The 123,445-nt window shown below is 45.9% G+C and overlaps 4 protein-coding genes across 19 annotated transcripts in view; 1 reads left to right on the forward strand and 3 right to left on the reverse strand.

Annotated features, from left to right (window-relative positions):
* Positions 1 to 7,600: 7,600 nt before the first annotated feature.
* Positions 7,601 to 54,183, reverse strand: NKTR (natural killer cell triggering receptor). 10 transcript variants are annotated; one of them, XM_024754575.1, is made up of 19 exons: positions 53,926 to 54,044; positions 53,671 to 53,751; positions 39,077 to 39,151; positions 38,395 to 38,502; positions 37,858 to 37,902; positions 36,016 to 36,103; positions 27,047 to 27,076; positions 26,379 to 26,524; positions 24,954 to 25,176; positions 24,378 to 24,533; positions 18,144 to 18,231; positions 17,505 to 17,650; positions 14,083 to 16,127; positions 13,236 to 14,001; positions 10,773 to 10,868; positions 9,973 to 10,029; positions 9,657 to 9,689; positions 9,379 to 9,483; positions 7,601 to 7,881 (listed from the first exon to the last, which is right to left on the reverse strand). In XM_024754575.1, the coding sequence occupies exons 2-19, from the start codon at positions 53,726 to 53,728 to the stop codon at positions 7,794 to 7,796; spliced, it is 4,353 nt and encodes a 1,450-aa protein (XP_024610343.1). In that variant the 5' UTR covers positions 53,729 to 53,751; positions 53,926 to 54,044; the 3' UTR covers positions 7,601 to 7,793. The 10 variants fall into 10 exon arrangements, with proteins under 10 accessions (XP_024610343.1, XP_024610338.1, XP_024610340.1 ...); XM_024754570.1 differs by lacking the exon at positions 53,926 to 54,044 and adding an exon at positions 54,131 to 54,183 and having other exon boundaries at positions 13,236 to 16,127; XM_024754572.1 differs by having other exon boundaries at positions 9,379 to 9,480; positions 13,236 to 16,127.
* Positions 54,184 to 57,693: 3,510 nt separating this feature from the next.
* On the reverse strand, positions 57,694 to 63,394 carry SS18L2 (SS18 like 2). Its single transcript, XM_024754565.1, has 4 exons — positions 63,273 to 63,394; positions 60,440 to 60,982; positions 60,126 to 60,202; positions 57,694 to 58,233 (listed from the first exon to the last, which is right to left on the reverse strand). The coding sequence occupies exons 2-4, from the start codon at positions 60,506 to 60,508 to the stop codon at positions 58,146 to 58,148; spliced, it is 234 nt and encodes a 77-aa protein (XP_024610333.1). The 5' UTR covers positions 60,509 to 60,982; positions 63,273 to 63,394; the 3' UTR covers positions 57,694 to 58,145.
* Positions 63,395 to 63,564: 170 nt separating this feature from the next.
* On the forward strand, positions 63,565 to 83,207 carry SEC22C (SEC22 homolog C, vesicle trafficking protein). Of its 6 annotated transcripts, none has more exons than XM_024754561.1 (7): positions 63,565 to 63,643; positions 68,226 to 68,434; positions 70,278 to 70,441; positions 72,354 to 72,533; positions 74,737 to 74,855; positions 76,090 to 76,155; positions 78,353 to 83,207. In XM_024754561.1, exons 2-7 carry the CDS (start codon positions 68,253 to 68,255, stop codon positions 78,551 to 78,553), a joined length of 912 nt encoding a protein of 303 aa, XP_024610329.1. In that variant the 5' UTR covers positions 63,565 to 63,643; positions 68,226 to 68,252; the 3' UTR covers positions 78,554 to 83,207. The 6 variants fall into 6 exon arrangements, with proteins under 6 accessions (XP_024610329.1, XP_024610332.1, XP_024610327.1 ...); XM_024754559.1 differs by lacking the exon at positions 63,565 to 63,643 and adding an exon at positions 63,852 to 63,994; XM_024754562.1 differs by lacking the exon at positions 63,565 to 63,643 and adding an exon at positions 63,881 to 63,994 and having other exon boundaries at positions 68,201 to 68,434.
* Positions 83,208 to 92,888: 9,681 nt separating this feature from the next.
* Positions 92,889 to 123,445, reverse strand: part of VIPR1 (vasoactive intestinal peptide receptor 1) — a 32,946-nt gene continuing 2,389 nt past the window's right edge. The window contains exons 2-13 of one of the 2 annotated variants that reach the window (XM_024754557.1): positions 114,437 to 114,545; positions 110,345 to 110,452; positions 104,287 to 104,393; positions 102,823 to 102,926; positions 102,264 to 102,396; positions 99,560 to 99,713; positions 98,976 to 99,036; positions 98,704 to 98,770; positions 98,239 to 98,330; positions 95,237 to 95,366; positions 94,964 to 95,005; positions 92,889 to 94,303 (exon numbers count right to left, since the gene is read on the reverse strand). In XM_024754557.1, coding sequence (XP_024610325.1) covers positions 94,112 to 94,303; positions 94,964 to 95,005; positions 95,237 to 95,366; positions 98,239 to 98,330; positions 98,704 to 98,770; positions 98,976 to 99,036; positions 99,560 to 99,713; positions 102,264 to 102,396; positions 102,823 to 102,926; positions 104,287 to 104,393; positions 110,345 to 110,452; positions 114,437 to 114,545 — 1,299 coding nt within the window. In that variant the 3' untranslated portion in view covers positions 92,889 to 94,111. Of the gene's footprint in view, positions 94,304 to 94,963; positions 95,006 to 95,236; positions 95,367 to 98,238; positions 98,331 to 98,703; positions 98,771 to 98,975; positions 99,037 to 99,559; positions 99,714 to 102,263; positions 102,397 to 102,822; positions 102,927 to 104,286; positions 104,394 to 110,344; positions 110,453 to 114,436; positions 114,546 to 123,445 lie in introns of those variants that run through there. The other variant, XM_024754558.1, reaches the window with a different exon arrangement.

Genomic DNA, 123,445 nt, shown 5'->3' on the forward strand with positions numbered 1-123,445 from the left:
CCGGCCCCCACAATCAGCTGCAGGAAAGGCTCATCCCTGCTCCCCTGAGCGACCTCACACTGAGGGACCGAGGCCCCGTATCCTAGCCGCGTCACCATCCCCACCCTCCGGCCTGGGCTGCTCAGACTTTAGGGTGAGCCTAGGATCGACCACTAGCCTGGCCGCCCCCCGCCCCACCCCAGGACAGCTCAGGGTTTGTTTTGGTCTGTGCCTCCAGGACTTGGTTCTGGTCGACCCCTATGACCCCTACCTGGTGGCTGCCTCTGGCTGCCCAGGGCCGCCCAGGGCAGGAGATGCAAGAACCCGTACCGCGGCTGCATTGATGAAATCCTTTAATGTGACAGGCCCAGAGGCCTAGGTCCCACTGTGTCCCCCAGCCATGTGGCCTTATGGCTGCTGAGAGGCCGCCCTGCTCCGTCTTTGCTGGGGAGATGCAGCCAGGCCTGCGGAATGCTGCTCTGGCATGGACACCAGTGGGGGCTGGGGGCTGGCTGTGCTGGCAGGAGGCTGCAAAGGAACACTGGCAGGCTGAGCAGGCAGCAGGGTGGGGACCACAGGGTGCTGGGCCGGTCAGGCTCTAGGTGGTGTCTGGGCCGCCATTGTGGCGAGGCGGCCTCTCTGTACGGCCCATGTCATCATTCAGATGCCCTTCTGTGCCCCCAACTCCAAGCTGATGGCTGCCCCATCTTTGGTCACTCTCACATTGCCCCCATCCTGCAGTACCACAGAGTATCCCCCTACCCCTCCGCTCACATGTGCACTTGTGCTTACACACCCGCCCATGCCTGGCTGTAGCAGTGTCCCCTGAGTACGCCCCCTTACTCATGAGTAGGCAGGAACTCTGGGGCCTGTTCAGAGTGACTTGGTTCTGGGTGCCAGGGAAGGAAATGGAACAGAGGCCAAGATCCCCGGCAGGCGCCATCCTGTAGTTTGATGTCTGTCCTGTGAAACTGCAAGGGCCTCCCCTGAGGCCAGGATGGGTAGGCCCTTATGACAGGGCCATCCCAGCGTCAGGGAGAAAACATCTCACGGGCCAAGATGGGGGTGACCAGAGGGCGCCAAGAGAAAGAGGAGGAAAACACATAGCCACATGGAGGGTGAGGAGAGAGCCTGGTGGGAAAAGAGATGGGAAGAGAGGAAGGGGCACAGATGGGGACATGCCCCCAGAGAAGGCCACTGCAGACATCCCGCACTTCTGTGGCCGTGCTGGGTGCAGAGACAGCTGGCTCAGCTGCCGAAGACCTCAAGCTGAGGCCGGGCCAGAGCAGCCTGCATGCCTGACCAGCCCATCGCCTCAGGGCTGCCTTCTACTTCTTCCTCCATCCCAACCCACTTCCTCTTCTGACTCAGTGGATCCTTGCACAGGCCTGGGAGGTGGTAAGAGAGGAACTGTGTACCCACTGGTGGGATAAGGACAGTGAAGGTACAGCAGGACAGATCACACAGCAAGACACCAGCGTCAGAAGCCAAGAAAAGGGAGGCTGGAGCAGTCTCCCCCGCAGGGTGGGAGGAGCCTGGCAGAGAGGGCTGCACAGGACACTCCTGGGCCCACTTCCCAGCCAAGGTTTGGCAGGGGGTGTGGCCAGTGTGACCAAGGACTGAAAGTTGAGTAACACTAGGGCAAAAGGAGAGGAAGGGTACTCCAGGCAGAGAGAATAGCACCTGCACAGGCCGGAAGGGAGGATATAGTTAAACATCTGCAGGGAACTAGAGGATTTGATGTAGCAGAATCCAGATTCTCGTCTGGTGGGTGTGGCCAGATGGCGATAGGCAGAATTGTTCTCTTGGCCTTTGAAAGAGTCATGCCACAGGATCTTCCCCCTCAGGGTTGGTCAAGGCAGGCTTTCTGGAGGGCGTAGGGTGGGACCAGTTATCGGGGAGGGGGATCCCAGGCCAGAATCGCATGCCACAGCGGCAAGCCAGGAGTCTGTGGAGACAAGGGCAGGGCTGGATGATCCTCAGACACTTGGGACTGGGTACAGGCAAGGTCAGCAGAGCCACACCCCTGCCTCCAGAGGCCAGCTCATGGGTTTCCTCACAACTTCCCTAAGCTTCTAGACCGAACTCCTCTCCCATGTCGGAGAGGAGGAAGAGATTCAAACCATGCCGGGGTGGGCGCAGCACATGTGTGTGTGTGCGCAGAGCAGGGCTCAGCCTCCCTAGGCGGGGCATGGAGCTGGGTAACTGTGATGGGGGAGGGGGCGCAGAGTGGGCAGGGCCAGAAAACAGAAAGGGACACCGCAGCATGGGGGTGGTGGGGTGGCAGGGAAGTTCCACATTCCTACTAGGTGCTGACCCAGGGCTCTGCAGGGTCGGGGAGCACGGATCTCTGGGCGTGGGGTTGGAGGGGGTGCGGACTGCTCCTGTCCTGAGCTCTGCACTAATAGGCTACAGCTGTAGGGGGGTGGGGGCCTAATTCAAACCAGCAGGTTGCCCAGTTCCCTCCCAGAGCGTAAACGTCATGGCCTAGGCATTCAGGGCCTCCTCTCCCACCCTGCTGGTTCAAGGGGCCCTGGGCCTCTCACTAGTGATTGAGCCTGGCCCTCCCTGTAAAACTTGTGGGACAAGCACTCCGCTCTTGGAGGCAAGCCCAGGGGCTAGTGCCCCTGAACAATGTGTGTTTAGTTCCAAGCATTTAATACTCACCACTCCTAAGACAGAGGAGTCCTCGGTACTGAGGAGTTGTATTATAAAGGTCAAGCAATTTACCTAGCTATCCACCTGGAAGTGTCAGAGTGGAACTTGAACCCAGGCAGTCTGACTCAGGCCCCCAACCCTTAAGGGCTGTGCCACAGAATAGGTGCTCATCGAGATCTTTTACGTCTTCAAAATAAAATCAGATTGGGCCACTGGGATCCTTCTCGGTCTTTCTCTGGGCATCTGGCCTGGTGGTAGAGGTTTTAGTTGCAGGAGACCCTGGGTGACCTGAGACTGGGAAGTTCCAGCCCAGAGCCCTATCCCATGGGCTCTCTGGGAGGCTGATTCATCTCCAGACCGGCCCAGGAAAGGACGAGCACCCCGGTTCCCATGTGTGGTTGCACCCTCTTTCGGGGTTTATGAGCCGAGAGACTGGCAGTCTAAGGACCATTAGCCTCATGTTACAGAGGAGTCAGGCCTCCAGATGCAGAACGCAGGTGTCTGTCCCGAGAGCTTGGGTCACATTTTCTACCCCGATGTCCTCAGGACTCTAGGCTGGCGGAAGAGACGCAACCCTCCCCAGGCTAGTCTGGGTCCTGCCGACCGTGAAACTCGGCTCATGAAACCCAGTCTCTGGAGCTGGAGTTCGATAGCTGTAGGTGGTGAACAGTGGGTCTGGGGTCTCCAAGAGGCAGAAGTGCTTGGCCCAAGCTCCGTGTAGCCCCACTGGAGGCCTTCTGATTCACGGGGAGCAGAGCAGGCAGGGGCGATGGAGCACTGCCTCTACCTTCTACTGAAATCTCTAAAGAAGACCGTCCATGAGAGCCTCTTGGTCCTTTGTGTGTGTTGCCCAGGTGGGATTTCCTCACCTCACGCTCATCAGGCGCTGGCTGGAGCTGCCGAGGGTCTGTCTGCAAGAGGTGCAGTCTTCTTCCAGGGTGCCAGCTCTTCTCCCTGACCTTTACAGCATCAAAGAACTTCTCCCTGCTGAGCAGGAGTCCTCTTGGCACTCTGCCCAGTTCATTCTATCACCAGTGCCTCATGGGATTCACCTCTCGCTCTGGGCAGTGACAGAGTGCAATTCCCTCTCCCAGAGACCAGCCGTCTGAGCCCAGGCTCTTCCCACGTGAGCCGTGGCTTCCAGCCCCTCACCTGGCCACACAGTTTGTGTCACTCACCCTGCACCGGCGGAGCCTCCTTTCGCTTCCCAACAGTGATGCCTAGCCAGTCAGTGTTCACGGTCACTCGTGAGAGGGGCATTTCCCTTGAGTTCTCTTGCCAGCTAATTCAGAATAGAAAAAACCAAAGTCTTTGACACATTTCCTCCCAATACTGCCCAGCTGATCAAGATGATCACTATCAGAATTTGATTAAAGATCCTTGTGTTCTCTAAAAAATAAGACCCTAAAGGAACCTCACTTGGGGATTTCCCTACAGCAAACAGACTCTACACTTTTAAATTTTAAGGCAACACATCCAGATTTGCCTGTTTTCAGGAACTGCCTGACTTGGGGGTTTACTGTTAACTTTGAAAACTGAACCTCTGCCAATCTTACTGTGTGAGGTTATGTTGTATTCACTAAGAAAGTACAAATCCCTTTGAGTTCTGAGGAGAATAAAGTTAATTGTACTTGTCCTGCAAATTCTCATGTGGATGCTAAAAATATCACCATGAATGTTTTCTCCAGGAGAGAGTGCTATGTGCCTGCCCGGTGAACCACTGTTACGGGGGGAAGGTGGAGGCTGCAGGTGGCGTAGCAGGTAAACATGCTGTCCCTAGGCAGCATCTCACAGATGGTTGGGGGCGGGGGGGGGACGTATTCCCTCCTCAGCAAAGGCATCTGTTATATGCAGGTCACCTCAGCTGGATGACAACAGAGCCTGGAAGAAACGTGGAGTTGGCAGGGGAAGCAAGACCAGGCACCATCACTGGTTCTCTGCGTAGGTGAACATTTCTGCCTGAAGTTCTCTCTAGCTCCACCTCGTGCCCTACCACTAATACTCGGCCAGAAGACGAAAACAAGCCACAGACGGATGAGATGAGGTCTCTTCACTGGCTGGGTCGGCAAGGAGACTCAATGTCTCCTTTTCCATTTCAGAAAGACTATTTGAAGTCTGGATGAATAAAGGAGGATGAAACATGCACAGACTCAAACTTAGACTAAGTATATATTTTAATGTCTACAAGGCCCCCCTTTCCAGTTTTAGGGAAATTTAAATGAAGTGTATACAAATCAGACATTACCAATATGTACAAAAGTATTTTCTACAGTTTCTGAACAACACCAGCTCTATCATGTTTCGTTTGCAGTAAACAGGACATTACAAAACCAGTCCAATAATGCCTCGTCTATTAAGAAGCACAATACACATAATTCAATTTCATTAAAAAGTAACTGAAAACACAGAACCACCCCCTTCATGAAGAAAAGCTATTTCTGTAGTCCATTCAGTAAACACACAAGTTGAATGCTGCAGCTGAGGGCTGTTCTTTTCCATGGAGAAAACAAACGAGGCTTCTAGGGCCCACCTTTTCAGGGTAAAATTCTACCCACAGCACAACAGGCGAAGTTATCGCCTGTGGGAGGCAGAATTCTAAAATGCCCCTTCCCCTATTTCATGCCCCAATCCCAAGAACCTGTGAATGCGATACCACTTCTGTGATTATGTTCTGTGGCACAGCTGACCTTAACATAGGGAGACTATCTCAGTGGGCTTCATCTAATCACACGAACCTTAAAACAGAGGAGGAAGGCAGAGAGACCTGAAGCATGAGAAGAAGGCCTCGATGGGCCATTGCTGGTTTGAAGATGGAGGGAAGCACACAAGAAGGAATGCGAGCAGCCTTAAGGAGCCGAGCAAGAGGACCCCGGCTGCCAGCCAGCAAGGAAGTGAATACTGCTAACAATCTGAATGAACTTGGAAGCAGATTCTTCCCCAGAGCCTCCATAAAGGAATGCTGCCCTGCTGACCCTTGATTTCAGCCTTGTGAGACCCTGAGCAGAGAATCCAGCCATACTGTGCTGGACTCATGAGCTACAGAACTGTAAGCTAAGAAATGAGTGCTGCTTTAAGCTGCAAAGTTTGGGGTCATTTGTTACACAGCAGTAGAAAACTAATACACTGCCCAAAGGTAACTCTTCTTAACGTAATTAGATTTGGCAGTTTTTGTTTGGGTTCTAAATGCAGTTTCTTTCCACTGCATATTATTAAAGCAATATTCTCCTCCGCAGGCAACTTCTGAAAACCCTTCATATGATCGCACATTGTTCTGTATTCACTATCAAGTATGTTTGTTTGACTTAGGTCCTATTTTCTAATGTATTCTCATCTATCAACTTGGCAAACAACTGGGCACAACCCTGTTTATGAACCTTTTGTGGGTGATGGTTTTAATATATCCAAGGTCACCCCTCCATCCATCAGGGGTGGTCAGATCCCTCCAACTGAGGGCTCTTTCCCACTTCCCAAGTACACCAGGCAAGCCCTGGGGTAGGATGGCACAGAGTTCTGCATCAAACATCCAATATGAATTTCTTCTGCATAACTGGATTAAACTGGCACTAAGGTGATTAAGTACACTTGGGGAAAAAACTCAAACTAAAGGTTAAAAAAAATCTCACCAGGGCTTCCCTGGTGGCACAGTGGTTGAGAGTCCGCCTGCCGATGCAGGGGACGCGGGTTCGTGCCCCGGTCTGGGAAGATCCCACATGCCGCAGAGCGGCTGGGCCCGTGAGCCATGGCCGCTGAGCCTGCCTGCGTGTCCGGAGCCTGTGCTCCACAATTGGAGAGGCCACAACAGTGAGAGGCCCGCGTACCGCAAAAAAAAAAAAAATCTCACCAGTTTTTACAGGTCAAATCATTTTTGTAGGAACCACCCAAGACTGTGAAAGTGTGTAAACTATGCAGTACTGCACACCCCGATTCCCTGTCTGTTGTCGTAGGTTTACCATCTCACACCAGGCTTCACTGAGTCAGTGCAGGCCACTGAAACAGGGAAACATGCTGGCGGGTGCTGAGAACAGTTCAACTGCTCTTGCATCTGCCTCTTACTTGAAAGACTTAAAAGTAAAGCCCTGCAAAATGTGCCCAGGATGGTGGCAGGGAGATCTTGGTGTTACTTTTGAAGTCCACTCTCCAATCAACTCCTCCAGGGACACACGCATCAGTTCTGTGCAGCAGACCCCAGGGGCCACACAACCCCATGCCAATCCTGCCTGCTCCATGGCCTCCAGCCCACACCTGTGCTTGAGAGAGGCCCTCCAAATATTTAAAGTGAATAGAGCTTAGAAGGACCCATGTTTGGTGCCAATGAATTTTTAAAAATTCATTTCTCTCTCTGACGGAATTCTAATGTATAGTATGTAAGAATAATGCACCAAAAGGTACCAAGCACCAAAGCATGAACTGGAATAGAATTGTCTTTTTACAAACCGAACTTCTGATAGTATTTATTAGAAAGCACATAAAACATTAGGGCTTTAGAGACAGTGCAGGTATTTATAGTTAAGGCTGATTTACTCTTCTTAACCTCACCCGCCAGCCTGAAATAATACGTATACTGGGCTGTATGGTGACTACTTTTCTGATCCTCTGAGACAACAAAGAAGTAAGGAATGAATTAAGAACCCCAGAGCCACTGCCTTATACTCCTGGCTACTATTAGTATCAGTTCTGGGCAGTTTGTTTTTAAGAGCACACATGTATAAGATTCTGTGTAATTGGTATATAAGTTTTTGGTCACCTTTCACAGTTCTCCTTCACAGTTCTATGCTTGGCAGCATATATGCTAAAACTTTAAAAACGGGCAAAAAGAGTCTGTATTCTAAGAAATACATGAGATGGAGAGAAATAATCTATCTAAAATAATATTGCAAATTATATTTAAATTTCATGATTTCTTGATTCAAGAAAATGAAATTCATTTCCATAGTTGGCTACTGTAAAATGTGGCATACAAATATTTTTAGGAGACATATCTGTATTTTAAATTCTACGCACGTGTAAATGAACAAATAACAATTTTAAGTGTCTATTTTTCAACTTCATCTCTAATATTGAAACAGAACAACAGACTGCCATTAAGTTTCTTAAACTTTTAAGTTACCAGATATTTACAAATAAGATACAATTTATATCAAAAAAAGGGGACACTTTCAACTATATCTGCTGCTTTCACTGGGACTCCGGTGATGAGAGTAACTTCGATCACTTTCACTGTCAGAGCCATAAGATCTACAACTCCTGTATAACAAAACAAAAACAGAAATACCTTTTAATTGTCAACCCTCTGAATTCCTCTTGTAGCTTCTTCTTTGATATGAGTGGCCTGAAAGCAAGTGGCTTGAAGAGGCACAGCATAGTGGGTTGGCGAGCGGGGTACTGACTGTGGCAATACTGCAGACTTTTCAAAGATGTCAATGACAGATGGTGGTAATATCAGGTTAAGATAAAATAAAGAAACTTCTTGGGGAATTACTTGAAATCCACTCATATATGTGAGAATAATTTTCCATGTTACCCAAAATGAACATCAATATTTAATTAGACTGAGGAAGTAAGGGAAAAAAGGCCCACAAAGAGAGTTTCATTAAAAGACAAGGAAATCAAAATCAAATCAAAATGGGAGGCCAATAAGCAGTGAGGGTGAGGTGGGGCAGGGACAGGACCACTGGGAGAGTGAGTCAAGAAGACTTGGTTATGGTCACCATTCAGTTATTTCGAAAAATATTCACAGAGAGCCAGTCACTTTACTAGATGCAAAGGGCACACACAGAGTAGACTATGTAGAGTTTCCTGGGGCTCAAGGATAGTACAGAATAGGGGGCAAGATAAATAAAGCACATGCGGCGAGAGGGCAACATATCTCAGAGTGAGCAGTTAGGAAGGGCTTCCCTGGGGCAGTGAGTGGGTTGCAGTGGAGACCTGCAGAGTAGTTGAGAATTGGCTATTTCAAGAGGCAGGAGGGGAGATGGTGAAGTGGGCATGTGACTCTCTAGGCAGAAAAAGAAAAAGCTTCCAGAATGTCAGTGCAGGGAAGACAGAAAAGCCCAAGCTGGAGTTGGTAGGTGGAGAGGCCTCCATGCAATGCTGAGGAGCATGGATCTGCCCCTGAAGGCAGTGGGGCATCCTTGAAGAGTTTCAAACAAGGGAGTGTCCAGATCACACTGATATCCTACAAGCACGACTGACTGTAGTTCTAAGGTATGGGGGAAGGGTAAGACCAGAAGCCACCAGGAAAGGGACATTACAAAAAGCAACCCACAGTATGAGCCATATGTTACATAAAACATACCTATAAATACATACAATATATAAACATTTTTAACCGTATAAACTGCAATCCTAAGTATTATGTTACAGTTTTAAAAATATTACCTTTTTAAAATTTAAAACACTGACAAATTGGCTGTTAGTTCTAACAAGCAACCCTATTTAAAGAATGGGCCATGGTTTGAGTTGCCTTCTCTCATTCCTTCCAAAAGAAATGTTTGTCCAAGGATATGTGAATATTTAAAAATCCATTTTAGATTCAAACATTAACAACCACCAGTAAATACTACCCAGCAACTCTTCATACAAAGGCCACTTTCAGTAACTGCCTTTGGGTTGATGAAGTTCAGGCAGAGAAAGAAGTATTTCTGTCCTCAGAAGATGGTGCTTTCTCTTCTACAGCAGTCTCTCACCCCACACCCTAAGTGCCCACAGTAACTTACAGTGCTTGAAAGAACAGAGACCCACCTGGACCGCCTATTGTAGCTTCTGCCTCGGTGATAACTGTCACTCCTCTGGCTCCTACTTCGACTCCGACTCCTGCTATAGTAGCTATCGTAAGTGTAGGACCTGCTTTAAACAGCAATAACAAACACTAAATCTTCCCATTCAAATACTCATATATTCCCATTTCTTTTTAGCTTCTTAAGTGTCCTCTTAGAACATGGGCACGATATGACAGTATGAAGACACATCTGCAGAACAAGTACTGGAAACATTTAACAACTGCCCCAAATCACACTTACCGTATTAAACAGAAAAATGTTATAGTTTCTTTTCTGCATTGAAAAATATCACAAAATTAACACTGAGTTAGTTCAATTGAATCTCATGGATCTTATCAGACAATTATAGTCAATAAATCCCTGCCGTTACAATTCGACATCAATTATCACTTTTGACACTAGAGCACAATGGGCCAACAGATTAAAAACTGTTCAAAAAGACAAACATATGTTTTTCAATAACATACAACACCTTTTAAAAGGGAATTAAGGGCTTTATAAAACAAGGCCCTTTTAATTCTGCCCCCACAGGTGGTTTCCCAACCCCTGTCCATACCTGGACCGACTGTGGGGATCGTATGAGCTGCTTCTGGATCTGCTCCTGCTGGACGTCCTAATAGGAATCACATGAGGGGCTATCAACTTGTGGATCAGGACAGGCTACATCAAAAATCTAGACATTTATTTGCCCATTAAGGAGAAAACACAATGAAATCCAGAAGCTATATTTATTTCATTTTCATATCAAAAGTATATTGGAATTTTTTTAAAAAGCATGTTGGATTTCACAAGAAACGTTAGAAGTTTTACACAATTCTTCTATGAGGTGCACATCAAGAAAGTCGCTGGGGAGGAACTGGGTGGGGAAGGGGAAGACACAGGTGTGACACTTGTAAGTAAAATGAAGCTGCAGCAGTGGTAAATATCTGAGAGGCAAAAAGGGGCTGGAAGAAGCTGGGAAAACCAGAAACTTGGGGTCACCCACCACACACACACTTCTTCCTTTGTCCTCTTTTAATAGTCCTCCTCTCCCAATATCTAACCCGAGTCAAGAGATGACTGCAGATGGAAACTTAGGTTAAAGAGGATGTACTGGGGGTTCAGGTGGTAGTCAGGGCCTCTTTTAAATATTTCTACTGCTTCTCTTTCCTCACTCTGATAAGATCCCATCTTGAGATCAGCCAGTAAGAATCCAATAGCTCTTTGAAAGAAAGAACTAGGTGAGTAAGTAGGCCTGTCTGATAGTCAGCAATGACAAGACCCTTTTCAACAGCTACCCCACTCTGCCTGTGCAGGGCAGGCCTTCAAAAGAAGACAGATGGAGACCCCACAGTAGGACAGGATTCACAAGCTCACCTATGGCTTTTGTAACTGCGATAGGAACTGCTCCGGCTTCTTGTGCGGCCTCTGCTGTACCACCCTCTGCTCCGACTTCTGGAGTAGCTTCTTGATCTACAAGTAAGAGTGGAGAATATAGAAATCATGTTAACTCATTATGCTGTTAAAACTAATTACTAGTAGGGCAGGAGGGGAAAAACCCAACAAGAGGAAAGGTCTCTGGAAAGGTCTCCCACGAACTCCTCCCAGTGGGTATCACAGAGACGGCTAATGAGGGTTTAAACTGAACAGAATAAAATAAAGAGAAAACAGAAAAGGCTGATACAGGTATGTTCATAGGAGCCCTACTTGTAATACCAGAAGAGGAAACAATCCAAATCTCCATTAACAGTAGAATGGGTTAAAAAAAAATTAACACAGATATATACTGAAATATTCTAAAGTAGGAAAATGAACTACAGCTGCCATGTATCAACAGAGGTAACTCTTGGGAACATAATGTTGAGTGAAAAAGGCAAACGTAGAATATCTATACCTATAAAAAAGGATTTTGTTTGAAAACAAGCAAAAGCAACATTATATATAGATAGAAACATTTATAGTAAAACTACAAAGAAAAACAACAAAATTATAACAGAAGTTTAGAACAATGTTTAACTCCAGGAGAGAAGAGAGAAAATAGGGTAGCATCGGGTAGGACTACATTAGGTATGTCAAAGCTCTATTTTTAAAGCTAGATACCATTTAAAATTATTTTTTATACCTTAATCATTAAAAAAATTTATACCTATTTAATATTTAATAAAACAAACAAGAAACTTAATGCAATTTTGCCCCCACCCTGCTTCCCCTAGTTTATGCTTGTCATTCAGGAACTGAACAATACCCCTGTGTATGTGATACTCAGGTAGTATCTTCATAGGTTTTATTCAGCATGTACTTATGTTTTGGAAGACAGATGCAGTTTATTGGCAAAGACACATTCTGTTCTCATAAGATCCTAGTCATTTACTCAACAAACAATTATAGAGCGACTCTGTTAGGTGAATGAAAGATGAGTAGCAAACAGCCCCTGACTTCACTGAGTTCGCAGGCCAGAAGGGAAGTCAGGCCCACTTAAGTAACCGAAACAGGGAGGCAAAGTTTAGCTATCTCAGTCTACTACCTGTGAGCTGCCCAACTTAAGAGCAAATTTCTTAGCGTTTCCATGCCTCACTGTCTTCATGTATGAAATGAAATACCACCCACTCCAAAGGCAGGGGCAGGAAGGCAGATGAGAATGGCCAGCGTCACCAACAGCTCAGAGCTGTCTGAGTGTAAACGGTAAGTACACACCGAGCGGACAGGAGGCTGGAGTAGCTCAACAGGCACCTTCATCTAGAATATGAACCCGGAGACAAAAGGCCAGGATTCACCAGCTCTCTGGGCCTTGCTGGGAGTCAGAGCAGGAGGAGGTAGAGACGCCAACAACTCAAGCATGGAATGGTCTGAGAGGGAATGAGGAGAGCTAGCAGAGGGCTTCTAGAAGGACTGAAGGGACTGAAAACATGCCCTGGCGCTGGCCATGCGGAAGTACCTGAAAATCTCAGTCAGCTGAGTGAGATGGGGGAGGGAAGGCACAGAATACAAACTGCAGGCAACTGAAGAGTAAATGGGAGATGGTTATTGTAGATGGTAAATGTTGGCCCCTATTTTTAAAGAAATCTGGGTAAGGGAAGAAAATGACTGATAGAAAACTAGGACGAAAAAAAGTTAAAGATTCTTACTGCATTTTAAGTTCAAGTGATGAAAATCAAGCACAACGTAATAAAGGATATGAGTCAGAGGCAGTGAGGCAAAACCATGAAACATTTACAAGGAAAAGAAAAGAATACAAATTACTTGTTAACTTCATACCACCATCACCAATTTTTTTAGTTTAAAAAATGCTCATTCTCTGCATTAGCCAGTCTATGCTGATGACAATAGTTAGACGCAACCAGTCAATCTTAAGATGATCATTTTTACCATTTCCTGCCCCTTGAATAAAGATCAACTAGATGCAAGTCCTTGGCAGGTGACTTTGCCTCTCTGGCCCTCACCCTCCCCTTGTATAAAATGGAGGGTTAGATTACTGATCTCGAAATCCTACATATTCTGTAAATGCAAGATTACCTTCTAAGGCATCACTAACAGTAGAGAGAGCAGCCTCACTCCTTTAAAAATGGAGAACTTGCCACCTATCACGGCAACTCACTGCAATTGCCATGGAGCTTTAATTGACAGCAACAGATTTTTTACCCTGAGCCCAAATTTCTTCCCCTGAAATCTCCGCTCCCTGTGTCCTCAGCCTGCTCTGTGAGTCACACAGCACAAGCTTTCTCCTTATTCCCTCCCAGATATTGGGAAACAGTGATCTTGTCCCTAACTCTGATGTTCTTCCAAGCAAAACAATAACAGACTCTCCTTGGGAGAAAAAAAGGAAAAGAGAATAATGCTCACCGATAAGATGATGTGGAACTTCTCGATCGACTCCTTGAGTGACTGTAGGAGACAGACCTTGTTCTGTGCCTTGATTTGGTCTCAGATTTACTTCGAGATCTACTTGGACTCCTGGACTGGCTATCACCATCCCGACTAGGTGTCTGCTCATCACTCGAACTCTCCTGATTTCTTGGCCTCCGGTTTAAGCGTGCTGTCTTTCTTACTTCATCAAAGAGAGACCCAGGCCGAACTTTATTTTTGCTTTTAATTTCTATCCTCAAGCCTTGTGGTTTCATTTCAGGCACAGCAGTCAGTGCCTTAACCTCCACAGCACTTGATGTAGTAGCAGACGGTGCTGCCAGGTTCCCCACACCTTGCAGGGGCTTCCATTTATTATCCATGAGGCTGGTCTGGCTTTTCTCAGCCACCTCTCTCTTCACAGTGCTTTCTAGAGCAGTGGCCAAGCTGGCAGAGCTGCCGTCCTGTTTTCCCACCTCACCCACCGTTTTGCTTTCTGACACGCTGCTGTCCTGTTTTCCCAACTCTGCCTCAGGATGCTCTGCTGGCATATCCTGCTTTAGAAAAATGCTTATATCCGGGGTGTCAAGCCTTGAATTTCCTAGAGGGGAAGCCCCCTCAGCCTTTGCTGGGGAACTCCTATCAGGAGTGCAAATCTCCATGTTGTCATCTGTTTGAAGCAGATCCTCCACTCCGCTTGGGATGCTCTCTTCAATATGCTGAATGTTCGGGGGAGAACTGACCACATTTTCCTCAGCGTTTAAAGCTGCGGGAGACACACTGAGTTTACTATCATCTTTAGTAGGCCGACCAGTATCTGATGAAACCGTTATTGGATTATGTTTACCTGAAAGACTGCCATCTTCACAGGGCTTCTCAGTTTGGGGAATATTTTCTTTTGCGGCTTCACTGTTTTCAGAAAGTTGTTTTTTCTCTTTTGCTTCCTGAGTAACTTGCTTTTCGTTAACCTCCTCCTCCTCCTCTTCACCAAATTCTAGTGGAGGCTGCCAGTGAAACGCTTGTTTTCGTTTTGGAGCCTTGTGTTTTTTATCTTTTTTCCCTTTCAATTTCTCTTTTGCTTTTTTGGTATGTTCCCTTTTAAGATGCTCCTTGGAGCTGTGTTTATGCTTGTGGGGTTTTCCTCTACTGTTTTCTGAATTGGAATAGAACCCCTCAGAATCAGAGGTTGATGACCGCTGCTTGCTTGATTTCCAGGCACTATTACCATCAGGCAGTAAAGTATTTGCTGAAGACTTAGTTGCTGGTTTGGCTTTGATGTGAATTTCACCCAACTCTGACTCAGAATCTGAAGTGGCTTCACCTTCCTCCTTATCAGAAGATGGCCGGGAATTATTTTTACTGTTTTTAGTTACATCTTGTTCAGAATTTGACTCAGAGTCCCATTTACTCCCAGCATAATTCTTCCTTTTGGGCTTACTGCCACTTCTAAAGTAATCAGAAGGACTTTCTTTCAAAGTTCTTTTTTTTGAATGAGGGCATTCCCGTTCAGGCTTAGATTTCTCTCCATCTCTGTTTTTCTCTTGTTTATTATTCATGTCCATTTGGACTTGCTTCTCTTTTTCCTGGGCTGACTGTGTAACCCGAACACTTGACTGTTCACTGTCTGAAGAATAATCTAAAGATGACCTGCTTTCACTGTACTTTCTATGACATGAAGACTTGTCTCTGCCTTTGACATATTTACTACGAAGTGTCTTTTCAGAGCTGCTGCTGTGCCTTTTATTTGAGGTGTTGTTTTTTTTCCCATTGGATCTAAATTTTCTCTTGGCTCGTCTTCCATCATCACTGCTAACAGAAGAGTATGAAAATGATCTACTACACCGTGAGTGGTCACTGTATTTATTTCGTGAATGAGATCTAGATGAGGGAGACCTAGACCTTGAATGTGAACTAGCTAAACTTCGAGATCTTGTGTATGACCTGGAATAAGATCTACTCCTGGAAGATCTGCTCCTTGACCTTGGTGAACTTTCTGAACTTCTATCACTGTATTTTGAATAAGCGCTCCGATCACTTTCTGAATTTTTTTCTCTTTTATGGTAGGATGATGAACTACCAGTCTCTTTAACATTTGCTAAACCATAAGTGCTTTGGATGGGCAGCAAATGGGTTGTTTTAGCTTTCATTTCCTGGATTCGTTCATAAGAGGGCTTCCAGGGCTTCTGTCCAGGCTTCCACCTTGAAGGAGGAGGGCTGTCACTCAGTGGTATTACAGGAATATTTTCCGCCACCACTGGCTGTACTAAAACATTTTCACTTTGTGTCACTGTTGCTCTTAAAGGTTCTGTTTTAACAGGTTTATTTTCACTTAACTGAGAGGCTGTTCCTCTTGGTGATTTTGATGCTGTTCTTTGGTGCCCTGACTTAGAACTAGATCTGGACTTTGATCTACTTCGAGAATGTGATGAGGATTTTGACGGAGTCCTTGATCTTGAGCTTCCTCTAGAATAAGACTGTGAGTGAGATTTTGATCTGTATGAGTCTCTGCTGGAATGGGTTGAAGAGCTCTGGTCATCCTTATCAGATTTAGACCAGTCCCTCTTGGACGAGTGATGAGATGACAACGAGGAAGAACGAGATCTCCTTTCTCTATCACATGAGGATTTCACTCTTCGGGTGGAAGATTTTAAGGATTCTATGTCAGATGGTACAATAATCCTTCTCTTCTTAGTCTGTTTGTGCCTTCTGCAATGTTTCTGCTTTTTAGCTTTCTTTTTATGCTTAACTTTTTTCTCTTTTCTGCGTTTTTTATGGTGACCATCAGAGTGTCTTGTTGTACTCAGATCTGAATAATATCCATTATAGGACCACGATCGGGATCTCTGGGACAAGCTTCTTTCATCCCATCGGCTTGAACAGGGGTCACTTAACCTATAGAAAAGGACATAATATGCATGCAATTATTTACAAGCATGTTTTCTATGCTTTAAAATTAAAACACATTTGTTGTCAATACAAATGCATCAGCAAAAGCTTAGTTAACAACCAAGTACTGACTCTGTCAACACTTTAAGCACACATAGGAAGGATAAACCAACAGCTGATAGGCCTGGTCCCGACCTTGTAATTTCTAAGAGATCATTACTATCAGATCACTACTATCAGACTTACAAAAGGATTTTTTTCAGAGCCAAGCCAAGAATTTTCAAATTCGATAGGAAAATAATTTTGAAAAGCAAAGCAACTACAGCAATCACAAAAGCACTGCTGCCCTACTGAGTTCCTGGCTATCATCCACTCAATAACACTCTGCCTCCAGGAATAATTTCTGAGGGAGAATCAAATCAAGCTCCCAAACAATTCTGTTAATTCTCTGCAGATACAGGATAACTGCCTGAACTTTAGGCGAAGCCTCTTTTTCTTTTTTGGCTGCACGGCTTGTGGGATCTTAGTTCCCTGACCAGGGATCGAACCCGAGCACCAGCAGGGAAAACTCCCGAGTCCTAACCACTGGACCACCAGGGAATTCCTTAAAAACATGACTACTGTTTTTATCTCAGCCTCATACAGGTAATCAACAACTTTCCCCTATGGTTTTAGTTAAACTACTTAGTACAGAAATTAGGGGAAAAGTACATTAAATAGATGCAGACTTTACAATATCTCAGTGGCAATATCAGGGCTCAAAACTCAGAGTTCTCAGTGCCACTGTGTCTACACCACTTCCACACAGCAGACGCACACCTTTTCCTCCTCTTCTAACTTCGAACCATTCTGCTGGATGCCCAGAGAGAAAAACAGAATTCTACCATGAACAAGTACACAGGGTCCCATTGGTATATTTTGCACTAGCTATTCTGGGGCCAGCCCCATTTCTAAACTAGATACTGCACTGTGGAGTGTCACTGAAGACAGGACATGGATACACTTCTGAAGAAACAAAAGTCCCTGGGGTCAGAAGTTAACACACACACTGGGTACAGATTTCCCTATCTACCCATTTATTCATTAGTGACTATGAAAGAATCTGCTATATAATTTTTTTTAAGTCCTGATTATTTCTAAAATTGAACAAGAAATCTTTAAGAAATTCAGGAGGGTTATAGTCTTGTGAGGGAAAACAGAATTTTGATTTAAAAGCACCCAAAGTCAAGCAGCCCTCCTCCCATTTCACCAAGCATTCCCAAATATATTCTCTTTGGTCATAGTCTAATTTTAAAGGTAAATATTTACTGAAAAGTCCAGAAATATGTCTCTATCCCCTTAAGACTTAAAATATAGAGGACACAGGATTGTACTTATACTTACTTATCTCCTTTACTCCATTTTTCTCCACTAGGCGGTCTATATGCTCTTAATCTCTGCATTTCTTCTTTCCAGTGAGGAGGAGTTTCACTGCTATCATCATCATCTGATTCGGAACAGGATCTTGATCTTGGAGGTGTGTGATAGCGCTTTAAAAACAAAGTTAGGAATAACTACCTTCAAAATATCTCTTAATTGTAATCTGCTATAGGACAGAGGTAGGTATAAGACCCAATCTGACGCTATTCAAAGGCAATAACGACTGAAGTACCAAGAAGATGGTATGAAGTTGTGTCAAACTAAAAAAAAATGGGAAAGCTGGAGATTCACCTGTAATCACACACAACAATTTCCTCTTTGAAGTCCTAATGGTTATATTCATTAGCCTAGATTATTCAATATACTAACATTTCTCAGCATACTGATTATTTCACATTCATTTCATATTCAAACCCATTCAAACACAGCAGTAAACACTAATCTAACAGCAGTGCCTTCCCATAACTATACAGAATACAACTAGCTCCTTGGACAGATTTTGGGACTATACCTAAGATTAAAGCTAGGATTTTGCCTAGAGGTAAAAACATTTTACCGCTTAAGATAAGTAATTTGAAAAAAGTCCAGTTTTAACACACATACAATTGTGCCCCTTCCTTTAATCTTCCGTCCAGACTTTGATACAGATGGTTTCTGATCATTTACAGTGGGTGTAATATCAGGAATCTTCCTGGAAAAGAAGATTGAAAATTTATAAAAAGCAAATGCTAGGCAGTTTTCTCAGTGTTTAAATGCAGATTTATGTTCCTATCATACAAAAACACTTCATTTAGATTCAACACTTTTGTAGAATGAGGCACTCCACATAACCTAATTTTCTAAGCAAATCCTTTAAATACAAAAACTAAAAAAAAAAAGTAACCGGGGGTTCCCTGGTGGTGCAGTGGTTGAGAGTCCGCCTGCCAATGCGGGCGACGCGGGTTTGTGCCCCGGTCCGGGAGGATCCCACATGCCGCGGAGCGGCTGGGCCCATGAGCCATGGCCGCTGGGCCTGCGCATCCGGAGCCTGTACTCCGCAACAGGAGAGGCCCGTGTACCGCAAAAAAAAAAAGTAACCCAGCTGAGTAGAAATACACGATACTAGTATCAATCTTGTAAAGTACAGAACTACTTTCAAAACAATCCTTTTTTAGATGTCTCTTGTCAAAACAGTAATGTTCTTAGGGAATCCTGAGGTATTGTTGACTCTGATGCTCAAGTGTTTTTAACAGTTTTAAATTTTATCTTATATATATATACTTTAAAATATTTATTTATTTATCTCGGCTGTGCTGGGTCTCAGTTGTGGCACGCGGATCTTTACTTGCGGCATGGGGGATCTTTTAGTTGCGGCATGCGGGCTCTTTACTTGCCGCATGCGGGCTCCCAGTTGCGGCATGCATGTGGGATCTAGCTCCCTGACCAGGAATTGAACCCGGGCCCCCTGCACTGGGAGCACAGAGTCCTACCCACTGGACCACATTTATTTTATATTTTTAATAGTTTGTTTGTCTACCCCACTTTACTATAAGCTGCCCCTCCATCAATGCTCTGAATCTGCTACTTTATCTTATGGGTGATACTAAGAGTACAGTTTTTATGGCAGCTACAGTCCTCCATGCCTGAGAAGTCTTTTCATACTTGAGTTTGTTTTGTACCTGTTATGATTAACATAATGGCTAGCTTTTATTGAGGACTTACTATGTGTCAGACGTTATATTAATAAGCATTTTAAACATATTTATTGGGTAAAAACACATAACATAAAATTGGCCATTTTAACCATTTTTAAATGTACAATTCAGTGGCATTAATTATACTCAAAACGTTGTGCAACCATCACTACTATCTTTCCAAAACTTCTTCATCACTTCATCCTGAAACTCTACCGATTAAGCAATACCTCTCCATTTCCCTCATTCCCTTAGCCTCTGGTAACCTCTAATTCATGGCTGAATAACATTCCATTGTATATATATATATATATACACCACATTTTGTTTATCCATTCATCTGTTGGTGGACGCGTGAGTTGTCTCCAGGTTTTTGCTACTGTGAATACTGCTGCAATGAACCCTGGAGTACAAGTATCTGTTTGAATCTATTTTCAATACTTTTGGATATGTGCCTAGGAGTAGACATGCTGAGTTACATGGTAAATCCATGTTTAACTTTTTGAGGAACTACCAAACTGTTTTCCACAGCAGCTGCATCATTTTAGACTCCTCTTAGCAATGTATGAGGATTCCAATTTTCTCCACATCCTCACCGACACTAGTTTTCTGGGGTTTTGTTTTAAATTACAGTCGTCCTAGTAGGTGAGACACGGTATCTCACTGTGGGTCTGATTTGCATTTTCCTAACGACTAATGATATTAAATATCCTTTCACATGTTTGTTCCCCATTTGTACATCTTCTTTGGAGAAGTGTCTATTCAAGTGCTTTGCCCATTTTTAAAATGAGTTGTCTTTTTGTTGCTGTTGCTCATGCTTTTGGTGTCAAATGTAAGAATCCACTGCTGAACCTAAGGTCATGAAGGTTTACCCCTATGTTTTCTTCTAAGAGTTTTATGGTTTTAGTTCTTATATTTAGGTCATTGACCCATTTTGAGTTAATGTTTGCATATGATGTGAGGTAGGGTCCAACCTCATTCTTTTGCATGTGGAAATCCAGGTGTCTCAGCACCATTTATTGAAGAGACTATTCTTTCTCCATGGAATGGACTTTGCACCCTTATCTAAAATATAATGGCCATGCAAAGTTTGAATCTCAGCATCAAAAATTAGAATTTTTATCATCTTGGGCCAGTTATTTAGCTCTTTGAGCTTCAGCTTTCACACTTGTAAAACAGAGATAACACTTCAACTTATTTATATGAATTAAAGGGAAAATGTATGAAAAACTGTTAGTTCAGTGCTTTGCATATAGTAAGGGCCTTCCCCCCAGAGCAGGGTTCTCAAACTCAAATGCTGACAGGCAGGTAATGTAAATCAGTGAAGTGGACACAATAGAATAGTTCACTTTCCACTTGATTATTCTTCCACTTGAAGAATAACAGTTCAAGCCCAGTGATATACTTCAACTTCTCTTGGTCAGGAGACAGCAGAGATTGGTATGAATAGGGACAGTACTCTGAGTAGCCACCAGTTTTGCCTTGCAGTGAAACAGAACCAATGTTTTGGAGGATTCTTCAATTTTTCAAGAGAAGAAAAAATCTGAATTTTTGTATGAGTCAACAATGTTTGAGCCAGTATATGAGCCAATGGTGACACTGTCATGAGAGGTGTCATGAACCTAAGGAATATAATAAATCCAATTCTGGACACCTGGGAGCCAATTTTTAAAAATAAAACAATAATATGAAGGACAAATAACATAGGTCTATACTCCAATGTTTTCATGATCCACCAGTTTTCTCTTCTGCTACAGAGGCTCTCAGACCATGAGTAGGTCCCATATTTCAGGGTCTGAACCTCAATCATGGGGGACCAGATATTGGATGTTCTCAGTGTCCACTATGCCCATCCTCTCGGAGACTCACACTGCTCACCTAATCCACACGCCACTGAGGTACTAACCAGAGGTCAATATAATAAATGACACTGGGAAAAAAAAAATCTGATGGCCATAGATGTATGGGTTTATTTCTGGACTCTCAATTCTATTCCATTGGTCTCTGTGTCTATCCTTATGCCGGTACCACACTATTTTTTTTTTGAATTTTATTTTATTTTTTTACATAGCAGGTTCTTATTAGATACCACACTATTTTGATGACTGCAGCTTTGCAGTAAATTCTGAAATCAGGACATATGAGTCCTCCAACTTTGTCTTTCTCCCTCAAGACTGTTTCGGTTATTTGGGACACCTTGCAATTCTATACAAACTTGGACATTGACTTTTCCATTTCTGCAAAGTCTACTGGAATTTGACTGAACCCATAGCTCATTCTGAGTAGTACTGACATCTTAATATTAAGCCTTCCAATCCATGAACATAGAATGTCTTTCCACTTATTTAGGTTTTAATTTCTTTCAGCAGTATTTTAGATATATACCTATAGTTTTCATTGTACAAGTCTTTCACCTCCTTGATTTAATTTATTCCTAAGTATTTTATTCTTTTAGATGTTATTTTATGGAATTACTTTCTCAATTTCCTTTTCAGATTGTTCATTGCTGGTTGTTAATAAGTGTTTTAGAGGCATTAGTTCATTTAATTCTCATAACAACACTATGAGGTAGGTACTATTATCATCTCCATTTTAAAGACAAAGAATTTTAAGATTAAGAGGTTAAAAATGTTGCCCAAGGTCACGGAAAGAAATTAAACTTGACTCTCATAACCATCTTATAGGGTTTTCCCAACCAGGAATCTGGCTCCAGATAAACATACAATATTACTATAAGAAAACCTTGACTAAAAAGTATATTATAGTCTTTTCAGTCATTTCATATTCATGACATCATTTGATTCTCACAATGAGAGATGTAACAGGGACTCTTGGCAGGCAATTGTTAACCTCGTTTTCCTCATGAAGAACAAAGCACTGAACCAAATGACTTGCCTATTAAGTGTTCGGCACAAATTAATGTTCACCGGGGAACCTTTTAGCTGCTGATCCAATGCTGCCACCCTCTACCTCCTCCCCACAACATTCTGATTTAATTTGCTGTATGGCCCAGAAACTGGTATTTTTAAAAGCTTGCCAAATGACTCTGAAGTGCAGCTGAAGATGAGGACAAATGAATTAGAGCAAGTGTGGAACCCAGCTTTCGCTAAGTGAAAATGAGCTTAACTGCTGGTAAATTCAGTAAGGTGGCAAGCTCACTAAGGTTGACAGCCCCTGTTTCTTATCCTTGCTTACCTTGCATTCTTAGCACACAATTCTAGCTCCCAAGCAACTGATCGAATCTCAAACATTCTAATGAAATAGATCAACTTGCTATCTTTGTATGACACAACTACCTGCCAATTATGATTTAAAATAATTCTGCAGAATATAACTTCCAAAGATGTTATGTAACCAAAGAAGAGTGATGACCAAATAAACTTACTAGCAATATTCAACCATAAATACAAGACAGTGGTATAAACTACTTTAAAAATACCAGGTAACAGGAGTCGGCAAACTTTTTCTTAAGAAAAGAGTCCAAGAGTAAATATTTTAGGATTTTTAGGCCAAGAAGAAAATTAAGATAACTATGTAACAAAAAGAAAACAAGTCTTCACAAATGTTTTATCAATGAAATTAGAAAGTATCATTTTTGTGACACAGATCTACTAAGGAGAGTGGAATTCTTTTTCAGGGGGAATAACACTTCACTTCATTTAACTAGGGTTCAGTATCCCCTATCAAAGCAGATAATGTTAATACTGTTCTTCTGGTAATGCGGATCTGTAATGAGATTTTTACATACTCCATCTCTGAAAATATCTTTCCACACAGATGGATTTTATGTGTAGCACCTAAAATACTGGAGAGTTGTAACTGCATCACTGTGATGTGTAGTGCACTGAATAGCATATAAAGCGACGAGAGCACCACATACAAACTCTCTGCAACTCTTTGATTCTGCTGCTGTAACACAAAAACAGCCCAAGAAAAATAGTGAACAAACGGATGTGGCTGTGTTCCAGTAAAACTTTATTTACGGACACTGAAATTTGAATTTCATGTAATTTTCACATGTCACAAAATGTTATTCTTTTGATTTTTTTCCACAAACATTTAAAAACATAAAAACCACATTTAGCTCATGGGCTGTACAAAACCAGGCAATAGGCTGAATTTAGCCCATGGATGACTATCGTTTGCCAACCCCTGCTAGATGACACTAAAACTGACCTTTCAAGTTTCCTACTTTCTGAAAACCAAATGGATTTGATCAATGAATGGTGTCTTATATTTTCAGAAAGAAGGATCCCACTAAAATTTGCTCACAATCTATATTATATTATATATAATATAATAATATAATTAACAGCAAAACTACTGATACCTTACAAAGCTCACTAAAAAGGTTTACACAACTGTCATAAAGAGAATATTCAATTTTTAAAAATGAAAACATCAGTATGTTAAGCTATTAGTTCAAAGATACATCCCATTTCATAATAGCTTTTTAAAATGAGAAAATACAGAATTTTAAAATATCTAATGAACTAAACAATAACCACAATCAAGAGACTTGATTGTGAACAGGGACATGTGCGTAACTTCTCAGGCTTCAATATTAACTCTTCATAGGAAACGTGTCAATTACACCAACCACTTTATGGTACTTCTATTCATATATTTCCCTTAACAATTCTAAACTTGAGTCTAACACACAAAATACATTAATTACTATTTTTTGAGACCAAGTCTAAAGCTACATGTTAGTTTTTCCAGTACAGAGGATTTATCACTGAGCAAGTTAACAACAGTAACATATGGGACTAAATTTTATCCCCAGTCATCACGCAATAATTTTGCACTATAAACTGGAGTATGTTTTATCACTCGGTTGGATCCAAAGAGTTCAACTAACCCTGTTTTGACAACCAAAATCTCACCTCTAATGAAAGGCCAAGTAAATGAGACTGGTAATGAAATCTTTCCAGATCTCCACTAAGAACTTTTCCCCGATCAACTTGCCAAACCCCCTCTCTCTACTAGCAGAATATGAATTTTGAAAGGTAGGGTACATGTCATTTACGAATCCAATCTCTCCCCCAGTATATTTCAAAGTGCTCTGACTATGGGTCATGCTCAATAAATGAGTGTGGACCTGCAATGAGCTAACAGAATCACCAGTGTGAGAAACGAAAACATGTAGGTTAATCATCCTTACGGTTCAGGCTCCACTGTGACAAGAGGCATATCTCTTCTTAGTAAAAATCGGTTCTCGGGCACTGGAGGAATCTCTTCTGGGCGCACCACAGGCTTTTCCCTTTTAGCATTTGAATCGATACACCTTTTTTCATTGGTATCACTCCTCTCAGAGTGACTTAGAGAGAACAAACCGAATCACCAATTAAGATGTGTAATGTCTGCATTTTATAATAATATTAAATAATATAATAATTAGCAGCAAAAGTACTGATACCTTACAAAGCTCACTAAAAAGGTTTACACAACTGTCATAAAGAGAACATATAAAACATCAATGCAGTGAAAAAGCCACAGCACTAAAATTCTGATAAGAATTGCCAAATGATCCTTTTTTCTTTTCTTACCTGCAAACGCGTAAATGTTTTATATGAAACATCTGTGCTACCCTTGATTTGCTAGATTTCAATTTGAAGTCCACAAAATGCTATCCTTTTCAACAACAGGTAACAAAGCTAAGTTTACAGAATCACACATACTTTCCCCATTCCAGGGTGTTTGTTTCTTAGGTAAGACTACCTTGGTGTTTCACACTTACCCTTTTGGGCTTATTATATGTTTATTCCTTGGCTCTTCTGAACTGCTTGCTTCCTTTCGTCTCTTTTTAGAATGTTTAACTTTTGGCCTCCTCTTATGTTTCCTTCTTCTGCTTCTCTCATGTTCAATTTCACTTTCTGAGGATGATTCTGAAGAGGAAGAGGAATTGGAAGAGGAATCCGAGACTTCTGAATGAGTTGGTTTCTTCCTTTTTTTCTCAAAAACTTTTAAGAAATATTAACAAAAATATTAGTACTGGATTTCAGTGCCTATGTTTCAGAGTAAAAAATGTGATTACCAAGTATTGTAAAACATGTTTTGTATAAAGAAAACTAAAAACAAAATTTATTTATTCTTTTTTAATTTTAATATTTTTTAACATCTTTATTAGAGTATAATTGCTTTACAATGAATGGTATGTCAGTTTCTGCTTTATAACAAAGTGAATCAGTTATACATATACATATGTCCCCATATCTCTTCCCTCTTGCATCTCCCTCCCTCCCACCCTCCCTATCCCACCCCTTGAGCTGATCTCCCTGTGCTATGCGGCTGCTTCCCACTAGCTATCTATTTTACGTAAAAACAAAATTTAAATAAACTTTTTTTTCCAAGTTGATAATACAATTTGCTGGTGAGATTGTAAGGTAACAAAGCCCTCATGAAGTATATATTCTAGTTGGGTCAGAGAAGAAAATAAGCAACTACATAATATGACAAATGATAAATGCTAAAAGAAGGGGGAAGTAAAGGCAGGGTAAAGGGAACAGGGAAAGTCATGGTAATTTAAGATAACATTTGAGCAGAGGCCTGAAGGAAGTGAGGGAGGGGGTCATGCAGGTATCTGAACGAAGAGTATTCCAGAGAGAAGGAACAGCCAGCACAAAGTCCCTGAGTGCTTGACATGTCTGAATAAAGGTCAACGTGCTGGCAAGACAATGAATGAGGGGAAAGAGAGATCAGAGAAACAGTAGAAAGCCCGAATCCCTTACAGACCATTGTAAAGACTTTAGCTTTGGCTGATGGAGAGGGAGCCCTTAGAGAAGATGGCTCTGGTTGCTACTGAGGACTGTAGAGGGTCAAGAGTGTAAGCAAGGAGACCAGTCAGGAAGCTATCATTGCTGAGGAAAGATTACAGAGAAGCAAGGGCAGAGGCAAAGTGAACAGTAATGAGGCTATTGCTATCTTGTAAAAGATACCTGGGTTTGGACCACGCTGACAGCAGGGGAAGTAAAAAGAAAAGGTCAGATTTGAAAAGATTCCCTGATGGGTTGGATACAGGGTATGATATAGAGGCATCAGGGCTATTGCTATACTACTCGTAGGAGTTTCTTCCACTACTGAAATCTAGGAGGTATCTTTAAGTTACAGTCTTCAACATGTGTTACCTGCATCCTAGCTCCCTCTACCCCCAAAACACTCTTACCGTCTTTTGTTGACTTCGTGGCAAGCACCCCACAGTCAATAACTCGCACATCTGCATAAGGTCTACTTGCAGCATCAGTTTTCAGATTTTCAATTTGTTCGATTACTTCAAAACCGGAAATAACTAGTCCAAAGACAACATGCACCCTGTTGCAATACAAATTCAAGAAAAAATTGTTTTGACGATAATTAAGCCATGAGCAGTAATCAAGACAACTGTTATCAATGACATATCCACAGACCTGAAAATAAGAGCGAAGTGTTTGATGTATGAAGCAACTAGAAGGGAATTAGAACTTCTGCTTCATAAAAGGAAAAAAAAAAAATCTCAAACTGGGCCTTAGTTTTCTGCCTTAAAAACAATGGTTCTTAACTATTTTATAGTAAAGAGTCTGATAACAATCAGATTGCACTTGATACTCAGACACCATCCTTACAGGGTCACTCAAGAGCGCATGCCTGAGAAGTTCACCCATGAGCCCACGCAAAGACCCCTTCAGTGACATGAGAGGTCTCAAGACTACTGCACCCTGTGATCCTTAGGAAGAGCTTGGCTATGAGATTAACCCAGAGACCAAGAGCGCCCCCTTGAGGGTTCACCCATGGTCTAATCTGTCTTGAACTGGCCACCCAAACACCTCTCCAAGATAAAAAGAACATAACTCTTACCCATCCAGGTGTGGAGCAGGTTTTGTGGTACTGTGTAACAAACATCAACATAAAGAAGATGGCAAAAACCAGGTGTTCAGGTGAACAGAGCAGAAGGGTTTAAATCACAGCATGTAGAGGACAAAGAGGTAAAGATAAAAAGATAGGGGAAAAAGTTAAACATGATACACACCTGAACTTAATAAGCTTAAAAACAGCAACAGTAGTCATTTTACTGATTTAAAAAAACCCTCAAGATTATAATGAATTACAAACTCATATCTCTCTCCAACATGAAGACTATATATGTATACATATATGTGATATAGGTTTGAAATACACAGCATAAATATACATTAAAATTAAAGTTATTCTCAAATCCAAAACAATGACAACAACAACAAACTCAAAATTTATCAAGATAATTTAACAAGAATAAAAAACACCTAGCCATTTGCTTATGGAAAGAAGTGTGATCAACACTTAACACTTGCCCCACATACTTAAATGAATTTTTCTATTGATTATTTTTCATACTGAGTCAGTCTGCATCTTTTAGGCAGGCAGATGGAGGTAGGCCTCAGGAGTCCTGTTTTCAGAACTTCCTGCCCCTCTTCCTTCACCTAAGGTGACCCTCTGCCACTCACAGCAACTCTGAAAATGCAGTAGGGAGCAAACCTTCAATCTGCTAACACTCTGACAGCAAACTAAGTAATCATGACATTGTAGACACTTCAAATTTCCATGGCCCAGAAAACACCCAACCGGCTGCTTCTATAGTCACAAACTGGCAGTCACTCTTGGGAAGTCTTATGGGATATATTTGGTTAAGATGTTTTGAACCCAAGCTAGTTTTCCCATAACACTTTCACAGATCTTCAGACTATGTGAATTACAGTGGGTAAGGATTCAAAAGCAGATAACTAGACTCAGAAGTATCTATCACAAACATCTTAGTTTATAAGAAAGAGAAATAATATTTGAGGGAAAGGTCACTGGATTATCAGGCCATGTTAAGGCAGTCAACTGTACTAGAAGCTCCCTTACCAATTTTTATACTCATTTTAAGGCAATTCTATGAAACGTTAAGTCAGTAAAACACAATTTTAACCTTCACAACAATGCTAAAAATCATTCTACCAGGAAATGTAACACTTATACTTACATTAAGAATATTCAGTTCTGTAAAAGCACTACAGAATTTAGTTTTAAAAAATTAAAATATCAACTCAAGAAGTGCCAGAATTTTAAAGGGAATCTTGAGTTTTAAAACCACTAGTCTCAAATTCTCCTTAGAAGATTGAGAAGTGGTAGTTTAAGCCTATGTAACAATAAAAATGAATAAAAACAGGCAGAAGAAAGAAAGAAGAAAATCTTGCAAACTGGTGAGTCACTGATGCTTAAATCATGAAACTAGCATCCCGAAATTATCTTGGACAAGAACTTTAAGATAGAATTGTGCTTCCCATAATTAAAAAACTTTACCAAGCACAGTAAACATAGTAAGAAGTTAGTACATACGCTAGACAGTGATTCCACCGCATGAAAGATGGAAAGAGGTAGAAATTTTAAAGGTAAAAATGTTCTACAATATAAGGGATCAGTCTCAAACATGCAGTAGTGAAAACAATGATTTATTGATTAGATATATTCCTCTTCCTTGGACCTTTCTCTCACAATTCTCAGATATTCTGGTAATGGGGAAAAGCCTACAGAGAGTCTTAAAACACAAACAAGCCAATTCAATTTGCATCCTGGCTAACAGGAGTGCTATGAAAACCACCTTAGAGCAAACCTTTGGAGCAAACAGTGAGATTAAAACATCTGAGCTAACTGCAGTGATGCAGCAACATAATACTTGAAACTCAATTTGAGGATAGAACCTTTATGGACAGGCTCAAGTTTTGTTTTTAATTCAAATGAAAACTGAAGACAAACTTGGTCCTTTAGTGCAGTAGTGAAGAAAACAAATGAAGACAAGAGCAATTCTTTCAAGGACAAATATCAACTGGCCGACTGTGCCTAAACTGGTGGGAATAATTAAGTCCATTACTTGCATCTGCAATTCAGGATGCAGAAGTACAAATGTATGCTTTAGTTGGGTTAGACTACATAATAAGAATACTGAAAGTATCTTAACAAAAGCCCCCTGGGGTTCTCAGCCCACACTCTAAGAGTAGAAATTCCAATGTAAAGCAAGCTTGCTGGCACTGGGCTGATGGGCAGGGGGAAATGATATGCTCGGTCCAAGCCATTCAATTCTACTAAAATGGGCAAAGAGATCTCATCCCACCAACTCTTAATTGCATTGATGTTTCAAAACTATACAGCTGTAAAGACCCAGGCAGTGTGGTAACATATGCTCAGTAAGTTAAGACCTTAAGGCCAGAGACTATCATAAATATGTGAGTTTATACATGCTTATGAAAACATACCTAAAGGAGAAACAACCACAAGAACATTTCAAATTAGAAAAGCTTTCAATATTTTCACATTTCCATTTTCTCCTGTCCCTCAAACACTGATTTTCTAGTTTCCCTCACCTATGAATCTGCTTCAAAAATATATGCACATTTAAACCTTGTAAATCTTAGAAACTGAAAAGTATCACTGTTACTCCAAAAAACAATCTACATATATATATTTACCATTATCAAAGCAGCTTTCGGCCTTATACAGAAATTAACAGTTCTGTACTGAAATGAGATCTAAACCATTATATACAATATAACCCACCCCCCAAGATGTGTGGGAACTAGGTGGTAACAAGCCACTGAAATTAAAATTATACTTCCCAGGATTAACCATGAACAATAAAACACACTTGTTTTACATGTACTGCTGCCACAGATCAAGCAGAAAGTTTTTTTTCTTAAAATGGTTCAATGCACATAACAACAGGATTAAAGAGATAAAGGCAAAGAAAGAAAAAGAGAGAGCCTTAGAGTAATGAGACATTACCTTTGGAGCGCACGGTGTAACACTCTTTCTGTAAATTTTACACAAAAATGGCAAGAAATAAATTGTAATACACTTTTAAGACAAGACTGAATCTATGTTTTAATATCAATATAACTTTGAAATTAAATACTTTCAAGTTTTATGCAAAGCAAGAAAGCTTTTTAAAAAGGAGGGCTCTAAATTTTCTTTCACATAGGATATGTATGTAGAGATGAATTATGTTTAAGAAAAGCATTGTAGTTTAAGTGGGAATCTGCTCAGGTCCCTAATATTGTAACACCAGAGTGTGAATAATAGCTAGAAACAAAACATTATATATCGCTTTACAAATCACAGAAACTGGCTAAGTCATCAACTAACATCCTTCTCAAAAAGAGAATAATGTATCCTGAATACATTCATAAGTAAAAAATCTGAATGCCCAGGAGCAGTTACTAGCAGTAGAAATCAAAAATTTCAATGGAAAGAACTGAGTTAAGAGACTTAAAATAAAATTTCAGGGAACTTTTTTTTACTAATTCACTTCAAACAATTAAAGTACCTTTCATGTTTCTACATTTGAAAGCTTTTTTGGTCACACATCAAAACAGATTACCATCAGCAGTTAATGACCAAATGTTTAGACTGTAGCTTCTGTTCACTGCCGTTACATACACTCTTATAGTTGTTAAGGAACTGAAAATAATAAGGCAGCATACCTAGAATTTTAAGGATCTTCTCAAAGGATAAAAAGGCAAGAGAGATATAAGTATAAGAAAAAGTATGCTGTCAAATCTTGGCCACAGTACTTTCTTTTCCTGTCTAATCTGATTTTCTCCATTATGAAAATTTTTTGTTCAATGAATATACACTGTCTGACCAATTTTAATTCGATTAAACTTTAAACATATCTGTTACTATTCAGACCAAAACCTGTATTACATACAGTGGACAAAATTCTTTATAGGGGTTTTGGATATATTAAATCTTAAAATATTTAAAAATAGCTTTAATTTCTTATAAAGGCATTGATACATGAATTACTGTCACAAAAATGTTTTAAATAATGTGGTGTTTCCAATGAATGTTGTAAAAAAAAACTGATTCTAGTTGTAAAGTAGTATGAGAGAAGGAAACAAAGACAACCTATTTCTGTCTTAAGCAGGCTTTAACATGCAATTTTCCCCTTCAACTCCTGAAACTATCACACCCGTAAGAGGCACCAATTTGTACAGAGTGACAAAGCTCATGTAAGGGCAACGGAAACTAACCAAGCCACATTACAGTGCTCTATTGTTCCATAAGTCACCAAAATAAAACAGCTTTAAAAAATTCAGCACTAACATGAACATAACACACACCAAACACCATGAGATACAAAATTCCTTCCAGGTTGCTAACACAAATGTCACACAAACACTAAGTAATATTAAGACTGGATGTTAGGGATGACACTTAATATCCAGAGACGATGGATTATGGTTAAGTGTCGTGAGATCTGTTCATGAAAAAATCTTGAAATTAACATATGAAGGTATTACCCCCAAAAAAGTAGGGAAAAAAGCCAGAACTTCTCAGGTTATTAACACTTACTAGCATTTCTTCTCACACAAATTCATGAATATGTGAAGGGAAAAAGATTTCTACCCCAAATCTACTTTTGCTACCCCAAAAATATCAATATAGCTTTATAAAGCCCTTAAAACCAAACCACCCCTCAACTTCCCTTGCTCTGCTACTCTGAAACGATCAGCACTTCTCTCCCATTCAGGTAAGTAGCCATTCTTAAATGACATAGAATATATCCTAGAACTTATGTTTTCCTGCCACAGTCCTATTTATGACTGTTAAAATTCAACACACACTTTTTGTTTAAAGTTCAAAGTTTGACTTTTCGACATTATCTTATTTTCTTGTATTTTTATAATTATCATGACCACTGACTGTGGCCAACGACAGAGCCTGTTCTCCAAGGCTCTATGGGTCTTTTCATTTCCTGGTTGTGATATGAGGCCTGCACAGACTAAGCCAAGGGAGACGACAGCAACCGCCACTCAAACATGTTCTAACAGCAGCTGATGAAGAGACTGCAGCCAATTTAGGCAAGATGAGCCAGAGTTTCTTTGCAGCACCTTTCAGACTGATGAAAATTAAGCAATTACAACTATTTCCTTTAGGAGAGACAATATTTGCATATAAATCATTCCACATATTCAGAAACTTAGGATCAACCTACAAAACACTTTCTTCCTTTTATGTCTGCATTTTCACACCAAAATGTTTACTTTATATTTGAAAGTGGGGTAGATACTTTACAAACAGAAAAGGAAAAACAAAACTAACTCAAGGTATATAGTTAAGTAAGACTAGATACAAGGCTTCCTGATAGCTAGGTTAGTGCTCTAACCCAGGAGAATAGTTATTTAATACAAAGCTATAAATCACCTAACTAATCTTTTTAATGATTACTTTAGGCAGTATCTTCTTTATTCTTTTGATGAATGAAAATAAAGACAATGAAAATCAGAGTCAGAATTAACAGACTGTCATGACTGACAGCCAAAGGAAAAGAAAAATGCTTTCCTATGTGTCATATTATTCTCCAGCAATGCTTGTGGTGTCTAAAACTTACTAAAATTAAAATAAATTCAGGGGAATTCCCCAGTGGTCCAGTGGTTAGGACTCCGCTCTCACTGCCGAGGACGCGGGTTCAATCCCTGGTCAGGGAGCTAACCAAGATCCTACAAGCCGCGCAGCGAGGTAAATAAAATAAAATAAAATAAAAATAAAATAAAGTAGAGTAGAATGAAGTAAAATAAAATAAAATAAAATAAATAAATTCAGAGCAGACCGGTCAATAAACCTACGTAGCTTACAGTGTGCAGCATTCTCTTTCTAGCTATCAATTTCTTCAGGATTATGAGTAAAACTCCTATAACCTGGGCCGCATATGTCTTTTCTTCCTTACTCACCATTATCTATAGAACAAAGGATCTCTAAATTCTTTTCTAGTCTAAAACTTTGTAATCCTATAGCTTCTGCTGTGGCTTCTTCCTAGTCTTTGGCCTAAAAAATAAATAACAAGGACCCAGTTAACCTGGTTACTACTCTGGTCCCAGTTCTTTGAATTCCTTCAAAAATAGCTCAGCATGAACAAACCATTACTTCCTCAGTGATTCATGGGGATAGTGCCATATTTCACTTCTTTCACATTTCTTGAGAAGTACTATTCCAAAAACAATTAGTTTTCTTCTATTTAGGCCCCTAAAAGCAAAATCACTATGACTAATATAGTAGTAGATAAAAGTAGTTACTGCAAAAATTACATATAGCTTTATAGAAGATAATCTGGTTTTTATCACACACATAATTTTTCCACCCAAAGAAAGCAATATATACAAAAATATGTTTAATAAGATGATGTACATGCCTTAGGAAGGGGAGGTTTTAAATGTTTTAAGTAATGAAGACAATAGTTATTGCACAAAGCACAACAGTTATTCTTGAGCACAATAGTTATTGCTCAAGAATTCCTGAGGAACATTTTGCTCAAGTACCCACACTAACTGCATCAAATTTACTCCTTAGAATTACAAGGTAACAGATGTATAGCATAAACTACAAATACAATTTTGCAAGGATATGTTAAAAGTCCTTATTAATAAGCCTCTAAAACTGGAACTACAAAGGCAGTTCTTGGCATTTTATGATCCATTCTCACACTACCCTTCCTTTTTCAGACTGCAGAACTGCTGCTCAAGGTGCCACAGGAAGAGCTGTGGGAGGAGGATGAAACACAGAAGCCACCCCTGGGAAGCCTTCAGACAGCTCAGTGACCATCAACCCTCAGAACCTCAACTTTTAGAGCGATTATCTGTGGTCATCTATACAATTTGAAGGTAGTACATTATACTTTTTTACTACTTCCAATTCCAAAAGAATTTGGGCTTGTAAGACATAGACTTTCAAAGATATTTCTTTCATGGGCTACCATCTCCATTTTACCTATCCCTTCTATAAAAGCAAAGAAACATTTTGTTTAGCAAAGTGAACATTAGTTTTATTTTATCCTGCAACCCCTGAGGAATTGGTACTTTTAGCTCACATAAAAAATAGCACACGCATAAAAACTTCTTAAAAAAAAAAAGAGAGAGAGAAGGATTTTTTGTGAGTGCAAAAATGTTTACTTCCAAGATTGCTTTTAACTGAAAACTCATTTCCAGAAGTAAATGTCAAACTAAAAGTAGAAAATTTTCTTTCAATCACAAGTTCACAGTGATTTTAGTGCCATCTACAATCAGTTAATTATGAAAACAAGGTTAAAAAATTTAATACTAATTTACAGATGTTAAAGTTTTAATTTGGTATTCCTTGTCAAAAAACAGTCTAATGTAAAATTAAGCTACGTAGAAAACAGACACGGCTTTAATTTTATTTGATACTAAACATTTCTAGAAAAGGCTTAAGCAAGTAGTAAATAACATAAAAACAAGATACTCTAAATTTTTTGAAGAGAGAATCTCATATACTGGATTTTAACTAATGTATGTAGGTGCACGGGTTTTAACTCTAACATTTTCTAAATAAGCTAATTAGTATATAACAATGGGAAGAAGCTGCTGCAACCTGATAAATAAAAATTTAAATGTACTGATATAAAAAAGGAAATCTAAAAGAAACTTTAGAGCCCTCAGATGGTAGCTTTTTGACCAACGAATCATTAGTTTATCATGTTCACAGTTCAGATAAGCTTAAAAATGGAAATGGGAAACCTCAATCAAAGAGTAAACAGCTTCTACATCAAGTTTTTCAAAATATTTCCCCCTACTTTTTTTTTGGCCCTCAAGGAGGTTAAGAATTGAAAAATACTCTAGTAAAGTAGGGTAATAACTAATACTCTATGGGATCAGAACAAGATACAGGAATAACTGTTTTAGGCCTTCCTTTTTTCCTGCACAACTCCAAGCATTATCATCTTCTATCAGCTTTCCATTTTTAGGACATTCTTAGGAACAGAATGCCCCTTATCTGAACTTTATCAGATCATGTTGGAATCTATTTTTCACACAAACTTAAAGTGTGAGATTTATTTTATATGAATAATTTACTCCTTTAAAGACAGGGAAGCGCCATTCATACTCATCCATTCAGAAAGATGACAAAATTTTTTTCTGGCAAACCATGGAAAAATATTTCTCCAATATACATAGCATAACTGCAGAGATTTACTTCCAATCAAAAGCATTAAACTCCATGCTAGCCAATTATCTTTCATATCTTATATCATGGGATTATAATAAAAATAGGTTTTGGAGTAGCTTTAGATAAGAATATAACTAAAAGTATGCCAAAAGTCTTTCAGATGAGAAATAAGTAAGGTTTTGGTTGTGTATACACGTACACGTAAAGGTGTTTGTTTTTTAAACATCAAATTCAGCATTCTGAAGTTTTCTAAGTGATAATATCATAAACTTTGGTGGAAATGATAGCAACATTGGGTTAATTCAATTACGCATAGAGATCTCACAAAGTTTAAGATTGTTAACAATGCTGGCTGAACACCAAATCGTTTATCTCTATACAATGTCAGAAAACAATGGCACCTCTCTCAAACTGGTTCAAAGAACAACAGTTAGAGAAAAAGCAACCATACTATGGTTTACTCAAACCAACTGCTTTCCATGCCAAGGGCACATCCAGTCCTAGTCATGGACAAGTTTGAAATGTTCATCAAGGGTTTATGCTCCAATCCAGATTTGGTAATCTAAGCCCCCAAATTTGTTAAAAGTCAAAGCCAATTTCTTTTCTTAAGATGACAACATATTTTGAAAATAATTTACATCTTTAAGTTACGCCTTTTAAGTACCATTCTTCAAATCCAGGATATATGCTTACCGCTGAGGTGGCTGTTAGAGCTTACCAATTACTATAACATAATAAAACCCAAGTTGACAGAATCTAGCATTAAACTTGGTTTAACGATACCATCTTTCTCATGAACAGCGCTTCTCTGTTTAGAAAAAGCTCATCTCTGAATTATGCCTACTCACATGAAAAACTGGGAACCATTGGTATGTTTCCCTCGATTTGCCATTGACAAAAGGAACGCTCTGTCATGTTTGAGAATAAAGTTTTCATCTGTTTGAAGAAAACACAAATTTGTCAGTCTACAATTATAAGTCACTTTTAAAGTGCAATGTTCAAAGTAATAAATAGAAAGCAAAGGATGAAATTCCTCTTCTGGTCAGTACAGATACTTGACTGAATACTTTGAAAAAAATTCTTTTAACTAATCAAATAAAAGCATAAAACAAAAACAAAAACTGCTACTTATTTACTACTTAGCCTTGAGAAAAAAGAACATATATTTAACACTTTTATACAAACAGCCTTAGAACAGTCACTTTTAGTAGTAACATACTTTGGCTAAATGATGTTTAAACTATTAACTTTCAGGGAAAACCAGCAAGAAAATTTTAGAAAAATCTTTACAGTAAAGCTCATTTCCTCCAAATTTCCAATTAACCTGCATAATGCACTATACATGGGAGTTTAAAAATCCTCTTATGTGCTTAATTTCTATATGGTAAATTTATTACTCAATTCAATTGATGCTAGACTATGAAACCAAAAACCAAAATATTACAGTAAGTTAAGTTGTAGGGACATGCCTAAATTAAATTATGTAGATTCTTTCTAATCAATAGGATCAAAAACTAAGGAAGCAAGTCCTGTGAGTACAAAAATTTAAATGGCAAAATACAATTTTTTGATATACAAATATCTGCCACAGGGAACAACCACGTTACAGTGGCCTACAGCATTAGTTTCAAATTGTTACATGCTAATAGAACCAGCTAAAGAGCTGTTTCCTACTAGCTCAAAGGGAAGACTCTGTCAAAAAGATCACTTAGAGATGGATTTAATTCCAGCAGAAATATCCTGAAAACTAATTTAAATTTCCTGTTAACACTCATACAAACAAATCTTTCTTTAAAACAAACAGAAACATAGAAAACTTTAAAAAAAAGATTACCTTGGGAACAGGCTTCTGAAAAAGTAGTAATCCATTTTCCCCCGAAAGAAATATAAAAGACTATTATAACACTGAAGCTATCATGGCATTAAAACCTGGTAATATTGGATCCCATTATAAATTTCCACAACTGACTTTTCTAAGGCTTTTTGGGGCAAGTGCAATAGTTAGATTTATGCAAATACTACTGTAGGAAAAAAACACAATCATATAGCTCTAGTATACAAAAGAAAACATACAAACCTTTGAGAAAGGAAGAAATACCAAATTTTATTCAAAGAAATTGCTTGGTTTAGAGAAAATAAACATTAACTAGATTCTTTTCCCTGATGTGGAAATAATAACCCATTGGGAAAAGAAAAGAAGATACAGATGCATGTATGAAACAGTATACAGAATTTTCCAAGTCTTCAAGCAATATAAGAAATCCAGCCACAACCTGACCCAGACTGTCCATAAATTTATTAGGAAGGGTGCAAGGGAACAGAGTTGGAGTTTGTGTTACTGAGCTTCGTTCTCTTACCTTTTCATTTTGCAAAAGACCACATTCTCTATAAACAAAAGAATATGTTGACAGTTTTAGGCAGGAAGATAGGAGTTTTCATGTATATAGTTGCCTAACCTCCATGCTGAAAGTCATGTTTAACCATAAAGTTAGCCTTAATTAATCTTGTCAATTAAGTTATATATTACAATGTAATTTATCCCCAAGTTCATGCAAATAAAGTATTTTCATGCAGCATTAGTTTCATGCAAAAAGTGAACTATAAGTAAACCTCTTCTCATTAAAAGTACATGATCAAACTTGCTTTAATATCAGAACTGAAACAAAAGACCATAAAATATTAAGCCTTACCTTTAAAATATCCACCATAAATTGATTCTCCACCTTTTCCATTACCTGAAAATAATGAGCTACATTAAACAATAATGAAAACTAAAAATATACTAATACACATAAATTACTTTTTATGGTTTCAATTTGCTGAAGGAGTAATTACTGCAGATGATAAAAATTCTAAGACTCCTCAATTAACCTCAGTTTTAAACTATAAATCCAATCCCATTATAATAAAAACTATTTTAAAAATTCTCTCCATGACCCACTTATTTCAAACAGCAATCACACCAACAAAATTCTAAAAGAATAAAAACAATTGAACAGTACTTTGGCACCAAGTAACTGTATTAAAACTGCGTAAAAACAAACAAAAAGAAGTCTTAGTATTTTGCTTTTTATACATTCTTGGCTTATAACAGTCATTCATCCAACAACTATTCACTGACCACCTAATATTTACATCATACTGTGACACTATATTTACAATTAAAAGTAATAATGATATGCTTTAGAAACTGATAGAGTTATTAAGAACATAAGTTTTAGCTCTACCTTCACTGAAGTCCCCACCCTGAATCATAAAGTTTTTAACCACACGATGGAATGTAGAACCTTTATAACATAACTTCTTCCCAGTTGTTTTCCCAAGGCCTTTCTCCCCTGGAAAAAAAAAAGAAATGAAGTTTAGCTACAAACATATCCTTCCATGGAAAGCACCATCCAATTAATCCTTTGTCAAATCCCTCCCTTGTGTTGGGCACTGTAAGAGATAAGTAACATCATAAATGTTTTTCCTCCCTATTTTTTCTACTTTTTAAAAATATAAGTCCAATTACATGTAACAAAGAACAATCTCATTATGTTCTGCTTCTCTATCTTCTAATCCTAAATTTCTTGTGAAATCTGGAATGCTAAATTTGTTCAAAGTACTAAAATCTGTAAAATTCTACCAAAATGAGTCAGTTTTGAATATACTATTATTTTATAAACTACAATGGATAAAAATTTCATTACATATGGTGGTACTTCCTTTTTCATTTCTGAGACCATTTCTTTCTCCTCTCTTCCCTTTAAGAAATGCTTCCCTAACATCATATCAGTGAAAATAATATTTTTTATTTGCTAAACTCATTTCACAGATCCATTACTTTTTAAGGAAAATATCTACTCTGTTAAGCAAGGTAAAACTGTAAGCCAGGACTTCTCATTGGAAATAATTTAATAATTCATTTACCTGAGCATAGGCAAAGGAAGTTTTTGCAAGTTTTTGGACATATATCTGAAAAGAGCTGAAACATAATGCGACCAACTGAAATAAAACACATGAAAAAAGGGTAAGCAAGTTGATTATATCATATTTTATATGGGAGAAATAAACAGAATTAACAAATCAAGGGGTCCATTTCTGTAATTCATTTTAATTTTGTAAGAGATTCAACAGGGAAGAATTTAACTAGGCAAAATACCAACCAACAAGAACCCCACTGTTAGCATTACGATTCACATGCAACCGAACTGATTTCAGCCCTAAAACTGTAGGATTTTAAGTGTCTTTTAAAGGGACCTTATATTATTAGATTCCTTACAGTACATCTCCTACCTGAACTATTAATCTTCTTTAAAAAGACTCTCGAAGGACTTCCCTGGTGGTCCAGCGGTAAAGAATCCGCCTTTCAATGCAGGGGACGCGGGTTCGATCCCTGGGAACTAAGATCCCACATGCCGTGGGGCAACTAAGCCCGCATGCTACAACTACTGAGCTCGCGCACCTCAACCAGAGAGCCCGCGTGCCGCAAACTACAGAGCCCATGAACTCTGGAGCCCGCACGCCACAACTAGAGAGAAAAAACCCGCACACCATAACTAGAGAGAAGCTCGAGAGCTGCAATGAAGACACTGTGCGCCACAATGAAAGATCCCACGTGCCTCAACGAAGATCCTGAGTGCCACAACTAAGACCCGATGCAGCCAAGGAAAAAATAATACTCTTGATAATAGTTGTCTGATTTATGCTTGAACCCCTCCAGTGATAAGAACATCATATCATAAGATAGTCACTCTGGGCAGTACTGTTAGAAGAAAGTTCTGTCCTCTACATAAGCTTTTTACCTTTATGAAAAAACTGTTTACAGACAACTTCCTGAACTGCCACTCACAACTAAAACTCACATTCTAGTCCTGAGAGAGTATAAAGAGAACAGGTATGGTTCCTAAAAACTAACCAACAAACAAACAACCCTACAATAAACAGGAAATGAGAAGGAGCAAGTCTGAAAATTCAATTTAACTATGCCAATAGAGAAGTGTTTCACAAACCTTTTGGTCTCAAGACTCCTTTATACTATTTTTTTCTTTGTTTTAAAACTTTTAATTTTTTTAGTTTATTTAATTTTATTTTTCTTATTTTTATTTTTTTGGCTGCATTGGGTCTTCGTTGCTGCACATGGGCTTTCGCTAGTTGCAGAGGGAGGGGACTACGCTTTGTTGCAGCGCATGGGCTTCTAACTGTGGTGGCTTCGCTTGTTGTGGAGCACAGGCTTTAAGGCTTTAAGGGTTTCAGTTGTTGTAGCACGCAGGCTCAGTAGTTGTGGCACATGGGCTTAGTTGCTCCACGGCATGTGGGAATTTCCTGGACCAGGGATTGAACCTGTGTTCCCTGCATTGGCAGGCAGATTCTTAACCACTGCACCACCAGGGAAGTCCCTCCTTTAAACTCTTAAAAATGATTAAGCTTTTAAAATGTGGTTATATTTATTGCTATTTACTGTATTATAAATTAAAACTCAGAAACTTTCAAAAAACAAGAATACACAAGCACACATTCCATCAGCTGTCAGAGTGGTGACATCATCACATATTGTGTAATCTCTGGAAAACTCGACTTGTGAATGAGAGTGCAAGAGGCAAATTACATTATTCTAAAAATGGTTTTGACTTTGCATACCTCCTGAAAGTGTCTCAATAAAATAAGAAATGGAATTTTGATTTATAATCACTTTCTTGAGCTCCCTTTCCCTTTATTCTACAAAATCTTTTCCATTATGAACATCTGTATATACTCAAGGAGACTTGTGGAATAAATCAAAATTAACTGTGGACCAAGCATAAGTCATTTTCAGTACAGACACAGAATGATTTACTGTGTATCACTATGATTTTAATTTATTCCTGGCCATGACAGTCAGTTCCTTTGAGGACAAAACAAAGCTACTGCATAAGAGACAATCTTAAAGGATAAAAAGTGGGAGATGGAATCATATAAGGAGACTTTCCCAAGTTAACAGTGCCAAATGGAGTGCTGGAACCAAATTTTAAAGCAATTTCAAAACCTTCTAGCTGATCTTGATATCTAAAGGAATGAAGGGCTTCCCTGGTGGCGCAGCGGTTGAGAGTCCGCCTGCCAATGCAGGGGACACGGGTTCGTGCCCCGGTCCGGGAAGATGCCACATGCCGCGGAGCGGCTGGGCCCGAGAGCCATGGCCACTGAGCCTGAGCGTCCGGAGCCCGTGCTCCGCAACGGGAGAGGCCACAACAGTGAGAGGCCCGCGTACGGCAAAAATAAATAAATAAAAATAAAATAAAAACATTATCCACTAAAAAAAATAAAAATAAAGGAATGAAGAAAAAGGTAAGAAAAGAAAGCAAAAAGGAGGACAGTAATGTATCTAAAATCATTTCAGAATTTTAAAAACTGCATGTAATATCAGTAATATTAAATACTACTCTTTGTATTTACATGGAAATATTTTACCAGTGTGATAAAAGTATTTCCATCACTCTTCATAAATCCCTAAGAAATGTCTGGCTAGGTGGGTGTCAAGTTCAAAATCATCTAGCTTTGCAAACTAGAACATACTTAGATCTTTGGAATCCCGTTAAGATAGTTAATTTTCAGAATAAAAGATGTAATCAAAACAACTAAAACTTCGCCTTTTCTGTTAGGACTATAGTAATAGTAACTTCAATATCAAGGTTTTTTTTTTAATTAATTAATTTATTATTTGGTTGCACTGGGTCTTAGTTGCAGCAGGCGGGCTCCTTAGTTGCAGCACGTGGGCTGCTTAGTTGTGGCATGTGAACTCTTAGTTGCATGTGGGATCTAGTTCCCTGACCAGGGATTGATCCCGGGCCCCCCGCATTGGGAGCACAGAGTCCTATCCACTGCGCCACCAGGGAAGTCCCTCAAGGGTTTTTAAAAAAAATCTTTAATGCCTCCAAGTGAAAACTGATGAAAGTTTCAAATATTTTTAGTTTCTCCTTTACAGATGATTAGTAGTTGTGAACACTCTAGTGGTACAATACATATGAAAACAGTTAAATGTGATTATATTTCCAGGTCTAATATTCAGAGAGGGATATCTAACTACAATGATTTTTGAAAAAATGCTCACCTCTAATATCTTACCCTCTAACCTGATGAAGAAAAGAAATTTCTATTGACCTCTCATTCTCATGGGGCAGGGGTTAGAGCAGAGGTTTTGTCTTTTCCATCGCATTGTGTTTTTAAGAGCAAAAGAAAAAAACTGAACAAAACTAAATTGTTTTGGGCTCAATACCATGATGCAAGGTTAAAAACACTGCTAAAGGCTCTAAAGTGAATGATGTACATATCAGAACTGTAAAATATCACACTGGACAGCTAGTTCATCCACCAACGTCAGAATTTCCTTTGCAACAACACTGACAGATGAATACCAACAAAGGCAGAAAAATAACAGAAAAGCACTGGGACTCAAACAGGGGTAGGAGGTGAGAATTAGAAAAGGAACAGCCATCTTATGTTAAAGGCAGAAAAGGAAAAAATCTTTGTATATTTCACTTGGCGTTTTGAGGCAAAGAAAGAAAAGGAAAAAGACGGTGCTAAGAAGTGAACTTTCTTCTCTCAAAGTCCCCATAAAAATCCATATGAATTTTCTTTCATGACCTTTCAACCAGGCCTGGTGTTATTACTGGGATTCTCTGGGCCCTACTTCTAATAAAATAAGGAGAAAAAGGGGTGGGGGAGAACACTCTTGCTTACAGAAATGGAAACAAGCCTTTTCCCTAAAATTGAACATGAGCTCAGTGCTCGAGCTCATGCTCATGCATGTGCACTAATTAAAGCAACTTAAAAAAAAGTGTGTCAGATACTGTGCTAGGTTCTTTACAAATACAGGCAGCTCTGCAATAACGACAGAACTGAAATAAACATTGCATTATCCAAAAAATCACATATAAAGACAACTGTTTCCATGGGACAATAGGGGTTGGGGACAAGGGAATTTCAGGTCATAGTAAAAATGATTTTTTTCCTTAAGAGTATCAATAATAAAGGCATGTTTTTAGTTATAAGAATATGTTATAAAACTTAAACATCATTGAGGAAATCCTACAATTGATCACACCTCACTCTGGCCTTTCTCAGCACTGTCATTAGCATAATCCTTCTTGTGGTCTTTCAAATTGCTATTAGGACAACAAGAATAACTCAGAAGAGCAGTGCTGTTTACGGTTCTTCTCTTCCACGTCACTAGTTCCCCACCTTGTTATCTAATTGTGTCACAACACAACGGTATTGCTCCTTAATTACTCTATCCATTAGAATAAATTCATTTTACAAAAACACGATCTGTAAGACAGGTGGTTGTATTATTTAATTACTTTCCAAGAACCTTATTATGCGGGCACTGTTGCACTGAAGTCCTATTAATTTATGAAAAGGGGAGAAATCATTTAAATAGTGCAGACCACTGCGCCCAGTCACTGTATTCATGGGTTTATGACCCAGGGTGTGCTTGAGATGGGAGATTCATTTCTCCTGTTCCCTCAGTACAAATCAGATCTCATATGCTCGTTCTATCTGAAAGTATAAGCTATCTTGAGTGTGAGTCTAAAGTTTAAAGGGTAATTTTGAATACAAGCAAATTTCACTGTACTGCTATCTTTAGAACCACAATAACAAAACTCTATAGTATTTCCATTTACAAAGAGGTCAAGTGGCTTGCCCAAGGTCATAAGCAGTACTCAAACATTTGTCTTCCTCTTTACTTAAAACTTATTTCTCGGTTTCAGTTCCACATACTTTACAATGTTTACTAAGAATACATTTAAAAAAAAATAAATTTATTTTTGGCTGCGTTGGGTCTTTGTTGCTGCGTGCGGGCTTTCTCTAGTTGCAGCCAGCGGGGGCTACTCTTTGTTGCAGTGCGCAGGCTTCTCATTGCAGTGGCTTCTCTTGTTGCAGAGCACAAAAGCATGGGCTCTAGGTGCGTGGACTTCAGTAGTTGTGGCTCGCAGGCTCAGTAGTTGTGTCTCACAGGCTTCAGTAGTTGAGGCACGCAGGCTGCAGTTGTGGCACACGGGCTTAGTTGCTCTGCGGCATGTGGGATCTTCCCGGACCAGGGCTTGAACCCATGTCCCCTGCATTGGCAGGTGGATTCTTAACCACTGCGCCACCAGGGAAGCCCTACTAAGAATACATTTTTTATTCAGTTTCTTCAATTCATGTGAACCTTGAGCAATAAAGTTAAAACACCCATTTCAATGATATCCCCATTTTATCTATTTTGATAACTTGCCAGGGTTTTATAATATTACTCTGAGGCCCACATAAAGCAAAATTCTATAGTCAAGCATTCCTTTAAAGAAACACTTTGGTTATCACTTTGGAAAACCACCTTTAAACCTGTGACAAATACGAAATAAGTAATGTTCTATTTAAAAAGGGAAGGCGGGAGACTTCCCTGGTGGCACAGTGGTTAAGAATCCACCTGCCAATGCAGGGAACACGGGTTCAATCCCTGGTCCGGGAAGATCCCACCTGCCGCGGAGCAACTAAGCCCGTGCGCCACAACTACTGAGCCTGTGCTCTAGAGCCCGTGAGTCACAACTACTGAAGCCCGTGCGCCTCAAGCCGGTGCTCCGCAACAAAAGAAGCCACCACAATGAGAAGCCCGTGCACTGCAATGAAGAGTAGCCCCCGTTCGATGCAACTAGAGAAAGCCCGCCTGCAGCAACAGACCCAATGCAGCCAAAAGTCAATAAATAAATAAATTTTAAAAAATAAAAGGGGAAGGGGCTGTATTCCTCTAAAATGTCAATGTCATAGAGACCAAAAAAAAAAAAAAAGGCTATGAAAAAGAAGGATAAAGAGACATGACAGCTGAATGTAATATCTGATGCCAGACTGGATTTTGTATTGGAGGGGAAAAATGTTATAATTGATTTTTAGGCTAACTGACAAAAATGGAATACAGAGACAGCAGATTAAAGTATTGTATCAATGTAAATTTATGAAGTTGGTAACTGCATTGTAGTTATGTAGGAGGATATCCCTATTCTTTTCTTTCTTAAAATTTTTTTTAATGTTTCTTAAGACTCTTTTAATGAATATCCCTATTCTTAACAAATATACACAAGTATTTAGGAGTAAAGAGCCATTGATGTGGGTGAACTGCAAATGGTTCAGAAAAAATTGTGTGTGTAGGAGAGAGAAAGAGAGAGATTAATAAAGCAAATGATATAAAATGTAAATAGGTGAATCTGGGTAAAGAATAGATGGGTATTCTTTTTCCTATTTTTAAACTTCTTATAAATGTGAAATTATATCTAAACAAAAAGTTTAAAACATCTGCAGATAAAGCCCAATGCTTGAGTTCTATGAAAGCATGTGTCTATAAGAGCAGTTCTCAAAACTTTTTGGTCTCAGAATCTCTCTATACTCTGAACAATTCCTGAGCACCTTAAAGACTTTTTAATATGGATTATTTTAAATAATTTACATTTTCAAATATGAACAAAAAATTTAATGAGTGTCATTGTTTTACATTTTTGCAAATCTCATTAAATGTCTAGTGTAATAGAAGATAGTTAGATTTTCCTATCTGCTTCTGCATTCAATCTGTTGTGTCATCATATGCCATGCAGCCTTTGGAAAACCCTACTGGATACAAATGGAATGGGAGTGAAAAAAATGGGGGTTTGACTCCTCCTGGCCTCATGACACCACCTCGCAGTTTGAAAACAAAAGGTCTACACCATTATACTACTATAATGTAGTATATTACAGCTATAATTTATTTTAAAATATCTTACATAGACATCCTCATGTAAAGTAATCAGATGAGTTTTAAAATTATACCTTAGGCCTCTAAGAAAGAAACACCCTTCAGGGATGATAAATCAAAGGCCGCACTCCAGAGGTGGCTTCTAATACTGCTTTTGCTATCTTTATTTCTAATCAAACAGAGGCCTTGTAATTAGCAAGATGAATGTTAGAAATGGGTTCTTATTGGTAAATTAGTGATGTTTGGAACATACAGACTGAATAAAAACATTTGGAGATAATCCATACCCTTCCATTAACAGGACATATAAATCTGGAGTCACCCTTTGGAGTGGAACCTAAGGCTGGGTCCACCAAAAAGGTCCTGGGTCTAGTCAAGATTTTGGAGGATTCTGGTGCAGAACACTAAAAGATTCGCATGACAATTTTCAAGACCAGAAATCTTTCACATAAAGAGTGCTTGGAGCACTGAAAAGGACAGAACTGGGACTTCATCAAACTTACAGAACTGGTTATATGACTTACTTGTGTGCATACTTGCTTGCCGACGTCTACAGGTGGCAAATGAGACTTGCTTTCACTGTTCCCTGGTAGCAAGGTTGTGACAAAGGCAATCTATAGCCATCACCTAACTTATCGGTGACTCCCCGATATACTCTAAAAAGAACTTAATAGCCATTCTTAACTGAACTGGCTTAAATCAGTTTGCAATAGATATCTAAAACCTGGTCCCCTGGGCTCCAGTACTCCATTTCTTGATACAAGATCTGAATAAGGCAAGTAAAAGGCAAGTTTCTCAGGCACCAAAGAAGGAAAAACAAGATTTCTATTTCATGTCTGCCCTGGAAGGTACTCAGTTTAACCAACCACTAACAACCACTGAGAGAAGTAACATTTAACCAAAGAAGGGTGGGCCTACCTGTCAGAAAAATAAAGTTGTCAATGAAAATTTCATATCTATACTTCCAAACTGGGTACCATATTTCACACAAACAGCTACTACTTTCAGAAAATATGAATTTATTTGTAAAGACGATGAAAAAGGATTGGCTAATTTCTACCAGTTAGGACCTTTAAAAAATTTATAAGGAATTCTAGGTTCAGTCAAGATGGAGTAAATATACCCCACCCTATCTTTCTTATTGAATGCACCTAAACAACCTTGGACAGAAAGCATGGAACAATCACCTAAGGACTGAAAAATAATGGTAGTAGGCATTGGGGAAGGACATCAGAACACAAAAGCCCACCAAACTGGTAATGAATTTTGTTTTTGTTTTTCCTCCCATATCTCTTGGCCTGGAATCAAAAGCAATCTGAAACCTGGAACTACTGGGTACAGAGAGAAAGAGCTCTAAGAAAAGCCCTCTATTTCTATAAAGGGGGCCCCAACAGATCAGAGTGAATAGGGGATATCTCAGTTTTTGGTGTATTTTTTCCACACTCTCTTGTCCCAGCTCCTAAGGAATTCTGCAGTGGCAGCAGCAGTGACAGCAGCGGTGACTGGGCAAGCATATAAAACTCCAAGGGAGGGGAACCCTTCTCTCTGACTAGAGGAACTGTGGTCCCAAGAGCTTAGGAAGAATTCCTGTTGCATTTTACTCTCTATCCTGTTGCCACTTACCCTCAGAGACAGACACAGTCATGGGAAGCACATGGCAGAACAGGGAAACTAAAACTCTTGCTTTCTAGCCAGATGACCAAAAAAGGGAGTCCCTAAAGGCCAGAATGTGTTGGGGAGATCTCAAAAAAGAGGGAGCTCAAAAAACAATCCCATTAAGGTGTACATGAATTCGTGGGCTTATCCATGAACTATGCATGGATCTGACACTAACCAGCAGAAGGTGGGTGGGAACTTCCAGGCTGAACCTAACTGGGTTGACTGTTTGCTATAACATCATCATCATCAACAACACAAGTCCATATTCTCCCCAGGATTTAAACTACATCCAGGGTCATATAACATAGCATACAAAATATCCAGGATACAATCCAGCATTTATCGACACTTAAAGAACCAAGAAAATCTCATATCTCATAAGGGAAAAGAAGACAATCAAAGACAGCCACTCCGTGATGATACAGATGTTTAAATTATTAGACAAAGACTTTAAAGCAGCCATTACAACCATACTCCACTAAGTAAGGACAAACACTCTTAAAATGACTGGAAAAATAGAAAGCCACAAGCAAAACCAAAAGGAAATTTTAAAATGAAAAAGTATAATAACCAAAATTAAATATTCACTGGGTGGGCTCAACAGGAGGACAGAGATGACAGAGGAAAAAGTGAACTCGAAGACCAGTTAACAGAAATTATCCAATCTGAAAAACAGAAAAAAGACGGAAAAAATAAATAAGCAGAGTCTCAGGGACCTGTGGGGTAGTATCAAACCTCTGGTATTTGTGTCATCAAAGTCCCAGAAAGAGAGGAAATAGTGTTGGACAGAAAACATATTTGAAGAAATAACAGCTGAAAATTCCCTAAATTTGGCAAAAGACAGACACAGATTCAAGAAGATCAGCAAACCCCAAAGAAAATAAACACAAAGAAATTCACACTACAATAAAACTGCTGAAATCTAAAGACAAGACAAATGTTGAAAGTAGCCAGACAAGAACAATACATTTACATTTGGGGGAGCAACAGTTCAAATCACTATAGATTTCTTATCAGAAACCATATATACCAGAGGGGAGTGGAACATTTTTCAAGTGTTCAAAGAAAATAACTATTAACCCAAAATTCTATATATAGTAAAAATATTTTTTAAGAATAAAAGCAAAATAAAATTTGCAGTTGAAGGAAAACAGAGAATTTGCTGCCATAAGTTCTGCTCTAAAGAAATACTTAAAGCAAATTCTTCATGTGGAAGGGAAATGTTACCAGAGGAACTTCAGACTTCAAAAAGGAACAAACAGTAACAAAAAGGGTAATGATAAGAGTATCTTTTTTCTCCTCTTAAGTTCTTTAAAATATGTGTGACATTTGAAAGCAAGTTTTCAGTGTCTGTAGATGTAATACATAGGACAAGTACAACATAAGGTGAGAGGTAAAGGATGCTATATGTGCGATGGTTTTAACAGTTCTCTTGAAATGGTAAAATATTATTTCTAAGTACACTGTAAAGAGCCAAGCATATATACTGTAATCTCTAGAGTAACCATTAAAAAAACTATACAGAGATATCTCTAAAAATTCAATAGAAAATTTAAAAAATACAAATTCAAATAATCTAAAAGGCAAAAGGAGAACAGAATAAAAACAGAGGAAGTAAAAATAATTATTAAAGTGACAAATCCAAACATAACAATTATATTAAGTGTAAATAGTCTAAATATACTGATTAAAAGACAGAGAATGTGAAAATGGATTAAAAACCAAGACCCATCGATTTGCTATCTCCAAGAAACCCACTTTAAATATAACGATATAAGTAGGTTAAAAGTAGAAAATGGGGGCTTCCCTGGTGGCGCAGTGGTTGGGAGTCCGCCTGCCGATGCAGGGGACACGGGTTCGTTCCCCGGTCCGGGAGGATCCCACATGCCGCGGAGCGGCTGGGCCCGTGAGCCATGGCCGCTGAGCCTGCGCGTCCGGAGCCTGTGCTCCACAACGGGAGAGGCCACAAGAGTGAGAGGCCCGCGTAACGCAAAAAACAAAAAGTAGAAAATGATGGCTTCCCTGGTAGTGCAGCGGTTAAGAATCTGCCTACCAATGCAGCGGACACGGGTTCCAGCTCTGGTCCAGGAAGACCCCACATGCCACGGAGCAACTAAGCCTGTGCGCCACAACTACTAAGCCCGCGTGCCACAACCACTGAAGCCTATGCGCCTAGAGTCCATGCTCCACAAGAGAAGCCACCACAATGAGAAGCCCGCGCACCGCAACGAAGAGTAGCCCCAACTCGCTGCAACCAGAGAAAGCCCATGCCCAGCAACAAAGACCCAACTCAGCCATAAATAAGTAAATAAATAAAAAGTAGAAAATGACATACCATGTAAACACGAATAAAAAGCTGCAGTAGTTGTATTCACATTGGACAAAGTAGACTGTGGAGCAAGGAAAATTACCAGGAATAAAAAGGGTCATTACATAATGATAAGTGAGTTAATTCATTAAGAAGACATAACAATCCTGGGACTTCCCTGGTGGCCCAGTGGGTAAGACTCTGTGCTCCGAATGCAGGGGACCCGGGTTCGATCCCTGATCAGGGAACTAGACCCGCAGGCATGCTGCAACTAAGAGTTTGCCTGCTGCAACGAGGATCTCATGTGCCACAGTAAGACCCGGCAGAGCCAAAATAAATAAATAAATATTAAATTAAAAAAAAAAAAGACATAATCCCAAATGTGTAAGCATCCACCTAACAAAAGAGCCTCAAAGTAAATGGAGCAAAACCTAACAGAACTGAAAGGAGAAATAAACTCACGATTATAACTAGAGATTTCAACACTCCTCTCTTGGTAATCAATAAAAGAAGAAGACAGGAAATCAGCCAGGATATAGACGAACTGAACAACACTATTAGCCAACGTTATCTAAATGACATTTACAGAACACTCTACACAAAACCAGCACAATATATATTCTTTTCAAGTGTACCTGGGAAATTCACCAAAATAGAACATATCAAACCTTAATAAATTTTAAAAAGCTGAGATCATATGAAGTATGTTCCCTGACCATAATGCAATTAAACTAGAAATCATTATTAGAAAGACAACTGCAAAATATCCAAGTATTTAGAAAGTAAAACACTTCTAAATAATTCATGAGTCAAAGACTAAGCTGCAAGGGAAATTAGAAAATATTTTGAACTGAAAGAGAATGAGCAATATATCAAAATTTGTGCGGTACACAAAATTTGTGGGATCCTTCACAGAGGTAAATTTATAGTATTAAATACTAATACTTGACAAGAAAGGTCACAAGTCAACAATCCAAGTTTCTGCTTTAAGAAACTAGAAAAAGAGCAAAATAAAGCCAAAGCAAGCATCAGAAAAAAAGAGCAGAAATCAATGAAATTGAAAACAGAAACCAAAACAAAAAAATCAATGAAACGAAAATCTGGTTCTTTGAAATGACAGTAAAATTGATAAACATCTAGCCAAACTGGCCAAAGAAAAACAGACAACAGGCACAAATTATCAATATGAGGAATAAAGGCAATACCACTATAGATCCCACAGACACAAAATTAAGGAACGATGTTGTTTGACAACTTAGATTAAATGGACCAATTGCTTAAAAGCTACCAACTACCAAAACTCACTCAAGGAGAAATAACAACATGAAGAGTTCTATAACTATACTCAAATAATTTAAAGACATTTCCTCTTTTAATATATATTTGCATTCATTTGGTGGCTTTACAATTCAAAAGTCTAATTCACATGTTTGCTAAAAAATATACAAATTTCCACTGATAGTAACGCAAAAGAATACACACTGTGTGGTATTCAACTCAATTTTTATCAGTACTTCTTGATATCTCATTAATGTGGATAGTATGTCCACTCTTAAAGGATCTCTGCTCATCAAAGTAAATCAAACATATTACTTTATATTAATATTTATATCAAGTGAATTATTAACTATAGAAGAGTATTACTTGAATAAGTACTCAATGACATACATACTAATGTTTAAATCCTGCAAAGCAGGACACCTCATTTCAAACAACTGAAGTGATCCTTAAAAGTTGTGTAAAAATCAAGTATCTATTACTTACATAATATACTGAAAAGTACTGAAAAGTACTAGAGAAGTATTATATATGAGACTGAACCAAATGAAATTGCCAATTATCAACTGGTTCAACCTAGAACAATGTAAGCATTCCTTGTTTTCTATATGATTCAGTGTTCTCAAGAGTTCTAGTCACTTCTACCAGAAAGGTTATTATAGCGTTGGGGACCGAAGTTCATTTTACATTTACCAAACGTATCCTGGAGATGTTTCATGATGAAAGTCATTTGCAAAACTAGGATATAAACATATATACGAGGAAAGGAGTACTGTACTTTACGTGGCTAGAGAACCTTTGTTTGACCTCCACTTTCCAGGAGTCTGCTATTATAAACTCTTAAAAAAAAAAATAAGCTCTGTTATTCAAAACGTGGAATCAGGGCTTCCCCGGTGGCACAGTGGTTGAGAGTCCGCCCGCCGATGCGGGGGACGCGGGTTCGTGCCCCGGTCCAGGGGGATCCCACATGCCGCGGAGCGGCTGGGCCCGTGAGCCATGGCCGCTGAGCCTGTGCGTCCGGAGCCTGTCCTCCGCAACGGGAGAGGCCACGACAGTGAGAGGCCCGAGTACCGCAAAAAAAACAAAAAAAAAAAGTGGATTCACTATATAGTAAGGATTAAGATCCACAAGGCTCAAGTATGAATAAGAGAGAATGCCAACAAAATTACTAAGATCACATCATTCCTCTGCTCAAAACCCTTCAATATCTTGTCTCACTGAGTCAAAGTTCTCACTATGGCCTTTACCCATTTCCTGCTACTCACCTGCCTCCTTTACTCCAGCCCCCGTGGGCTTTTCTTGCTGTTCCTCAAACTTGCAGGTACACTCTTCTCCTCAGGGCCTTTGTACTAACTACTCTCTCTACCAGGAATACTCTTCTCAAAGATATCCACACAACTCACCTCCTCATCTCCTTCGGGTCTGCTTAAATGTCATCTTCTCAAAATCGCCTTTTCTGACTGACCTATTAAAACAGTATCCCTAGGGACTTCTCTGGTGGCGCTCCCAATGCAGGGGGCCAGGGTTCAATCCCTGGTCTGGGAACTAGATCCCCCATGCATGCCACAACTAAGGAGCCCACCTGCTGCAACTAAGATCTGATACAACCAAATAAATAAGAAAATAAAATAAATAAAATAAAACAGTATCCCTACTACAAGACAAAAAAAACTTTTTTTTTGGTTTATTGTCTGCCTTTCTCCAATAGAATATAAACTACAAGGAAGAGAGGCCTTTGTTTAATGCATTGCTATATCCTCAGAGTCTAGAACAGCAGCACCTAGAATCTGCTGAACAAGATTGGCACAAAGACTGTTTATATGCTTCCAATCAAAACTTCCCTCACAGATACTAAAAAAGAGGTAAGAAAACAGTTTGGAACCCCGCACGCTCTGTAACTTAGAACGAAACAACTACCCTCTAGAAGAAAATATTTTATTTTCAACAAAATATACTAACGAATGACTGGATTCCCTAAAAACAAAACATTAATGCTAAGCGTACACATGCTGCAAGTCTGTTGGTACTGAATGCTTTGGTTTATCACCCAAGACTTGTGCTAAGTCATTTTCCTACGAACCAAGAAATTCTGGCTAAAGACACTTAAGGAAAAATAAAAGCGGAGTTAACCTATTAATGCTGTACAAGGATTAGGAAATACAGGATATACGAGTCCAAAACTCACAGTACAGAGTGAGAGACCAGAAATCGAAATTGGGAGGGTTTGCCCCCTAGAGACACTGAGAGAGACAAAGTCCACAAAGGACTGCACCCCTTTTCTTGGCGCTAGGCATGGCATGAACACTCATTCCGGGGGTGCAGGGGGGCATGGAGTTTGGGACTGTGAGGCCTGTTTAGGATTGGAGTGGTGTATCCGGGCCACTCTCCTCTGCACAGACTTTCGCTCAGGAGAAAAGAGAGTGCCGACTGCGCCTACCAGCTCCCAAAAAGGCTTGGGGGAGGGGTGATGAAGGTAGACCCCTCCCCTTCCCCAAGGCAAGCCCAGGGCCCGCAGGGCTACCCAGTGTCCCGGCTCACCCGGCTCCCGGTTGATCTCGATGTCGAAGTGACACTGCGGCCGGTCCTGCGCCCCCATCGCGACCGAGGCGGCGGCAAGAGCTGGGAGAGACGGGAAGGAAAGCGGTCAGGGCGCGGGGCTAGGGCGGAGCCCGCGCCTCAGTCACCTCCCGCTGGCCTGGTTGCGACAGCGCCCCAGGCCGAGACCAGCTCCCTCTCACCCCAGGCCTCCCGGCCCCCATGGAGCGCGCACACACATGCAGACTAGCTCTTCACCTGGCTGGCCTCCAGCCTGAGCTGCTCCCCGTGAGCAGAGAAGAAACCGCTGCCACCACGGCCGAAGCCCAACGCCACTAACAGACCACCACCCCCGCCCCCTGGCCCGGCCTCCCAGTGCCACGCTAAACCCCGCGAGAGTCGAGACAAATACCGCGAGAGTACGGTCTCGAAGGCGGTGGGTAACCGAAGGGGGTGCGCTTACGTGGGCGTGCCTTGGAGCTCGAAGAGCCTCCAGCCCCGGCGCTCCTATTCCTGAGCTGGCCCTGTTTTGCCCCGCCCCTTTCCCCCTGTGTACGTTGGAATCAGTCGCCCAATCTGGGAGACCCGGACGCGCCTGTGCTCTCTACGTCCTGTGGTCCTTTCTCAAGGGCTGTGTCTACGTATTTGCAGATACCGCGAGGCTTTCCTGTTTCCGAATCTGCGAAACAGTTGGGGGGTTGAGGTTGTTGAGGTTTAGTAGAGCGACAGAGCTTTGGTTTTCTTCTTCTCAAGGAGTAGTTATGGCACTATCCCGTTAGACCATAGGCTGAACTGTGCGTTCGTCCGCGCTTTGGGGCCAGCGTCACTGGTATAGTTGTGTTCAAGGCCACTCTCCCTCTTTTGTGACGTGTCAGTTCAAGACCTTTGCCCTTATTTTAATCGCGTTCTTCGTCTTATAGAATGCAAGGGTTCTGGATACTAACATGTTAGATGATATATGTATGTTCTGAATACAACTCTCTTGTTAGGTTTATGTAAGTGCGAATATTTTCTCCCAATCTGCGTCTTGTCTTTTGTTTTGAAAGTGGCTTGTGCAAAGCAGTTTTTCGTTTTTGATTAAATCACTTGATCAATTTTTTCTTTTATGGCTTGTGCTTCTTTGTATAGGAAATCTCTGCCTACCCCAAGCTCGAGAAGGTTTTCTCCTATGTTTTCTTTTAGAAGTTTTGTAGCCCAACCTTACACCGTAGGTGTAAGTCTGTGATCTATTAGAATTTGTGGATGTGGGGTCAGGTAGAAGTTGAGGTTCATTTCTTTTCCCCGTAGGTCTATACAGTGGTTCCACCACTATTTGTTGAAAAGACTTTTATCCATTGAATTACCTTGGCTTTGTGACCACATATGTGCGATTCTATTTCTGGACTCTATTTGTTACACTGATGTATCTTTAGGCTGGGGCCACACTGTTGGGTTGTAGTTGTTGTTTTCCATTATTTTCTTAAAATTGTAAAATATACATAAAATTATCTTTTAACTGTTTTTTAGCTTACAGTTCAGAGGCTGTTAACTACATTCACATTGTTGTGCAACCATCACCACCATCTATCCATAAGACAATTTTCATCTTGTAAAACTAAAACTTTGGGGACTTCCCTGGTGGCGTGGTGGTTAAGAGTCCGCCTGCCAATGCAGGGGACACAGGCTCGATCCCTGGTCCGGGAAGATCCCACATGCCGCGGAGCAACTAAGCCCGTGCACCACACCTACAGAGCCTACGCTCTAGAGCCTGCAAGCCACAACTACTGAGCCTGCATGCCGCAACTCCTGAAGCCCGTGTGCCACAATTACTGGAGCTTGAGCACCTAGAGTCCGTGCTCCACAAGAGCAGCCACCGCAATGAGAAGCTGGCACACCGCAAGGAAGAGTAGCCCCCACTCGTGGCAACTAGAGAAAGCCCGCGTGCAGCAACGAAGACCCAAAGCAGCCAAAAATAAATAAATAAATAAAAAAATTTTTAAAACTAAACTAAAACTTGGTACCAATTAAATAATAACTCCTCATTCTCCCCTCTACCCAGGATCTGGTAGCCACTCTCTACTTTGTTTTTGTTTTACTTTATTGTGGTAAGAACACAACATGAGATCCACCCTCCTTTTAAAAAATTTTTTGGCCATGTCATGCAGCATGTGGGATCTTAGTTCCCCAACCAGGGATCGAACCCACACCCTGTGCAGTGGACGTGCAGAGTCTTAACCACTAGACGGCCAGGTAAGTCCCGAGATCCACCCTCTTTAACAGATTTTTAAGTATTCAAGCTGTCTAATAAAGGGGGGCAGCTGCCATCCCACTCCAACTGATGGTTGCCACATGGATCTGTAACCCAGCATTGCTAGAAAGCCAGGCTTTTATAGGAAATCCTCTTGTTTTTTAAATATTAGCAACTAATTCAAAACTAAATACATTGCACAGCACCCACCATATCTGCTGATCAGATTAGGTCCACGAGCAGCCTACTTGGCATGGAGTATGAGCACAAACCACATGAACAGTAGAGGAGGGAGGAGACCAATGATGGGTTAGAACCCTACAGATGGCAGAACGGGTGGGGGAGCAGGCTCCCTTCCAGACTTGAGAAGGCCTAGAAAGGGCCAGAGCCTTCAGCTAACACACAAAGCTAACACACTTGGTTGTTTACCATGTGCCCAGCTCTCAACTGCATTATCTCCATCTCACAACGTCAGGAGGCGGATACTACTTTCATTATCCCCATTTTAGAGCTGAGGAAACAGAGCTTTCTGAGGTTGTGTTAGATCTGGGACTCAAAATGAGGTCTCTCTTCACTGTTTACATGTTATAGCCTCCCTGGGTTGCAACCCTTGACTCCAACAAAAGGTTTTAATTTGGGGTTCACAAGAATCTCTTTGCCTCATTTAACAGATAAGTCTCAAAGAGGGAAAGTTCTTTATAGAACAAAGCTAATAGAGGCAAAAAGAACAATAAAATAGAAAATCACCATTATGTAATCCCTGAGGAAGTAACAGATCAAAGCTGGGTAGATTATAATTTAAGTGAAAGGCTATCAGGACTTGATAATAAATCAGATTAGGTTATTTCCTGATGTGATGTGAAAGCAAGCAATTCCTATGATGTATTCTTGCCAAAAATATTAGAACCTGAGTCTGAATGAGCCTCTACCAGTTTATAGGAAAAGTGGGCGATTAGTGGGACAGATATAATGACACCACAGGGATACAACAGAAATGTGAAAAATTTTAGAGCAAATGACCTAGTTTTTCCAACAAATGGCAAAGAAAAGAAAAGGGAACTGTTAAGTATTTTTAGAGACTTAAGGGACATCAACAAAATGCAGGGTGTAAATCTTGTTTGGATCCTGATTCAGACACATCAACAAAAACACATTTTGTGGGAACAAAAGAAAATTGAACATCGTGGAATTCAGGGCATGCTACTCCAAAATATGGCACCTTGGCATATTGAATATTTCAAGCTGAAGGAATCAGAAATGGCAGATGCTGGAAGGACTCTCAGACCTTCTCCCATGAAACAGGTCATGAGACCCTCATATTAGAAGTGTCCTCCCTACATCCAGAGGGACACAGATTTTGAACAAAAAGGCCTTACCAAGTTCCCTCCAGTTTACTACACCTCGCTCATAACCTTATGTCCTATCACATTTTTCCATGACTTTCTACTTTTCATCAAACTTACTATAAAAATGCTCAGGTTTAACTGCTTCTTTGGGTCTTCATTTCCTTATGAAGGCTCCCATGTCATATAAAACTTATATTAAATAAATTTGTATGCTTTTATTAATCTGTCTTTTGTTATAGAGGCCTAGCCAAGAACCTTAAAAGGATAGAAAGAAAAAGATATTCTTCCTCCCCTATCACATCTTCTATTAGTAGATGATGTTAGATAATAATTAAGAATAACTATTAATTGTGTTAGCAATGATAATGGTGTTGTTACATATATTTTTAAGTCTTTACACTTTTTCTCAAAAACCAAATGGAAGACTTATTACATGAAAATTTCTATACCTCATCAGTTTTTTGTGGAAAGGCAAGCTTTATTTCAAAGCAACCTGAAAAGAGCAGTCAGGGGGTCCACAACCACAAACTGGTAGGAGGGCACACACAGTTACATGTCCATTGGCAGGGTCTCAGTCGGGAGTCTCGCCCAATACCTGCTCAGTTTCCTCTTCAGGTTGAAACTGAAAAGGTAGACTCGAAGATGCCCCTGATGTCCAAACACACTTATTTCAGGAAGGAGGACACCTGGAGTCAACTTAATTGAGCGAATCCGCTTAATTATTAAAATAAATATTCTCTCTGAGAATACGGTTAATTTAGTAGCTTTCTTTGCATTTTCACATTTTTAAAAGAGCTACAGAGGTTCTATTCGCCTTCAAAGCAGGTGAGTTGGTAAGGATCCTGCCTCCATTTCCTAGGAAATAGATTACATTTGATTACTCCTCACAACAGCCAACTGGAAGATTATTCCATTGCTTTTGAAGCACTGGTTGGGTTGGCGTCTGCGATGGTGGCCAAATAAATGAGATTTCTGTGTAACACATGCTGGTACCTATGGGTAAAAAACAGGTAAAAATTAGATGTTTGCTTTTACTGAACATGAACAAAAAACTGGAAAAGAATTTATCCACCCTAGTGAATGGCTCATCCACTGACTGGATCACTCAGTGTTGTCAACCTTCTTATTTAACATATTGAAGGAAGATATATCCAGAATCTTACCTGTTCTCACTTCTCACTTCCATAGCTACCTCTCCAGGCCAAGCCACTATCACTTCTTGCTTGGACTACTGGAGCATCTCCTAACCTGTCTCCCTGCTCTACCTTTGCACCCCTACTCTAATTATCCGCATAGAAGCCTGAGTGATCACTGTACAGTTTAGGTCAAGACCATGTCATACCTCTGTTCAAAACCCTCCAAAGGCTCCCATCTCATTATGAGTAAAGCTGAGCCCTCATGGCCTATAAGGCCCTATATGATCAGGGCCTCTAGTTACCCTCTCTGATCTCATCTCCTACCACTTTCCCTTTACTCGCTGAGTTCTGGCCAGAGTGGCCTCCTTGCTATGACTTGGAGATAGCCAGCACTCTCTAGCCTGGGGGCTTTTCCACCTGATACTCTCTCTGATTCACGTATCTGCATAGCTGCTCCCCCACCTAAGGCATCTACTCAAATGTCACATCAAAAATACCTGGTATAAAGTAGCGCTCTTCCCCCCACTTACCCTGCTTTATTCTTATTCGGAGTGCTTATTAGTATGTGCCTAATTATGTGACTCTACAGTCTAGAAGGTAAGTTCCATGAAAGCAGAGCTGATATCTGTTTTGGTACTGATTCCCCAGTGGCTGAAACAGTGCCTGGCACTCAGTACTACTTATAAAATATCTTGAACAGGGAATTCCCTGGCAGTCTGGTGGTTAGGACTTGATGCTTCCGATGCAGGGGACACGGTTTTGATCCCTGGTCGGGGAACTGAGATCCCGCATGCCACACAGCGCCCCCCCCAAAAAAAATGTTTTTTTGAACAAACTTAAAGAAGGGACAAGACACTTCCATGATCAATGCACACTTACTATAATAGCGATTCTCAATCAGGGGGTAGAGCTCTCCACCTAGGAAGACAAATCAGGCTAGGGGGTAGGAAGCGTGGACGGTGCAGTGTGAAACGGTCCATTAGGAGATTTTGATAACTTTCTTACCCCATACTTCGAGAATCACTGCACCAAATGGAGTGTTTTGCAACTATTTTCCATATAGAAAAATGAGAGTGTTTACTATAAACTGTACAAAAGCAAAGTACCAAATGCCAGTGTCCAATGTAAAGACTTACCCAAAGATGGATATCTCTACTATTCCATTGAGCTGTTCAGTGAGGGACTGTAGGTTACTTTTTTAGGGGGTGGGAAAAGCATGGCTTCGGTAACAATGAAATAAATTTTTTTGTTTCTGTAATAAATGGGGCATAATTCCCGGAACGACATTTAGAAAAGAGGCTGTTTTCTCTCATTTTGGCATATAGCTAGAGGGCACGTTAAATTACTGTGCCAAATTTACCTCTGTCTTAACCTGGAAATCTTTTATTGGTCTTTGCGTGTGTTACAAGAAAAGTATGAGCCAGGGTTCCACGACCAGAAAGCAGCCACTGCTCTCATCATCTCCGGACACTAGTTTTCCGAGTGCTTTCCTCCCCATCCCTGTTGTCATCGGCTGACATGGCTTCACGTGAAGCAGTCTTTGTAATGAGCACAATTCAAGTTTTGAAGAGGGAGCCACGTCTGACTCCAAGCTTCACAGTGCACTGTCCGTATGGTCTTGGGCAGGTAACCTCTCTGAGCCTCATGTGCGATCAATCACTCAAGACTCCTAGTTCAGGTCAGCTGCTGTATTCCTATACTGGCTTCCCCGCCAAACTCATTAGTCAGGGGAATAGGGAGGGGACTTACTGGACGCATTCATTCGCCCGTCCTTTGTTCTGATATTCCACAATACAGCGGATCAACTGATCATTCTCCTCCAGGAGCTGAAAGATCAAAGGGTCAGTGCAGCACGACATCAGGCCGGCGGGGACAACTGCCTCCTTCCCCGCCCCCGCCCCGATGCCGGGATTTCCAGCCCCAGCGCCTCTGCTGACTTCATTCCCATCTGACGGCAAGTCACCCTACGCACACCAGTCTCAGCTGCTCACTCCAGGAAGCTTCCAGCACCCGTAGCACTTCGGGATCTCTGCTAAGATCGCTCTGCCCGCATTAGCGCTCACCCGCTGGATCGTCTCCTGATTGACTTCCGCCTTGCCTCTCAGCCAGTCCGGCACGAAGGCCACCGACATCCCGGGAAGCCAGGTTGGAAGGCTGCCCCACGCTTGCAGACCCCCGCGCGTCTACACCAGAACTGACCAGCAGCCCTAGAGGCCCTACAGCCGCAGCAAGGACCCAAGATAAGTGGGCATACGCTCTCGACGTTGATTGGGTCCTCCCACCTAGCGGGCGGGGAACAGGCGGAACGTCATTTGTGATTGGGCGCGCAAGAGCGATTCTCAGCGTCCTCCTCCGACTCTGCCCCTGGGGCTCCGGTGCTGTTTGTGGATCTTTTGAGTTTGCGCAAGCTAGCCTCAGGGGCGGGGCCCGGCGTCAGCTCCTTGCCTTTTAGGCTTATGGGCCCTGCTTGTCTGCGGCAGCACCTTATCAAGGCTGGAACATGGATATCTGGCTCCAAATCCACACCTCTTTCAACACCACTCTGGTGCCTCCAGGCTTGCGTCTGGAGCCTGAACCCTGGGCATTGCCTTCTGCCAAGCCAAACCCTGCAGGGCCAAGGAAAACACCAGTGTCAGCTTTACCCTTTGCTGAGGGAGAAACTCGCCTATAGGCCTCTTTTTCCTTTGGGCCCTTCTTTTTTTTTTTTTTTTTTTTTTTAAATCAGATTTACAACCCTAAAAAGCACTATTATTTTCCCCAATTTACAGATGAAAAAACAGAGGTTAAGTTACTTGCCCAAGATCTCATAGCTACTAAGGGCAAAGTCAGTATCTGAACAGAAGCAGTCTGGCTTTAGAATTTTTGATTTCAACCACTGCCCTGCACAGCCTATGCACCATACTGCAGAGGTGGTTTGCTGCAAGATAAAGGGAGGAAGCTGGGCCAACCTCTTGGGCCGCCCTGTTACTGCTGGCAACCACTAAAACTCTGAATTGGTTGTCTTCTCTTTTGTCTAGTCCATCCATGGTAAACATGGGAGCAAGGTTGGTTTTCTCTGTAGCAGAGAGTGAGAAGCAGCCACTTAATTTAGGAGGCAGATCTTGGAAGACTTTACTCCTCAAAAAGGGTATCAGGGCATTTCTGACTTCTAGAGCTTAATTTCCCTGAGTGGTGGCCCTGACCCAGAGCAGGCTCATCTGCTTTGCTGGGTTCTCCCTCCACAATTCCCTTATTCATCCCTCGGAGGAGGTTTCATCCCATTTAACAGAGGGCTAAGTGTGAGTGATAAATTAGCTGTGGATGTGTACAGTTTGAGGTGATGTCTAATGGAGATGTTGAAGTTTGTGGCTGGCTGTTTGGCTGGAACTCAGGGCCAAGGACTGGGCTGGTGATGTACACTTTGAGAAGGATCATTTGTGGAAACTGACATCATCCTTGAAGCTACTTTGTCACCCTTTCACATCCAATTCATTACCAAGTCCTGTTGATCTTGCTCCTATTTTTCTCTGCAGCCTGCCCAGTTCTCTTCCTTTTTACCACCGTTCCTGCCTAAGCTCCAGCTTCATCCTCTCTTGCCAAGTCAACTGCACTGGCATCCCAGCTGGTCCTACCACAGTTTCCATGAGCCTTCTCCACTTTGATCTTAACATCAGCAGCCAAAGTGATTTTTACAAAATGCAAATCCAATCAGTTTTCCCCTGTCCCAAACTCTACCATGGCCTCTAAGAGCCTATATGGTCTTACCTCTTCTTCTCTCTCTAGTGGCTCTCACTCTACTCCTTTACTCTCTAAACTCTGAGTTTCAGCCAAAGCAGTCTTGAGGAAAAAAGCAGAGCTGGAGGAATCAGACTCCCTGACTTCAGACTATACTACAAAGCTACAGTAATCAAGACAATATGGTATTGGCACAAAAACAGAAATATAGATCAATGGAACAGGATAGAAAGCCCAGAGATAAACCCACACACCTATGGTCAACTAATCTATGACAAAGGAGGCAAGGATATACAATGGAGAAAAGACAGCCTCTTCAATAAGTGGTGCTGGGAAAACTGGACAGCTACATGTAAAAGAATGAAATTAGAACACTCCCTAACACCATACACAAAAGTAAACTCAAAATGGATTAGAGACCTAAATGTAAGACCGGACACAATAAAACTCTTAGAGGAAAACATAGGAAGAACACTCTTTGACATAAATCACAGAAAGATCTAAGTGGGGGAGGGGAGGGGTGGTGGTGTGATGAATTGGGCGATTGGGATTGACATGTATACACTGATATGTATAAAACTGATGACTAATAAGAACCTGCTGTATAAAAAAAAACTAAAATAAAATTTAAATGATAAAAAAATAAAAATAAACTCTGAGTTACTTCTCTTTCTTTCCTTTTTTTTTTTTTTGGTGGGAAAATTTACAGAACACAAAGCTTACCATTTTAACCATTTGTAAATGTACAGTTCTGTGACATTTAGTACATTACATTGTTGTGCAACCATCACCACCATCCATTTCCAGAACTTTTTCATCTTTCCCAACTGAAATTATGTGCCTATTAAATAACTCCCATCCCCACACCCCCGTCCAGTGTTGGTTTTCATCCTTCAAGGAGCCCTGCTGCAGTCCGCACAGAGCTCTTTATACAACTCTCTGTCTGAAACACTCTTCTTCCCTTTGCCTAGTTAGCTACTACTCATCTAATGTCACGTTCTCAGGGAAGCCTCCTTGAACCCCCAAGTCCAGACCAGAAGCTCCTGTAAATTCTTTCAAAACCCGTGCTCCTCTTGGAAGAGCACATAGCTCGGTCTGTATTTAAACACGTGCCGTGTATTGTGGGATGGGTGCTCTCACTCTGCTCTGCTAGCATAGTTTTTACTGTCAGGAGTTACTCACTGTGTCCACAGTGCCCGGCATAGTGTCTGGTTCGCAGCAGGTGCTCAAAAATTGTTGAATGAATAAATGGATGAACACTCCTTCCCAATCTCCCTTCAGCCGGTCATCCGTCTGTGAGTACGTCCACCCCCAGACTGGGGTGTGTTCCTGGGGGTCGGACTTTGGCATCTCAGCCAGGCTGGCAGGTGGCTGTGCTCTTTGGTTTGCCTATCTCGGGCCTCCCGCCAAGCAGACAACTGAACCCACGCCCCGGGCGTGTCGCGGCGTCACGCGGAACTTCCCTGTCTCCACACTTCAGTCCATTCGCTAACCCGGCAGGAACTGAGCTTAAACTGCAAAACTTCTCTCACCTCCGGACGTGGGAATTACAGGTTTGGAACTCAAATCCCCGCGGGTGAGAGCCAACAGATGTGAGGAAAGTTGGGAGGCGCGCCCCACACACGCCCCATCTAAATTTGGGTCGCAGTCCTTTAAGAACCGCTTCATTCAAGACTCCGCCGGGACCAGGCAGTGTGGGCGCGCCAGGATTGGTAGGTTCGGGTGTGGGTGTTGCTCAGCAGCAGCGAATGAAGGCGTGGGGTGGTGTTTCAAGACTCGCGCATGCGCGCCGCCGGTGACCTGGGCCAGGTTCGCCGGGTGGGCTAAGGTTGCGGAGAAGGCTGAGGGTGGCGCGGCGGCGCGGCGGGAGGGCGCCGACTCCCGGAGGCCGCTGTCGGGGCGAGGTGAGGGCTGGCGGGCGGAGGCGGGCGCTGCGGTCCGGTAGTCAAGAGCTGGCGGCGTCGGGTGTGGCGCAGGGCGGGTCTGGAGGTGGAGGGCCGTCCCTCCCCCCCGGGCCCGCCCAGCCATCAGGCCCGGCTTAGCTCTCCAGGGCTTCGTCTGGCGTCCCGAAGTCTTTTGCCCCCCCCTTTTCTGCCGCCGGCTGCTCTCCTGACTCCAGGACGATCCGAGGTGCGCGCCTGCCAGGAACCCTCAGCGGCCGACGCGGGTAGAGCGCTGCCCCCAGTGGGAGGAGACGGGGTGTGTCCAAATGATAAAGGGGATGATTGTTTCCTTAATTATCCACGAAACTCAGGTAGAGTGTTTTAATAGCAAACTTCCCTTCGCGTGCCAATATTATAAGACTTGGTTTACCAAATACTGGGTGCACTAGACCAGCTTTTCTGAATATCAGATGTTCAGAGGTACTGTATATTTGTGTCCGTTACAGTATTACATCTAGACTTCCAGAGCCAGAAGGAATAAGCACCCCGGTGCTTAATTAGGTTTGTAGACATCAAAGCCACAAAAGAATATTCCCAGTGGTTAAAAGTAACTGGTGAAATTTGTGACACGGTCAGAAAAGTAATAAAGCTCAGACGGTGGATAGGGTAAATCTTCATTAAATTTTACAAAGAAGGGAATTAATTCTGATAGAGATAATTTTAGTAAAATAAAAATGTAAATAATTGAAAGCGCATTAATATTGCTAAACAGAATTAAATTGACACAACAGTTTGCTCTGGAAAATACATTTTAGACAATGTTGTTATAGCTCTAAGAGTTTGTGTTTACAACACAGAGGACATCTTGGGGTCCCAAAGCGTTTTATTCTTAGAAGGAGCCTCAGAGATCCACCGCATCCAAAGATGACCAATGCTCAGAGAGGAAAACCAACTTATCCAAAGTAATACAATGAGTAAGGAGCAGTTGTAACTAGTGTAATCCTAGGCCTTGGCTGCTTTTATTAACAGGTCTCTGATTAGTTCTAAGTATCAGTGCTCCAGGGGAAGGAATTGTTTTCGGGAAATAGAGTAGCTGTAATCCCAAAGATTGGATTTAGAGAAGCAGAGTGTAGTGGAAAGATCATAGGCTTTCCAGTATTTTGAGTAAGGAAGTTTTGGATGGAATACTGGCTCTACCACTTAAGCCTTGGAGCTACAGTTTTCCCTTCTGTCCAGTGTAGATTATGCCTACCCCATAGATGTTATGAGCATTAAATAACATTATCAGTGTAAAAGTTCCTAGCACAGTGCCTGGCATATAATATTAGTTGCTATCAAATTCAGCCCCCTACTCTTCTTAGCTCATAACAAGTGACAGACTTGACCTCTACCCTCTCCCTACCCCATCCCCAAGCAATGCGGAACCAAGGCACTTTCTTGAACTACAAATGAGGTAACCAGTTCTCAAGTCCTGTGGCTGAAGGTGAATTCAGTAAGGATGATATAACTCTATTTTGTCTTCTGTATTTTTTAAAAATTTATTTTATTTTTGGCTGTGTTGGGTTTTCATTGCTGCGTGCGCAGGCTTTCTCTAGTTGCGGCAAGAGGGGGGCTACTCTTTGTTGCGGTGCGTGGGCTTCTCATTGCGGTGGCTTCTCTTGTTGCGGAGCACGGGCTCTAGGCACTCAGGCTCAGTAGTTGTGGCGCACGGGCTTAGTTGATCCGCGACGTGTGGGATCTTCCCGGACCAGGGCTCGAACCCGTGTCCCCTGCATTGGCAGGTGGATTCTTAACTACTGCACCACTAGGGAAGCCCCTGTCTTCTGTATTTGGGATTTGAGGAGTGGGTAATGCCTTATGGTGAACGCTTGTGTTTGAATATTTGTGTGCCAAGTGAAACTTGTTTTGCCCGTTTAAATTACTATTTTGCAAGGCCTGGTCATTTAATGCTGTTTGTCTCTCCCCCTTTCTTTCTGTCTCTCTTTTGGAGGGAGGAGAAGTGTATGTGGCAGGGGTTTGAGAGAGTGTTAAGGATACAGGGACGAAAAGAAACCAATTGGAACAAGGGGGCCCTCCAGCTAAGCACAGTCTTTTGCCGGTGGAATATGGATAATCTCTGACATGAGCAGTTTATAAATAGATGCTGAGAAAAGGATTTAGGAAATGGCAGAGACAGACTAAAATATAATTTTGATAAAACCTAATAGTAACTAGAGTGCTATATTTGATTACTATTTCAGTTTCTATTTTTTAAAACTTCATTTATGTAAACCTCTTTTTTCCTCTCCAAGTAGAGATTTATCGTGGAAAAATTTTTATTAGTTTTAAAACTTTTTTTTTATAAGTTTTATTAGTTTAAAAGTTTTTATATTGGGCTTCCCTGGTGGCGCAGTGGTTGAAAGTCCGCCTGCCGATGCAGGGGACACGGGTTTGTGCCCCGGTCTGGGAAGATCCCACATGCCGCGGAGCGGCTGGGCCCGTGAGCCATGGCCGCTGAGCCTGCGCGTCCGGAGCCTGTGCTCCGCAACGGGAGAGGCCATGGCGGTGAGAGGCCTGCGTACCAAAAAAAAAAAAAAAAAAAGAAAGTATAGCTTTATTGAGATCATTTTTTTGGATGATTGTCAGTGGTATTTTATTTTTGGTTTCTATGTGTTTATTGCTGGTACGTAGAAAAAGAATTGATTTTGTATATCGGTCTTATATTCTGCAACCTTGTTGAGCTCATTCATTTTAGGAGTTCTTTTTTAGTAGGCTCTTTGGCATTTTCCATGTAGACAGCTATGCCATCTGCTGATAGGAGTAGTTTTATTTCTTCCTTTTCTATCTCCTGCGACTTTTCACATTTTTACCCTTCAATGGGAAGTGTGGGGAGATGGGACAAATGGGCTGAGTATGGTCTGTTGCCTGGTAGACTAATTTTTCTTTTTGCCGTCTCTTATTTTTATACCACTGCAGTTTCTTCATGTATAAAATGGGAATAATTATCCATTCATCCATTACAGATGGAAAAGCTATAAAATATAGCTTTATTGAGATCATTTTTTGGATTTTAAATGGTATTTTATTTTTAATTTTGTATTGGAGACAGTCCTTGGTGTGGATTTGAATGTGGGGAGATCAGAGGAGTGTAGATATAGGCAAAGAGTGCACAGAGGCACAAAGGTGAAGAGAGTAGTGTACATCCTGGGGCTCCTGTTTCCTACAGCTCACGGTAATTGAGATGCCAAATTACATCCCTAGTGTTCTTTGGGAGAAAAGTCCACCAGTGCCCATACCTGTTAATATCCTATCCAGGTAGAGGATCTGACAACAGGATCTGTGAAACAGGGTGTGTAGATCCATAGAAAGATGCATCAAAGCTGTAATAGCCTCCTCACTAATCCCTGGTTGCAGGGCTGCCACATGCAGAGGTGCAGTTTATGCCCTGTATGAGCACCTGCAGGGTTAATAGATGGGGGCTGACACCCAACTAGGCTCTGCCAGCAGAACTGGTCCAGGGTTGTTTCCACCCCAAGAAGCACCTTGTTCTAATTTGCCACAGGTGCCATGAGGCCTCAGAATCTGTCTCCTTTTGTTGCTTAATGGTGGTCACATATCATGGCTCAAAATTTAGTATCTTATTTGCTAAGTGACTTCCTTTAGCCATCTGTAAGAACTCTCATCATTTTGAAGACGGGCTCTGTGTCAGATGTGCAGAAATTCAGTAGGACATCCTATCCTCTCTGTTCTATTTTTGCCTTCTGCTTTCCTTGCTGCCAACTTTAGGTTAAATGCTCAGAAGCCCTCCGCTTCAGGTGAGGATATGGCAAGTAAACTGCTCAGCACCTACCTCGCTGGATGACCTGAAATGCCCAGGTCCCTGGATCCCACCCCTGCTGCATCAGTGTCAGGCTCTTCCTGGCCCTTTGGGACCATCTTGCTGCCTTTGTCCTGCTCCCCACTGTCACTGCTGTTGCTCCTGAGCCGTTCTGGTCTCTGTTCCCTCATCCCAGTTGGTTTAATTCTGCAAATGGAGAGATTCAATAGAGAGAAGGAAAAGGAGGATTACAAGTGAAGAAGAGACAGGGAGGCTAATGGAGGGAGGACAATTGGGAGTGACATAGCAGTAGAGGGCAGGGAAGTAAAAATAAAAGCCACATTTACATTTGTGGTGGGGGTGAGGGTGAAACAACCCAGAGTGAACATTTCAAGGGCAGTGGTGTCCCTGGCTCATTACTCGGCCCTCAGTAACAAGGTGACCTTCCTTCCTCAGGTGTCCTCATGACTTCTCTTGTGGACCATGTCCATGATCCTTTTTGCCTGTGTGGTTAGGGTGAGGGATGGACTGCCCCTCTCGGCCTCCACTGACTTTTACCACAGCCAAGATTTTCTGGAATGCAGGAGACGGCTCAAGACTTTAGCCTTGCGACTGGCCCAGTATCCAGGTCGAGGTTCTGCAGAAGGACTTGACTTCAATATCCAGTAAGCAAGCATGTTCACTGTTCAAGAACATCTTAACCACGTGCAGAGGTGACATTATGCTGATGACACTGTGTGTTAAAAGCAGGTCTCACATCAGACAGCAGTCTAAGGTTGTGTGTATTTACAATAGAATCAAAGGGACTCAAGCACTGTTGCCCCAACTCCCACCTTTCTTTCTTTCTTTCTTTCTTTTTTTTTTTTTGTAATTAGTTTTTATTGGAGTATAGTTGCTTTACAATGTTCTGTTAGTTTCTGCCGTATGGCAAAGTGAATCAGCTGGCAGAGCGGCCGTGAGCATCGGCAGGCCCTGGTCACCCAGTCTTCATGCCTTTAGTTTGGTAGTTTTTTCTGCATTAGGTGCAGGGGTGGAAAAAAGGCGAGTCGAAAGGAGATACTAGATTCAAATGTCAGGAAAGGAAAAGGACGAGAGTGACGAAGCCAAGAAAATCAGAGAAAAGACTTGACTTAGAGTTCCTGCCTTCAGTTTTTGCTTTTTTAATTTTTTCACTTTTTAAACATTTTAAAGTAAAAAATGTTTATATGACAGGAGCAGGGGAGTAAAAATGAGCATAAGTAGGTCCCTCTTCTCAAGGAACTCCAGGTCTAATAAGGGGACGAGAGGAATATATAACTGAATATTACACAGTGGGGCAAATGCTCCAGTGGGAGTAGGAATCAAGTGGTTACAATAATCATGGTAATAAGAGCTAATATGATTGTTTTCCATGGTCCAGGTACTACTCTAAGTGCTGTATGGGCTTATGAGGTAGATAATGCTATTATACCTGTTTTACAGAGGAGGAAACTAAGGTTAAACAGCTTCCCTAAGGTTAGACTGGTAGTAAATGGTAGAGCCAGGATTTGAATGGAGGCAACCAGGCACCAAGGTCTGCTCCTCATGTGTTATCTCATTTCTTATTCTAGGGGTTAGAGTAAAAAGGCGTTCTACGGAGGGATGGGGCAAGGCAGGTTTCGAAATCTCAAAATGGCTTGTTGTAGATTTCACACCATTGTTTTCCAGAATTTAGGCCTTCACTTACCAAGTTCTTTTTGTTCCCCTTGAATAGTAAATTTTTGATTGACCTGAGAAGGTGGCATCCTTTCAGGGGAATTCAGTCTCAGAATTAGTAAAACAAAAGGAAAAGTCCAGGCCTAATCCCAGGCTTGGTGGTATTGTCAAGCGAGAAGGGTCTTGGCCTGAGGAGGGATCCGGATGGTAGGCATATGAAGCTGTCACCCTGTGGTATGGGCTCTGGGTGCTCAGGAGCTAAAGCTGAGCTGCATCTGCCAACATCTACAGCTCCTTTCTCTGGCTGCCTGAAACCACCTTCCTCGGTGGTCCCTTCCTCATTATGCTGTGATTATCTAACAGTCTATGTGAACTTTGTGCTGTACCTCAAATAGGAAACCTTTTCTCTGTTCAAACAAACAAGCAGACAAAAAACCTATCACTTCAAATGAAGTTCTGGGTACTTCAGTCATTTTTTGACAAGTAGAATGTAAAATGTTCTACTCATTGGTATTTTGACTCAAATATTCACCATTATTTTCACAGAGGAAACTAAGGTTTTTGTTCCTTACAGGTGAGCGGTCCCATAGCTTAGTTAATAATAAATAAGTTAGAGTGATCACACATTGTTAGTGGCAAATGCCACTATACATTTTAGAGGAAGTATAAGAAGGGCACGATCCCCGGCAGGTATAGCTGAAGAGATGCAACAGACAGCTCCAGGACTATTCAAGGCCCAGCAGATCCAGAGTTGAGGCAACGTGGCGTCTGGGTGCGGGATGCAAGTACATGGGTCTGTTCCCTGGTAACGCAGATGACGCTCTTTTGTTCCAGCTTTTCTTCTTCGAGGGATGTAGCCTGCATGGCTATCTGCTCCCGCCAGTGTCCAGCAGCCATGGCCTTCTGCTTCCTGGAGACCCTGTGGTGGGAATTCACAGCTTCCTATGACACCACCTGCATTGGCCTAGCCTCCAGGCCATACGCCTTTCTCGAATTTGGTTCGTAACCCTCGTTCGTATTGATTGTTCTCTCTCGCGGCATTGTATGTGTAGAATTTCCAGTTTGGATTTGGCTTTGACCGTCAGGGAAAACCACTGGAGGTGCTGTAACATGTCACTGGAGAGCAGCCTTATACCATGAGATTTCACAGCAGTGGAAGGGGCCTGCAAGCTTGGAGATTCAACACTGTGGCTTTTCATCTCTCCAGAGCCTGGGGCAGGGTGGAAGAATGGCGAAACCTATATCTTATTCTGGAGCAGGCGTCAGCAAACTGTGGGCCAAGGGTCTGTTTTTTGTAAATAAAGTGGAACATAGCCATGCTTATTCTATTACTAACGGGTTGTCTGTGGCTGCTTTTGCCCTTCCCTGGCAGAGGTGAGCTGTTGTGATGGACCCTCTAGGGCCCATAAGCCTAAAACATTGACTCTCTGGCACTCTGAGAACACTGCCAACCCCTGCTCTAGAGCAGCGCTGCTCAAGGGTGGTACCCGTTCTTCCAGCATGAGGGACGTACAGAGAGTGAGAATAAGAGTTTAGAAATTCTTACAGTAATTTGGCACTCCTGCGATATTTTCAGTTGTATTTTATCAAACTATCTGTCTGCAACCATTTGGAAATAAGAAAAAACTGGTCCTTCATGCAGAGGTTTGAGGAGCACAGCTCTGCAAGAGGATACTCCTTTTCTAGGCCCTGCCAGAGAGGCCGTGTGGAGGCTCAGGGCTTTGGAACACAGCAGGGTAATTATAGCGTACGCTATCAGTGTCTGTCAGCCGTGATTCAAGTCATCTTGAGATCCTGGAGAGGAGGAGTAGAGGTGGGAGTTGGGGGACATTCTCTGGTCTCGGTGTAAATCGCCATCGTCCCTGTGATGCTCTTGAACGAGGGGCTAGCAGCATTTGGTACTCAGGGTCAGGCGCAGGGCTGGCACCTGGAAGTGTTGCCACTTATGCTTCTGGCAGCTACTGCTCACATCCCCTCATGTGGTCTCTGGCTGGCCCATCAGTGATGGGGCCGGCACCCCCTTTTGGTGCTGGGCAGCTCCCTGATACTCGGGCCCCAGCCTGGTAGCCCTGTGACATAGACCATGAGTTCTGCCTGAGTCTCCCTGTGAGGATTGGTCCAGCTGCCGCTCTCAGCCCCACTTCTTCTTCTGAAGGGCGTGCTGTCCCCAGTCGGACCACAGCTGCAGCATCCCTTGACTGTTATTTGATGGGCAGCTGGTAGACCTGTGTTCTTCTCTCCCCTCATCTCTGCATGCGCCTTCCTTCCAAAGCGGTGGGCTTGGTCTCACAGGAGACCCTTCCCTGCATCACGTTTATTCATTACTGAGTGCGAGTAGAATATAAGTAAAAGTATGTGGGTATTAGAATTATACATGATTTTGCTTTGCCAATATGTATGAAACTTCACTTCAAATACTTATTAAAACTTGGTAATGGTTAACACTAATGTAAATAAAAGAATTAAAACCAGTGCCTTTCAGATATATAATCCTAGTTTGCACAACATACTCACAATGATTCGTAAGTTTTTTTCACACGCCTTTTCTTGGGATAATCAGGTCAAAAATGACTGTCCCCATTTTTCTATCGTAGAAATATTCTATGAATGGCCCAGGATTGTACTAGGAGTCGTGGCTGAGCTAAGACTCAAGCCTCTGTCCCCTGACTCCCTTGCCACTGAGGTTCTGATGGACAGACTGTCAACGTTTTAATTATTCTGCTTTGAAGAGATTGATGAGACCAGTTCTGATACGTACTAATCATTTGACCTTCATGTGTAGTTGACACTCTTCAGAGTCTGGCTGACTTACTAGCTTGCTTAGAAGTGTAAACTTCATTGTGTACGTGTATTGTCTTATAACATCCATTGTAATGAAGACACTCAGCTTGGGTCACTCTCTTTTCGCAGACAGCGTCATTCAGAAAGTGAAGTGGCATTTTAACTATGTAAGTTCCACCCAGATGGAGAGCAGCTTAGAAAAAATTCAGGAGGAACTCAAGTTCCAGCCTCCAGTGGTTCTCACTCTGGAGGACACAGATGTGGCTAACGGGGTGATGAACGGTCACCCACAGATGCACTTGGAGCCTGGTAAGTGGCCTGCTGCTCTCTGACGTTGATAAAGATGAGGTGAGATTGTGTATTTCAAATGCACAGTGACTGTTTTAGTAGGAAGTAGGAAGGTGTTTGGGTGGGGGGCAGTGTATAAAATACGTGGGGAGAAACATGGGCTGATCTTGTTCCAGGTGGCTGTTATAAAAAACTCAACTGTTGTGACCAGTGAGTCGATCTGAAGAGAGGCAACTCTTTTGACGAAATTCAGGAGAAGAGTGACTTGGCAGGTTGTTTTCTTAACCAGGGTGAAATCTGCACATTTAAATGGTGTAAAGGAGATTTTCACTCTCTTTTGCTGGAAGTCACTTATTGAACTGTACAGATTTGTACATTCTCTCTCTCTCTCTCTCTCTCCTTTTTTCCTTTGACAGTGAGTCCTTATCTCATCATTTAGTGAAACATTGGGAATCTCCACTGAGAAACCCCCGCTCCTTGATGGAGGGAGTGGAGGGCTGTGGGGATGAGAGTGGGCAGGGGCCAGAGCCAGGGCTTCTAGACCTCTCGCTCTCTGCTTCTCTGTGGGACCCGGGAACATCCCTCTATCCCTTTGGATTTCCGAGTCCTTATCTGAGGAATGAGGTGTTAATGACCGTGCTCACAGCGCCCTGGCGTCCGTGACTTAGTCTGGCATTAACACCAGTAGCCGCTCAATGCCTAGCACATAGCAAAGCATGCTTTTTTGCATTCCTTGTTTACAGTTACACACAATTAAACCAATCTTTAATCAAAGTGGATATTTACATTCTAAGAATTCTGTAATGGTGTAAAAGCTGAATCCTTCCCTGGAAGACAGAACCATCTACATTATAACAGTCTAATTACTTTGTTTTAACAGTTTTATACTAAATTCATTGCTTGAATTTTGAAAGTGGTGTATTAAAAATGTTCACATTTTTGGCTTAACTTTGTGTTTCGATTTGATCTGTTTCAACCAGTAAATTCCTGGATTGGCTCTTACGCCATTCAATAAGTTGTTGTAATTTATATTGGGATTGAACTTAACTTTTGTGGGAGGAAGACTGGGTAATCAGACCCCAAGCTTCTCCTTTGCCATATCTGTAGACAGGGTAACGTTGTGATGTATGTTTTATCTTATAAACACTTAGACAAGAGGAGAAAATCCAGAAAGTGTCAACTTGCCTGTCTTTCTAGGATGTTTTACTCTGGTTTGACTCCCCCTATTGTTCCAAGGCTAGAACCTTTACAGGTAGCATGCTCTGTTCTAACAGAAACTTTGAATTGCTCAGTGGAAACTCTAACACACTAACAGTAGGCGTCAGTTGGGTTGTGGCTAGATATCTGTGTCTCTGTTTGCGTATGTGGGAAATGTAAGGACAAGAAAGGATGATTTAAAAGGAGCATAGCAAGGGAATGGGTGGGACACTATTTAATTGGGTGAACCAGAATCCGTTTCAGCAGTTATCTTTAAAGAGAGAATGATCATTTGTCCTAATTAGAGTTCCAGAAACAGCTTGTAGCTGAAATAATCAATGTTTCCCTCCTCTTCCCAATAATTTTGGAATTAAAAAAATTGCATTTGCTGTGAATTGCTCCAGAAGCACACATGACACTGAATGTTGTGCTTGTCAGAAAAAGAATGGAACATTTTACAAGCTGAGGGTTGAGCTGTGTAATAGAAATGCTTCAGGATTTGACAACCAATTTACAGCTAAAGCCATAAACTGCTTTAAATCAGGATTTCTCAACCTTAGCCCTATTGACATTTTGTACTGGAAGTTCTTTGTTGTGAGGGCTGTCTTGTGCATTGTAGGATGTCTAGAAACATTCATGGCCTCCACCCATGACAGATGCCAGTGGCAACCTTTCCCCAGTGGGGACAACCCAAAATGTCTCTAGACACTGATTGAGGGGCCATATCGTCTCTGGTTGGCAACCACTGTTTTAAATAGAAAGGAAATGAAGCACTTGAAAAAATCTGTGCTTGCTCAGAGAAGTGGCCTCTTTCTGGAAGAAATTCACCTTGGATTCCCAGATCCATTCTGTCCTTCATTTCTTGCCTTTTCCCCCTCTAACTACAGCTGCTTTTTAAATTAATATGTTTGCAGTTGTGTGTTTAACATAATAAACCTTTTCATTAGCGGAAGTCTAGTTAATGTCTTTATTTTTCCTTCATATGGAAATTATTTTCACTAGACACTTCTCGTTTTTCATTGTGAAGCTCCTAATTTCCGAATGGAACCTGTGACGGCCCTGGGCATCCTCTCTCTTATTCTCAACATCATGTGTGCTGCTCTGAACCTCATTCGTGGAATTCACCTCGCAGAACATTCTTTACAGGTAACCTTTCATATACACTTTAAATCAAAAGACACATGATGGAAGAAACAGATGGGGATACATATTATTTATAAGGCTATTATGTACTACATTTTAAAATTTGAAGTAAAATTTTTACTTCTCGTTTCATTCTTTGTCGTAAGTTGAACAAATATGAAACTTGCTCTTTTGTATCTGTTCTCCTAAGACGCCAAAGGGCCCTGCTGGGATACTGGTGAGAAATGGAAAACTTGCTTCAAGGACATCAGGCCACCCCATGGCCCTGGGGACTCCAGGAGTCACTGCGGGGGCTGGATTGTTCATCCAGGGCAAAAGTTTGATGCTCAGACTTTAACGTTCAGGCCCCTCTTTCCCCTGGGGAGAGTGGCCTCATAGTCTGATTTATACCATTCAGGTACCAGCTTCCTGGTGTCTTTGTCAAAAGAACTGTGTCACCGCGAAGTTGATTCGCCAGCCTGCTCATCTCAAAGGACGTTTCAACTTCAGTGCTTTTTAAATATTATTTTTAAATTTTGAAGTATTTCCAACACTTTAAGAAAAAGTATGGAACCACTATGAACATGAACAGATAGATGTTACTATTAAAAACAGAGCCGTAACGCTCGCACCGAGGCACGTGGTGGCTAGAGCCTGAAGCGCAGCTTAGACTGAATCTCAGGTGGCTTATGGGGACCGAAGTGTTTGGGGAACAGCAGCAGGCCTGGGCCGTGAGTGGTGGCTGGCTGTTTCCACACCCCGTCTTTGGCCAATGTGTGGTGTGGTTCCCATTCCTATTGTTTACGACGACTCATAAGCAGATGCTTACCGAGTGTCTGTATGCACTAGAACAGGTGTTCGTTGGTCAAGACATAGTCCCTGAGTTGGGGCACATAGCAGAGTGTGACAGCATCGCTAAGGAGGTGGCAGTACTGGGGGGTGGGAGGAGTTGGGGAAAGCTTAGCTCTTACAGATGAGTTGGATTTTGAGAGGTGGCAGGGCTGGGGGTGGGGGCATTCCAGGTTGAGGGCTCAGCACACATGCATGGGGACTGGAGGGCGCTTGGTGTGTCCAGGCCATTCAGAAGGATTTCGTGTCACCCCCTGGTGCGATGCGTGAACGGGGGCCTATTTCTCACCCAGCCAGGGATTTTGTACTGTCATCCATACCACACCCAACGCGGAGTAAAGCACTTCACGTCATAATGTTTCGTGTCCTCTAAATATTCCTTTCCTTGTGTTCCTCGTATTTATCTTAGGTTGCACATGAAGAAATTGGAAATATTCTGGCTTTTCTTATTCCTTTTGTAGCCTGCATTTTCCAGGTGGGTGAAACGTTGATGTTTTAGTGAGTGGGCTAAACCCATGGCCTTACTTTGTTCTGTTGGAACCATCAGCAAGTTTCTAGATCCTGCTTTTGTTCCACCAAGGCCTTGGTTCAAATGATGGATATAGTACCAGCCCTTAGTGGAAGGACCCTCCACCCATCCTGCCCAATCCTCTCATTTTACAGAGAAAAGACCTTTGGGCTCAGAAAGGGAAAGCCACTTGCCCTAGGCCTCAGGGCCTTTGACAGTGCAGGACAGAAACCAGGAATTTGAACTGGGCTCCCAAGAAGTGAGGGCTGAGACTGCAGTGGGGATTGGGTTGGGCCTGAGCAGTATGAGGCAGGGTCCTGCCTCGTGCTTATTGTCGGGGCGTCCAAGTACAGAAATGTCCTTCTGCAGAAGTGACACCTATGTATATGTGTTTCTTTCTTTTTTTTTTTTTTTTGTAAGCAGATATTCATTTTTAGTTTTTATTTATTTATTTATTTTTGGCTGTGTTGGGTCTTCGTTTCTGTGCGAGGGCTTTCTCCAGTTGCAGCAAGCGGGGGCCACTCTTTATCACGGTGCGCGGGCCTCTCACTAATCGTGGCCTCTCTTGTTGCGGAGCACAGACTCCAGACTCGCAGGCTCAGTAGTTGTGGCTCACAGGCCTAGTTGCTCCGCGGCATGTGGGATCTTCCCAGACCAGGGCTCGAACCCGTGTTCCCTGCATCGGCAGGCAGATTCTCAACCACTGCGCCACCAGGGAAGCCCCCGTATATGTGTTTCTCTTCAAACACAGGACTAGGTTAAAAAATTTGTTGTTTTTAATAGTAATACCATCTGAGTCAAATCTGTCCTTAGGAAATGAAACAAAAATTATAACAGTAACTACAGCCCTTTGATTATTAGTTATTTTCAAATAAGCTGTGTACTTAAGGAGTCGGGTAAAAAGGAGCTTTTGAATCCCCTATAGGCAGAGTTAATTCTAGTAAAAACCTGACTCTCTTTCCTCGTCCTCCACACGGACTAGGATTTTAGTACCTTTTCTGCATGTTTAAGCTTCTTCTTCTTCAAGTTCTGTTCTCAGGGCACTTCCTCTCTCTCCTGCATACATCCTAGATGGCCTGTTTTTAAGAATTACCTGATTGTGCAAAAAGAAATTTTCATCCCAAGATTGAAAATGCACTCACTTTTTTAGAAAACAAGTCTCTAAGACCTTGGGTGTTGCCAGGAGAAGTTTCCTGGAGCCTGCATTTCAGGGCTGCAGGTATCTTACAGTTCCACCTTCATCCCCTCAACTGCAGTCTTACTTGGATAGCTCTTTCGATGGGGAACTCTCTCCGTGCCCCCCCCCGAGCTTTTGTCAGATTGTTCTGTGTTTTGAGAATGTGTCTTTTAAAAAAAAAACCAAAAAAAAAACCCCAACAGTGAACCAAAAAATGATTTCCACCTTTTGCAGAACAAGAATGGCCTCTTTCTGTGTGATAGCCCTACAGGAAATATCAGTCACTCTCCCTGCTATAAGACCTTTCCCTGAGTCGGATATGCTTTTTTTTTTTTCTCTCTCTTTCTTTTTTTTTTTTTTAGGCTGTGCCACTCAGCCTGTGGGATCTTAGTTCCCCGACCAGGGATCAAACCCGTGCACCCTGTAGTGGGAGCGTGGAGTCTTAACCACTGGACCACCAGGGAAGTCCTCAGAGATGCTTTTGAAGACATAACAAGGAGCCTGTCTAGGGAACAGTGGTCCCCTATGCAGTTGTAACTCAGGAAAAGCTAAAATAGTAAAAGCACAGCTTCTCTCAGCAGCCTTCTCACCTGTTATGACCCCCCTGAAGGAAAATTCATTTGGAGGCCTGTTGATCTTGTTAGGGTGTTCTGGCCTGGCTGTCTGCCCCTGACCTGCATCTCTTCTTTCTCTACAGCACAGCCTGGGCATTTCTGTCTGTCTTTCTTGAATTCTTTCAAGAGTGCTATGTTCTAGTACCTCCTGTGATGTCTTTTTCACTTTTCTTACCTCTTCCAAATCCCCACTTTCATCCAGTGATTAACAGCAGCTGATCCAGTGAGTCCAAGCTCCATTGTAACGAATTCAGTTTAATAAGCTAATGTGTATGAAGTGACACTGCGTGGCAGGTACGATAAGTGAATCTTGCATCTGACCTTGGCCATTTCATTACCTCTGATGGGACTTCCTCTTCTGGTGTCATTTCAGTGTTACTTGTACCTGTTCTACAGTCCAGCCAGGACGATGAAGGTGGTGCTGATGCTGCTCTTTATTTGCCTGGGCAACATGTACCTGCATGGGCTGAGGAACCTCTGGCAAATCCTCTTCCACATAGGAGTGGCTTTCCTGTCTTCATACCAGATACTGACGAGGCAGCTTCAGGAGAAGCAGTCTGACTGTGGAGTGTGAGGATGACATCACGGGATGAACGGATCCTTTGATTTTCTTGTGAGGGTCATCGGTGTTCCCCTGTTTGCTTCTCGACTTCACCTTAAGTTTCCACCCTTGAAGTTCCTTTCAACCAAAGCGGATTGATCCCGGGAGCTGAGATTTTTCATAGGTGCAGTTGAAAGCATAAGATTGCTTGACATCCAGTCCCAGTTTTGTGCCGAGGGTTACTGCAGAATCTCCAGTTCAGCACGATTACTTCGGACGGCAGAATCTGGGGGCTTATTCAGAAAGAGCATTATTGGAAGACCAAAATGGAATCATTTTGGTCTTTTAAATTGAGTAATGCGATAAACCACTAGATTCAATAACAGTAGTTTAAAGTAATTGGCAGTTGTCTCTGAGGAACCACTTAAAAATCTGTATCAGCTTTTCAGTCTAAATGTGACTTGGTTAGGTTTTTTTTTTGAGGGCCAGCAGAGGGTGAATTAAAAACTTTAAAAAGTGGTTTATAACTATAAGGTGGATAAATTTTGTTTACATTTTTTTGATAACTTAGGTCTGATATGATACCTTTAGAATATTTAAATATATTTTAGATATAAGTTGAACATGGCTTCCCTTAGGGTAAGGACAAACTTAAGCTGAGAAAATGGTTAAGAAAGCTGAATTCATTAAATTTATATATAACCTTTTATGGTAGTCGGATTGTAGGGATACAGAAATGTTTTGTATTTATTTGCAGGGTCTGTCTGAATACTTTTAAAATTGAGTAACCAGTGCTACCGGATCATTAACTTATAAGCATGAGCAGAAATGAGAATATCAGGATTCCTTGCAGTTGGCCACAAACCAGAGTAGGCGAGTCACATATTCATACGGTGGCACTTTGCAGTCACAGGTGGGAGAGGCTGCTGTCATCAGCCTTTTAGGTGGCAGCCGAATACCTGTCACTTTAATCATGTCATTTGATACTTGACCCTGTGTACTTGTTCTCAGAAGATCTCCCAAATCAATTACTCCTCCGCACCTTTCCCAATCATCTTAATTAGATTAAGGGCCTCATTTTTTTATGAACAAGAGTTAAGTATGTGTTAACTTCTTTAGAGCTTTATAGCTTATAAAGCTTTATAATTAACCCAGTGCTCTGAAAAGTTACTTTCCTTTCTCTCATTGTCAAAATATTGACTGATTATAGTTTTCCAAAATTTAGATCTGAATATGATCCCTGAGGTCTCTAGAAATTTCAGACTGGGTTGCCCAGTACCATTCAGGAGGCCGTTTTGGAAGTTTGCCCTTTTAGATTTTTCTTCACAGAAGTCCAGAATCTGAATAGCTCCACCACAATTGCATAGAATACTTTGGGTTGAATTATGTGATCTTGATAAATTAAAAAATCCTATTTTGGTAGTTTTTAATAGTCAAAAACTGTTGCAAGAGTCATTGAGCAGATGGGGAAAGCAAGGATGTCATTTTAGGGAATTCAGTTGTACTTGGTCATTACTGGTAGTGAATTGTTACTGAGCTACCTTGGTGTCACTTAAAAGTCCATGTGACTACGAACTGTGTTGGGAAAATGTTGCCATGGTAATTTTATTTTCTTATAATAGAATTTCCTATTCTTAATCAAACAAAGTATCTGGATATGAAAGTTATGCTGGCAACATCCTCAGATGTAAACTTCAGAGTTGTCTCCCCACTGATTTTGCATCTGCATAGTTTTCTGGATAGCCAGCAGGTGAATTTTCAGGCTTTCCGGGACATAATTTTGAACAGATGGTGAAATAGGATGGGAAGCTAAGGAGGGGAGACAAATCTTTTTATATTAGAAGCACACACGCAAAACTTTAAACATTGATTAGAACAGCTTACCCAATGCATTGTTTTCTTTTTGAGCCCGTGTGCTGTTGGTGTTGCCATGTAGCCCTGTACCCTAGATGGTCTGGGGTCTGAGCCTGTGATCCACATTCAGCAAGTAGTGAAGAACATTCCTTGCAGAGGAGACCCTCCTGGTGAATGCCTTCTGCCCTAGTGGAGAGGTTATTCACACCTGGTTGAATGTGGTCTGAATCCGTTAACATCTATATGGGGTTTGAGATTTACTTTTGCAAACAAAAGGAAAAAGATGCAGTCGACAAACACTGCAAAATAATGACCACATAAACATTCTTTAACTGAAATCCAGCTAAGAGCAGTCTCAGTTCACTGGTGGTAGAAGCTAATGATAGGAAAGGCGTTCTGGAGGTTTTATCCAGGCGAAACCCCAGGCTCAGGGGTTGACTTGGTTCAGGCCTGGAGTTTTGTAGCCCTGTGTCATCCTTGATGCTAGAAAGTTGACCCCCACGTTACCCTCACTCCGCCACACACCTTTGTTTTAGCTGTTCTAGCACCTTGATTCTCTCAGACGTTAACCGATCTCACAGGGCTGGATCCTGGGATAGATGAAATAATGTTGGAAAAACCTTAAAAGTGCCTTCGGGTGTCAGACGTGGCAAGATCTTGAGCATCAGTGTGTGAGGTGTCCCATATGCTGTATCTGGGCGGGGATGTGGCTCAATGCTCTCTGGCAGGGGCCAAGTCCAAGGGTTCCCATTCCGCAAGTGTGCTAGTGTGGGAACCACATAGACACTGCTTTTCTTTCCCCAGGCTAGCCTGACTGTGACGAGGACCATGCCTGGGTTTCCTGTCCTGCGGGGGGACAGTCAGGGGTATATTTGGGTGGGATTTCCTCTCGGTACTAGAGGCCTCACTGCCCTCAGCGGGAGGAAGGTGACCATAGGCTCCTGGTTTTGCTTCTCCAACTGGCACCCCTTTTATCTGTGAATCAAGGCCCAATGTTTTAAAGCTCTTCAAGGGGTAGGAAAAAAGGGTATTGGAAGGAGAGCTGAAATTAGAACGTTTAGCATCATTGCTACCAACCCCCCCTTGAGCTCCCTGTTCTTCTCCTAGGTGCCCCTGTTCAGGTCTCCCCTGCCTCTTTCCACTTCTGCCCCCCACATTCCAGTCCTGGGGACCGAGGCTGAAACTGGAATCTCTGGAGGGACGGGGAAGCCACCTTTCATCATAACGGATAGGGCGGGTCCAGGAGCTTCAGAGAGGGCATGGATGGCCCCAAAGCCCAGCCCTCTTCCCTGTGCACCCGCAGGCACACAGCAAGGCTGGCTGTTTGGGACTCAGGAAGCAGGGCTAGATGAGAAGCGGAGCTGGGGGCTGGCTGGCTGCTGGAAGACAGCAGCTGCCCTTGGCACATGGGGGCTGCACGCCACACCTTCATCCAGGGCTGCCGTCTGTTGTTCCTTGAAGGAGTTGGCTGCTCATAACATGAAGGACAGGTGGCCCTCAGAAAACAGTGCAGTGCAGATGAGGACCGGCGGGGAGGGAGGGTTTACGGTGACCAGGTGAGTGCACAGACCCCTGCCCCGACGTCACTCACATTCCAAGTGATTCTACACAGAATCCTGCCCAGGCACAGGGAAACCCTATCTGTGCACTGTGAGCGTTAATAATGGTGGAAGAAGAGAGAGTAGATGTGCCCTGGAGAGCTGAGGTGGGAAGGAGCGCCCTGTCAGCTGGCCCGAGGCCTGGAGGTCGGCGTGGCTCTCCCACTTGGTCTGGCCCTGCAGTGGTTGAGTCACAGCCCGCTGGCCGGGTATTCTCTGGAAAACGGTGGTAACGTCGGCCGGCTCCCCTGGCGAGCTGTCAGGAGGGTAGAAGCAGTAGCGGAGGGGATGCTGGGTGAATCCATTGTTCATGTGCAGGAGGAGAAAGGCTTTGAGTTGGTTCACCCAGCACGCGGCGGTTCTGCAGGCTTCAGGCAGTGCGGCTCGGCACAGCTGTGTCTTCTGGCCTTTACAAAAAAAGACCTCATGCTTTCATTCCAGACAGGTAGCAGCCTCTCTTCCTCCCCCTGGACCTGCCTCCTGCCTTCCAGGCACGCAGCCTTTGGTTCCAGCGGCATTGGGTCCTCCAGGATCCAGGGAGGTTGGTACTGTTGGTTGGACCAAACCTCATGGCCTGTTTCTGACCCAAACGAGGAGAGCTGATTCTCCCTTCTGGGAGCAGTGATGTCAAACTTCTGTTGCTGGGGAAACGTCATTGGCAGAGAACCTGTGGAAAAAGACTTGTCAGTAAAATCTGGGAATGGCCGGATATGGAAACATCTGCCCATGTGTACCGATGGCAGAGCTGTTGCCCACAAGCGCCTTTCATTTAGGGTAAAATTATCAAATCCAGTCTATTCCTCTTTCCTGTGCTTGGTACATATGACCTTCTTTAACCCTTATACTTACATGATTCTGGGTTGTTCCAGAAGTGTTATTTAATGAATCATTCATGTAATGTGGCCCCCAGGATTCCATTTTGTTTAGTGGACTTTTTTACTAAGAGCATTAAAGATTGAGGCTGATATAGACAGAGAAAACCATTTCCTTCATGTATTCATTTTGAATGCTTGCTGCCCGTGTTATACAAGCTTCTTACTGTTTTCATGTAATAACAAAGATCTATTTTGAGTAAACGATGAGTGCGTTTTAACAAACTTTCACACAGTAGTAAAGCCTAAACTTGTGTTAATGTTGGTAACAAATGTCGTATAGCCGTTTATATACTATGTATACATAAATTAAACGAGGTGGCTTCAGAAGTGGGAAGAGAGTAAATCTAAGGTGCTTATCAACTTGTGTGTTTGTATTTGTGTGAAAAATCCTGAGTTATGGGTCCATTTTCCTAGATGAGGTGATGTGGGCCTGGCATAATGGGGGGGGGTGTGTGTTGAGAGAAGTGAAATTCAGGTCCTCTTGTCCAGTGAGGTCTAGACAGGTGCAAGGGCTCAAATAGTCTTCAGCACTAATCCCCAGACTCTGGAATGCAATCATGGGTCCAGGAAAGACCTTGGAAAGACCAAAATAGCAGTTGCCGCACTGCCCTGGGGGCTGGAGGGGGCTGCCTTCCATGCAGGCTCTGCTTCTGCCCAGCCCTTTCCCTGCTCTGGGCTCTGAGCTCCAGTCTGTATGTACTCTGAGGGTGATGTCGTTTTCATTTCCCAGGACGAGCTCTGTCAGGAAATGGCCACCAGGGGGCACATCATCAGGTTCCCAGCTCAGGGGACTGTGCTGTTTTGCAGGATCGTTCCTTTAGCAGCTGATGAAATTCCCAGAAAGGAAACAAATGCACCAGCCTCTCCTGACGGCACTGAGTTCTGGGATTCGGGCGTTGGCAGACCCTTTAGATACCACTGGGTTCACCCCCCTTGTTGCTCAGGTGAGGAAGTTGAGGTCTGTCCTAGGTAGCCAATGACAGTGTAGCCCAGAGCTCTGTCCTCTGAGCTGAGACCAAGGTGCCATCAGCGCACCTGGCGGCACCCACAAAGAATAAAAAGGGATCTTGACCCGTGAAGGATGCCCTTTCTGTGCCAGGAAGGCTGGGTGCCGGGAAGGCTGATGAATTGCCTTCCTTTTTCTTGGACTCTAACCCCCTGTGGGGTCAGGTAGCAGAAGTGATGCCTGACAGCTGCCCAGCATCCTTGGGCAGTGCCAGCGGAGGAGTGAAGGGGCTCAGAGAGAAGGGGCCCACCTGAGTGCGCCTGGCTCTGCTGAGTCAGCTCTAAGACATCCCCGGATCGAATGTGCAGGGCAAAAACTATTAAGTTCACTGAAGAGCACGACGGAGAGTATCTGTGACGTGGGGTGAAAAAGTACTTCTTAAACAAAACGTCATAAGCACGACCCTTAAGGCAAAATGATTGATGAATCTGATGACATACAAATAAGGATTTCATGGGCAAAGTTAAAAGAATGAGAGAAGATATTTACAGTGTCTGAAACCAGTAAGGGATTAATATACAAGCAATTCCTTAAATCAGCAAGAAAGATGAGCAGCTTCAATAGAAAAATGAGCAGTTTGCAGAAGAGAAAACCCAGAAAGCTCGTAAGCATATGAAGATGTTTAAAATCATTAGAAATACAGAGAAATACATATTAAAATAACCATAAGACATCACCTTACGCCTGTGAGTTTGGCAAAATTTAGAAACCTGGATGGGACCAAGTATTGGAGCGAGTATGGGGATCTAGGACTTCGTGTACAGCAAATCTGAAGAGCAGTGCTACTGTTATGAGTTGAACTGTGTTCTCCCCAAATTCATATGTCGAAGTCCTAACCCCCGGTACCTCAAAACGTGACTGTATTGGGAGATAGGGTCTTTAAAGAGGTAATTAAGGTTAAAAATATAAGAGGTCATGTGGGTGGGCCCAAATCCAATATGACTGGTGTCTTATAAGAAGAGATTAGGACACAGACCCATACAGAAGGGAGACCATGGGAAAGTACAGGGAGAAGGTGGCCGTCTGCAAGCCAAGAAGAAACCAGGCCCACTGACACCTTGATCGCCAACTGCTAGCCTTCAGAAATGTGAGAAAATAAATTTCTGTTCTTTCATCCACCCAGCCTGTGGTACTTTGTTCTGGTGGCCCTAGCAAACTAATACAGCTGCCTACTGAAATTTACTGTACACACACCTTATGATGTGGAAACTTCACTTCTGGTTCTATGTCCCTGGGAACTTCTTACACAGATCTTTAAGGGGTCACGTATGAAGAGAAATGTTTACTGAAGCACTATGTGTGTTGGCAGAAAGCAATCTGTGTGTCTACCGTGGACAGATGAAGCGTGTAGGCTCACCATGGAGCAGCAGGCAGGAGGCAGAAGTACCAGATTTAGATGTAGTCACATGGATGCATCTTCAAAACATAGGACTAAAAAAAAAAAAAAATAATAGAACTGAGTGAAAAATAATATTTATACGATTAGAAACGTATGTGCACAAAATGATCTAATATTTCCTAAGAATGTACTCCAAAAGATACATGTCAAATTCATTTGCATGGTTGCCCTACGAGGGGCCAGGAGTTTGTGAGTTACATATAGAGATAATAAGGAATTTTTTTAAAAGAAGGAGGGCTGACTAAAGTCAGCAGTCAGGTCTGAGAGCCCTGGGAGAACCAGGGGGCCTGCGTTGCCCCTGGAGAGCTTTCCCAGGGTGCCCAGCCCTGACTGGACTTGACGAGGCTGACAGGGCCTGCCCCTGGGGGCCTCCAAAGCCCCACGAGCTGCCAGAGTGTTTCGGCCTCCAGAGCTTCTTCAGTGGGCAACCAGGGTGGGGGGAACTTGAGCCGAGTACAAGGGCTGTAATGGGCAGAGAGGGTTTCTGGGACCCATGGGGGCAGGGGCGGAGGGGAGAAAGCAGGGAGGAGGGGGCTCCAGAGAGGGAATGCAGGCGGGTGGGAGCTGACTCTGGCCACCGGGACTCTCTCCTTCTCAGATTCAGGCTGTCTGACCAGTAGTTTCCTGACGGAGACTTTCTCCCACATGAGGCACTCAGCTGAAAGGCTCTCATGTGGACAAAAAGCACACAGCTGCTGGGGGACAGAGGTGCACCCGAGGCAAGATTTTCCTCCCACCCCAGAAATAGCCTGTTCTGGCCACGGAGCCAGCAGTGTGAGCCCGCGGAAGTGAAGCAGGAGGGGCCTGGGGCTGGGAGGCGTGAAGGTGACCAGGACCATGACTGCCCTGATGGGTGGTTCCAGGCACATTTTCTGAGGCCGCAGGGATGAGAGCAAGGGCCATAAACAAGGAACACAGGGCCAGAGTGAGGATGCACTTTCTCACAGAGCTGTCCAACAGCGCTCGGAGAGGTCGTGAGCACTCCGCCATGAAGGTGTGCAAGCAGATGTGAGATGAATCAGATGGGACCTTGGAACATGCTGTCCCCATCTCAAAGACATCGTCTTGTCCGGGATGCTGGTGTCCGCGGGGATATCTGCCTATCTCCCGGAGTGCCTCCTGTTGTGTCCATCCCACGGGGTGAGCCAGACGCCAGTTGCAGGAAACAGCCTGTGCCAGCTCCCATTTGAAGAGCAAATATTAGTCTTTTCAAGAGCTGCCTGTTCTCTGTCACTTGGCACGGAGGACACTGAACCGGGGGTGGGAGGGTGCCACTTGGCCCCCCTGCCCAGATGGAGTCTCTGGACCCGGGTCACTGCCACAACGTAGCTCTAAGGAACAACCCTCCCCATGTCCAGGCAGGTATCCCCTCCTGGTGAGTGTGTGAGCAGTGGGCACTGGAGCCCCTACATAGAGGAGGCTTGGATGGCACCGAGGCCCCAAGTCCCAGTACATGGCTCTCACATCCTGTCCGGGCTGCTGCCGCAGAGGCAGGGGAGTGGACGTTTTGACCTAGACCTCAAGGTCTCTGGGCCCCAGTTCTGACATTATATATATATGGTTTTAAAACCCTCTGATTACCAGGAAAGGGGAATGACCTGTTGCTGCTCCACTATCTCCCTTTGGGGAGACCTCTTCCAACTACTCCAACCAACAGAGCACCCCTTAGCCAAGCCCCGCTTCTTGCCTTGTTTCTTCTGTAATTTTCCTCATTTATTATCGACTCCTCCATTGGAGGCTTAGCTCAGTGAGCACAGGGCCTCTGCCTTGGTCGCTGCTTGGAACTGTGCACACAGGACGTGCTCAGTAACTGTTTGCTGAGTGAATATGATGACGTTAATACTTTGAAAAATATTAAACCGATAGCATTCTCATCCGCTAAGCCCTGAAATCGTATTCCTCTGAAGCCCCTCCACCAGGATGACCGGGGCAGGGTGGGGTGGGTGAAGCCATCTCAAGGAGAAGGGAGGATGGAGGGGGAGGGAGGAAAGCCCAGCCTCAGCTGGTGAGTGGTGGAAACAGGAGGGGGTGCATCTCTCAGACGCGTGTCCTGGTATCATCCTCTGGGATGAAATCTTGAAGGGAAAGAAACTGAAAGCTGAAGACAGAGGGGGCGTGTGTCCCCCTCTGCATTGGAAGACGGCCCCCCAGGCAGCCTGTGGCCCTCAGGTGGCCCTGCTGGGTAAAAATGGTGGAGCTACAGATTTGATGGCAAGAAGGTCAGAGTGGGTGTCTTCTCTCAAGCCTCCCTCCACTCCCAGAGGCCTGGAAGAGTCCAGAAGTTCCTGTGTGCCCCACAGGGCACGGGGAAGGTGGCTGAGCTGGGACTGGTGGGCCTGTCTCAGCACTGCCGGGGCCAGTGCTGAGGTGAGAGCAACTCATCCCCAGGGCTGGATGGAGGCATGGCTGAGCCTGGAGGGGTCTGAGGAGCCAGAGTGAGCTGAGGTGGGACCCCAGCCAAGAGAACAGACTGTGAGCTCACGAGCTATGAGCACCCGGCCACCGTGAGTGTCCATCGAGACCCTAGTAGAAGACCCTAGCCCTAGTTTGGTGCCAGGCTCTGTTCTCTCCTGCCAGGAGGCCACCCGTATTGGACCCTGCCTTGTATCCTCTTCACCTACCTTTGCCAGCTCCTGCAGGATTAACGGGACCATCCCCCATCTCAGCTGTCCCACACAGCTCTCGCTTTGTGCCCCAGTCCCTCTGGAGTCAGTGTAGGATGCCTGCAAGGACCCGCTTACACTCAGGCCTGCCCAGCCTGGCAGTGTGAGGGCATTGCCGTGGGCAGACCTTGAGGTGTGTTCTGCCCACTCCTCAGAGGGTCCCAGTGGGACACGAGTTCCTGTTGGCAAAGCAGTGACCAGTTCTATAAACCACCTTGATTTTGGCTTTCTCTGTTTCCCTGCATCACACTTCTCTGTTCCTTGTTCCTGTTTCCTGGTCACAGGCTCTGCTTTCTCGGGACTCAGGCTACAAGGCCACCTGAGCCTCTGTGCTAGAAATTGCCTGTTGGCACTCGGCTTCCCTCTCTGGCCCCTTCCATATTTCCCTGTGTTGCAGGGGCTAGAAGGCTAAATACCACATTTCCCAGGCCGCCACGCTGCTGGAGATCTAGATGCAACTTGGAGGGAAGCGCTGTGGGAGAGAGTTGGAAGGCAGAAGGGAGATGGAGGCCTTTCTACCTGCAGTGCGGTGGCTGCCGGGTGGGATCTGGCAGACGTGAATTTTTGCAGCAGCAGGACACTTTGTTCCTTCTACTTCCTTGTCACCAGTTTAATGGATGTGCAAGTAGGACACTGACAATAATTTCCTACAAGGTGGCAGCTGGGGTGATGTGACCATGAAGCTAGGTGTGCCCTATTTTCCATTTCTCCAAATCTTTATACATTTAATTTCCTGCTTTTTTTTTTGACATCTGTATTGGAGTATAATTGCTTTACAGTGTTGTGTTAGTTTCTGCTGTGTAACAAAGTGAATCAGCTATATGTATACATATATCCCCATATCCCCTCCCTCTTGCATCTCCTTCCCACCCTCCCTATCCCGCCCCTCTAGGTGGTCACAAAGCACTGAGCTGATCTCCCTGTGCTATTTTACATTTGGTAGTGTATATATGTCCATGTCACTCTCTCACTTCGTCCCAACTTAACCTTCCCCCTCCCCGTGTCCTCAAGTCCATTCTCTTCGTCTGTGTCTTTATTCCTGTCCTGCCCCTAGGTTCTTCAGAACCACTTTTTTTTTTTTTAGATTCCATATATATGCATTAGCATACGGTATTTGTTTTTCCCTTTCTGACTTACTTCACTCTGTATGACAGACTCTAGGTCCATCCATCTCAGTACACATAGTTCAATTTCGTTTCTTTTTATGGCTGAGTAATATTCCATTGTATATATGTGCCACATCTTCTTTGTCCATTCATCTGTCGATGGACACTTAGGTTGCTTCCATGTCCTGGCTATTGTAAACAGAGCTGCAGTGAACATTGTGGTTAACTTCCTACTTTAAACCTCTTTCTGCACGAAAGACCTAGAGTGTTTTCTCTTCCCTGCACTGACCCATGACTGATTTGGCTTCCTCTCCTCCACCATCTACCACACCACCAGGCTCAGATGGAGGGAATCTGAAGGGCCACGCACTTACCCAAAGAGACGTCCAAAAGGAGATTGAGAGTCAGACTCTGTTGGTTGCCTACTCAACAACCATCTTCCCTTATCAGATCAATCCTTCTTCCTTATCAGATCAACTTCCCTCTGGAAGCCTGGTCTCTCTTGCAGCCAGGGCTTGGGTGTGTGACCTAGTCCTGGCCAAGGAGCCTGAAGAGAGTATGTAGAAGGTGGGTTCTGGGATAGCTTATCTTCCTGACAAAAGGAGACACACAGAAAGCACTCTCCTCCCTGCCAGTGGATGGAGTTCTGTGAGAACATGTTGCTTGGGGCAGAAGCAGTTGTCTTGCAGTCAAGAGGGGATAAGTCTGTGGATGAAAGTCAACACATTGAGGATGGCAGAGTGGACAGGTAGAAAACATCTAGGTCTACGTTGACATTATTGAACCTCTGAATTAACCCTGGAGCCCCCTACTTCTCGTGGGCATCACCCTGGCAGGACCCCTTCCCTCTGGGCCACATAGAGGCTTGTTCGGAGCTCTTCAAAGTTTTTTCCATGCCAGTATGCTGGGCTCAGAGATGCTGGGATCTCTGGGAGCTGGGCTGGGACTAGGGTGAGGCAAGTGAGGCACTGTCCTTGGATGCAAAATTTAAGGAGGGTCACAAAAAAACTCAGTAGGTAATCAGGATAAGTGATATTTTACAGGACCTTAATTCCCTGACCAGGGATCGAACCTGTGCCCCCTGCAGTGGAAGCACAGAGTGATTCCTAACCACTGGACCACCAGGGAATTCCCTTTAATGTAATTTTTTTTTTTTTTTTTTTTTTTTGCGGTATGCGGGCCTCTCACTGCTGTGGCCTCTCCCGTTGCGGAGCACAGGCTCCGGACACGCAAGCTCAGCAGCCATGGCTCACGGGTCCAGCCGCTCCGCGGCATGTGGGATCTTCCCGGACCGGGGCACGAACCCGCATCCCCTGCATCAGCAGGCGGACTCTCAACCACTGCGCCACCGGGGAAGCCCTAATGTAATATTAAAAAAAATCAAAACTAATGTAAAAATACAAAGCGAACAAAAAAATGTCAAGATTTTTAAATAAAGACGATGAAGACTCAGGGTCACCAACCAGGTCTGCTTCTATGTTTCTACACAGGGCAATCCCAGTGAATGGCACCTATGACAATTCATACAATGAGGCAGGGTTCTGGGACTGTGAGAACTGGGTTCAAGGCCGGGCTGGACCAGTGACTTGCTGGTGATCCCAAGCAAGTCCCTCCCCTCCTCTCTGGACATAATCTGCCCTGCATGGGGGCTGGGTCGTTGCCAGGATGGCCTCCGGACACATCCTCCTCATCCCCATGACCTGCAGAGGTTCCTGTCCCTCTTTCTGGGAGGCTGTGTCCTGGCTATTAATATCTCGGCCATCCCTGGCCCGATCAGGGTGTTTAATGACGGCCAGCTGTGGCTCTGGCCCGCTCCCCCGGGAGAAATAAGAGCAGTTGCTGTTCCCACATGGGGGTGGGGGGTGGGCCTTGCTCATTAAAATAGGCCCTGGGCAAGTGATGGGAACTGAGGCGCTGAGACCAACTCTTCACCCCACCTGGCCTTGCCCACCAGATGGAGGTGCCTGGGGATACAGAATCCCTGTACCCCAGCCCCCCGGGGGCTGCTCTGGTCTCCCTAACTCCTGCCTGGGCCCTGTTGCCTTAGGTCAGTTTCCAACAGCCTTGGGACTTCTCCCCAGATGCCCCACAGACATTAGCTTCAGCACGTCCCAAACCAGGTCCTCCCTCACCTGGATGAAGGACTGGCAGCTTTTCCTTGGCCTGTCCCTGGGGCCCTTCTCAGCAGCCCGAGTGGCCTGCCCCAAACCCACCCTCATCCCCTTGGCCTCATTTAAGAAGTGTTCCCCTGAATTCCTACTGCAAAGGGCTCCCTGCACCTGCTCACCGATTCAGGTGTCCCTGGCATCTCTCATGCTCCCTTGGGATCTGGAAACTACTGCCTAGTCCACAGGGACTACCCCTCACCTGGGAAGATGCTCCCTATCCATTCTACTGGCAGACTGGTCACCCTCCTTGGGCAGCCTGTCCCCTGGAGTGGCAGGAGTCATCCACATGGTGGCCATCTGTGCCGGGATGGTGAGGGGCTACTTGTCTTTGTCTTCCCAGAGGGAGCCCACCTGAGCTAACTGGGCTTTGCCCTCAGGATCTGGGGTCAGCCTTGGTCAAGGGTCAGGGCCTAGCCTGTGGGGAACCAGAGGTCTGGTTCCACCTAGGGTCACGGCTGGGTCTGGGATGGGAATCACTGCCACAAGGTCAGGGGCCTTGATCTGAGGGCCAGGTCCTGGGTCTCCTTAATCCCAAACTGTCCCTGGGGTCATCAATCCTGTGTCCTCACCACTTCCTCTCTCTTGTATCTCATTCTGAAATGGAGCTGAGGAGAGAGGCCTGCCCTCTGTGTCAACTGGCTTCCTGGGGAGGGGCCTGCACTCAGGTATTTGGGTCCTTGAGGCCAACTTTGGTGCTGTCCTTGAGGCACCACCAGGTGGCAATAGAGATGAGCTGGTCTGGTCTGTGCCGGGAAAGGCAGGAGAGGGACCGGGGAGCCGGAGGAAAGAGGGGCTGCAGGAGAAATTCTGCTCGTGGTCACCCCTATTCCACTCCCACTCCATAGGCAGCCTGGGATGTCTGCTCATGACCTCTGCTGGCCAGGGACAGTGTCTCACCTTCTCCCCATTCCTGAGTGCTCCACTACCAGGGTTTGGGGGGTGGGGAGCTTTTCACCTCCTGCTACCTCCGAGGCGGGGCCCCACTTCTGTCCTCCCTTTTTTGTCCCTGTCTTGGGTCTCTGTTTTATTCACTTTTTACCCTCCTGGCTGATAACTCTGCTTCTCCCCAGACATGACTCACTAATGGTGGGATTTCAGGCACGGTGGTGGATGGGCCAGGTCCGGGCAGGACGTTTGCAGGAAGTGGAAGCCAGGGAGGTCAGCTGGAGCAGTGGCTTTGAATCCATTCCTTGCTGACCAGCGTCATCTTCTTCACCCTGCAGCCTCTGTGTCTAAACCTTTCTATTTGCTGTATTGTCTCTGTTTTGGTGACATCTGCCCTGTCCTCTATCTGCCACTTCTTGGCAACATGGTCATCTCACATCCCATGTGCTCCTTGGGTGCAGGTACCCCCATGTAACCACTTTTGGGACCAAGGGCAGCTGTCAGCTGTTCTGTATAGATCCAAGAATAGAACTATCTCTTCTTGGTTGGATTCAGGGGGTGGGAGGACACTATGAGGACGGGGTATAACTTCACCACACTCAGAGGAGAGAGGGTACCACTCAACAAGATGTGAGTTGAAAGCCCTTAGAACTGTGTGTTCCTCACATGGAAGCCAGAGGGGTGGTGGCATCTGGTTTCAGTGATGTCTTGGACCAGCCCTCCTTCGAAGCGGGGTGGGGGGCACGGCCGCAAGTTGGAAGCTGGTCTCCATTTTAGCCCACACGGGAACACCAACCACCAGGAAAACCAAGCGAATCCAACCCAGTGTTTATTGTTGCACAAGCCTGTTTGCAGTCCCAAGGGGATCTTCTGGCTGGGGCGTGAGTAGGAAGCCGTGTGGCCACAGGGGTGCAGGGCGGACACAGGACACGACAGCCACCAGGCTCTTGGCCAGAGGATACATGGGCTGGGGGATTCCAGGGAGGGTGGGGGGGGAATGGGGTTTGCGGGTTGGTGGTAATAACAATATCAGTGGTGATACAAATAAGCAAGAGGATCCAGCTTGTTACAATATATAAAAGGCAGCAGTTAAGAGTCTGTGCTTTCACTTTCCCATCAGCAAGATCTGAGTTCAAATGCTGTCTGTGTGACAAGATGAGGTACCTGCTCTCTGTGAGGCTCACTGTGAAATAGGGACAGTAGTGCCCGCCTTGCTGGGTTGCTCTGAGGATTAAGGGGCCCAAGAGTGTACATCTCTGAGCCCGGTCCTAATAGTTGGCACATTGGTAGGCAGCCAGGGGCAGCTCCCACAGCCCATAAGGATTGGTAGGGCTGGTGGCAAGCTCCTGGGATTGTTCCAGCCATCCCGGGATGACTCCACTTTAGCGGGGACTATGAAGATAGCTGCCCTCCCCGAACTAAAACCCCTCGTTTACAACCGCATCTGCCGGAGGCAGAAAAACTCATTCACCTTGAAGAGCTGGCAGCTATGAGGAGGCACTGAGGGAGGGGACCGCGTCTTTGGAGAGATGCCAGAATGGTGACGCTTAACCCAAAGGAAACTGACAGCAACGGTGGAACTTCAGGCACTGTCGAGGTGGCGGTGGCAGGTGACCTTTTGGGGCAAGACCTTTGTCCCCTCAGATCACACCACGTTCCCACATGCATTGTCAGGGGATAGGCGGTGGCCCTCCTCGGGTGGGTAGCGAGATCTACCAGGCCGTGGAATCAGGTGAGAGTATGCAGATTTCTTGCCCTTAATGGGCGGAGGGGGCCTTTGGGGGCGGAGTCTGAAAACTGAGCTCCACCCCTCATCTTCTAGGTAGGAGCTCCCAGCTCTCCCCCATCGTCTCCCCAGGCAGGCGCAAGGGCAGCGTTCTCCAGGGGCTTCCGGACAGTGAGCTGGGGGTGCCCGGGCAGCCTCCGAGCTCAGGGCTGGGGCTGACCTCGCCTGGCAGGCCTTTGCCCCCCGCTGCCGCGCGGGGTGGGGGGCGGTGCGGACGGGAGGGGCCGCCCACCCGCCTGGGCACCTGGCGGTCAGACCACGGAGACTTCGGCCTGGAAGCTGGAGGAGCGGCGCGCGCCGGGGCTGACGCGCGTCAGCATGGAGACCTGAGTGCTGCACGTGGCCCCGCTGCTGCCTGCTGACGGGTGCTGGTATTTGGGCTTCCAACCCAAGACGCCCTGCAGATGCCAGCGCCGCCACTTCCGCCGCAGCTCTGCCTGCACCTGGGAGAAGGGAGGGTGGTCAGGCGCGCCCCTGTGAAGCCTCCTGCCTTGCAGATTGGGCTGCACTCTGTCTAGGGTGCGTGAGCCAGACAGTCATAGCCTCTTGGGGAATCTAACTTGAAAGGCCAGATGCTACCTTGGGCAGTGCAGAGATGGGACCTCCTAGGGGCCAGGTCAAATCAAGGGATTGGAGTGGGGGGAGGTAGGAGCCAGAGAGGATCAGAGAATTCAGTCCAGGGAGGGAGAGGTATGCGGCCCGATCTCCTGATCCCTGCCCTCCAGCTCACCTTGAGCTCATCCCAATAGACTTCTGTGCTTTGTAACCAGGGCTCCACAGTGACTCAGGCTTCACTTCACCCATCCCCACTCACTCTGCACACAGCCACCTAACACAGCACTTCTAAAACTCTGATGTGCACATGAATCCCCTGAGGTTTTCTTAAAAGCAGATTCAGAGTCAGCAGGCCTGGGGTGGGCCCAGAAATCAGCATTTTAAACAAGGTCCTAGGTGCCATCACTGATTTACGAGTCTGAGGACCACAGCCGGAGTAGCAAGGTTTGACTCTTCTTTGCTCTGCACATATCCCGTCAGGGGTTTTGGACCTTGGGGCTACCAGAGTTCTGTTCCTTGACCCCCCCCAAGGTCTGAGAGGGGCTTACCTCGCCATTGAGGAAGCAGTAGAGGATAGCCACCACAAAACCCTGGGGAGGAAGGGAGCGGGAGAGGTGAGGTAGACAGACCCTGGGAGCCCCAAACCCTGCCCCACCCCTGTGTTCCCCTGGTGAAACAAAGGGCCAAACATACAGTTGCTGCTTAATAAATACTTATTGCAATGAAAAGACTGGAATCTAGCGGCAAGAGGCCAAGGCCCCAGGCGAATTTCCTCCCTTAAAGCCCAGAGAAGAACGCAGCCTTAAGTCCACAGTTCATACCTGGAAAGACCCCACGACGAGCTCAAAGACCATTTTCACTTCAGCCTTAAAGTTGTCGGGGAAGAAGGCAAACATGATGTAGTGCACTCCAAACAGGGGGATCAGCAGAAGGGTGGACTTGGCCAGCCTCCTGGGGGCAGGGGAGGGGCAGGCAGTGGGTATGGGTGTCCACACATGTACGCACATGGGGCAGAGAAGACAGGGACAACGACCAGGATGTGTGAGGATAGACTGTTGGTTCCCATCAGTCCTATGTCCACAACTGTTTCTGTTCCATATCTGCAGTGCCTATGACCTCATGCCCCCTGGGCCTCCTCCCTTGGACTTCCAGCTCCAGTGAAGGAGGGACAAAGGGAAGAGGTGGCTTTACCAGAACCCAAGGACAGGGCTACCTGGAAAGGGTTGGGATCCTATGGTAGAGGCCTTACTAAGTAAGTGCTAAAATCAACATGGGAGGAGTCCCTTGAATGAGATGGAAACGTGTTGAGAAGGGCTTCTTGAATGAGCTCGAGCCACAAAGAGGTATAGTCAATGCCAGAGACCATGCCAGAGTCAACGCTGGAGCCATGAAAGAAAGTCTGTAGCTTCCCTCCCCTTTGTCCTATCTAATACCCTTCCAGAGCCTCCCACTGGTCAAATTTAACTAGAAGTAAGTGGATAAAGAATCCTAGCAAATGTAGCTTGCAAGGAGAGAGAAACCCCTCTATTTTCGCTTTCTGGAGGAGGGAGTATAAAGGAGGGCCAGGGCTCCATCCCAAGGATTACATGTAATAGTGGTATTTCAGGCTCTATGGCCGCTAATGGGGATAGTTTCTTGAGCAACAGGAGATCCTGGTTTCCCTTCCCCTGGTCTCAGTTTCTCCAATCTGTACAATGGGGCAAGTAATAGAAGCGGGGCCCACTGTAAACTTGGAAGCGCTTCGGGTGCTATGAAATACGGTGCATTTATGTACATGAGATATATATATGAGAGACCAATACTCTACTGGAAATGAGGGCGTTTGGGAAGGAAGTTTTTGTAATTGGGTTGCTGACCACAGATGCCCGAGGCCACTTGGGAGGATAATGGGTGCTCAAGTTTGTGCCTGGTCACCAAGGATGACTCAGGGTCAACTAGTAAAGCCCTGTCTTTGGCTTCTCTGCTGTATCTACTTCCCCAGGAGTTGCCACCTTTTCTGGGATTACACCCTTTTCCGCCCCACCCCCGCTCCCCACACCAATACACGCACCCTCAGAATTCTCTGGAGGACCAGCTCCTCCTTCACCGGCCATGTGTGCTCAGCAGGGTCCACAGTCACTCTAAATGACTTGCCCCTTTCCCATGGAGCAGAGCTCATCCTGTTTCAGGCCTCCCAGCCACTTGACCTCATAGCTGGTCCAGGCAGTGTGAACCCACAGTTCCCTGGCTGGGAGAGGTCTGAGGGGTGAGTGTGTCTCTGCCTCTGTGTCTCCTGCCTTGGCAGTCAGTCCAGGGAGGCCTAGCCCTGGGCCTGAGGACCCACAGCAAACTGGGGGCAGAGGAGCTGGCCTTGCCCCTCCACTCCTTCCTGGACCTGGTCCCCAGCCACGCCAGTGTCCCGAGCACTGCCCACCGCTCCTTGACTGCAAACCTATCCCACGCGCCTGAGGCTGACAGATGGAGGCTTTCTTTAAATTGGAGGCTTGTGGGGAGGTGGAGAGTGGGAGCTGACAGTCCCTCCGCGGGGAGCTCCATCTCCTACTCCCCCCACCCCTTCTGCCTGCCGACAGCTGTTCAGTTTCCACCTCACCCACATGGACCTGGTGATGACCGGTTCTCTCTGCCTCAGATTCAAGCCCTTTTGAGCAGTTGTATGTTGGGGAAAACAAGGCCCCACAGGGAAAGTAGAGGAGGAGGGGGCACAGGCCTGATGTGCTACCCCCCTGGGAGACTGCAGACCCCTGCAGGGCCTTCCTTTCTCAAACTGGAAGGGAAGCTCCACCTCCACACCCCGAGGGAGGAAGTGCTGTCACACCAGGAACGGGAGTCTTAGTCTCATCAGAGAGAATCACAGGATTCCAGAATAGAATCCTAAATCCAGCAGCTCGTGACATTCTAGCCAGGAATCTTAGAACCACAGCACAGATTCCCCAGAGAGAAGCCAGGCCCAGGAGAACATTCTGGATCACAGGACTGGAAGGCCCCTGTAGGACACCCCAGGTTTGCCTTGTCTGTGCAGTGCTGATAATCGATCTCTGTTCCCATCTGTGGGCACACAGACCGACTCACCCTCCCACAGCCGCCCCATTCATGTTTCTGCAGTTCTGTCTTCCAGCCTTGTTGCTCTCATGAAAGCCTGCCTGTTCTCCAGGCCCCCCAAGCACAGGAAGAGCCCTCACACCTTTCCAAGCAAGGATATGACCCCTGTCCCACAGACACCGTGCCCTCCCTCTGCCAAGACGATGTGCTCCCAAACCCTAGAGGAGGAGGGAGTATGTGTCAGTTTCCTCATCTGTGAAATGGGGACAATCTGGAGGAGACTGTACAGACGAAATGAGATGATGCTTGGAAACCCCGTCGCACACACCTGGCACGTAACCTGTGGATGCTGTTACTACTCTCAGGGAGGACTGAGTCCCGAATATGGCCATTTCCTTGGTAGACTGGGGGCTCCCCCGGGGCATGCATCTACTGTGCCCCTTTTCTGTGCCAGGCCCATGGCAGGGACTGGGCACACGGTGTGAACAGGACACAGGTTATCCACTGTGTTCTTGAGCTCCCTAGCTTGACGGCAGATACACAGCGGGGCCGATCACCTGCTAGGTAAGTCATGCAGGAGAAGCAGACCTGGGACTCGTGGGCCTGGTGAGGGTGGGACTGGGCAGGGGACACTCGTGCACTGAGCCAGGCCATGGGGGCAGAGGTGGGCAAGAGCAAGGTGGGTTTTTGATGATTCTGGAGGGGGGCTTCCAGGGGACGTGGGATGATTTGTGGACTGGGGCTGGGGATACCGGGAGAGCCGGGGCCCTGGGCCCATACTCACGAGTACGGGCTGCTGTCACTCTTCCCGACATCTGGGGCCCGCAGTTTGTGAACCAGGATTCTGATGATGCGAATAAAGAGGATGAAGTTCACCTGGTGGGTGGGGGCCAAGGTCGGGTGGTCAGAGAGGGGAGGCAGGGTGTCCAGCCCCCTGGGCTGATGGCCTGTCTTCTTCCCCAGGGCCCAGCTATCCATCCATCTTACCTCTCCCCTACCTCTTCCCGCTTTGGGAAAGTCATCCAGGAACTCTCCCTCACATCCCTAAGGGCTGGGCCTCCCAATCTGCTTTCTCTACTCTAGAGGAAAAACTGGTGGGGAAAGGGCTGGGGACAGTCCTGCATTAGGCATTGGGAAGCCTAGGGTTCAGTTCTGACCTAGACATGAATTTCCTGTGGGACCTTGGTCAGTTGTCTACCCACTCCGGGCCTCAGTCTCCCCATCCCTAAGTGGTGGGAGGAGGCCTTACCAAGATGGAGGCGAGGATGGGGGCCTTTATGATCCACCACAGTGAGGAGATGATGGTATCCCAGCATCTGGGCAGGGTATGGTGGGGGAGAATGAGAGAGATTGTCCTCGGCCAGAGAGAGTCAGCAGTCCTCCTGTTGTCCCCGGCTCTGCCCCCAAACCCTTTAGAGACCACTGGTCCAGAGTCTGTTACTCCCTGGTCCCCCTCATCCCACCCGGGGGGTCTGCCCCGAGTGACAGCAGCCAGGAGGACGGGGTGGGGTGACAGCTCACCCGTAATCCTCAAAATGGATTCTGATGATGGTCCACACCATGGTGAATGTGCTGGGCACCCCTGTCAGGGCCAAAGGAGAGAGAAAGAGGAGAGAGTGTGGCAGGAAGAGGGGGAGATCAAGGAGGAAGAGCCAGGGAGAGAAAAGGGTGCGTTTCCAACGTGGCCACGTATGGTGGCATATATAGGTAGCTCAGTGCGCAAAGATGCCTCGTTGAGGGGGTGAAGCTCTATGTCTGAGGGACTGTGTCTGCCTAAAGGGGACTCGTTTTCTCATTTTGGCAGAGGCACTGTATAGATTAGCAGCGGCCCTGTGTGTTTCAAGGACTGGAGGGGAAATGGAAGGATGCTCAGAGAACCTGTCTGTTCCACGGGTCAGCTCGAGGTGCAGCCGCAGCCAGAAGGCACGTGCCCAGGGGTTAGACGACGGGAGGACTTTGATCAACCCAAGGCCAGGTGCCTTGCAGGCAGGATCTGCAGCCCAGCAAGACCTAAGGCAGCAGGCTGGGTTGGTACCCACCCCCTAATGAGCTCCCCAGGCTTTGCCCCCTCGTTCCCAGCCTGGCAGCCCTCCCTGGTACCATACCCCAGCCGATGAATATGTACCCCCAGAAGTACTTCCTCTCGGAGAAGAAGGAGACGGCGAGCAGGGTGTGCAGGTAGAGGCCCTCCACCAGCAGCCAGAAGAAGTTGGCCATGACACAGTACTGGAATAACACCACGGCAGCCTTACAGCCCACCTGCAGGGGGAGGAGAAGAGGGGGGCCCAGTGGAGCTAGCAGGGGTCCCTGCCTGCCCGCATCTCTGTCTGGGGTGACAAACAGGATTGCAGTACAGCCGACTTACTCTCTTAGTTATTTTTGTATTATTCCCTTAGAAATATACTCAGTGGTTTTCCCATTATCCCTAATTTTACATCATCTGATGCTTTGGAATAAGTTTGCAAGTTTAATTATCCACCCATCAATTTATCATCTATTCATCTTCCTATCTATCCACCCACCTACCCATCCAACCATCCACCTACCCACCTATCTATTTATCCATTTACTTACCCACCCACCCACCAGACATCCACTGCCAACTCACCCATCTATCCATCTACCATCCATGCATCCACCCATTAACTATCTATCTGCATCCATCATCTTCCACCTATCAGTCCATGCACAGACTCACCTGTCTATCTCTCCATTCATCTACTATCCACGTACTAGACATCCACTACCAACCCACACACCTAGACATCTATCCATCCATTCATTTATCCACTTGTCCATCAATCTGCTCATCCATCCAACCACCAATATACCCCCACCCATGATCTATCCAATTTTTCTTACTTTATCCATCTATCCTTCCACTTAGTCATCCACACACTATTTACTCAGTCATCCAGCTACCAACCCATCCACTTACCATCTCCGCTACTCATTTATCTTATTCCTATTACGACTGAAGGTAGCTGGAAGAGGTATTCTTGCTTGCATTAGCAAGAATCCCTTGAAAGTGTAGGGATATGGGCTGTGGACTGTGGAGTGGGGTTTAGATGGAATTGTTGGGGGAAAGATGGGGACGGAGAAGAGGGAAGAGGAGGGTGAAGTAGAAGTTAGGAAAAAGAGGAGAGTGGAGGGATGATCCTTCCTCCTGGGGGCCAGAGGAGCTAGAGGAAGAAGGGGTTCCCCAGGCAGGTGAGGACAATGGAGGAGTTAGGGAGACCCCTGGGCAGGGAAATCAGGGGCTCTGGGCGGCCCAGCTCACATGATTAGCAGGTCTTCTGGGCCATCTGTCCTCTCCCAGAAACTATCTGCCGTTTCAGATTGAGCCCAGATACCTGTAAGCCAGAGCTTAAAGCCACCCTCCTCCAGGAAGCCCCTCTGCTTTCATTCCTCCTTGTACCCAGAACACAGGTTCCCACCCTTTCCTCCTGTGCCCTCGGCTTTGAGGCACCCTCAGAGAGCAGCCTACCCGCCTCTCCCAATGGTTGGAAAGTTGTTCCTCAGGTCTTACTTCAGTCCCTCCTGTTACAGGCAGTCTGTTCCCCCCACCTTCCCTCATCTGCTTTACGGCAAGAATAACTCAGCTCTTTAACAGGACTATTGTCTGTGCTTCTCCTTGCCTTAGAAAAGCTTCACAGAGCTGCTAATGAATCGGGAAGCTCATTTCCACAATTATCCTCAACAAGTGCGCTGGAGGCTTCAGGCTCCTCCCCAGGCTCCGGGGCTCACACAGGTCTGAGCCCTACTCCCAGGCTGGATCATCTGAGGCGCTCTGGGAATGGCCAGGGTGGCTCCCCTCCCCCTTGTCGAGATGCCTGAGATACCACCATCACTCTCTGGAGAAAGTCACTTTTTTTTTTTTTTTGGCCCCACCTCGCGGCTTGTGGGATCTCAGTTCCCAGGTCAGGGATCAAACCTGGGGCCTTGGCAGTGAGAACGTGGATTCCTAACCACTGGACAGCCAGGGAACTCCCTGGGGAGATTCACTTTCAATTTCACTCTCTGGGGAGAAGGTACTTCTGACCCCTGAAATAATGCACTGTCTCTGAGGTCACTCATGAGGCAAAAAGTCACTGACCACAGGGGACGGATGGGAGCCAGGGCTGGTCTTGAGCTCTCTGTCTCAGCTCAGGGGGCACTCAGGGAGGAGGCCCTGAGCACAGAATCACTTGGAGATGGACCCCTTAGTGATGGGCGATGAATTCCTTAAATGCTCTCTTAAGCTCCCTTGCCTAGGAAGGTCCAGAGTGACTGAGGGCAGGGGAAGAATAGAAGAAGAGGAGGGCTGTGTGGGTTTGGACTGACTCCAGAAGGCAACGGGGGGAGTAGGAAGGGGGGCACGGTGAGCAGAGCCATGGGTATGCAGATGGCAGAGAGGAGGGATGGAAGGAAGCTTGAATGTCCTTGCACGATGGGGAAACTGAGGAAGGGATCTCCCTAAGGTCACATAGGAAGTTAGCAGCGGAGGCGGGAAGGGGGCTGTGGGCTCTGGCACGAAGTGTACCACTTTGCACCCAGGAGAGGTGTTTTTCATTGGCAGGAGTAGGTGTGTGAACTCCCAGATGGCCAAGCAGCATCTCCTGCTGCTGGGAGGGAAGCGGGATCCAAGGAGCTGGCAGGCAGGGTCGGAGGGGGGCCATCTTTGGAGTGAGAGAGAGAAAGAGAGAGGGAGAGAGAGAAAGGGAGAGAGAGAGAGAAAAGGGGAGACAGGAGGGAGGAGAGGGAGAAGAGGAGATTCAGGTGAGAGATGGCAGAGGTGGGCCAGGGAGGTGGGCCTGGGCAGGTCCTCACCGAGCCCTTGGAGCAGTGGTCCGACTCCCTGCTGTCGAAGAGGGCCAAGTCTTTGATGAAGACAGCGGTGGCCCTCAGGATGAAGGATATGAAGAGATGCATGTGGATGTAGTTCCGCGTGCAGTGGAGCTTCCTGTGGGAGGTGGCCAGATCTAGGAGGCCGAAGGGGCCTCAGACCCCCACCCCAACCAACAAGTCCAGTGCTCGGAGGAAGGGTAGGGCTTGTAGCCTCTGAATGCAGGCCCCACCCCGAAGGGGGGCCCTGTCCCCAGGTATCCTACCCATGTGTGCAGCCTGGCTTGCAGGTGCCTCATTCCAGGGCACAGGCCCCGCCCGCTGGTGCCCTATCCCCAGGTACAGGGCATCCTGTGAGGGATGAGGCCGACACAGGTGAACACTTCGAGCACCCTGCTGTCTCTAGGGGAGGCTGGCCTGGCGGGGGCGCTGGGGAAGGACTGTGTGATACCTGGGAGCCGACAGTGGAGGGGGCAGAGCATGCCTGGGTGAGGAGTGACCTGGCTGGTCTGCTTTGAGACCTGTTGCAGGAGCTGGTCCTTACCTGAACAGGCTCAGGATGGCAGTGGCGACCAGGAGGGTGGCGAGGGACAGGCTGTAGCCGACGGTGTAGCCAGTCTTCACAGAACTGTAGAACATTGTCTGCTGCTGCTAGAGGGAGGTGGGTGAGGATCTTGGGCGGGGGTGGGGGGACTCACCTAGGGGGTGTTGGCAGAGGCGGGGTGCCCTATACATCCTGCCTCCCATCCCTGCCTTGGCAGATGAGGAGGCTGAGGCCCAGGGCTCCCAGGAGTAGCTGAGTGGCCCCTTCCAGTTCCCAGAGCCCCTTTCTCCCTGGTTTCCACAGATGAGACAGGACTGCTTCCCAGGGTCGGGAGGGGGTTGAATGCCCTTTCTCCGCTCCTTCACAAGGGAAATGTCAGTGGGGGAAGGAGCGAAGACCTCACACGATCCATTGGTCCGTCCATTCATTCTTCAGTCACGTGTCCAACAGCCCTTCTGGGCCAGCTCTGGGCTTGACATCCTCAAGCACAAGACTGCTTGCCCTTCAGACCCCCCACATGAGGCCCTCTCACCAAGTGGTGAGGAATGGACAATGGTAAAGAAGACGCTAGGGGGAGGGTAATTTCCCATTTGGGACTCTCAGAGGCTGGATTTAGCGGGAGGAGGGACAAAGCTGGACACCAAGGGCTTCCTGCTGGCCCCTCCCCATGGACACACACGCAGAGCCATGGTCACTGGGCCACCCCTCCTTCCTCCCCACCCTCCACACCCTGCTGGAACAGAGGCCAGTGGTCAAGAAGGATCTTGCCCGAGGATCTGGTGGGCTTTTAAGGCCTCTGAGGAAATTGCTGCCCTCTTGGGAGGAGTGAAAGCCTTGTCTGTGAAGGGCTTTGGGGGTGGGACAGAGGTCATCACAGACAGACTACATTCACCCACCAAAGCAGCGAGGGGCTCCTAGCTCGGGACTTCAGTTATACACCAGCCTCCCCATCAATATCCTTCCCTGGCTCCTGGCCCCACATACTTACAGAGACCACCTATGCTCCACCTGCTCCAGGGCAGATCCCCATCCTGGGACTGAGGACAAGGGTCCTGTCCCTGTCCCTGCCCCTGACTGGCTCCTGGGTATCTGAGGCTGGTTCATTCCAGGGTCCGCACCTCAGTTTCTCTTCTGCATGTGACAGGTGGGATGGGCTCTGTCTGCCCTGCCAGGGCTGTATCAAGGCTCCCACGAGGGAGTGGAGTGGCCTGGCCTGGGGGTGCTGCTTCTGCTTTGATGCTGTGAGTCATCCTCCTGGAAGCCCCCTCCTGGATCCTGTCAGGGGAGCCAGGGGATGCGCCCCTGGGAATGTGGGCCTGGAGAGGGAGGAGGCTTGAGGAGGGCAGACCCTGGGAGTCCTGGCTCCGACATGGAAGGCAACTGTGTCCCTTGGTGGGAGAGAGTGGAAGGAACTAGCAGGCCCAGGTACTCTAGCGCGTGTGTGTGGGGTGCACTGAGGCCCACCTCGTCCAAACTTGATGCGTTGTCATCCAAGCCACAGGCAACGGGGTAGGGACCAGGCTCCAGGGGCGTCCAGCCCTCGTCAGTGCAGCTGCGGCTCACGTTGCGGCCTGGGTAGAGGGCAGGGGCAGAGAGGAGAGAGGTTGAGGCAGGGAGTGGGTAGGCTGGAGGAGTAGGCATGGGGCCTGGCTGTCTCTCTGCTCAGCCCTACTCTCACCACCCCCTGCGGCATCAGGCTCCAGCTGTTCTGACCTGGACACCCAGGGCATCACGGGGCAGCCTGGGGCAGGGAGAAGCACCTCCAGGGTGGCCGGGGGACCCACCAACACAGATGACAGCCAAAGCAGACATTCCTGCCCCTTGTCGTGTCGGAACCTGACCCCAGGCGCAATGTAAACTCTGGTCCTTGTCACGAGCAGCCTGGATCCTTGGCGTGGAACGATCCCTGGCCCTTGTCATGAGCTGAATGCTGAGCCCCGTCACAGGGCCACGGATGCTGGTGTGGCAGATGCTTCCTCTGTCTGTCCTGTAGGTACAGACAGCAGCCTTCTGGCTGCGGCAAGGGGCCCAGGCCTGCCCAGCCCTCCTGGGTCAGCCTGCCTGGGCCTACGGGTCTGGGTTTCCTCCCACGCCTGGGAGCTGGGGGTTCAGATGTGCTGCTGGAGAGGGACCAAAGGTGAGGCGGGAGGTGGGTGGGCGTCGGAGGACCTCTGATAAGGGCACAGGTGTGAAGTCCTCACACACGGAGAAGGGGCACCTGCCCAGGCCAAGGCAAGTATGAGAATAATTGAGCTGCACACCATTGCAGAATCTCGGGGCTGAACCACTAAGGCTGGGGTTCCGGGACAGTGGCGCTGTCCGCTGTCCCCGGAGGACCAGGGCTGCAGCTAAGGGGCAGGACCACTGAGCGGCCACGTGAGGTGAGGGGTGACCCCAAGGCTCCCCACTCGCCAGGGAGGGGAGAGGCTGAATAGAAAATGGGTGAGCCAGAGAAGAGCTCTCTGCCCCCGTCCCAGGACTCATTACAGAGGCACTGAGTCCAGGACACAGCCTTCCTGCCAGGCTTGTTGTGGGAGAGGAAAGGAGAAGGAGGAAGGGGGAGGGGAAGGAGGAAAAAGGAAAGGAGAGGGAGGGAGGGAGGATGAGGGGAGAGAGAACAGGTAGGAGGAGAAAGGGGTAAGAGGATGAGGAAGAAGGGGGAGGGGAGAGAAAAGTAGAGAAAGAGATAAGGCGAGGCGATGAAGAAGAGCTGAGAGAGAAGATGGGTCCTGACATCCTTGCCGTCCAGCTCCTTTCTCACCTGCACCACCACCATCAGCACCTCCATCAGCACCAGCATCACCATGACCATGACCATCACCATCACCACAATGCACGTTTTGAGAACCTTTCCCAGGTACACTGTACAGAGCGCTTCAGGCGTATTATCTTTTTGAAGCCCCTCAACCACCCAGTGGGAAAGTAATCCCATTTCACAGTTGAGAAGTAAGGCTCCAAGAGGCTGGTCACTTGCTCAAGGCCACATACATAGGAGAGGGTAGAGCAGGTGCGGTCCCATAGTCTTCCCAGGTAACCTTGGCCCTCATCGGCACTGAGGTGACCGAGGACTTGTTTTGGGTGTCCAGGTGCAGAGCTGTAGGAGGCGTCAAGCCATCCTGAGCTCAGGGAGGGTCACTGTGCAGATGTTTAAAATTTCCAAACCTTACCGTGTGCTCAGAACATCCCAGGTGATTCCCTATTCCCTATTTCTGTAAATCCTCCTGGCCACCATTTGAAAGAGGTTCTTGTCACCCTACTTTATGGATGAGGAACTGACGGACAACTAGGGGTAGGGGGATAACCAGGAAGGAGCAGCCCGTTGGGTCTCTTTCCACTGTGAGGTCCCAGGGGTGGCAAGAAGGACTTTGCTGAGGAAGGGACCCTAGGTTGGGCCAGTTTCTTGCCCTGGTGGCCCATTTCTGCACAGGCCTCCCAACCGCACTGCCACAGGAGGCTCCCAGGGCATGAGAAAAATCTTCACGCTGCCCCTCTGCACACCGCCCCTCCTCACCCCCTCAGCTTTCTCCCGTTGCAGCAGAGGGTGGGCCGGCCTGGAGGCTTCAAGCAGCCACTCATCAAACTGCAGGCCCCCATCAGCCCCAGATCTCAGGAGCTCACTGGGGGCCCGGAGGCCATTCCCCTTCCCAGGAGCTGATTCTTGGGGGACTGACCCTGCCAGACTGGGGCAAGTAGGAAAAAGGGGACAAGGCCAAACCAGCCAGCCTTAAAGCAGGGACACTAAAGCTCAGGCTTTGGGTTCCCCACTGGCCGGAGGGTCCAGGGCTCGATGAGGCCAGGCCCATGACATAGTGGACACCTGAATCCACTATGAATTAAGCTAGCGAGCCTGGGTGACCCATCAATGTCTACACAGCAGCATCACATGCCTTCTGTGGGAGCAGTGGGGAGCAAACATTAATGTGTTAAGGCTCGTGATCAGGTGTTACCAATAGTCCCATTAAAAGCGGGGACGCCAAGAGTGAGAGAGGTTGGGTGACTTGCCCATGGTCACACAGCAAAGAAGCAGCAGGCCTGGGATGCAGACCGAGGTCAGCCTGACTCCACATCTTTTTGGGCTCCCAGCAGCGGCTGAAGGGGGACTTTGTCCCTTGGAGCCCCGATTGCCCAGAGAGCAAGGGAGGGCAGGGGATAGTGGGGCATCTTCAGGGCTGGGTGGCCTCTTTGAAGAGCCTGGGACTGAAGTCCAGGACTCCAAGGGAACTGCTCTTGAGATGATCTCAGTAGAAGTCACCATGGGACCCTGAGTGTCAACAGTGTCTTCCCCAGTCTGGGCTGGGGAACCGACAGACCCTGTGTGTGTAGAGGGGGCTACGGAGGGTACGAGAAAGGGCAAGGGACTTTAACCCTGTGCTGGGAGGGCCACTCCACATCCTCCCAGTCTCCTCCTGTTCGTCATGTCTCAAAAAAGAAGTCACGGCTGCCCTGCCCCCTTTCCTCCCTCAGTTCTCCACGTGAAAAGCCCTACTCGGTGACTGGGGCTAGAAATCGGGGGTCATTTTCTCCCCACTCACCTCTCTCCTCCCCCATCAGTCACCAGTCCTGCCCCAGCTTCCCTTTCCTCGACACCAGCACTGACCGTCTCATCTCCCCTGGATTAGGTAGGAGCCTCCTGATGGTTCTCCCTGTTTTCCTGCCCCTCCAACCCACTCCGCACCCTGAATCCTGGAGGGTTGTTCTAAAATCTAGACCTGATCGTGGCACTCTCTTGCTGAAATCCTGTCAATGGCGGCCCACCCCAGCCAACCAGGGCAGACGTCTTAGGTTGACAAGACCTTCTTATCTACGGCTTCATGTGATGCTGTGGGGAGGAGGTGCCCCACAGACCCCATAGACACAGGTAATACAGACTGTGGTGTCTTCTTATCAAAATAGCCCTCCTACTTTTAACTCTTAAAAAAAGTCTCTTCGAATATTTAATGGCAAAAACACCACAGGTGAAAGACATGCAGACCACAAATGAAAGGACTAGACCTCCACAGTTGGGAGACTGGGATTGACATATATACACTACTATGTATAAAATAGATAACTAATGAGAACCGACTGTATCGCACGGGGAACTCTACTCAGTGCTCTGTGGTGACCTTAACGGGAAGGAAATCCAAAAAAGAGGGGATATGTGTACATGTATAGCTGATTCACTGTGCTGTACAGCAGAAACTAACAACATTGTAAAGCAAAAATACTCCAACAAAAAATAAATAAATTGAAAAAAAAAGGACTAGACCTCCACAAACATTTTGGTGCCTTGGTGAGCAATCTTTGCCTGGCCACCCCTCCTTCCCGGGTTCTTTACCCAGCCTGGCCAAATGACGTCTTTTAACTCTCTTCAGCTTTCCCTGTAGAACCAGGTCCCTTCCAACCCTTCCAGAGAAGACACTCCTTCCCCAGTCCTGTTACCCAGAGGGGCAGGAGTTGGGGTTGCCATCACTGCTATCCCACACTTCCCTTACATGCAAACTTTCCTCTTTGGAATTGAGGCTCACACCTTCTTCATCTAGCTGCCCAGGAAAACACAGCCTCTTTCCTTTACATATTCAGCCCCTAGCCCAGTCTCCTATCTCTTGCCATCATTTTCAGAGGCTAAGGCTGCCAAGTATAGCTAGACAGGTTGCTCACTGCACAACAAGGGCATCTGGCTGATGAACACTGGGGGCTAAAGTGTACCTCATATTCAGCTTGTCACTAGGTAGGTTCTGGTGAGATGTTGAATCCACCTGAGGAAGGGCTGCCTTTCTCTCATCTGCCGAAAGGCTTGGTGTGGGCCCCCCTGAGGCTGGCAGCCTCGGGGTTAGCCAGATGGTGGGCTGGACTCCAGGTTCTCAAGTGAAGGATCTCCCTTTACAATTCCAGCAGGGACAGAAGGAAGAGCCTCAGGAGGAATGCAATTAAGCAGGCGCTTCCAGGGATCCCAGGAAAGGCTGGTTGCCAGGGCTCTGCTGAAGGGAGCATTATGAGAGCTGCCAGAGGAGCTCGTCTCCTGTCTGCCCAGGTGCTGGGTCCCGCTGGAAGAGGGCTGGGCTAGGGGGGCGCTGGCCTGGAGTACGGCACACCTGTGGCTGACCCTCAGGGAGGGCATCCGGATCTCTCCCTCACTGCTGAGGTCACAACACCGGGCACTGGGGAGCGAAACTGGCCTGCTCCAAAGAGACCATTTGGTCCATCTCCCATTCCCACTTTACAAATAGGGAAACAGGTCCAGAGGGGCAAAGGCCACCTGGGGTGAGAGACTTTCTGCTCATCCTCTGAGCCCTTATCTAGGTCCCATTCATCACCAACCCTTCCCACCCCAGCCCTGCTCCTCCCTCTGTCCTCCCCCAGCTCATCAAACCCATACCTGAGCGGGGCACACTCGAGTCCTATCCCCCCTCCACCGCACCTTCCCGCTTCCCTCCTCTGCCCTGCTCTCCACCCGAGTCCAAACCATCATCATCTCTCGTCTGCCTTGGGGTTGGGTCTTCCTATTCGTACTCCTAGAATCCTGTCTTTGCACAGAAACCAGTTATCAGTTAAAAACCCGAACTGGACTGTTTCCGTCGCCTGCTTAACCCCTGCAGTGGCTTCTCAGTGACCGTAGGAAAAGCCCAAGTCCTGTCAGTCCTCAAGGCCTGCGTGGTCTGGCCTCTGCCCGCCTCTCTCTTTCCTCTCCTCCCTCCCCTGGGCTCACTGCTCTAGCCACACTGACCTCCACTGAGTTTCCTCAGGGCTCATCCCATGGGCTGTTGATCCTCTGAGCGATCCCCCTGCCAGGACCTTTGCGGCTCTTTCCCAGCCCAGGTCTTCAGACCGCGGCTGCAGTAACACCTCCTCAGAGAGGCCGCCATGACGCCTGCCTTAGGTTGTTTCCCTCTCTTCTCTCTCCCAGCACCGCTTATCATTTATAATACATGCATTTGTTTTCTTGCTACACGCCTCTCCAACCAGAACGTGAGCTCCCCGAGGACAGAGCATTTTATCCCTCTGCCCCTCACTGTGCTTGTCTAGCTCAGTGCCAGTCAACATAGTAGGTGTTTAATGAACATTCACTGAATGAAAGGATGACTTACTGTGTCATCTTTAATTACTGGTAGCAAGACAGCCCACTTCCTAAAGAGCTTCCTGCTTTTCCTTTCTGCCTTGTATGTGAACATTCACTTAGGCAGAACTTGACAAGGTGTGTAAGAAAGGTCAGTTTCATAAAGTCAGAAAGGTCATTGCCTCTGAGTGGATAGCCCAAAACAATGGGAACATGGCAGCCATAACTATCAATCAGTTATCAGTTGCTGAGCAAACATTTAGTGAGACCTTCCCACATGCTTATCTTTCTGTGAAGAGCTAATCAAATCCCATGAGTCCTTCAGAGAACTAATGTCAGTGCAACCTGTTCCAGGAAGCCGCCCCTGATTGCTCCAGCCTCTTTGAGCACCTCCTTTGCCTTCTCACTTCCTTGAGAGGTGAGTCCCTACTCCAGCCGGCTCTACTCCTGCCACCAAGCTCCTGCCCTTCAACCCAGGGTTCTTACCTTGAATGGGGGAGAAGAGTTTAAAGATGAGAGGGCAGGCCAAGACGACCACCTGGCCCCGAGGGGTGGCTGGCCAGCAGGTGAGGTTGTCCCACATCTTGCTGCAGCCTGTGGGGTGAAGGCAGAGGACACATGGGTCAGCGTGGCCACCAGGTGCCTCCAGCCTTGGGGTCTGAGCCCACAGGCACCCACTCTTTTCCTCCTCCTCCAGGCTCCCACCTTGAGGAGCCTCCAGTCTGAGAGGGGAGGCACAGCCCTGCCCAGGCTGTACAGGGAAAGGGGAGAAGGAGGCATAAGTACAGCCCCATGGTCCTTGGTGAGAGACAGAGCGCCCCCTGTGTGTTTCAAACAGTGGTGGGGTTTTGTTTGTTGCAGAGACTAGGGGGGCCTTCCCCGGCATTCAATGGGCAGGCGACAGGGATGCCAGGCAGGTATCCTGCATGGTCGTGCACAGCGATGAATTGTGTAGTGTTTGGGACTTTCAAATGAGTTGCTGGGCGTTTGCATAGATGAAAACCTTTTGTGATGACCAGAGGCTAGACTCTTACTCCATTTTACATATAAACACAAGGTACTTGTCGTACGGGTTTGACAATACGAGTTTTCCAGGAATGCAACCGCCAAGTAAAGGAAGAGAAGACTGGGCTTCGTTGTGCTCTAAGAGTTGTTCTCACTAAGAGCTGTTCAATGTTTTGGAAAATCACCTACGACAATGCTGCCGTGAACCTGGGTCGGTGATGTAACCGGCATATATATCAATCTATGTTTAAAGCTCTCACATTCCCAGAATTTATATTTATAGGTACAACCTTTAGACTATGTCTTCTTATCTTTTGGTGTGATCGTGCTGGAATGTACACATAGTATTCCAGCACACATAGTATTTTATTATATGTGTCTTTATTTTTGTTTTACGTTATAACTAGAACATCATTAAAAAAAACTGTGTGTCCTAAATTTCATTTTATAATAGTAAGGGAGGCATTAGAAAATATTTCTTGTAAAAAGGAGCTGTTGGGTATGATAGGGTGATGGGTATATTGGGATTTAGCTAGTTCTTGAAGAGTCTTCATAAAACTCACATACAACACAGATGCCTCCAACCCAGTCACGCTGTGAATTGTGACAGGGGTGGTGATTAGGGAGTGAGTTTGGAGTAAGCCCTGCATCGCAGGCTGAGCTCTCCGCTGTGTACCTATTAGCCTTGAAGGCCTGGCTGGTGACGGATGCACAGACCCCCTAGGGGTCTCTAGGGGTCCACTTTAATAGGCAGATGCAAATGCCATGGTTTTGCCTGTTCAGGGTCTGGGTGGCCCCGAGGAACAAGGACTCCTCTGGATGCCGTCCCCGGAGGGAGGTTTAATTGTCTCTTTGCAACCCTGCCAGTCCCATAGATTTACTCAGGAAACCCAACCCCTGAGCTAAAGTCAACTCCAGCTGGGCCAAAACCAGCCCAGCCCAGGTCCGAAGGTTCACGAGTTCCCAAGAAGGGGGCCTGGGAAGAGGAGGTGGAGGGACATCCCCACCTGGGGAAGAGCCTCGGGCCTCTGAATGCTAAAGTGGGCCGACAGCGGGGAGGGGTGCCATCTGGGGCTGCGGTAGCCAGGTGGCACCTGCAGCTGAAGGCTGAGAATGCCTGGATCTCCGTGGCCTGGTCAGAGTGCACAGCCTCCCTGCCTTGGGGACCTCATCCGCTACCACTCATCCTATCTTGAGTCTTCTGTGGCCTCACTCTGGCTCCCAGTCTCTCCTCCATTCCTGTGCCAGCATCTCTGGAGGCCATGTAGCTGCTCTTCAGGCCAGTCAAATCCTGCTAGTGATTTAAGACCCTGTTCATAATATCATCAGCAAACATTTATGTAGCCTTTATATATGGGAGACACTGTTCTACCCTCTTTACATAAATAACTTATTTAACCCCCTCCCATTTTACACATGAGCAACTGAGGCACAGAGCAATTATGTAACTAGCCCCACGTCACGTCGCTGGCGAGGGGGACAGCCTGTTCACACGCTCCATCTCCAGCAAACCTCTTGCACTCTGCCTGGTCTGAAGGGCTCAGTGCCATTTCCAGGAATCTTGCATGGCTGGAGTGTGTATAGCCCTGACAATGCTGGGCACACCCTGTCTTGCAGGGCGGCTATTATGTTTGGGTACTTGCCAGGCTTCAGGCTCTCTGGATCTCCAGCGGCGGTCCAGATCAGGAGTGGATTCAGAGCTGGGTCTCTGGCCCTGAGTTCAGCTTCACCAGAAGAGGCACAGAGGGGAGGGAGGCTGGGCTCTGCTCTCAGGGCGGCTACGCTTGGCCTCAAGGAATCTCAGCACCACCAGGCCTGGGTTGTGAACTGTGCTGGGGTGCAGGCCAGCAGGCAGCGGGGGAGCCAGGGAAGAGGGGCTGGTAGGGGGCACGTGGTCAGGGAGGCGTCCTGCTGGAGACAGCAGGGTCGGGCAGCTGAGATGGGGTGACAGGCAAGAAAATGCTGGGCGCCTGGAGGGCCTGTGGTTGTGAGCTGGGCCTCGGAGTATTCCCTGTGTGTCTGCCCCAGGGAGGCCACTCAGGTCCCACCGCACACGTCATCAGGCCCACAGAGACCCACGGCCCAGGCTGGCTGAACATGCCCATTGGGTGCTGCCACCTCAACAGGAAAGAAAGCCCAGCCTGGAGTGGGGGGTGGCGAGGCAGGGGTGGGGGGCCTCCGCTTTTCGTTTTATAGACGTGTGTGCACAGAGAGACACACACACTGACAAGCACCCCCAGGCACACAGACTCACAAACACACACGCACATATACATACATGTACACTTACTTGGACATGGAAAAACCAGACACAAGCAAACACAGGCACAGAGAGACACACACAACTCACAGACACACATGTACAGACATGACTAAGCGTGCCACAGACACTCACACACACACACACACACACACACACACACACAGCACACCAGGCAGACACATCCAGGCAGGTCCAGGCTTACACAAACACATGCCTCCAACACACAAAGACATTCAGAGTGAGTCACGGAGCTACACACCCCAGAGGCACAGCCATAGCCCTAGACAGACAGGGGCCAGGAGCACACAGCTGGATGTGCGTGAACATATGCAGAGCCTCTCACAAGGTCATGGGCAGACTCACCGCCCACAGACCCATACATGCCCTCCTCTGGATCTCGGGCCAGCTGCCTGGTGACAGGGTGTTGGCACCTGCCATGCACCCTGTGCCAGCAATGACCTCATTGGGATCACGAGGGTGGCCTGCCCTTGGGGCCCATAGTCTGGGGTCTGGGCCTCTCTGGGCTGTGCATGATCCCGGATCCCACTGTGGAGCCTTTCCAAGGCCTGTCTGCAGCCTGGTCCTGCCTCCCTGCCCTGGCGGGGGGGTGGGGCATAGGCAGCAGGCAGGTCCGGCCACCCCTCTACCCAGGCCGCAGTCTCAGGGCCCTGGGAGACAAAGGGCCGGCCCTCCTTGCGAGCTGGGAGAGGCAGAGGCCATCCGTGATGCTATACACACACTCACTACCTCTACGGGAGGCAGAGAGCCTGGGCGGCAGGGCCCAGGAGGAGGGGCCCAGGACGGGGTGCATAACTGCCAGCCTCAGGGAGATGGGGGCACTGGGGAGCCAGGAAGAAAGATGCTCCCTGCTCCTGAGCCAGGCTGCTACGTAGCTGTAAGCTCGGCCTCGGGGAGGTGACCTCTGGGAGGGAGGCCCGGAGCTGGTCTGGGCTCCCCACTGCTCCGGCCCTCCCCCTCCCTCACAGGCAGCCTTGAACTCCATAGCCGCTCCCCACCTGCCACGGGCAGTAGGCCTGGGCGCCTTCCAATTTCCCAGCCTCTCTGCTTCTCCCAATCCTGCCCACCCTTCTGAGTCTGGCTCAGGCTGCAACTTTTGAAGGAAGCCATCTACTTCCTTCCGTTCTCACCCCAGGGCTGCTGAGCCCAAGGCGGGGAGCACAGGATTGGGGAGTGAAGACCAGAGGGTGCTGCCATTTGCTCTGATGGCCTCGACCTGAGAGTGGACCTGGGCTCACGGTGTGAGGGAGGGGGCCTCCTTGGGGGCTCCTTCTTGCCACTGGGGGCCTCACCTGTTGTTGCATTCTCCAGCTGGGCCTCCTTCAGGCACTGGTTGTGCTGTACCTTGATCATCTGCATATAGTCACACTCCTCCTGCTGCAGCCCGACTTCCCAGCCGCCCTGGGGAACAGAGACAGGCAGGGGGACCCGTCACCCTCATCCACAGCCTACTTGTCATCCACGGACTCCAGGAGCACAGCGCCAAGCAAGGCCCAGTCACCGGACTGATCCAAGTTCCAGACTAAAGCCCAATCCCAACCCCGGAGTGAATTCGACCTTAAACGGAAGCCTGACCCTGACCTAGATCTGACCCCAAACTCTTGTCCATTGTCCCCAAAGCGGGGTCTGCCTTGAGGGCCCTGTCATGGTTTCCTGGTGGTCCTAGCAGTACCATGGCTGTAACAACACTGTCTCTTTGTGGGTGGTACGGCTATGGACAGAGTTTAGAGGGCCTCTCCTTAGAGCCCAGAGCTGGCCCACTGGACTTTCCAGTTTGGGTTGGGAGCCCTCAGTCACTGCTTCAGACTCCATGGATGAGTGGGGCCCAGGAGGTGTCACCTCATTATGAGCTAGACCCTGGCTTCCTGTTCTTGGAGCCAGGCCTGGGAGGAATCCAGGAGTCTGGCTGCATCTTCCAGCCTCTGTCCTCATTCTAGGAGCCTGTGCTCAGTCCCCCTGGGTCACCAGGCTGGGAAGGGAATTCTGGGCCTCCTTGGCCAGATAACCCCAACCCCGCCTCCTTAGCTTCTGAATAATTCAAGCTCTGTCAGATCTAATGAGGGTGAGGGAGGTCTCAGGAAGTATAAGAGGCCCCTTTAGGATGGCTGGAGGTAAGGAAAAGGGATGGGAAAGCCCAAGCTTCTCCCCTCCCCTCCCCTGTGCCCTGGCCAGGGATTAGGGGTGAGATCTGACCTGTGTGCCAGGGAGACATCGGCACTGGGTCTGACATGTGAGTAGGGGTGATAGCTGCACAGGAACAGCCAGAAAAAGCAGGTCTTGGGAGCCACTGGGTGAGGAAGGGGGGTAAAGGCCTCCGTGAAGGAACCATTGGGCTGGTGGCAGCTTCTGTCTGTCTCTTTGGCTTTAGGGAAGTGGCTGCCACCTCACATCAGCTTCCTCATCTCTGCCCGGGGAGAAGAATGTCACAGTCCCAACAGGCTGTGGGGAGAGGCCAGCAAGATTGCTCCAGAATCAGAGTTTATCAGCATCTCTTCCACTTGTCCCCCCTCACCCTGGGACATGGTCTTCACCTCCCTGGACCTCAGTTTCCTGGTGGGCTAAATGGGCCTCAACCACCTCCCTTGCTGACCCAAAGGCTTCTTGCAGTAGGGCTGTGGGGAGAGCCTAGGTATGGTGGGGTCTCCATTATTTCCTTCTTTTAAGGGGTCCCCGTCTGGCATTGTTCTAAACAAGTCAATCCCATTGTAAGCATGTGACCCCAAAGAGGGACCATACTCTTAAATCTCATATCTTTTCTTTTTTTTTTTTTTTTTTGCGGTACGCGGGCCCTCTCACTGTTGTGGTCCCTCCCGTCGCGGAGCACAGGCTCCGGACGCACAAGGCCCAGCGGCCATGGCTCACGGGCCCAGCCGCTCTATGGCATGTGGGATCTTCCCGGACTGGGGCATGAACCCGCGTCCCCTGCATCGGCAGGAGGACTCTCAACCACTGCGCCACCAGGGAAGCCCCCTCGTATCTTTTCTTTTAAACAGTTATATGAACGAGCGTATCCTGCTCCACAATAGATCTGTGTTACTTTCCATATGCCAAGTTTTAAATGACTTTCCAGCTAATATCTTTACCCTAATTGGCTGGTAGCGTTAATGGTCCAAGATGGAACCCACGTTCACTATGTGGCTTCCAGGCTCATGGCCAGTGAGGTCTGGGTGCTGGGGTCACATGCTTCCCCTCCTGCCCAGAAGGGCCAGAAATACTCATGGTGCTTTGTCTTAAGGGATCTGTGTCTGGCTCATCCTGCTGGGGCATGGGAAGACGGGTGGCCAGAGGGATCCCAGAGGTGGCCTCTGGGAGAGGAACCCAGGGATTGGCCTCCCCAGTTTGCGTCCCACCATTGGTCTCTCTTGCTTGCTTGGAGCATGTTTCTCCCCAAGGTAACTTCCCAGCGTGTTGTCCTTCAGCAACAGGGTTTGTTCCGCCTTCTGGTTCTCCCCTGGCCTGGCCTGCTTCTCCTGCCCATTTTCAGCTGCCATCACCCCACAACATGAAAGCAGAATGGGTAGTAGTAGACATCTGTGTTGCTGCCTTCTACCATCCTTCACCTTCCTCTGACGCCATGTCCTCACCTCTACCTGGAAAACCACGTCCTTTCTCACTCTTGGTCTATGGGGTTCTGATGAACCCTCTTCCAGGGGATCAATATACGACCAGATTTAAGCCAGTCAAAGTGTTCCTGGCCATAGTCCCTGGCACATGGCCTAATTCAGGCTCCTCAGAGCCAGGAAGCTCATTCCTGGGACCTTGGATTAAGCAATTAGGCAAGTGGATTTGTTCTCTCCCACTGGACTGGGAACCTCAAAGGACGCAGGGCGCAGGGGCTAGAACTACCGCCACCACCTTATTGCCAAGTATAGCACAATGATGAAGCCACACAGTTAAAGGAAGGATAAAGAGGTAGAGAAAAACTGGATCCTCTTGACATTGTCTGAGCCCCTGAACGCAGCCATGCCTGAAATCAGCCCTGCTTCCAGGAACATGACTGAATAACTTTCTGTATGGCTTAAGCCAGTTGAGTTTTCTGTCCTTGTAACCAAGAGTCCAGACTTGTGCTCTGAAGACAGGACAATGGATGCCTTCATTTGCTGAGCCCTCTTAAGCCTGGGCTATGGCCATGCTGTTTGCCGGGACATGGTTATTTTCCAGTCACTGAGGGCATCATAGGGCTCCTGGTGGCTTCTGCCTGCTATTTTCTGAGGGTGAAGGGGTGTAGGGTCACCTTCTCTGGGCAACTCTGCTCCCCCAGCAGCACAGCCACAGTGTCTCTCCTGAGAGGCAGTGTGTAGAGGAAGGGCAGGAGCCCTTGGGATAACCTGGGAGCCTGGGGGTATCTCTGAATAAAGTGAGGGTGGTCTAGAGCACAGGTCCCCAACCCCCTGGGCTGCAGGATTAAGAACCGGGCCACACAGCAGGAGGTGAGCGGCCGGCAAGCGAGTGAAGCTTCCGTTGCTCACATTACCGCCCAAACCATTCCCCCCATCACTCACATTACTGCCTGAATCATCTCCCCCACCCCCACCTCACCCTGTCCGTGGAAAAATTGTCTTCCACGAAACCGGTCCCTGGTGCCAAAAATGTTGGGGACCACTGGTCTAGAGGATGAGTTCTGCTTTCACCACAATTGGGTGCTGGGCCCCATCTGGAGAAGGAGGGTAAAGGAAATAGAGACCCAAAGAGGGACTGGAGGTCACTCAGCAATGCACATTTCCAGAGGGACCTAAGTCTCTGGCCACTGGTCTGGACTGCATTAATCCCTCTCCATGGCCTTGTCTTGGGCCATCTGGTCAGCCATTGCCCTTTGGAGGACAGGGCCAGGACAGCTGTCTCTAGCCCTTATCACTGAGGAATTCAGGCAGACTATGGACTTCCTCTTCTACATACTTTCCTATTCTAAACATCCTCATTATCCATCTGGACTCCAGACACACAAAAGTAGAAAATTCCCAGCCAGTTGTAGCCAAGTCTAATGGTCCCAGGGAAGGGTTCCAGGGGATGATATAGCTGGTGTGTGGGGTTCACAGAGAATGAGAAGTAGTGGTGGGCCTCTGATGTTGTGTAAGAGTTTGACAATTAGAGGTAGAGTAAGAACATTCCAGAAAGTAGGAGCAGTGTGTGCAGAAGCGTGGAGGCATGAAAATGCCTAATATATTCAAGGTTGCAAGAAGCCCGATGTGGCTGCAGCAAGGGGCGCTGGAGGCATCAGGAGACAAGTTGGGAGACGTAGGCAGGGGCCAGGCCGCATCACCTCTGCCTGGACTAGTGTAGTAGCTCTCAGCCCCACCACCTGCAACCTGAGGGATCTTTGTAAAATGTGTATCCCCATCCTCGTTCTCCTGCATCAAATCTCTGATGGTCCTAGGAGTCAAAGCCCAGACATCAAAACTGGCATTCAAGACCCTTCCTAATCCCACCACTGCCTAGGTCTCCCAACTTGCCTCCTGCCACCTCATGTGGCGAGGAGGAAGCAGGCCTCAAAGTCAGTCTCACCTTGCAGTTGGTTTAAGATGAGAGTTTCAGGCCAGACTGGACCCCCAATACCTTCTCTGTGACAGCAGTTCCTGAGCCCAAAAGAAGGGACTCAGGCAAGAGTGAAGAAGTCCATAGCATTCCTTCAATCCTGATCCTGTGTCTCCTGCCATTTTGTTGGCCGGATGGGGGAGGTGACTGACTGGGGGTTTGTAGGAGAGTCCTGAGTATCTGGCTGGGGGCGTGGATTAGCCAAATCTTGTTAATCCCACTTGCTCAGTAGGCCTCTTCCTCTTTATTCCCACCGTGAGGGGCTTGGGAGAGGCCCTGCTTCCTCTTCCTGACGTGGGGCTGCCTGAGATATAGGGCAAAGGCTGCGGTTCTGGGGGAAAGTGTGAAGGTGCTGAGAGTCGTAGCTGTTAGATGCTAGGGGCTCAGAGAGACAGGGTGAGGCCGGCTCAGGTGTTGTGGGCCATACGCAACCCCCTCAAGGGAAGCTTGAGACCACAGCTACCGGTCTTGAATCAGAACCTCCAGCTTCATCCCAGGGCCAGAGAGCTACGGCTGGAGAAGCCATGGGAGACAGAAGCAGGGCGGTGGGTGCGCATGAGTCCCTCTGAGGAGCAGCTAGTCTGTGAGAGGGGTCTAAAATGCAGCAGGCTGGAATAGGTGAGACAGGAGAAAGAACTTCCTGCCTGTAAATTACCAAGCACTGTGGGCCACCATGGATGATTTGTGCTTCTGAGGTTTGTCAAAGGAGGGCTCTTTTTTTTTTTTTTCCTGTTAGGGATGGTTGGAACAAGCTGGGGAATGGGGAGTAGAGAGCGGGGGCTCGGGAGGGTCACATTTACCATCCTCCCATTACCATCCCGTATCCCACGATTTATTTAAGCTCCTCCCTGCCCCCCACTGAAATAAGGGGCAATAAAGAGTCATGAGGGGAAACTGAGGACCCAGAGAGAAAGCAGTGTGATCAAAGGCACTCAGGACTGCAACCCAGCTTCCCCCGCTGTCCCCTTCATTTTGGCTTTTGTGTTTGAATTGGTAAGGAGATGGAGATCTTGTAGCCGAGGAGGAGGTGAAGGGGAGAGGAGAGAAGGAGTAAAAGGAGGAAAGAATGGGGGCAGGCATAGGAAGGTAAGGTAAATCATGGGATCCAGCAGTCACGGAAAACAGGAGAAACATGCTCCTAGCTTTGCAGAGGGCAATAAAAGAAGCTGAAATTATCATCTTAGTGGGAAGAGACACAAGGAAGTCTGTTGGGCTGATGGGAATGTATAATAGCTTGATCTGGGGGGTGGCTACATAGGTGCACACGTGTGAGATAATTCCTTGAGCCATCACTTCAGAATTGTACATTTCACTAATTAAAAACTGCCTCTAAAGTCCCAGGGCGTCATGTGACATGCCATTGCCACTTTGGAAGAAGTAGCTCCTCTTATAAGAGAGCGGAGCCTAGTTAAGTCCACAAGTTCTGGAAGCGTACTGTCTGCCGCTTCTGGGCTGGGTGGCCTTGGGCAAGTCACCTCACCTCATCTGTAAAATGAGGACAATGACAGCACCACCTACATCCAGGGTTGTGTTGGGTCACATGTAAGGGACATGAGGGGATTGCCAAGGGTTAGCAGTTGTTGCCAAAGCCCCAGCTCAGCCCAGCCCCTCATGTCCGGCTGCCTTGCTGTCTATGCCCGGACCCAGCCTAGCGCCAGCCTGAATGCCCTGCGGAACCCCAGGCAGTCTGAATGTCCTGCCCACTGACAAGGGGCAGCAGTGCCCTCCAGAGGAAAGGTCTCAAGCCTGGTTTTCCCCTACCCCCTACTGCAGTCTGATTTCTCTCCCCCTCCCTGTATTTTGACATCCTTTTGCCAATAGTCCAAAGCCTCCTGTCTCTGCAAGTCCTGGGGAAGGCTGAGCTCTGGCGGGGTAGGAGGGTGGAGTGAGAATTGGTGTTTGTGGATGGCGGGTAAGAAAAAGAGTGGAGACATAGGGCTTGGGATGCAGGCTTGGGTTTGGGGCAAGAAAGAACTTTCCTCAGCTTAGGGTGGTACCAGGGCAAGGGCTCTCATTATTAGGAGAATGCAAGCAAAGGCATTCAGCCTGGGGTTAAACCTGGTCCCTCAAGAGGCCCTTCTTGCAAGGTTTACTGAGGGCCATGAAGCCTTACAGGCTTTCTTTGCAGAGGATCGCCACAAGAATGGCCAGCAAAGCCGGGGCGGCAGAGACTCAGGTTTAAATCCTCTGTCCTTTGAAAGTCATCCTGGGCACCACTGGGGAAAGACACTCAGTTTCAAACACGGTGTCTGTGGGTGATGTTGATGTCGGGTCACCGGCAGAGAGCAGGGCACTGACAGGGAGCCATGACTCCTCGATATGTCGGCTGGTGACCTCTTCTCCTCCTCTGATGACCCCCTGGGCAGGAAAAACTTGTTTTTAAGGTGGTGGGAGGCACTTCCTGGGAGATATGGACCTTCACATCATGAACCACATGAGAGGAGGTGCGTATAAGATTGGGCCCTGTCCAGTGAAGCCCAGCTTCCTGCCCACCCACCCTGCTCCAGGCCTCCTGCTCATCCCCTCACCCACCTGCCAGCTCGCTGTACAGTCCCATCATGGCACAGGCAGGAAAGGTCCTTGTAGTAGGTGCAACCCTCCCACCTTGATAATATCACCACTCATCTTGTGATGCTGGATTAAATGCTGCTGGGGGATATCTGAATATCGACTATTAAGGAATCCCTGTTAATTTTGTTAGGTGCGATAATGGTATCATAGTTACATAGGAAAATATCCTTTGATTTTAGAGATGCATCTTAAAATAATTTGTTCTATGATGTCTATAATGTATTTCAAAATAGTTTGGCCAAAAAAAGCAAATGATGCAAATATTAAAGGTTAATAATTTTCAAATCTAGACATTGGGAGTGGACAAACACAGGACATTCCTATACTGCCTGCCATTTTGCTGACATCACTCCAAGAAATGGGTATTTCCATGTTCATTATACTATTCACTCCACTTAAAAAAAATATGTTTGAAAATGTTCACAATAAAAGTTAAAAAAAAACCCATAATGTGATGGAAAGATTAAATTGTATTTCTTTTTCTTCTGAAATACATCGAAGGTATGTGGGAGAGTTTGCATGTATTGTACATTTTCCTGGGTGCAATGAGAACAGCTTTGTGTTGGGAAAGTCAGTGAGGGGAGGGCTGAGTCTGGGAGGATGATGACAAAGAGCAGGGAGAAAGGGACAGGGCTCTGTCTAGTCCCCTGGCCCCATTCCTGCATCCACGTCCAGGGGTGTCACAGCGAAGGGCCCCTGCGAGTGGCAGGCTCCACCCAGGCTGGGTTGCCATGAGGCTGCCTGCGTGCAGGGAGGCCCATCATCCGTTGCCTGCCTGGGCCTGGAGCCTCACCGCCCAAACTGTCTGGCCGCCCATGAGGAAGCACTACTCCCTGTCCCCAGTACTCCCGCCTGCCCTGGAAGCCCCTGGGCAAGGGGGGCAAGAGAGGGCTGAAGAAGGGTCCCTAGGGCTCCCAAGCTGGGGATCAAGAGGAAAGAAAGACCTGTCACATAGTTCACACAGCACTTTCACCTCCTTCAAGTCTCACTGAAGTCCTGACTGGACGGCCAAGCCCATTTCACAGTCAGTCGTGATGCTGGGGGTGGGTGGGTGGGAAGACTCTGCCCCAGCCAGGGTGGAGCTGGCCTCTCTTCCCATTTCTCTTGAATCTTGGGCCAAGGGGTCTCACCCTCCCTTTTGTGATGGGGAAACAGAGGCCCTTCCACAGAAAGGAAACATGCTCTCCAGGTCAACTGGCCATTGCCATGGAGTAAAGGGAGGACCCAGCTCAGGGTCCTTATCATGGAAGCTCTAGAAACGTCAGGAAAGATGGAGACTCAGGGGAGCATGGGAGGGTGGAAACCTCTGAAGGGAGCTCGCTCTTCCAGTACAGTCCCTGGGGAGCCCTGGGCAGGTCTAACTGACGTTGTCCCTTGACTTAAGGAGGAGACCTGACCCCTCTGTAGCTGTGTTTCCTAAAGCCCATAGGGTGGCTTGCTGGGGGCCGGGAGGGCTGGGTAGCCATGGACAGCTTCTGGAGCAGCTGGAAGCAGAGGGCTGGGGCTGCATGCCTACGGCAAGGTGAAGCCTTCAGGAGCAGATGGCCAGCAACCCGCTTCAGAGAAGAATCAGAGGAACCAAGTGTCCCCCAAGCCCAGGGCCACCCTAGTCTCTGGGGGGAACTGAGGGCTTCCTCCACTTTCTGGGGTCAGGCTCATTGGTCCTGCCAACAGAGGTTGTTTTATGGTCTCAGGTGGAAGGTTGGACCATTTGGCTGAACTCTTCAGGGACTGCTCTTCCTCCTCCAGGGAGCCTTCCCTGACTGCTCCTCTCAGCAACCCTTGCCCCATTTCTGGGCAGCTGCACCCCACACCCACCTGGGCTGGTTCTCCTGGGTCACTGGCTCAGCTCTCCCCTACCAACTGGAGAATCTTCCCAGGGCAGGGCGTGGGTCTGCTCCTTCTCTATGACACCTCCCGCCCCTGCCCTGGGCTGGGCACTGGCCTGAGCAGTTCTGCTACCAGTGAGGAGCCCCTGTGCCTGCTGTCCAGGGGGTGGGGGTAGTGGAAGGCCTGGAGGGTGGTCTTGGGGCGGACTTCCTCTTCTGAGACACTGGAGGTTTTCTTTCCTTTTTTTGCTTCCCTGTTCAGAGATTTCCTCTTCACAGACTGAGGTCAGGGCTCCATAAACAGGAATGATAAGGCCTTGGGCTTTCAAACTGAACTTTGCAGCTACCATTTTATGACTCTGGTAACGT

The sequence above is a fragment of the Neophocaena asiaeorientalis genome, unplaced genomic scaffold (genome assembly GCF_003031525.2).
Source record: "Neophocaena asiaeorientalis asiaeorientalis breed wild unplaced genomic scaffold, Neophocaena_asiaeorientalis_V1.1 scaffold1148, whole genome shotgun sequence".
Lineage (NCBI taxonomy): Eukaryota > Metazoa > Chordata > Mammalia > Artiodactyla > Phocoenidae > Neophocaena > Neophocaena asiaeorientalis.

Coding starts and splice junctions, on each gene's coding strand:
- NKTR (XM_024754570.1), bottom strand. CDS start 53,728: ATGGGGGCGCAGGACCGGCCGCAGTGTCACTTCGACATCGAGATCAAC. Junction 36,104..37,857: donor TTATGGTGGATATTTTAAAG/GTAAGGCTTAAT, acceptor TTCTTCAAACAG/ATGAAAACTTTATTCTCAAA. Junction 25,177..26,378: donor CACGAAGTCAACAAAAGACG/GTAAGAGTGTTT, acceptor ATTTCTTAAAAG/TTTTTGAGAAAAAAAGGAAG.
- SS18L2 (XM_024754565.1), bottom strand. CDS start 60,508: ATGTCGGTGGCCTTCGTGCCGGACTGGCTGAGAGGCAAGGCGGAAGTC. Junction 60,203..60,439: donor ATCAGGAGACGATCCAGCGG/GTGAGCGCTAAT, acceptor TTGATCTTTCAG/CTCCTGGAGGAGAATGATCA. Junction 58,234..60,125: donor CGGGCGAATGAATGCGTCCA/GTAAGTCCCCTC, acceptor TTTTACCCATAG/GTACCAGCATGTGTTACACA.
- SEC22C (XM_024754561.1), top strand. CDS start 68,253: ATGTCCATGATCCTTTTTGCCTGTGTGGTTAGGGTGAGGGATGGACTG. Junction 70,442..72,353: donor ATACGCCTTTCTCGAATTTG/GTTCGTAACCCT, acceptor CTCTTTTCGCAG/ACAGCGTCATTCAGAAAGTG. Junction 74,856..76,089: donor TCGCAGAACATTCTTTACAG/GTAACCTTTCAT, acceptor TATTTATCTTAG/GTTGCACATGAAGAAATTGG.